General features: G+C 42.0%; 2 protein-coding genes across 4 annotated transcripts; one reads left to right on the forward strand and one right to left on the reverse strand.

The window, feature by feature from the left end:
* The first annotated feature begins 5,890 nt into the window (after positions 1–5,890).
* On the forward strand, positions 5,891–33,757 carry LRP3 (LDL receptor related protein 3). Of its 3 annotated transcripts, XM_064459547.1 has the most exons (7): positions 5,891–6,210; positions 11,310–11,357; positions 16,943–17,081; positions 25,568–25,776; positions 26,057–27,143; positions 28,344–28,476; positions 29,345–33,757. In XM_064459547.1, the coding sequence occupies exons 1-7, from the start codon at positions 6,144–6,146 to the stop codon at positions 30,155–30,157; spliced, it is 2,496 nt and encodes an 831-aa protein (XP_064315617.1). In that variant the 5' UTR covers positions 5,891–6,143; the 3' UTR covers positions 30,158–33,757. The 3 variants fall into 3 exon arrangements, with proteins under 3 accessions (XP_064315617.1, XP_064315618.1, XP_064315619.1); XM_064459548.1 differs by lacking the exons at positions 5,891–6,210; positions 11,310–11,357 and adding an exon at positions 13,615–16,647; XM_064459549.1 differs by lacking the exons at positions 5,891–6,210; positions 11,310–11,357 and adding an exon at positions 19,288–19,330 and having other exon boundaries at positions 16,960–17,081.
* Positions 33,758–37,733: 3,976 nt separating this feature from the next.
* Positions 37,734–84,364, reverse strand: SLC7A10 (solute carrier family 7 member 10). The gene is given in 12 exon segments (XM_064459550.1): positions 37,734–39,500; positions 40,520–40,697; positions 41,043–41,192; positions 44,410–44,506; positions 45,617–45,720; positions 45,816–45,939; positions 47,615–47,768; positions 48,767–48,892; positions 49,654–49,805; positions 57,039–57,243; positions 84,216–84,312; positions 84,314–84,364. Coding segments are annotated over 12 exon segments (1,566 nt in total). The 3' UTR covers positions 37,734–39,372.
* Positions 84,365–144,179: the final 59,815 nt, after the last annotated feature.

Here is a 144,179-nt window from a genome sequence, read left to right on the forward strand (position 1 = left end):
TACTTAAATTATAAAATAAGTCAGTAGTAATTCATGCAGGTAGTGTATGTTTGGCTAAGAATGTAGTGATAGTTTGTTTCATCTTCTGTAGAAAGGAAGTAAAGTAATAAAGACAACTTCAGGCCTTATTAAGCCCACTATTTCCCTGAATTTCTGTATGTGAAGGGGAATGTGAAAACGCATTCATACACCTGAAAAGTGATTCAGCCTTATTTTGGCATTGCTCTTCTGTCATTTACAAGCAGAAGAGACTCACTTCTGAGTTACTGTAGCCCTCACTTAGCAATGATTTTGTATGTCAAGGAGAATAGTAAATCCTGTAATGACTCCAGCTACCAAAGAAGAGTAAGCCCCTAACATAACCAAAGCATAAAAGGATTTATCATAAACTAAATTAAATCATCAAAACTCAGCTCATCAATAGATACGAAGCAATAGGCAGAAGAGAGAAATCAATTTAGCATCTTCGTAGATCAGGGGACTCACTATTCTCTTGCAGTGCTTTTCCAGTACACAGATGATAAAACTAGCATCACTACAGTTTAAATCAATCCAAATACAGTTATTAAATGATAAAGTCACCAGGGAGGTAGGAGATGTGGTGTGGTGTTGAACTAGCCTTTTACTGTGGAGCCACAAGTGAAATAAATTCATAGGAACTAATTGTACTTGTGTAAGCTGCAGAACCTCTGTGCAATGTAGCAGGACTGGGAAACTGCTCGAAGGAATCTGGGAACCAGAGGTGGGGAGTGTGCTGCAGGCAACGAGGTGTGTATATTGGCAGGTGATAGATGAGGGCCTTGTGAAACAATTGACGTAATTGCTGGCATAAAACAGCACCAAGAGATTATACTTTGAATCCCACAGAAAATATTTAAAGGCAAAAATAAGAGAGAAATGAAATGGTGCTGGTCTTGGCCAGGCTTTTTCTCTTGCAGGTGACCAGAATGACTTGCTGTCCAGTGGAGCTTAGTGATAAAGTGCAGCTTAATGATTTTTATAAGGAACCCTGATAAACTCCTTGAAATTATTTCTGTAAGGATTACAAAATGAAGACAATTCTAATCTTCTTCTGTAATTATGCTGCATGTTTCAAAACGCTGATCTCAGTAACAAATAAAAACGAGGTCTAATTTACTTAATGGAACAGGTTATGTAGACCTTCAGTTTTGTTAAGAGAGCTAAGTTATAAGTATTAAAAAAAATTAAGATGCAATTAACGCTGCCTTGATAGTAGTTAGAAAGACAACTGAACCCTTTCAAGAGAATGTTTTTGTTTTTTCAAGCAATTACCCTAATGTAATTGCTACTTGTAATCTGGTCTGCTTGATACAAATTCAGGATTTCATTAAACATTCAGAATGTCACAGAGGAATATCACAGCTTTGCACTCTCTTCGGAAAAATCACAGAATCACAGAATGGTAGGGGTTGGAAGGGACCTCTGGAGATCATCTCGTCCAGCTACCCCTGCTTGAGCAGGGGTCACAGGAATGCATCCAGGCAGGTTTTGAATGTCTCCGGGGAAGGAGACTCCACAACCTCCCTGGGCAGCCTGTTCCTCTGCTCTGTCACCCTCACAGTAAAGAAGTTTTTTCTTATATTGAGGTGGAACGTCCTGTGTTCCAAAAAATGCCTATACATTGGTGATCTTATTATAGTATTTCTCCATCAAATAATTTGGATTTGCTTTCCTGTAATACCAAGTTGCTTATACTTATTCCCATCACATTTCATAAAATGAATATGAATTACAACAGGGTTTTTTCAGCTCTTCACCTTTTTACTGCATATTTTAAAAAATAACTTGTAATATCCTTTGATTACAGTTGGTAAAACTTTATCAGAACTTTATTTTGGTGGTGTTACATGATTTTTTTGTGATCCAATTCTGTCAAAAGCATTAAAATGACTGAACATGCCTATAGCTCCAGCATATATAATGTATAACTTCTACTAATGAAATTTCTTGGAACCATGTTCTGAAACGAGATATGAAGGCTTGACACTTGGTGTGCAATGATGGTTTAGCTTGGTGCAACTCCTAAAGTAATTTTAGAATTATCTGAAAATCATCCTGAACTTGAGCACCTGGAAATGGGTTCTACTGGTTATGTTTTCAAGGTGTTTGTGTGGAGGTTGTAATACAATCATGAATTCCCCCATGCCAGGAGATGCTGGAGCATATGTATATGTAATTTCAGATATAAATTTCTGATTCGTACATGTATTTCTGTGTACACAAAAGTGTGTGACTGAAAATCCAGACTCAGAATTTTAAGTTAGTCTTACATCAACACCGAAGTATAGGAAAAAATTCTTAAACTGAGTGGGTTTTATCTCAATAACAAGTTAGTGACATGGATAGAATCTGCTAAAAAAGAATGTGCATCTGTCGCTTTGCTTTCAGTCCTATATAGTCTACTGTTTCAGTGAGATGCAAGGATATCATTTAATGGAAATGAGAAATACACTTTACTCAAAATTATCATAAAAAGGGTTAATGCAGAATGTAGAGGTGACTCGTTACATTATTTTATTGCAATAATACACTTGCTGAGGAAAAACTCTTTTATGACACATTCCATTATTGCTGTTACAGACCCGTAATTTGAAGATTACTGCTCAAAAACCCAGACGAAATGATTTTACAATCATGGGCCCATTAAAGGTTTAAGAATTGTCTGGTTAGATTAGCAAGAATTTATTTGTGGAAAATGTTGTGTGATTTATTATGCGACTTGAAAAGCACACAGACACACGTACTTGTAAAGCAGGCTGCATCTGCAGAACAGCCAGCTCCCCTCCGTGCTGCGTGCGGGGCCTTCTCACCTACGGGTAAACTTTGTTTGTATTGATCTGCTTATTATTTCTACATCTTTAGCATAGTAGAGGTATTTATTTTAACATCCAATTCTCTCATCCCAAGTAGACAAGATGTGTTACTATTGATCCTCAGGCCAATCATCCTTTAAGCATCCATTAAGATCCAGAGTGATAGACAAATGTGAATTACAATTATTATAATTCCATCAAAGGGCTGCTAAGATAAGGCACAAGTCTGTAGCTCAGCGAGGATAAGGATCACCTGAACCCCTGAGATATTACTGTAGCCACCCTTTATACTGTTGAAATAAAGAGGCCTAAAGCAGCATCTCAGTGTGCTGAGAGGTGTCCTTTGGTGAACTATGGTCCTTCCAGGCACTAAAGCCCTTAGCTCTCCATTTCACCACTCTGCCAGAGTTCTTCACTATCAAATAAGAATCAGCAAAAGGGAACCTGAGTCTGTGCTTTGACTTTAATGTGCTTTCTATGTCCAGTGCGATATGTTTCCCGTAGACGCTCCAGAAAGCATCAGTCATCACCATTGCCCTAAAATAGTTTCAGCCTGGCCTGGCATTTTCTCATCCATTTCTGCCTTTTCTCTTATCTGGCGTTTCCTTTCCCATGTTATAATTTGGTCTTTTCCTCTATTTCCCTGGCCAAATCTGACTTAGAAACTTTCTGCTGAGTGGATTAATTTTAAACAAGATATGGTGCCATGAGAGTAGCTCTGTGGAATGGTTTTATTGTAGACACGTTTGAAAGTATTTGTTTAACTGAGCTGTGTGTTTAAAATTACATTTGTGAGCTTATGGGCAAATGAGGATCATAGTTCTAATCAGTATTTTTAAATTGCGTGGCACCTCAGGCAAATTAAGTATGCTTTTCTCTCATATTTTAACCATATAAACAGGCATTTAGAATTGTGCAGCTGTATCCCTTGATGGCACAGGAATAATTAACAAATATGCAAATATCTGTCTGAATGTGTACCTCGATGTGCATCAAATGGGCCTTTGGTATGACAGACCTGGCAATGTACACAGCTGTGCAAGTCACCTCGCATGGGCTCAGGAAACCCAGCTCCCCCACCAGTCCCTCCCTGCATCCACTTTTGTTATTACACAAGCTTATTAGCATTCTTGCACGTGCTTGTTTTTAACCTGTTTTGGGGCAGTAGCTGATGTAAACCTGACTCTTAAGATGACAATCAGAATTTTGAAATAGCATAGAGCTTTCAATACAGCAGAGCAACTGTGATTTTTTGGTGTTGCATCTCTGTAGTGAGAATCTTACTCGTGGCGTGTGTGCTGCTAAAGGGTGATGTTCACTGTTAGGAAACACCTCAACTTTACCTGAGCATCCCAGTTCCTCTTACTGCTGTCTCTTCCTTTTTTTATTCTTCCCCAGGAACGTCGCCCTGGTGATACAGTCGCTCCACCAGGTCTAGTCAGAGTGAAGAGTTGAACCTGGGCCCATCGATGACAGAACAACCGAGTCCCAGTTTTTCTAACTGAATTGCACCCATCACAACTTGCCCTGGAGGTCATGCTGGCCAGCGTGTGTTGTCAGCACAGTTAGACCTTAATGTTGGATGGAGACCCCTTAAACATGAATTTTACTTGGGAATTGCATACCTTTCAGGGGAAACTGGGTACAGTAATGTATGCTATTGATTGTTTTGTGATGTTGATTTTACCAATCAGTATTTAATTTAGTGATCGGAGAGTTTCTGTTGTAAATAGCCACAGACTGGTATCTCTCTTGTGATGCAGCCACAGAGTGCAAAGGTGCAATTTTTTAAAGTGTGTAGGGAAATTTTTATGTGTTTATGGTGAAATGCAGCAAGACGTGATCTTTGCCCCGGGGGATTAAACCATGCCCTGTAGCACAGTCCTCATTTGTATAGTTTAAGAGAAGTTGCTGTCCCAGAGTTTTGTGGTGTTGTTGGAATCCAGCTGAATTAAAATGCTGCTCAGCGGGCAGCAGCACTCATGTCAGAGCAGTGCAGCAGCGCTGTCAGGGCTTTGCTCCTTGGAAGAGAGAAGCTGTGCCACCAGCAGAGGACCCAGTACTGGTTTCCTGGGGGAGGACATGCACCTGCGAACGGGAAAACGACAAAAAGTTGAGAAGTACATGAGTTAGAGCTGGTTCATTTTAGCAGTTCATCACCTGAATAAGGGTATCTTTTATCTTTTGCTATTCTGCTCATGGAGTTCCCAGTTAACTTTGTCTTGCTGCTTGCTGTAAACACAAGACACTGTTTTCAGTGAACAGTACAGTTTTACGTCGCTTATATTGATCCAAATTGTGTTGACTTGATGTGGATACATATCCCTGTTTGTACGACCAGGTTGCTTGTTTCACACTTGGCAAGGCCTGGAAGGGTCTGGGCCGCGCCCCTTCGCACGAGTGACAGGCAGCGTGCCTTGAAGGCAGCGGAGAGCCCAGGGGACAGCCGAGCTTGTAGCGCGGCTCTCTGCCTGCGCCCATTCCCGATGGCACCCGATGTTAACGCCCTTCTCCGCGTTCCCTGCCGCAGGCGGAAGCTCCAGCAGCTGCTCTCCCAAGCCCTCCACGGCCGCCCAGGGGCCCGCAGCGCGGCTCCAGCTGGAACCCTGTTAGGGCTGGCGGCGGCGGCCGGGGTACAGCTCCGCCCGCCCCCGCGCCTTCCCCCCGGCAGGGGGGGCCGGCGGGCCGCGGCGGCGCTGGGCGCGGCCTCCCGCCATGGGGCCGCGGGCTCCCGGCAGCCCGCCCGACGGAGTGGCAGCCCCCGCAGGGCGCTCCGCTGCCGCCCCCCTGCCCGGCGCGGCGCGCCATGGCGGTGGGGCCCCGGGAGAGGCGGCAGCGGGACGCCCCGTGCCTGAGAGGAAGCCCAGCGGCCTGGCGCTGCGCGGGTGGGCTCGGCCCTCGCCTTCCCTTCCGCCCTGGGCCGCGCTCCGCCTGCGCCGCCCGCTGGCCCGCGGCGGCCCCTCAGGTGTGCGGGGCGCGGCGAGGCGCGGAGCGGGGCGGCGCTCCCCTCGCCCTCCGGCCCGGCCGCCGCAGCTGCACGGCCGACCTGTCACGTGGGGCGGCGGCGGCGGCGGAGCGGCGGCGGCGCTGCTGCTGTCTGTCCTCTTCCACCTGCCCCGGAGCGGGGAGCGCGGGCCGGCCATGGGGCTGCGGCGGCCGGCGCCAGCGCCACTCTCGGCCCCCCAGCCCGCGGGGGAAGCGCGGGCTGGCCCCGCCGCCGGCTCCTGTGGCTCGGCGTAGAGGCGAGGCGGGCGCGGAGCTGCCGTGGTTCCCCCCGCGCTGAAGGGCGGGCGGCGGCGGCGACCCGCCATGGAGAAGGCAGCGGCCGCGGAGCTCCGGCAGGGCGCGCTGGTGCCGCTCACCGCCATCTGCCTGGGTGAGTGGCTCCCCGGCGGCGGGGCATGTCCGGGCACGGCGGGGCTGCCGGCTCCCCTCGTCCGCTACGGGATGTTACCGGGTGGGGAGGTGGGGAGCGGGACGGGACGACGCAGAACGGTGTCGGCGGGTCCCCTTCCCGCCCCTCCGCGCTCTGACGGGGCGGGCGGCTGCGGGTCACGCAGGGCGCCTGGCGGGGAGGCCGAGCGGGGTTCTACCCGCTCCCCGCGGAAACTAGCGGTTTGCCCCTGGCTTTGAAGCCGCCACGGTAGCCCCGCATAGAGCCTGGAGGAAGGGGAGAAAAAAAAAGTTTAGACGTTATCGGTGCCTTCTCCGGACTTACAACTCCCGCGAGGCGCGGTGCGGGCGGCGACTCACGGGGCCGTTACGAAACGGCCGGCGGTGCCGCCGCGCCTGCCCGGCGCTCGGTCGTGTTTCTCGCCTGCCTGTCACTTCTCTGAGTGGCAGGGTGGAAAAACATCCCCCCCCCCCCCCCCCCCCCCGCCGTTTCTCTGCCATATTCTGCTCTCCTCCCTGCCTTCTGCTGGAAGCAATTGCTCTCCGCTCTGCTTCGCAGCAGGTGTTAAGTTAAGGCAACGTGATGAAGCGTGTTACTGGTTTTCAGTCTGTCAGTCCTTTCTTTCAGGGAAGATGTGTTTTTCTGTTAGGGAGAAGCGTTGATGCCCGTGACTAGTACCAGAGAGCGAAAGGCCCCGCGTATGTAACAGGGGCACATGGAAATTGGGAGTTATTAAAGCTGACTGCTCCTTTCCAGCGTGCTGCCAAAAGATTCTGATGGAGCAGTGTTGTCAGAAGTGTTGCTGCGCGCAGCGTAGGGGTGCCGGGCCTGCTCTGAACTGTCCCGACGGCTGTTCGGTAAACTGTTACGGCTCCTCGAAGTAGAACGTGCTAAAACCACAGCTCTTTGCTAATACAGGGTATTAGACTTAATTTTTAATAATGCCAAATGACAGTGTTTGTTACGTAAATGATCAGAAATGGGTATCTGTGGCCAGACTGCTCGTTCTATTTCTGTGTGTTTTTTAACATCAGTGTTTGCCTAGAAAAATGAAGGAAGTTGAAAAGCTGCTCTGGTTACTTCAAATGTATCTATTTTAACTAACGGAAGTGCAGTATAAAAAGCTATCTATACTACAAAACAGTTTGAACATCCGTTCTAGCTAGTACCACACTTATTTTTTCAGAGACTTAAAGTGATGTCAGTGATGTGCACAGCATGAGGATAATGTCTGCTGCGCTGTTTATTTAAAGTTAGAGAAAGATACAAGTTCCTGTCATATCTCTGAATTTCTTGGGGGATTTTTTGTGGTCTGGTCAGACCTGTGTTAAAGGTTTTGTTGTTTAACAGAAATGTTATGGTTATTATTAAAATGATTAATAAGATAACAAAAGATTATGTAAACTCCAGAGTTTAAGTGAGAACACTTCTTGTATTTAGCTGTGGGTAATGCCAGGTTGAAAGCTTAGTAGATTTCTGCTTTCTATGACTTCTGGAATTTCACTGTCTGGCTCTTCTTTTCAGCTGGAATGTATTATTCCTATTCCTTGCACAACTGACAGTAGTGGAAGTTCAGAAACATGAGAGGTGGGAAGCTTGTACGGTATTCTGCTTCAGTAAACCCATAATGCTGCTGCTTTAAGTATTTTTATATTTTACTTCCTGCTTGTCTGTCCTTTCCTTTCATCCTTATTTTTGGTTCTTGCTTGTTGCCATTCTTTTCTTTTACTTCCTTTATCCTCCTGTAGGCTGTATGTGGTGTTTGGTGCCTGTATCAATGCACTGCCACTGACCATTGCTGTGTGTGACCTCGTCTGTAAACTGCTGCTCCAAAGACTGGAACTGGGTTTGTTGCAACTGTTCTTCCATGAGGCCATTTTGTTTCTCATTCTTGAGAAATTCTGGAGGACATAGAAAGTTATCAAATAGCAAGTAATTAAAACAGTGAAGCTGACATCTTTCCCTTCTGGCTGTGGGAAAAGCCTGGTAGATGTCATTTGGTTCAGAGGTGCTGAGATGTAGATTTCCCTTTTGATCCAAATAACCGCTTCCCCAGCTGAAAACCTCACCCTGAAAATAATTTAGCAATCCAAGTGAATGGCACAGTAAGTTTCCTACATGGAGTTTAAGCCAACTGAACTGCTTCTGTTTTTTCTGGCCTTCCCGTAACTCTGTCCAACTGTTAACAAAAAGAGCATCTAGAAAACTTTCTAATATAACCCTAGTCTCTCATCTTTTTTTACTTTGACAAGATTTTGTTTTGACAAGAGACAAGAAAATCAGCGGGGATTGGCTGTTCTTTCTTTTGGGCCTCTGACACTTTTGAGAGCTGAGTGCTTCAGAAAACACTGGTTTACAGCACTCTTGTGGTTTGATTTGATGGTCTTGAGTGAGACTGAGAGCGAGGAAAACAGATACTGGAAACTGTAAGCTTATTCAGTTTCTGAAGAAAGTACCTAATGTGAAACTTAGACTTTTTTTTAAGGAAGTGTTGTTCTTGACTGCTGACTTCTTAGTGTGAGAGAGTTTGAAAATGAGAGCAAAGAACTTGCAACAGCAGCCAATGGATGTTTTGCATTTGCAGAGGTGAAAGCATTTTTGCGCGGTGGCTGGCAGGTCTGGTGTGCAAAGCTGCCTGTAACTCTGTCCTGCTAGCGAACTAGGGGCTATCTGTTTAACAGTCCTCAGAAGAAAGTAACAAGATTCAGAGTTGGTTAATTCCACTCTATCGTGCCCCTTGTCTTCATGCTACTTATTTCCATTTAAAGGGCGTGGGGCTCCTCATCAGCCGTGCGAGGGAACCTCTGCTTGGGAGCTCGTATTCTGTTATGGCCATCAGGAAAATTTGGGTAGGAAGCATGAAAAAAGATTGTGTAATGGTAGTACAGACCTAGATGTTTCCATACAAGGCATCTTCAAACATTCCTTTTGGTTGTGGTGATAATAGTTATGCAGAGTATATTCATGTACTTTCTTTGGAGAAAAACAAAATATTTTAATTTTCATGAAATTAAATTTGTGACTTAATCACTGGTTAATTTCTTCTCAGTCTTTATGACTATATTACTATGGTTACAAGAATAGCAGTACTTTAATACTGTGTGAGTAAATGTTCTGTCACCATTATTGCTGTGATCCAAGGTTTGTCACAAACAGACCCGCTGCTCTGTCACAGAGCGAGGGTTAAGAGAGCCAAGCTGTTTCCTGGAACAGGATGGTAGTGTTGCTCCTAGGTGCGCTTATTGACCTATGGGAGCAAGCTAGCGTCACAAAACAAAGGAAATAATTATGTGGCACGTTGTTATTATCATATAACAAATGTTACTGTACATTAATTATGTAATAAAATCAGTGCTGTTATGGTCCTTTGAACATCGTGTTAATGCTTATTAACACAAATCTGCAGCTCAGGCCTGTTTCTTCTCAAGCCGCAGCATACGTACGCTGCTGTTCAGTTGCCCTCCTTCCCTTGTGTGTTACTAAAAGCTCCATCCTGCAACCACTTAGAAGGAGTGAGAAGTCGCTGCCCTTGCCCTTATGGTAGTATGCTGAAGTCCTCTGCAACAGGCAACCCCCCAGGAGTGGTTGTTCTCTGGTTTGCAGGGCCTGGTGTTAGCCTGAGGTCCATAGTGGTATGTGTGCCTGCCAAAATCTCTGTCTGTGTTTAGCTTTTGGAGCAGTGGCTTCAGGAAGGAGAAAGTCCAAATTGTGGACATCCAGACATAAGTCAGGGAAGGACTGCTGTGGGCACCTGGGCTGCTGCAGTTTGGTGATAGTTCAGACCCACCAGTGACTGAAAACTCTGGCTGGGCTGGAACTGGCAAGCCAATGGATTGTTTTTAGCTTTTCTATTTCCACCCCTTTAGTGGTAGGTACTTTTTTCGTCTTGTGCTGGTTTAAGTTATACCAGAAGGTGGTCGGGGCAAGGGTCATTGTTTTGTGATGTGTTTAGACAGTGTCAAAGACAATAGGGGCCTGCGCTCCTACATGCTGCTCTGAGACATAAATAGTGTTAATTGTCAGCAGCTTCCTAAGTGACTGTTGGGAACAGGGACGGTTTCTCTTCCTCTCTCTTCCTATTGTTCATTTTTTAATGATGTTTTTTTACCAAATGCTTGCCAACAGATTGACTATGAAAAGATTTAGGACTCAACACATGCAAAATAAAGCCAGTGTGGGTGCTTGGGCTGGGATGTTGTAAATGAAGTTTTTGTAACCTTTTAAACCTTTCTAATTCTTTTAAACATTTATCATTTTATTAATAGCCTGTTTTTGTAGATTATAGAAGACTGCTAAAATGAGAGCAGGTAGTGAAATACACTGTAATTGTTAGAGAAGTGCCTTGAAGAATGTATGGGGAAACTAATATGGAACTACATGCTAACACTGACCTCTGGAGCAACAATGACACGGGAAATTTTTTGTGGTAGTAACTACACTTACCAGATCACTTTAACAGTATATACTGTGAGAGGAGACTTCTGAGAAAGTGAAGAGTATTTGGAAACTAATTTGTAAGTCAGATGTGTGTTGCAAGCACCGCCTCATCCTGTTTTGATTATAGCAGTGGACGTTTTTGAAAACTTCATTGCCTTTGATTAGTCACGGTAATCATGTTAGCTTTAGCAGTTTATTTTCAAGGTGACATTTACCTGAGAGGAACAAACTCTGCTTTCTGCAGAGGAGACATTTAAAGATGATAATCTCCTTAGTTATCTTCCAACATTTAAGGGTATAGAGTGACTAGCTGTGATGATGAATGTTTTAGCATAATTGTTCTTCTGTCTTCCCCAATTAAAAGAAATCCTGCAGAAGACAACCTAGAATAGATTGGCAGTTGTTTCTTTTGGTAGCACATTTGAGAGGTACTAAACTAACATTGTGTGTTGACTTTTTTATAGCTACCGTGAAGGATAATAGTTGATTACGTGACTTGCCTGTGTACATAAGCAAAGTTCTTGTTGGAAGGCTGCAATGCATTTATATTAACACCTCAGCAAATGCCTAGAAATGATTAACCACGGACCGCCACCCAGCACCACTGGAACCTGTATCAACATTATTTTTCTGTCTTTACACAGTGAATCTCTTCCTGACTGGGAAAACAGAAAGTGCTGTTACCTCATTAGGTAAGACATACTTCTCATATTTGTATTTACTGTTCTTTTGAGTTGTTACTGTTTCTTCCCCATGCGAAGAGATCTTTTAATAAAACAGTATGACCTTTGTTTGAGAGAGTAACAATGATGTTTTAGGAAGTTTAGGACTTCTAAGTCTTCCGGGGGTTATAGATAGACTCCATCAGTGTCACTGTGCTAGGAAAAAATCATAAGCTTGAGGCTGAGGTTGCAGTACATGCTGCAATGTTTAGGGGAAAACTCTGTTTAGGAAATGTGCCTGGGAATATCAGGCTGGGGACAGTGGCGCACTCCCAGGGGAGCTGAAACGAATGTTAAAGATGCCTCATGAATGACAAAGTGGAAATTCAACCAGAATCACAGCTCTTAGTTTAATTTCATTCTCTAAAGCAGTACTGTGACTTACTGACATTACAGGAGCATTGCAATCAGGGTCCTCTTAGTGATAAGGGCCCTCTTGTGCCTGTCAATCCACAGTCGCTGTTTGTAGGCATACTTTTGCCCAAATAGGTTGCAACTTAAATTAAAACAGAAAAACCAAATAAGAGAAAGAGGAGGAAAGGAAATGGGAAAACACAAAAATAATTGTAAGGCAGTGGGCTGATTAATGCAGGAGCTTGAGCGTTCAAGTCGACATGGGGGTTTGAGAGAAGGTTTAAATCAGGAAAAGGTAGCAATTTTATGATTAGGTAACTTCCTTAAATTTAGATTGGGGAAGCGTGGATGAACCATATAGGACATACATTGTTTGCAGCATTGTAGTTATGTTCTTTCACTGCAAAAAATCCAGAATGTCTTCTGTATCCTAGACTGTTCTGTCTGGATGATTCTGTGAGTTTTGATGGAGTTTGCCATCCGTTGGCTATATGGTATATGAGTTTACAAAGTGTAACTTGAGTAATTATGTATAATTACTGTGTCTGGCTTTTCTGCTTTCTAATGCTGTTCTAGAAACAGAGAGAGAAAGTGGTAACATTTGTCTTTTATTCTTTCAAGTATGCTGAAAACCTCAGAGTACTGTGGCCTTCATGTTTTCTTGTCTTGATATAGTTTTGAGTTACTTTGTCTCCTGACAGCATAACTGGAGCGAGGGAGAAAAATGATCATAAAAGGGCATTGCAATAGTGTGATTCGTGTGTAGCTTCTCTTACCTGTGTGTTGGAGGATAACAGGTTAGGATAATGCAGTTGTAAGGCAGATGACCCTGCCAGGAATCATCTTGCAGGAGATGTTCCTTAGGAGCCCTGGTAAGAGTTGGGAGGAATGCTTGCTGTTCTAAACATGTCCTGACAAAGCAGCTTGTTACAGAGTTGATCTCTATGATAAGGTATAATGTGGTTTCTTTTCAGAAAACAATAGCAGAAATAATGAGTTCTGGAGAACACAGGTAAAGCCACCATCTCAGCTGTATTTGTACAACAACTTTAAGCTGGAAAAGCTGCTGCTGCTGACAGGCAGCAGTCCTCTCCCTGAGTCCCCTTTCCCCAGGCTCGCAGTGAGTCCTTTTCAGCCTGTAGATCCAGTGGATCACGAGCTCAGATTTTGTCAGATCAGCGAGTTGAACCCTTGGGTTGTGCCTTTGGTGGTTCCAGTATCAGGGCAGAAGCAACCTGCTGGAGACTGGATAAAGTGAAGGGGAGCCTTAAGTCCTTTTTTTTTCTCCACAGGCGTAAGGTGTCTGCATTAAGCAATGTGTGCAGGCCCTCCTTGAGGCAGCATCTGGAGAACTTGGGGAGAGTTTCCTGCTGACCCTGATATAGCTACTGAGGAAGTATATACTGCCAAGTGTTCAGTTTTGAGAGAAGGTTCCTTGTGGCAGGTGCAGACCATCCTTTATCCCGGAGCAGATGGCTGGGATGTGTCCCTTCGGGCTGGGGCAGATCCCAGGGTGTTGCAGAAGAGTGTATAGGATTTATTTTCTGCTGGGATCATCTGAAAATTTATTCCTGCGCAGCTTAGTGCCCCAGCTCTGGTGGAGCTCGACGTCTGTCTGTTATAGTCACTGTTGCAAAAATAGGAGTAATGTTATTCATTTAAAGTTTTGGGAACTTTCTTGCAAGTATTTGTGGCATACTTAACTAGTAAGGGAAATCTGCTGTTTACAGAAAGAGCATCATTAAGATTTATATCTGGTTGACAAAACCAATCTGAACTCAAACCTTTTCTGGCATTTGTTTAAAGTTTTTTTTAATCTATAAAAGATTCATTATTGCCTGTCTTGAGAATATCTTTTTGAAAAGCATCATCTTAGTAAGATTTTTGGTGGATTGGTTTGCTGATCCAGGTATTATGTTTCTTTACTAATCCTAAATGTGGAAAACGAAAGCTCTTTGGGGGTTTGGATTTTCACTTTTCTTCTGGGTTTGTGCAGAAAGGCTGCAGAAAAAGTGTTACAGAACAATTCTTGAAAAAAATGTTGTCGCAGCTTTTGTGCGTTGTCGCTGATGATAAGGCCTTCAGAATCCAGGACTGTACCTTTCTATTTAGAGACTTCCCTTTCCTGTAGATGTTTTGGCAATTTGAAAAGGCTTTTGTTTGTTTTCCTTAAGGAATCACACTGTCATGCTGAAGCCCAACTCAATAACAATACTTAAACAGGTATGTGATTCTGCGAACTTCATGGCCAGGAGCTGAGGAGGGAAGTGGGGCCCCTTTGTTGACATTGAAACGCTAACAGTGTGAAATTGTGCCCTTGTGTGTTTTTTCTGTTTGTTGCCAGCACTGAAGGCTTTGTTTAATACAGGTTTTTCTTTCAAAATGTATGCAGGTGAGAGAACAGCTCGCTGAAAGCAGCACTCGGATACTTCACCTTGTCTGCCATGCAGCAATCAGTGTGCAAGGAGTAGAGAGGCAGACAGCTGGTTGGGAAGATCTGTTGATTTATTGAAAATACCATAGTAATGAGCATTGATGGGAACTGAAAGGCATCAGAAGCATAAGACAATTAAGTGAGGTTTGGGTAAACACAATAGTAGCTTTGGGGGGTGAATGGGGGTGTGTTCCTAGTTTGCTCCAATAGGTTAGGGGACTGTGGACATATCCTTAGAATAAGGTAATTATGTTTTGGCAATATGAATTCAGATTAGTAGTCCATTCAAATCAGGAGCCTTTGTAAGACCAAAGCAGTTGTCCTTTCAATTTTGAGTAGGGCAAATCCAAAATGCTTCTTGTGTGTCAGAAGGGTAAAGCTATGGGAAAGTATTGAGGAACAATGACCATTGCCAGATGAACTGCCCAAAATGGCATATAGTGTCCGTGCAGACCTTACTTTGCTTATGTCCTTAGATTTTCACAGCTGTAATTCTAAAATGCTGAATGCTAAAATGGAAAACCTTTTTGTTTTGTCTGTTCTTCTTTCCATGTCCCATGTTCATAGCAGATGTGCCATATTAATAAGAAAAAGTTTCTCACTGAGAACCTGAACTATCATGTTGATCAGATCCAATGCTTACAAAATAGGAAACTAGACATTATTGCAGAAGAAAAAATGCTAGTGATGTTACTTCAAATAAGTATTGCTTGGGATCTGTGTAAATACTTCACCAAAAAACTCCGCTTAACCGCACTGATGAATGCATGAGTGGAAGTGCTCGTGCGGAGTCACCAGCATGTCAGTGGGACTTCATCAGAATGGAAAGTAAAATAAGCTTTGTGTAATTCTCATTCTGTTCTGTGTTCTAATGCATGTACTGTGAATAAGGGGTATTAATCCAGAGCAGTATTTGGTACAAGGAGAACAGAAATATTTGCAGAACTGTTGCTAGAAGCCTCTGGGTAGTGATGTCTGGTGTATTTGCTCTTTCTGCTTTGTGCATCCTGTTTCCTTCCCATTGAGAAGTTTTAGTAATCTGGCAGTTAAGAAATGCAGTCTTTCTAGCTCCTTTCATGTGGTTGTGATCTCTAGATCCTCTTATGCTGCTGTGATACATTGATGCAGTGACAAGTGGAGGAACACATTTATAGACCTCAACAAACTGAGAACTAGAGTTGAAAAGTCCAGTGGATCTTATATTTGCTTTTGTAGTTCTGTAATCGCATCTGCATCTCAGTATTTTGCCAGCATCTAGCATGGAGCCTCTCTGGTTTTAGATATGTGATAATGTTCTTGTTTTTTGTAACTGCTTTACTGCAAAATATTTGTTTGGAAAATAGATGTTTTCATGTACTTAGGTATTCTGTATGCTTTTGTGGCCTTTTAAACTAGTAGGAATTATATGCATACGTTTCTGTGGAATGCCCTGCTTGGAGAGTAAAAAGAATGGGGTTTTATATGTTTTGCCTCAGGTAAGTTACTCACCTCATGCTTTTTATATTCCTGCGACTCTCACTTCAAAAGTGCTTACTGTGAACAAACAGAATAGAGCCAGGCATGGATTCTGGTGGGGGGGATACTGCAGGTTGGCCCCAGCCCCAGCCAGGAGCTCTGTAGGCAGCCCTGCCACCTGACTTGATTGCAGCCAGGCAGTTTTGCCGACACTTCTTCACGCCATCACCAGTGCAGCTAAATCTGATCCTGACTGTGAATTGAAAATTACGTATTTATGTGGCTGAATTTCAAGCAATGCTGTAAATCTGTGATTTATAGCACAGTGTATTTGGATGCATATGAGGAAACTTGAGGTATAGGCAACCATTTCTTCCTTGCCACCTTTTTAAGCTACGAGAAAGTAAGCTTCTGTCAAAAATTGGAATATTCAGCTGCAATCCACAAGTCATGCTCTAGATAGTAATTTGTTTTAAAAATAGTTTAAAAAATATTTTTGGAGAATGTTCAGAATAGCTATTGCATTACGCAGAATTTCCCCTCTTGTAGTCTGCTGAGAGTATGTTTTCCCATCAGAACAGCTTTCCCACTTGTCCTTGGAACATTTCACTTTCATATTTGAATTGCTTAATTACAAATTATAAGTATTTGATGTAGCCTTAATTGGCCTGCTGTTTTCCATAGGAAGATCTGAAAGTGCTTTGAAAATACTGAGCTTTATTTAACCCTGTTTGCTCCTTTCCCTGTCTGGAAAATTTCTCTTATCTGTGGGAGTTCAGAAGGAATTTAGAGTAGTTAGTAATGTTCAATGAAAATGCTTGACATCGGAGTCCTGTTTACCTTTTTTCTTTTCTGTTGGAGACTTTTTTTAACCATTATAAACTCTTCAGGTCTGTCATGGTTAGGAGAATGAACATGTCCAGGAACAGGTTACAACAAAATGAGCTCCTAGATACTTTACACTGAATATGGATCTTCTTCAGTTGCTGGGTGATGTACCCAGGCTTTGGGAAGCTGGTGAGAAGGATTTCTGTATTACACCCTCTTGGCAGATCCATTGATTGTAGCCTTTGGTAGATTCATACAAGGTTATTGATTGATCCTGCATTGAAATGCAGGTTATGCTTACCTACACTTAGAGCGGGTGTCTTAATTAAAAACTGGGGCAGGGAAGAAAGCAGTAAGAGGATAAAACTGTTGACTCTCATTTGTCTCCAATCCCCAGAAACTGATGAAAGCACTTGTAGCTAATGTGAATTGTTGATTAGGAAAAGCATTAACAAGAATATTTTTTTTTCCTTCTTGTTAACAGGTCCTTGCAGTGGAGGACTGGAACAGCACACAGAGAGACGGGGAGTCATCTATAGTCCTTCTTGGCCATTGAACTATCCTCCAGCTGTAAACTGCAGCTGGTACATTCAGGGAGACAGTGGAGACATGATAACAATTAGGTATGGTTTGATACTCCGTGGAGGTAAAGGATTGCTTTGCTGAAATGACATAAAATGCGTGTTCTTGTCTGGTATAGCAGTATGGGGCTGTTTGTCAGAGCTGCTGAATGGTTGAAGAAAGCTGAAGTTGATTACACTGGAGCATGATTGCAGGTTGGGCACCTCTCTCACTTTAGAAATGTTCCGCTGTGTCTTGTTTCTGCAGGCTCCTTCTGACATCCATTATTATATATGTAAGTCACTTGTAGTCTTTTACTGTATTTATCTTGACGATACCTGTGTGAGATCTCGTCCACCTCTGATAGATGAGGAGGTGGGAAACAGTGATATATTTACTCACATTAAATAGTCCCCCTTCTCTTCATTGCTTATAAATAGGAATAGGTGAAGGCTATAAAACCTGAAACAGCCTCAGTGGGGTGCGTAAAATTCTTAGAGCAAAAATAGCTTTTGCTGTAATGTCTTGAAATGGTGCTATGCTTAATTGACAGTTGAAGATAATAATAGCTTATTGTTACTTGTTAACCAAAAGACATGCACTTTTCTGCTTAATATTTCCAACAGAATTAAATAACAGTATTTGTGGCACAATTCCTGCGCAATCTGTAAAAACGGTATTCGGAAAAGATTAGAATATATTACAAATGGTTTGTTAAGAATGTTTAAGCTATAATATTCGCATATTGTGAATGTACTTTATTTCTCTGGGTTAATGGCAGTATCCTTCTCAAACCAAGAATTTCTTATTAAAAAAAAAAAAAGAAAAAAGCAAATCTAGGAAAGGGGTTTTTGTTTGGTTTTTAGTACTGTTGTATTTGACACCATCTGCTCATTCTTTGCTCAGCTGTTTAAAAGGACTGCAAACCTCTTCAACTGCAGATGATCAGCAATTAAAAACAAATCTGCCACAGATGGAATAATAGGAGGGCTCCACCATCCGTAGTTCAAAATAGGAACTACTCATCAAAAGTAAGGAAGTAGATACCTGCCAGCACTTGAGATCCATATAAAGAAAGAAGCTTTTAAACCCCATTAAATTGTATTGGACTTGGGGATTTTGTTTCAAAGCAGAGATTGTTGGAAACTCTGAAGAAGCATACAAATAAGACACAGGGCTCAGCTCTGGAGAATAGTACTGCAATTTATGCTATGAAAACGTCTCAGAGCTCCGAGTTAGATATAGGATTATCTTCTCCGAGTAAGAGTGCATCAGAGGCTAAAGAAATTAAGGAAACTAAGATGAAGAAACTGGTAATAATGTGTGTATACAGTTTAGATGTGTGCATAGTGATATGATTTGAAAAATTTCTTCTTACTGGGTTTGTTTTCTGGCACTGCCATATCTTGCCCTCCTATGCACATGCAAACAATGGGAGCTATGTGTTTACATCCTAGAGAGTGCTGTTGTGGTATTGCATTCCTGACTATAAATGTACTTTGAATGACTCACTCCAGTGTATAAAATGCAAAATGTTACAGCATCGGAGGATTTCTTTAGATGGTTGTAGCCCTCATAACGCCAAGGACGTAAAAGAAGGAGCTGACTCGGCTAGGCTAGCATGATATAGGCAAACTGGGAAAGAAGGTTCAAATACAAACATTTTTTCCTCTTTAAGAAGAAGGTATACTTCTTGTCCTGACAGTGTGGTGATAAGGGCATAAAAGAGTAGCTTTTTTAATTTTCCTGGGAAAATCAAACAGTTCTTGTGATAACATTTGGATTTTGGAAGGTTTAAAAAAATCCCACCTCCTTTGTGTGATGTTATGCTGAATGCATTTGCTTTGATCTTGAATTCTCATTGACAGGAAGACATCAATGTTATATAAGCATCATATTTGAGATACGGCAGGAGTCATTAAGGGATAAAATTGCCATTGAAAGTAGTTTTGATTTCTAAAACATTTGCAGCCGGTATTCTTTTTTTTATAAACCTATTATTCAGCAGCTTTCAGTAGAACAGTGTCCAGATCTCATGTGAATGTAAGATGCTGGCTGCTGTGGGCAAATCCTTTAGAAGCTTTGTCTTAGTATCTACCTTTCCTCTGTGTGTATTGATTTTCTTCATAACCTCACATTTCCATGCTTATTGTTTTGCTTTATAGTTCTTAGAAATCCCTGGGGGAGACTTCACAAGAACAGGAAATAAATGTTCCTTGTGCTTATACCTCTCTGTTAATTATGCACATTTCAATACTTTCTTCCAAGTATGCGTGTCTGATGGAATGGTGCTGTTGAGACCTGGGAACAAGTGAGTGGCTACTGTTTTACAGGTCTGTGTTGTGTCACGTACATTCAGGTATCAGTCTGTTAGTTATTGTTTTGGAAACTACTTGATTTTTCTTTCCATTTTCTCTATTTTTATGCCTGTTTTCAGAGACAACTACCTAAAAATCCTGCAAGGTCAGATAAAGATGTCATATGCAGTAACTGCCTTTGTACCATCCTTTACAGGCTTTATATGTATATGTTTCCTCATATCTGAGAAAAAGATCAAAATAATTTTTGTTTAGCATTTGCTGTTACCTGATGGTTGTAATTAACTTGATGTGGGCAGAGGATAAATGGATTGGGTTTTGTTACAGGAATTTATGTGACTGAGAGTAAGATGTTGTCTGTGTTCAGAATTCAAGAGAAGAGTACTGAAAAGTGATCTACTTAGGGATCCACTCAAGCTGTCTCTTAATAATTGAGTGGGGGGAGGATCACCTTCATTGGCTTTCACGTCAGTGATTCATGTCATTGGCTTTGAAAAAAGAAATTTTCAGATACCATCTGAGTTTCAATATCTGAGTGAAACTGAGGCCTGTTCATGTAAAGGCTTGCTGGTCTGTAATTGTATGAAGAATTAGAGAGACTGCTGCATAGTCTGTTTACCAAAATCACTGTGTTTCAGAAGTTGACATTAATTGGAAAAAGCTCATAATAGCCATTTATTTCATTAGTTGCATGTGCTTAGATTTTGAAGAAGAGCCCCTGTGTCTCTTGCCTAAGGTTACACAGCTAGCTTGTGCTTGGGAGCTGGGAGTAGAATAGAGCTTTCCTGACTTCCAGGTCCTTGTGCTTCAGTGGTTAAGCAGAAGTTTTTAATGAGCCAATTAAGTCATCAGTTGTTCACAGTCTGCACTTGCTGTGAGAGGTTGGCAAATAGAAATAACTTTTCTTGCTAAATTGGCTGGTCTGTTTTAATTTGGGACTGTGCTTTACTGATCTACCCGTAATATTTATTCTCCCATTTTTAAAATGAATTGTGAGGGCCAAATCAGACATCTATTATTTTTATTTACTAATTACTTTCATTCAGACTTTATATATGCTGGGCCTCCAACAGTTTACCCTTTTTTTGGTTAATTTTCCTGAGCATCCTTTTGCAGTTATTAAGAATGCTTTTCTTTTTTTCTTTAATCTGTAGTTGCTTGTGCTTAAATTACTGAGTGGGTTGTAGGGAATTCCCTACATCATTTATAGAAGCACTTTCTTTTCTAGCTGCTACTGCTCCTTTCAGTGCACGTGTCAAAAAGCTTGCCTCTGCTAAGCATTAGTTTTGCGGGTAGCACATTGTTTTCATATTTTCAGAGTGTAAATGAGTATTTATGATAAGCTGGTTTAATGAAGTTCTTTCTAGCAACATAAAAACACTTGATAGCTAATAGCAAAATATCATTGTAGGCTGCTGTTGCTTCACTTGAGTAATTTTACAGGCAAGATCTGATATATGGCTGACCCTGTAATTTTCTGTAAGCTCCTGGAGTCCTACTCAGTTTTGGAGGTAACCTTTTTTCAGTATCGTACCACTGAAAGAAATACCTATTTCTGCAGAATTCTGTAAAAACAGATGTAGTGCTGTATTTATTAGTTAATGTTGAGTTGTTCTGATCCTCAGAGTTTGAATGCTTCCAGTGTTTAATAGACTATTAAACTCTTGTACTTTTTATACAGTTAGTTTTTTTAAAAAAGGAATTAGCTGTGGAATAGATGTTCCAAAAGCAAGATAACTGGAGTTAGTGTTTTTGAATAGCATCTTTCAGAAGAAAAACCTACAATATTTGGTCTGATAATTTTGATCTTTTACACCAATCTCCTCCTCTATTCCTGTATTGGTTTGGAGATCCACAGGCACCAGTGAGAACAGCCTAAGGGCCAAAGCATTTTAAAGAATGTTACGTGTTTTGGTGGTGGATGTTGTACTTTGTTAATATTGCAGTTCTAAGTACTCAGTATACCAGCATTTGACCCCTGCAGTATTGTTCCTGAGTGTTCCTCCTCTCCCTGCCCTCTGAGCTTGGGCTGTGGGCACTGGACGAGGAGAGGAAAAAAGCCTGGAGGAAGGCCGTGTTCCCCTTCCCTTTGTTGTCGAGCGCTGGGATGCCAGAGCAGAGAAGTGTTGCCCTATAAGTGAGGCTTGTGGGTGAAGGGGGAATGTTTGCACCCCAAGGGGCAGCTGCAGTGTGGTGGGGAAGGCTGTATTTGAGGAGTGCAAAGGCTGGAGTTTAGTACCACTGTGCACTGCAGCTTGCATGGTAGGATGGACCTCTGGGTCCCTGTCCCGCTCTTTAAGATGAATCAGGGTGGTTTGCTGGAGTGGATTAGTGGTGGAACTGACCAGCAGCCTCTGTACATTCTCTTGCTTTTCCCCCTAAACCTTGTGCTTCCCTGCCCAAGACATTTAAAAATGCTGCAGTACTGACTGGTGCTGCATGAGGCATGGATGACATTGTCCATTAGTACTGTTTCAGTATGACTTGATTGTGTTTCTTGTTTTAATCACACAAAATGACGTGGGTTTTGGATACAAAGGGCCTGAGACCTCCCTCAAGAACCGTAACTACATACTTCATTCAGTACTTTTCCAGAGACTGTAAGGTGTTTGTACAGTCCTGCAAGCAGTAGGAGCACAAGACTTTGTCCCTTATTTTCACTGTATATGCTCAATCATTCAACCATTGGGCTAATCCTGTTGACAGAAAAATTTGCATTTGAGGTTGAGAAAGTTCAGCTGAATAAGTGAATGTCCCTGTGCTCCATTTTGTGGGTAGCAGGATTAAATTATTCTTCAGAAGACTGTAACAACAGCAGCGCTAGATCTAATTACAGATGATGAAAGGAATGAAGTAGCAGAGGTTGAATGCACTATTCAGGACTCTCAGGTGTAATAAATCAGCAGGCTATTTAATGTCAGATTAGCATGGCAGAAACTTCTAACACAAAACTTTGTTGTTGCTAATGTGTTATAACGCAAAAACCAATTTTATGTATTTATATGTGCACACATGTATTAATGTTTCATATTTTGGTACAAAGGAGTGTGTTTTATGGTGAAGTTTCTGGATGGCTTGTTCAAGTGTATCATGCTTTTGGTCTTGAGTAAAATCACCATCAATATAAACGGGGCAGAATTTGCTTCCAGTGGAGACAATATAACATAAAAGGATGGTGGAGTGGTGTGACAATGCCTTAGTCAAAGTAAAATTTGTTCAAAATATGTCTGTTGACTACTTTGCATGAGGTAGAACATAACTGCTTTGACTTTGCTTTTGTCCTTAGAAGAAGAAATTTTATAACTGCTATGGTATTTATATGCATTTTCAGAGAAATTGTGTTTATTCAATGGTGTTTGAAACTCCTAGGCACCTGTGGTTAAAATGATTATTGTTTTTTAAAAGGAGTTCATTCTTGTGAGTATTCTGTATTGCCCTGTTTCAAATATCAAGGCATTTATTTCAGTAGCTCATTCATCCCTGAGAGGCATGGTGTTTTTAGGGAGGCTGTTAAAGATGGTGATTCCTTGTAAGTCTGTTCTGCCTTGTCGCCCTTCTACTCAGTTGGTTTTGTGGCTAAAGCTTGTATTTCTTAATGCAGAAGTGTGGGATTCTGCTCTGAATCTATTTCAGATCCACAGCTGACACTCAAGAAAATCAGTTATCCTCTGTATGCCTGTGCTTCCACTTTGGAAGGCAGGACTAAAGTTTCTTCCTCTTCCACACCCTTTATAATAATCCAAAAAGAGCCATTTATTAGAAATGTACAATACTACATTCTTAAGGTGCACGTAGAAGATATTGTTAAATTAGACACAAATGCAGGCTCTCCAGAGGTATCGCTATTATCTGCAAGAGTTTGTAAACAAGGTATGTGTGTGTAGCTGACCTTTCTGTACTCTTCCTTTGTGTGAATCTTAAGTGTTCAACATTTTCTTTTTTTTTTTCCTAGAAAGAAATGCATTTATAATGTAAGGTACAGAGAGCTTCTTATATAGACAAATTCTCCCTTGGGTGTGTGCAGTCTGTGTTGTGTAACAACACTATGGGTGAATTATTTATCTGATACACAAAAGTAGCTCTTTTCAGCAGAGTGGGGAAAATGAGTGGCTGTGGGACTTGGCTGGAGTGCTAGGAACTGGGTAGGATAGCAGAGCAAACTGTTCAGGTCTTTAAGGTTGGTCCTGGTACATCTAAACTGTAGAAGTAAGAGAACCAAAGATTTACTAAATTATCTGGTTTGTATTGCACAAGCAGAAGTTTTCTAGTCATTTCTCCCCACCCCTTCCTAGTTCCGATTTTCGATTTCTTGATTTAGTGACTGTTCCCTTTTCTTAAAAAATTTTGTTGTTGTGCAGGAAGGTATTTCTAATACTTATCCAAAAAGTCTTTATGACAAGAAAACCCTACAAACAGTCCTCCAGGTAGATAGTAGAAACTCTTGTTGATGTCTGGTGCCAAAACGAGTTAGACTGAGTAAAACCAATGTGGTAGCTCAGTAATGCCCTCTCGCCTCTCTTGCAACATACTTGCTGTGGGTGCCCATAGTTCCACTAATGCTTTGTATAATTCCTTCTCATGCTGTAGTGCCTGGTCGTACACATTCTTGGCCATTAAAATTTTTTGCAGAACACCTGGGACAGATACTCTTTAGTTTACCTTTGCATGGCTGAATACATAAATCTTTTCATTCTGACTGCACAGTTGTCTAAAACTTTCTTGCAAAATGGTTGATGTTTTCAGAAGCTTGATGAGTTTGCTTATAGCCAAGAATTAGGTGCTGTGGAAATATTTCTTCCCAGCTGTGAAGACACGTAGAGTATGGTAGGAAAAAATGAATTAGAAAAGAGGAAGGATACTTCTGGGTGGATTGTCCTTGCCTGCACATGTATTGTTGGAAATCTCTTAATTTCCATTCTAACTTAACACTTTCAGAGCTCTCCTGCTTCTCATTCTCTTGCTGATAATTTTTTTTTTTGAGTCATTAAGCTGATATGTTTGGCAGAACCCGGAGATGTTTGTAGGCTGGGTCTCCTGCTTAAATGAATTTGCTAGTTTATGTAGTTCCTGCTCTTTCCCTTTCACCTTCAAATGGCATGATCTGGCAGGCATTGACTGCCTTTTGTAAATACACAGTGATATCAGAAAATTATCTTCCCATTCATTTTTTTTTCCGAAAAATTCGTCTTAGATGTTTGTGAAAAGTCCTTTGTGGAAGGAGGTCAGTATTCTGTACCAGCTTTTCAGCCTTCCTGAAACTTCTGTCTAGGTATTTGCACAGAGTACGTACAAACTTCTACCAAGTTAATTTTGTCTAGCTGAGTTATATGGAAGGACCAAAACTCATTTCTAAGCGTTCTGAACAGTGTGTCCTTTCCTAATGAGCATGCTTCTCTGTGCAAGTCTATTGTCATTGCTGATTACTGAATGCAAATGTAATGTGTTTCATCAGACAGCAAATACCCGGTATGGTTCCTGAGCTACAGGTTAGGGAGTATTATCTGGTTGCGTTCAGTGTTCTGCAAACAGTTGGGGCACCTCTTTGCACTAGGTAAGCTACTATTGAATAATCACTGGGCTTGAGTCAGCAGAAAGGCTGGAGGTTTGACTGTAAAAAGTTATAGGCTTGTTTGGTTCGTGTTCGCATTCCCAGAAAGGGAATATTTTAGTTTTTGAATTAAAAAATAATAACGTTAGACTTCACCCTTTGCAGTCCTGTTGTCTTCCTGCTGCATATCCATAGCTTGAAGAGTTCATTTTTGTCTCTTGTATTTATCACTTTAGGGTTCTTTATACAGCTCCCTATTGTTCTTTTTCAAGTCTCTCCTCTCATCCCATAACTTCATAGCTTTTAAGGTTGGAAAAGACTGCTGAAATTAGTCTACCATCTGTATAATGTATTCTGGAATTTTGCTTTTACTCATACCTGTATTTTAGGAAGCAGTTTGTTTAAGGACTCTTCAGTAAAAGAGGAATCATCCTTTCAGCTTTTGGAGCTACTTGGCATGCTGTTTATACCTGTGAGATGGGTGGTTTTCCAAATTGGGGGGAATTTGAGTGCTCTGTTTATATGTGCTTAAGATGCTGTAGGTGTTCCATTATCTTTGAACGTGATCTCTTTATGTCAGCACTGCTTGGTACAGAAAGTCAGCTGTTAGTCTGGTTTTTTTCTCTGTTTGGCTGAGTTCCAGATACTCTTTACAACTTGTGTTTTCTTTTGTTCCTGGCAGTTTTAAGAACTTTGATTTGGAAGACTCTCAGAAGTGTGCAGTAGACTGGTTGATGATTGGCCCATCTTCCAAGAGGGAGGAGTACAAAGTGTGTGGATCTTCCATACCTCCGTCTTTCATCTCTGCAAGGGACCATGTTTGGATATTTTTTCACTCAGATGCATCAAGCTCAGGACAGGCTCAGGGATTTCGCCTTTCTTACATTAGAGGTAAAATCTTATAGTTTTGTTGGCTTCATTTGTACTCTCTCTGGCAAAACCTGAAGATGGTAGTATTTTTTGTTGACAGGAGTCTTGGGCCAGTCTTGATGACTGCAAGGTGTTAGCACAGTAACACTGATATATTTCCATTTGGCTTTTTAACAGTATTCCTGAAGTGTACTGGCCTGACCGATTGACTTGTGACATGCAGGGTAGTAGACGTTCAGAAGTGACATCAGATAGTTCTCAAAGTTTTGATACTGACTTTTTTCTCCTTGGCCTCTCACAGGAAAGACAGGTCAGGCTGTATGCCAGTCAGATGAATTCCATTGTGCAAACGGAAAGTGTATTCCCAGTACTTGGAAGTGTAATTCCATGGATGAGTGTGGTGATAACTCAGATGAGAGAAACTGTACTGTCCCTCCAACAGAGCCTCTGTCCAGCATCTGTCCCTCAGGAATGTTCCAGTGCAGTGCAGCCCACTCCACCAAGTGCTTGAACAACGAGCTGAGATGTAATTCAGTTAAGGACTGCAGTGATGGTTCAGATGAAGATAATTGTCCTGATCTTTCCTGTGGCAAAACACTGGGTAATTTTTATGGATCTTTTGCTTCCCCAGACTTATTCCGTGCTGATCACAGCAGATCAGATCTTCGTTGCACGTGGTATGTGGACACACAAGATAATCGACATGTTCTGTTGCAGCTTGATTTGCAGTTAGGCTACAATGACTACGTAAAGGTGTATGATGGTATTGGAGAGAGAGGTGATAAATTAATGCAAACATTTTCATACCACAACAATAGGCATTCAGTGAGCGTGGAATCATCAAAGGGCCAGCTTACTGTCTCATATCATGCCCGCTCCAAGAGCGCTGGCCATGGGTTCAATGCAACCTATCAGGTGAAAGGCTATTGCCTTCCTTGGGAACACCCTTGTGGAAGCGATGAGGAGTGTTTCACAGATAAGCAGCATTGTGATGGCTGGTGGCACTGCCCAAATGGCAAGGATGAGGAGAACTGTCCGGCTTGCCAGAAGAATGAATACCCATGTGAAGGAAACAGTGGGCTTTGTTACTCAATACTTGACCGCTGTAATAACCAAAAGAACTGCCCAGATGGCTCGGATGAAAAAAACTGCTTTACTTGCCAGCCAGGAAACTTCCACTGTGGTACAAATCTGTGCATCTTTGAGACTTGGCGCTGTGATGGCCAAGAAGACTGCCAGGATGGAAGCGATGAACATAACTGCCTGGTGATCGTTCCCAGGAAGGTCATCACAGCTGCTCTGATCGGGAGTCTCGTGTGTGGCTTGCTGCTGGTGATAGCACTGGGTTGTGCATTTAAATTATATTCTCTGAGGACCAGGGAATACAGGTAAGCTTCTTGCTTTTATGACGCTCCAGTAGCTGTGGGGTTTCTTCCTTTTCTGTTTAAAGGAAAACAAGTCAATCGTTAACCAGAGTTGGCAAAATGCTGTGAAATCTATCCAAGGAATTGATGGCAATTAAATAGCAGTCACAGCATTAGGCTTAGAGAAGAGTAGTCAAGATTTTTGGAAGCAGTGAGGGGAATGTCAGCTCTTCTGTGATCTATGAGAAATATACATTTATTGTGCAGTATGGCAGAACCTGTATCTAGCTTAAATCAAAACCGTTTTGAGCAGCTGTTTCTCCCACCTCCTTCTCTTGCAACAAACCCCTTGCACTGCCAAAAACTGAATGCTGAACTGTTACAGTGAAGTCTCTGCTGAATTGGAACTGAATAACTCTCCCCCTGCCCTCCCCAGCTACTCTCGTTCTCAGTTCTACTAAGTGATGTCCTACAGTGGTAGGGCCTGTTCTGAGCAGAATTTACTTCCACCATTCCCATTGGTGTGAGCTGTGACCCTTTCCCTGGGTCCTACATGCCTTGCTGTATGGATAGTGTGTGTGTTTCCCTGTCTGTGTTTTCTGTGTTTGTGCAAGCCTGGTTCTGCCCTTTGGGAGGGAGTAATAAGGGGCTTTCTGAAGCCCATCTCTTGTCATGTGCACCAGTTCTGTGCTGTGCTGCTGACACCATTTGTGTTTTCAGCACAGTGTGCTTTACATTCTCTCTTGATCAAATCTGCATGATTAAGGAGCTGGAAACCAGCCACTGTGTTATGTGGGAAACTTGGTGCCTTGGTTCTGGCAGGACAGCCAGAGCTCTCTGCAGCTGCAGGTGCCCCTGTTGTGTGATTGTTTCCAGTTCTTAATGTTGTCTTTTCCAAAACTAACCTTTGGGCCCTTGCTGAACAAGTTGCCCAGTTACTAGCGTAAGCTGGCCGAGTGAAAAAACTCCAGTTGCCACGGAGTCCAACCTGGGACTGCACCAAAGAGTCTGCTGATTTGATTCACTGATGCTTATACCCTCTACTCTTATTCCTTTTGTTTATTTTAGCGTCCTGATAAGATCTTCATGGAGCCTAGTTGAAGGTTTGCATTTTTGCTGTCTAGTGTGAAGCCTTCTGCACTGCTCTTATGCATTAATGTGAGGGAGACAGGACAAACTGACTGTTACTTCTCTTCTGTGTTTTCCCTCTGGTTCCATTTCCAGAGCATTTGAGACCCAGATGACGCGGCTTGAGGCAGAGTTTGTGCGGCGGGAAGCTCCACCCTCCTACGGGCAGCTGATTGCACAAGGACTTATTCCCCCAGTTGAAGACTTCCCTGTGTATAATGCATCACAAGTATGGAGACATGACTATAAATTAGATAGAATCAATCTGGAACTGTATTCTTTCAGTAGCTGTGCTAATTATATGGAAGTCATATAAAAATGTGATGTTTTCTTGGAGCTGAAGAACCACAATTATGCACCCTGGTGCTGTGGGTAGCTTTGAACACATTAAATGTGTTTGCTAGGGAACAGCAGTGAGATAAGCACATGCGTTTTGCAGTACATCAAGATAGAATGAACAGAGACAGAGAGAAAGGTCAGAAAGTAAATAGAAAAAAGGCGTTTCAAGCTGAAACTGTGAATGTGCCTGAAGTGATAAGAAAGTAAGGTCTCTAGCAGCATTTTTGGGAAATTCTGGGATTATTTTTCATTTACAAATACATTACACTGGAAAGCCATTAAGTCATTCTTCTATCTCATTGCCGAGTTCTCAAAAATCTCCCGTGCCCTGTCAACAGTATCCAACTGTGATACAGTTCCTAGTGTGATAAAGCTCTTGTAGTTCTCAGGTGGAAGGGCGTTGACCTTTCTTCTCTGCTGTTGTCATCAGCTTTTGAGAATCCTCTGCTATTGCTGATGATAGAGGACTCAGTGGTCTGCAGTCTGGTTCCTTAGGGGTGGTCTGATCCTGTGAGTGGAGCATCTTCCTGGGCAGACAAGTAGAGCTTAAACTCATAAAGGGAACACTTAAAGGGAGGGTCTTTTGGTACAGGCAGAGCTGTCTTTGGTAGTTCATTAGAAAATTTGCATTTAACAAGGAAGTCTAGGGATCAAGTCTGAGAATTCTGGTGAGGTGGAGATATTAGTGGAAAGAACAGGGTTTAGGAGAAGTCTTTTGAGTGTGTGTGAAATCATAGTTTGTTACATCTGTGTTACAGGCTTCTGTGCTGCAGAACATTCGAACAGCTATGAGGAGGCAGATGAGACGACACTCGTCAAGACGGAGCTCGTCTCGGCGGCGCTTGGGCAGGCTCTGGAACAGACTGTTCCACAGACCTCGGGTGAGAGGACAGATCCCGCTCCTGACGCCAGCTCGCACTTCACAGACTACACTGGGTGATGGAATCATCAACCGTGCTGATGGGACTATTCGCAGTACTCCACCTTCCCCTGGAGGACCTAGTTTAGAGGCAGGTGCCCATGGCCAAGCCAGGGACCTACAAGAAGCTGCATGTAGCAGCTTGCAGCCAGAGACTGAAATCACAGAGCCATCGCCTTCAGATGTCTTACCGAATACTTGCACAGCTGCATCTGCAGAGCCTGAGGCTGGACATGCTGATAAATCTTTAGGTGCCGAGACCTCTGGCAGTGAGCTTAAGCAGTCCAGTAAAGTGGATTCAGGAAAGGCTTTCAGAGATCCTTTGTCTGAAAGTGTTACAGAAACCATCCATGGAGGGTCAGCATCCGGGAGGACTGTGCCAGAGGGCAGTAGTTTAAGTAGGAGTCATCCGCTGAGTGAAGAGCCATGTAGGTTATCCTTAAAAAAGTGGGAGTCTGCTTATTCAGACAGCCCTATGAATGTTCATATCCAAGTGGATGGACAAAACCAATGTTGCCCTAACTCATACCGGGAGGAGCCTTTGGGTATTCATGCGGCTTGTTGCCATTCTGTGGAAGTGCCAATGTTAGAGTCCTCTACTCCCCTCTCTGAAATCAATACCAGTGATGATGAATCTTTACTTCTTTGCTAATAAAAATTTTTGTTTTGGCCCTGTAAATTTTGTAACTTCATTGTTTATATGACAGTGCACTTTGATGATAGTTGGTATGTCTGTGCTCTTAACTTTGTTTCTTAAAACCAGTGTGCTTTCATCCCCTAGGGAGTACAGTACAAGACTAAATGGGACAAGTTTTTGTCTTCATTGCTATTCCTGAAACTCCAGTGGGGCAGAAGTAGGCCGGTTATGCGATGTCAGGGGCTAGGAGAGCAAGAATGTGTCACTGTGGTTTGGAGGCATCTCCATCCTCTGGTAGTTCTTCTGTGCATTTCTTCATTCTGTGTTCAGGGAATTAGTGTTTCTTTGCTTTTTAAGTGGTCTTACTGAAACTAGAGGGAACTCTGTTGAAACCTGGGGCAGGCACCAGTCATTGTAACTATGAGTACTAAACTAGAAATAACGTTGTCTTTTTAGACATCATAATTTAATTAACATTTAATAATTTTAATTACAAATACTTAGAAGGAAATAAAATCCTTTGTAGCTTCCTTTTAGAGAAATTGCTCACTCACTTTGCTTCCTTCAGAAATGTTTTGATGGCCATATGTACCTTGAAGCATCCACTAAAGCAAATTTTCTATGTAGAATACCCAGAATGGTACCAGGTGTCTTATCTGGTACAGCTTTATAAGAGATCAGCAGTGTTCAGTATAAGGGGAGTGCATTGAACCCCAGTTGCAGCAATGTTTTTATGTTGCCATATGTTACATTCTCTTCGTAGTGATGTTGTGAACGTTGAAGAATTGTTTGCTTTCTCCCTACCCTCTTTTTCCCCTCCTCCCTTCTGTTTTGAGGGACTTCTATGATTATACCACTTAGGGTGTGCCCTGAAGGGTACTGAGGCTTCTCAGCTCCCATTGGCTGCAGTAGGAAGCACTGAGCACTTGGTAACTGTCGGGATCAGAATTCTATTTTATTTTGAAATACAGTCTGTTTCACAAGTTTGCTTGTAAATCTGCTATCTAGGTGCAGATGTATAAATAAGTTTTAAAATTTTTTATTTTTTAGAGATTTTGATCTCTCTTAAGAGCAAATAGATCAGTGCCATTTTCAAACCTGACACTATGTGTATTGTACAACACTTAAATGTAAACTGGTGCCTTTTTGGTTTTAGAGTGTAATTAAAAGCAAGCAAGTTATTTACCTGGAAGAAGGGTGGCATTGCTTAACCAGGAGTGACGCAGTGCGGAATGACAGATGTGACTACATGATAGCTTGGCCCTGTTGCGATGGATGGGATGCTGGCCAGGTTCCCCCGTGCTCTAACAAGAGCTCTGCTTCAATTCCTCTGTGACACAGTGACAAACTAAAACACTTTATATAGGAGTTAACAAGGGAGTTGATGCTGCTGCTTTGCAAATATCTGTGTGCTCTGAAGCCTGTTCATTGCTGTAGGAGTTCAAGTTGCCCAAAGTTATTAACTGAACTTGTAAAATTGAGGTGGGCCAGGGCTCTACTGTCCACTGGACCCTCCTGGCTGCAAAGGCAAACAGGCTTTTGCAGTGAACAGTTTACATCAAAGTGTCAAAGATCTTTTTCCTTTAAATGGGCTATATTTTGCCTAGGATCTTTTACTAGGATTCCCTTTGAGGGAGTGCCTTAAAAAGAACAAGGAATAGGTCTTTGGCTTTACTGAAATGTAACATGGAAGAATTAAATTGAAGTTTTTTTTTTTTCTCCTCAGTTGCAAATTGGTTTCCTGCTGTGCATTTGGGAGGCAGAAGATTCAAACTCTTTAAGGGCATTAATAGCAGGAAAGGCTTGTGGCAAAACGTGTGACAAGCAAGAGTCGTAGTTACATTAAATAAATACTGCTCACTCATTTTTCCAAGTGCTTTTGTGATCAGAATTCATTTCATCAAAGGAAATGTAGTTTTGAAAGAGATCTTGCTTTCATAGCATTTGTAAACATTTTAGATACATTCCACCTTTGCAAGGCCATGTACTGTAGTCATTACACTGCCAGGGTTGTTTGCATCTAAGGCTACAGGTTTTAGTGTCTTTTTAATCTAAAGGTAATTTCAAATACATCTAATTAATTATATGTCTAAAATAGTTAATTATAATTGGGAGGAAGATTATATTTCAAGGTTAATATTGTGCAGATATGAAGGACATTAAAAGTAACTATATTGAATCCTGTTACAGAAATGTATTTCTATAATAAAATAATGTTGATCATACTATGCCTTAAACTATCATCACTGTAAGGCTCTGAAAGTTGAAATATATGTACTTCAGAATACTGCTATATTTTGGGAACAATGCTGAACAGCTAACACTATTTTATTTCAAGATGTATAACTTCACATAATTTCTTACATATACATATTTTGTGTACTGATCCATTTGGTAGAAATTTCACTGAGAACATTTTATTTTTAGAAATGTAAAAAAATCCAGGTTAATGAAAATTTGATGCTTGAAGTGTACAGAAATGTTCACAGCCCTCACTAGTGGAATTTATAGCCTTGCATCTAGAGTTACGAGCCTGGTGCTCTTTCTAAGCATCTAACTTTTGTATTCTGCAAGAGAGTATTCTCTCTCAGCTCCCCTAGCTCATCCCTTCGAGGGAAGAGTCACAAATGTGCTGTTAGTTTTGCAGAAGTAATATCTGTGTCTGCACTGTGAGCACAAGCAGGTGTGTGCAGTGACCTGGAATGTCTACACCTGAAGAAACCACAAAGTCTGCCTTAGTGTTTGTCTGCCCTTCCTGTAGCGCTTGTAAGCATTTGGCAGTGCATCAACCATCCTCAAAGGCACTGAAGTTCTGTTTCATGTAAGCTGCCTCCTTCTGTTCAGAACTTCTTAAAATTAAAAAAGGCGAAAAACTGCTACTGTGCCTGACATGTGAACAGGAAGAGCTCATTGTTACATTTCTCTGCTCAGTGGAAAGCACCACACCTTAATGACTATACAGCTTAACATGAATCAGCTCATGAACTTGTTAAAATTTTTGTTATTTTAATGATGCTTTTCTGCACTCTTTAAAGATTTTTTTTTTTAAAGGGAAACAGAGTATTTAAGATAGCTTTTTTTTTTTAGCCTTTTTTTTTTTTTTGGTTAGATCTAAAATTCCTCTGTCCAAGCAGACAAAAAAAAAACTCCCTAAAAAAGAAATCTCTGAATAAAGACAAGAAGAATGGAAGCTCATAGGAAGCATTAAGGAAAAGTGACCCCCTTATGTTTTCTCTAACTGCTATTAAAACATGGCGAATGTTTCTGTTTGAAATTCTGGCATCTTCCTGCTTGTGTATGACTCTGTTAACATCCCTTAAATGTACTTGTTTTCTTTTTCTCTTCTTGGCTCTGTGGTTTGTTTTGTTGGTTGGTTTTGTTTTTTATTTTTGTTTTGGTTTAATTTACATGTTGTGTATATTTGTTTAGATATAACATATATAACATTTTACCGTAACATATGTACAGGTATATGGTTCAGGTATGGTATCATGGTTGCTGGTGTCTGCTGGTTCCTGGACAATGATACTAAGCAAGTAAGATGCTGGGCATCATCATACTTTGCTTGTGCTTTGGATTTTTTCTTTTTTTAATAAAAATTTATGTGCCCAGAGACTGTGGGTTTCTGTCTGTCACTGTAACATCAAAGATCGAGGGTGCCTAAATTGTACTCCCACAGCCTTTGTTTGACTCTGCATATGCCAACCCATGGCTCAGTGTGTTGACATTGATATGGTGGGTGGGGACATTAATATGGTTTGCTTTGGGTTGATTTTTTTGTTTATTATCTGCTCTTTCTGGTAGCTGAAGCTGTGGACGTGCATCACTTTTTTAGACAGCCCATGTGAAATCCTACTACTAGGAATTCACCGTTGTATACAACTGACTTTAAAATGTATGTATGCGTATACCCCAAATAACAAAAAGAAGCCCTGAAGTGTATGACAATTTAGGTGGTTAAAAAATAAATTTCTGAAGCGCAGCCTCTCAGTCCCATGGCTGAGGGCAATGCTTGTTTTGCTGATGCTTCCCCTTCCCAGGCTGCGCTTTGGAGGGTACTGCTGGCTCTGTCCTGCTGTTTTTCAGTGGAAGGCGGAGTTATTGTGTTGACAGAGGTTTACTCTACCGGCTTGGAAATCTTTATCTGGGTTGAAGAGAATTGGATGGACTTCATGGTTGTCCAGATTTATCCATAGCCATGAAGGATGGGGGGACAGAGCTTGATGCAGAGATAATACCTCCTAACCTAGTGGGAGGAGTGGTTGCTTTGCTTTGTCATGAAGTGCTGATTCAGCTGCAATGATAGTGCCAGAAGCAGTAATACTACAAACCATATCCTGATGTAAGTGAAGCCAAAATGAATATAGCCCATGAAATGGAAATAGAGTAATAAATGATACCCGTGTGTTTGCAGCAGGGTTTGCTGACAGCCTGTGCAGTGCAATAGATATGACAAACCAAAGAGCTAACTCCAAAAGCCTTGAGGGAATTATGCATTTTTTTTTTAAGCAGACCTTTCTCTGAGAGGAAGAACAAAAACTGATTTTGCTTATTTAAGTGTTTTGGTCTTTGTAGGAAACAGTTTTCATCTTCCAGGCAGGCGCTAGGATTTAAAATCCAGTAGAAAATGTATACATTACAGGCCTGTGACCTGAACCTCGCAGGTGGGAAACCTCATCTGCTGTCTCGTGTCAGTCTGTTACCCTCACAAACGCTGTTCAGTAGGCCACCCTCCCCTTTTCAGATTCCAGCTCTTGGGCTACAGGGATTAAATGGTGACCAAAGCTGATGTAAGTGGCAGAGGTTTATGTTTTATTCTCTTCATTTTATGTTTCCTGCCTTATGATGCCTTCAAGGTCCTGTAGGTCTTCCTTCTATCGCTATCTCTTACCTTAGGACTTCAAGGCAACTTTCTTTTTGGCCTCTCAGCATCTTTTGGTAATTTTCTAATCCTTTCCCTGAGGTCTTCCTTTTTCATTTGCCCAAGTGCAGAAGTTTCATGTTGAAGTTAGAGCACTTGTGAGAAGTGTCAAGGACCAAGGAGGGGAGATTTAAAAAACCAGAGGCTTTGCCTGTATTCATGAGTTAGAGGCAGAGACAGGGCACACCTGTCTCAGCTGTAAAGCTTTGGGAAAAGACAAATTCCAGGCAAGGTTTACCCTTCCTCCTTTTTATGTTTTCATGTGTGACGTGTACTTTAATATCTCTCATAAAATTCAGCAGCTTAACAATTTGTAATTTCTTGTCATTTGGTGCTTGGTATGAAGGGGCTGGAAAGCAAACGTGGTTTGTTTTCAAGGCTTCAGGAATTCATAAATGAGAGCAAAACATCAGAAATACCTTGACAAAGGCCTCTCAGAATGAAGCATAGGACAGCGTGTTTGCTGGGGTGGGTTGTTTGTTTGTTTGCTTTCCCATCAAAGATGAGTCATTTTATTTAGCTTCAGCTCTTCAGCATGGAGAAGCAGGTTTGCTTTCACCACATTAGCTTGTTCACAGAAAAGCAATGGCAGCAGGCTCTGTCCCAGGCTTCCCAACCCACCGCAACTCGTCACCAGGCGATGGTGGTGGCTCTTCTGGAGCCACCAGCTCTAGTCCCATGGTCTAAGGCTGAGCCAGGGTTGCGCTTCCAGAATGTCAACCATTGGAATAGTCTCCCCAGGGAACTGGTTGACTTGGCCACGTTGGACACCTTCAAGAGTCAGCTGGAAAGGGTGCTGGGCCATCTTGTCTAGACTGTGCTCTTCCTAGAAAGGTTGTACTAGATGATCCCTGAGGTCCCTTCCAACCTGGGATTCTGTGAAGTGATGACTAATGAAATCTCGTCTGCATATTTTTGGATACTATTTTTGTAAAGATGCTTCCAACTCAAATGTATGACTAAATACAGTGACTAATCAATCCTTCCTGCGTTGGATGAAAGCTCTGAACTGATGAGAGTCGCTTTCCTTAACCCTGTTGAGATCAAACTCTTCTGGTTTATGTACTAATGTGAACTGAAAACAACCAATTCCTTTATCAAGGCTATGAAAACCCTTGAGAGCGACCGGGCCAGTAGCACCACCTCTGCCTCATTCTCTCTGTGCTTCCTATTGGTGCCCACCCAGCTCCTATTTGGTATTGAACATCATCTTATTTGGGAGAGGGACTGTCTTCCCTCCTAGCCTCTGTTTTGCACGGTGCATAGCACAGTGACATCATGACCTGTTGCTGCTTTTCTTAATACTGTGATAATGCAGATAAGAATTATTCAATACCTCTTTCACTGACTTTGCATTACGTTGACTTACAGGTGATAGTCTTGTTAATACTTGCATCACCATGTTTTTCCTCTGAAATTCTCTGAATGCTGTATTATTGCCAGCGCTAAAAGAATAAACAGCACAGAGTATTTTTCTGCATTTCAACCTCTAATATTTTATGCTACATAAATATAATAGCACATAATATATAGTCTTATATAGTACTGCATTGCTTCTAAAACTTTGTTTAAAAGCCTTTCTTTTGGAAACACTTGTCTTTCTGTATCAAGTATCACAATATTCTTGACATGCTTGTAGTGTCAGCTGTTGCAGGGTTTTCCTTTTGTTCAGTGGGCTTTAAAATACTAGTAATTATGTCTCCTTTGGGCCTGTTGCTTCATCTTCTGGGAAAATCACACTTACATGGGGTTGAGCATACTGCTAAATTTCATTTAGCATATGAATTTATCTTTCTAGTACTGTACATTGGTTTCTATGGTTAGAAATTGTGCTTTTGCAGAGTCTTTAAAAAATAGTATATGTGATGTTGGGAGCACAGGTGAAGCTGTTCCTAAAAATGAAATAAGACATTGTGGAACAGCTTTTGGGGATTGGTATGTAATTCAAAGATAAGCTCTACTAAACCATCCTGTTCTAAATTCAGCCTTCTGATTTAAGGCCAAACGTTGATTGTTTTAAAGCTTGGCAGTATAATCAGGGAAAATTTGAGCCAAACCCAGTTAAAAACTATAAGGCAATTGGTCCTTTAATTTTTACTTTTGATTTCCTTAAACAATGGCCAAAGAAAGCCTTGGTACCAGTTACAGCACGTTGTTGTTGTTGTTGTTGTTGTTATTATTATTGTTGTTGTTATTATTATTATTATTATTATTATTATTGCTACTGCCTTTCTCATTACCATACAGACTTGTTGTCTCAAGAGCTGCAAAGTTTCAGTGCTGGCTAATTTTCATACTTCGATTATTTAAACAACCACAAATAAAACCACACCAAAACTTAGCAGCTCTGAAAGCAATCATTACTGCTGGTGCTATAATATATTTAATTTTCCCACTAGATAATAAAGTTATTGAAAAAAATTAATCTGTTGGAAATTATACCACAGAAAGTGGATTTTGAACTATGGAAAATAAGACTCAGCAACAAGAGCCTCTGACACGGGTTATATATTCAGGTGCTGCTTTGCCAGTAGAATAGGGGAGGTGTGCTGTGAATTAAAAAAACCCAACAAACAACAAACCAACAACAAAAAGGCAAGCTGAATATATAGGATTTTCATTAGCAATCTTTATATATTCATAACATTATTTGAAATGTGGAGTCTCTCTTTACATGTGTACGTACGTACATACAAACTCACCCCTTTCTCTTTAGCTAAATATATATTATAATCTCTTATGATTAACAGCCTTATACAAAGAGAAGAGTGTAAGTTGTGTGGTTTTTTTAGCATCTACCCTCTGAAAGTTCAGAGAGAGATGGATAGATATTTAAAAAAAATACTTCTGAATAATGAATTGTGTTGGAAAGATATGTATCTTGAACTCACTCCTTATTTTGAGTCTATTTGAGTCTATTCTTAAACCTTTGTAGAGTACGTGGTATTTGACAAACTAAGAGATTAATGAACCCTTAATTTTTGTACCAGGGCCTGCAACACATAGAAAGATACTGTTAAAATTAAATTCACATGGATGTTGCCAAGGCTACTGAACGTTCAAAAGTTTTTGTTTTCACAAGTTGCAAAAGAATAGTAGCGATTCAAAATATTGCTCAGAGCTGTTCTCGTATTTTGCATTTTCAAAAGATTCTTTGGTGTGAAAGTGGCCATATTGCTACAGCAGACAATCTCTATATATTAATTAAATAAGCGAACTAGATTTTTTTCTAGTGTTTGCCACAAATAAAATATGCAAAACGCTTTCTGAAGAGCATCTGATGTGAGAATGATTTAGGGTTGTTACTTGGCTGAGAATAGTTGAAATGGGGAATTTGTCTCTGAAGCAACGTGACATCACCTGACAGTTCAGTACAAAGGAGAAACGTCAGGCTTCACTCCTGTGTCCCCCTCGAGTTCCCACTGCTGAGCCCACTGCAAACCCCTCCGCATCTCCGTCCTCCCCTGTTGCATCCAGGTTGTGCTGAGCTTCACGCAGAGCTCCTGGGCAGTGCAATGAGCCCTGTCCCCAGCTGGGACACAGGAGCCCAGCTCCACCTTTGCAAAATCACTTCAAAATTGAGACACTTGAGATTTTATTGCTACTTCTGTCTATTTTTTTTCTCTGTGTCACCAAATGATGTCTGAAGAGTTAAGCAGACTGTTGATTTTGTACTTTTTACTTGGAGGTCTGCCCAGGCAGGTTAGTGTTCAACGCAACGACCCTGCCGCTGGCGAGGCCCGCCACACCGCTGCTTGGGTGCTGGGACGGACGCACTGTCCTCTTGCAGGTATGTGGAGGGATGATCTTTTGGATCGTAACTTTGAAACCTCATGTATTACGGGGGGATTCACCCTTTCCAGGGACAGTAACAGGAATTTTCCTGCTGGGATGGGTGTCCCAGGGTCTCCTTGCTTTCTCTTGATTTCTTCGCTTTGATTTTGCACTGGAAGATACAATGCACTCTTGAAATGCCTAAATTTGTATGTCTCTGATGGTCTCCTATGGCTGCTAAAATCAGTATTCCAGAGCTGTATCTGTGCTGCTTTCCCCTGCTGAGCAAGTACACTGCCAGAAAAAACCAACCAGCACCTCATTTTACATTTTATTTCCTTTTTTTCCTCTTTTTTTTTTTTTTTTTTTTTTTAGGGAAAAACTAAAAGCTACAGATGCCATAAAGGGTGTAGCTCATTTTATGGGCTTCACTACTGGAGCACTAAAACCATATTTTTTTCTTTCTTTTACAGAAAAACTTTTTGCAAAAATCAGCATGTAAACAAGAAGCCACTTCAGCCTCGGAGCCGCGTTGTTATTTCCTCGCGGCTGTCTCGCTCGCCAGTCGTCGAGAGCGGGCCGAAGGTGCTTCCTCCTCCTCGGCAACTCCCCCCTGAGGGTAGACCACAAAACACAGCTTCTGTCCCCAGCACGTCACGGACTCTGTGAAGAGCAAACGTGCGATGGTTAATGGGGATGCTCGAGCTCTTCTAAACAAAAGCGTGGTGCCGGGGCAATGCAACGTGCGAAAAAATGTGCATCTTCCCAGCCAGGGCTGCTTGACCCTGCTGCACAGCCGACTGTCCCCTCCTACCCTCTCCAGCTCAGCCACAAAACCGTGTTTGCAAAGCTTTAGGGATGCCCACCCACAGTCCTTCCCTGGCCCCTCGCAGAGCTGCCCAGTGCTGTGCATGGCAGGCTGGCGGGGCCGGGCCGGGCTGGCTGCCAGCCCTCCTGGCACTGCGGCAGCCCTGCGGTGGTGGTGGGCACCACTGGTCTTGGGGAGCTGCTGGCAGCAGAGCCCCACCACAGCCGATGGAAACCCTCTGGTCAGAGCAAAGGGCCTGGCTGTCTTCTTTGAAAGCCCCCACTTTGGAGCAAAACGATTAAAAGCCGAACACAACCAAAACATAAAATGTGCAGTTTTAGTTTTACATGAGTGATAAAATAAGACCTTCTTATTTTTTGAGTATGAAATAATTCATCATGCCATGCAGGGCTCGTGCAGTGGGCCATGCTGGTGGCACAGCAGGAGAAAAGCAGGGCAGGAGGGAGGCAGTAAATGTGCCAAATAAGTGGCAGCTCTCAGCCATTTATTAGTCCTTTTGAGATAGCTCATTTAGTTTTTACATGCTTAAAGTTATACCCCTTTGCATGTGCTCTGGGACAGGCTGCCATGAGCGATCTGAGCAGGTGGGGAGATGCACAGGGGAGGCAAACACACCCAGGAGGAAGAAAAGCAGTTGGTCAAAGGCAAGTGCTGGCCAGCCACAAAAATGCTGCCAAAGCCAGAGCCACTTTGTGCCCAGGGGCTGCCCGTGACCAAGAGTGGCAGTCAGGCTCATGCGGGTGGTTCTCTGGCTGTTTTAGTGCTGATGCATCAGAGGTGAAGCAGATCCCCACAGACCCCAGCGCAACCAGCGGCTCCACGAGTGCTGCAAGGCACCACGGCACTGGCTTACCTATTAGCCTATTTACACACTTTGGTTTATTTCTCCAGTAGACTCCAAGAAAAAACACTGGCACTCCAGTTAAAATGATAATGAGTCCTACGCCACAGACAACTGGCTCAGAGTATAAGCTGAAGATCAGCAGAAATGCCCAAAATGCCAGGTAAGCGATGGGGATGAGGAGGTTTACCTGGGAGGAGAGAGCAGAGCAGAGCATGACTGTGCAGAGCAACAGCAGTGGCTGACCAGCAGCGAGGGGCTGTGGGGGCCTGCAGGCAGTGCTGCGGCTTCAGGACTTCCCGTGGGTCGTGTCCCCCTTCCCTCTACCACAGTTCTCTCTGTCCACCCCAGCAAGTTCACAAAGGGTCTGCCTGTGTATCCTGTTTTTATGGGGACATGGATTGGGACCTCAAAGCCTTACCACTATATCATTAAAGAAACTGTTTCTCAAAACAGGAGGATGGAAGGCTTGGTGTGCCCATCCTGCCCTTTGCATCGCTATTGTGACCAAGAGCTTTAGCTTTAACATTGTCACCTTGATAGGTCTGAAGATTTTGGGTTTCTTCCAGCGTAACACAATCAGGCCTATAATTGTCACTCCGTAGCAGAGGTAGTTGATAAATGACACGTAGTTGATTAACGTGTATGTGTCTCCAACGAGCATGATGATAAGAGTAGCCAAACACTGAAAAGAGAGAAGCATGGTCTTACTTGGGTCATTACTAGAAAAGGTAGCTTAAAAGCAAAAAAAACCAAGCAAAAACCCTATAAAAGCAGTTAAATTCCTTTTGTTTATGGTCCCTGCTGGGCACCTGCTCCCTTCTGCGGTTTGATGCGTTATCCCTGAGCTGTGCCTCCAGGGCTGGGGCTGAATGGGGACTCCGGGTTACCTGGAGCATGCTGAAGCCCGAGACCAGCAGGTCTGTTTATAAATACCCTCGGGTGCTGACAGAGGTGGCTCTGCTGCTCATGGCCAAGGCAGGCAGGGCTGGGAGGACTGGCAGAGCTCCCCATGGTCCCACTCACCCATTTCTGTTGTGTGTTTTAAAAGCTATTGAACCCTACGGTGAGGAGTGACGATAACAGGATTTCTTGCAGACAAACACATTGTGGTCAGTGTGCTATGTTGTTGCAGGTGCCCTCTATATTATAAAGAATAAGAGGTTTGCCCTTCCCCCCTGCTGGCCCATGGCTGATGCTGCAGATGATTGGTGTCATTAATCTTTTGAGCATTTCTTGTGTTTGGAAACTGGCAGATGGATGGTGGAAGTTTCCATGCCTATACTGGCTTGTTTGTACTGTATTTCTACATAACTCTGTAAAGCCAGGAGAGCTGGCTTGGGGGCCAGGGGGTTGGTCCTTGGGTCCTGCACACCCGCTTGTCAGTACCGCAGGAGCTGAGCTGAGCCCCTGCCTGCACCACATACCAGCCTTATGAACGTTGTCTGGTGGTGGCCAGAGCCTGAGGGAAACTGAATGACCAAATCCCTCCAGAAAGCGCACAGGATTTGGGGCTGTCTCACTCTAGGCTCTCTTTTCGCTTATGTCCCTTTTTCTTAATTAGCTGTTTCAATAGCAGAGTCCTCTCAGGAGGGAGGGCTTCAGCACCACAGGCATTAGGAGTTATGCTCCACTGCAGTGAATGTCCCTTTGGTCCCTCTGTGACCCTGTTCAAAGCTTCACAGACTTGGCAGGGGTGGGGGATTTCAACACGTCGACCAGTATCACCACAAAATGGATTTCAAGTAGGGCAGTGTTTTGTACTGGTGTCATATAACATGTTTCCTGCTTTCCTCTGACAGGCACACAGTGTCATACGCACATACAACCCTCTCCTGCCCTTAATGGGTTTTGCAGCAATGCCACTCAGAGCAGTGAGATTTTGTGCGTAGGTGATTCTGATGTGTCAGATCTGCTCGTGGTGTGGGTGATCCCCGAGTCCTACGAGGCTGTAGAACGGTGCGCTGCTCCCTGCATAGCCTGGCCACAGCCTCGGCATGGCAGGTGGGAGAGCGAGCTGCTCCCCACTATCTTGCAAAAAACCCTCTAGTCCGTTTATTTTCAATTTAGCTTAGCCCCTTGATTTTTGAAAGGATTAGTAAAAATGCAGGTGTGTCTGATGATGTTAAAAAGGCCTCTCTCCATGTACAAAGAAACCTTTCTCCATGCAAAGAGCTACGTGTTATACATTGGAAGGGAAAAAGGAACTTGACGATTAATTATGTTTGCTTAAAGTCTGACCCAGTTTGCTATTGTAGCTGCCTACACTATATTATTTTCATATTTCTATTTGTTAAGAAATTAGTATTTCCTAGCAGCATTTGATATACCCTTAGATGCATCAAAACGCCTTCAGATGATGACGTGATATGCAGTGTTGGTTCTGTGATTTGCACTGTAATTCAAGGGGGTGGTTTGAGTGGAGCAGGGGGCCAGCGAAAGCCTGGCTGCTCGGCCAGCTTGGATCAGGCAGCCCGCTTGTGTTGGGGCTGTTTCACGGTGAAGTAGCCTCTGAAACTCAGTGTGTTATTTCAGCTGATGCATTTTTAAGGGCAAAGGAGTTCTGCTTTGTCGGCACCATTGGAGCTGAGCTGCCTGGTGGGAGCCCGTGATGGGGCCAGCGCTCTCTGGCTTCCCAGGGCAGGACAGACTGTGGGCAGTTTACCCCAAAACCCTGCAAAGGCAACACGCGAGATGTTTGTGGTCAGGTACTAAGCCCTGGGAATGCCGTAAAGCTTCAGCTAGGCTTATTTTGTCGTAAAAGTGGAATGTGCAGGAAGCTTATTTGGTGAAACTTGGTCTGGGCGTATTGTGCCAGGATTGCTGTTAGAGCCAGGAGACACATAGGTGTTCATGTTCCTAGTGCATCTGGGGTCAAACCCTCACTGTTTTATCAGTGGCAAAACTGCTGTTGGCAGCATTTGATGCAGCTGAAATTTCAAGCAAATGCCCTTCAGGGAATTCCCTTGCTCAGGCCATGAAGCTGGGTGTGGCAGCATCAGGAATCATCTCCCTCTTTAACACCTTCTATGCCACAGTAAAACCCATCACATCTTCTAGCTTTACTGTTGGTAAAAGCGTATGAAGCTCTTTGTTTCAAATAATAACTTCTGCAAGTCATTAGTATCATGGATGTTTATGCTCTATTAAAAAGTTACAGAAATCTTCTTCCCATGGGAGCACACTAGCAACCTGACCAGCCCTAAGCCCTCCCAACACTTGGCCTGTTGGTTTCTGATCTTTTCAGGTGACCATTTGTCTGCCTGATGTACCATCCAGCAGATGCTTTATTAAGGGCCACTGTAATCATTGTCCCTGCTTAATTTTTTGGCCCACAGAAAAGGAATACCCCTGGTCCTCAGAGTACTGTCCGATCATCCCTCACAAAAATGTCCTACTCGTTGAGAGTAGGTAACTTTTTCCTCTCCCTTGGACCTGCCAGGTCTCTGGATTTGGTGGTGGGATCTAAACCAGCCGTGCTAGAGTGGGATTAGCGGTGACCATGGGGATTTCCAAATGTTTGTGGAAAGCAGGCAAAATTAGTCAAAAGAGCTCATATTTTTCTTAAATGAAGTATGTCTGTTTCAAAAGCCAGTCTCTATCTCTGCTGTTGTACAAATGGCAATGGGTTTATATTGCAGCTCAAGTTAGGTGTGAGGGAAATCCTTCAAGTGTCATGGGTGGTTGGGAGTGGGAGAGATTTTTTCGGAGGCTGAAGGCTGCTCCTCTCTGAGGCCATCAGAGCTGCTCAGCCAGCACCCACCAGTAGCACTCCAGGTCTACTCGCTTCTCCTCCTCTGGGGTAAAATGGCCTCTCAAGGATTTTTCTAGCTCTCCTCTCTGTGACTCAGTATTTCTAAGAGCAGTTTACAGGGTGACAGAGCAGGGGTGGTAAAACTTACACAGACAAGCAGGGCAGGGATGGGCGTGCAGTACTTGACATGGATCATGGCAAGCAAACTCGGCAAATGGCCTTCTCGGGCACCGGAGAAACATAACCTGGAAATAAGAATAGTAATGCTGAATCCACTGGGTGTGCAACAGCCTCCTCAATATCTAGCCACGTATCGTCTCTAATCTCAGCTGACCACATTGGTCTTGCTGTGGAAGGAAGCTGCGGCCTGTGGGTGCTGGGCTGTTACAGGGAAGATGACTAGAGACTGCCTGTGTAACCTCACATAAGTTATTTAAACTAGACTCTTCAGTATACAAGGCCTCTAATGGCTAATGCCATCTGTGAAATGACCTGCTCTGAGATGCCGAATTACTTCTGAGGAGGAGGACTGAAATTTTTCCAGTCTTTGTCTGCTGGCCAGCATTGCCTCCCTACCCAGGGTGGGATGAATACTCTGAAGGTTGTGTGGTGGTCAGCCATACATAGCCAAGGCATAAAACCCTTCATAGATAATGTTTCCAGTGTCAAAAAGGTTTTGGACAAGGTTTAACATGCCTTAAGATTTCACTTTTAAGGGCATAACCTGTAACATATACACTCAGATTTGTTGCATCTCATTATACTCATGAAAGTGCTGAGATAAATAACTTTCCCAAGGTACTTAAGACTTGAGTCATTTCCTCAAAAAAATTTTTATCACTTTTAAATTAAGTTCAGAGAGGTCAATTAATATAAATAGACTTTACAGACCACAATATAATAGACTTACAGATTCTGGCCCCACTATCAGCAGCGTGCATGCAAAGCATTTTTCCAGCACAGGCATGAAAATGTCTGTAACCGGGAACAGCACCAGGCCCTAAAAGTCCTCTCTGAGTGAAGCACAGTTTGGCTTGTAGCTACTGGAACTTTATTGATGCAAAATTAGTTTGGTTCCACACTAAAGCCGTGTTTGGCTCTAACTGTGAGTTACTCCACATCTGCAGACACTTTCAGTAGCTTGTAAGGATTATTTTGCATGAGATTCCATGATTCAGTATTACATTTGCTGATTTGAAACAGAGCAATTCATTACTGAATATATCCAACATGCCCAACAATGACCTCCATCTGTACAACATCCAAAACAGCTAGCTAGCATTTCTTTAGCAAATGAAATTAAAACAGCCCCTCCCCAAATTAGATAAGGTTCATAAAATTGTACTCCATCTAACCTTGATGAGGTAAAAAGGTATCCATTTATTCCTCCAAATGTAGATAGGGCCACTGAGACTGGCATAACCCAGGAAAAATAGCCCAGTAACTTTTCACCAAAAGTCTAAAGCAACAGAAGGCAGAGAAACTGAAATACACTGCAAAGCATAGAACCGAAATCAAAGTGTATTTTAGACATCCAGGGAATGGTTTACTTACTACCGCCACAGCGTTGGAGGACAAGAGCTCTTGGGGTGACATGGCAGTGAAATATGCAATGTTGGTGAACGTATACACAAATGTCACCAATGGGATGGATATGAATATGGCACGAGGTAGGTTCCTAATAAAAGAATTGGGAGGTTAGGTAAGAAATTACAGTAATGCACGGTGAGACCACAACAACCATGTATGGCCCAGGGGAGGTCACCCAGCTGGGTGGGTTTATCGGCTCTTTCTCTGGAGGGGAGCAGTGCTTCCACTGGCTCTTTGACCCGCTGCAGGTTGGAGAAGGCTAAAAGTGCTATGAAATGCCACATCTGCAGGGGAGCTCCCTGGGACAAAAATACCAAGTGCTCCCTTTGGGCTTTTGGTTGGGCTTGAAGCAGCATGTTGCTGAAAATGAAATAGCTGTCTTTCAGAAGCCCTATGTACAGGCACCAGTGATGGAAAAAAAATGCCTTGTTTTGCTTTACTTTCACCTGTTCTGAAAAGGAATGGGATCCTGTTCAGGTTGCTGCCTTGGCCCATCCCATGCCGTAAGTCTGGTCAGGTCATACAACACTGTGGCAACTTCAAGTAGCATAGATGTACTTGACCTCCAATCCAGAGACCTCCTTAGAGCTAGACACCTGAACTGTTCTGTATCTAATGCAATAATGCATTTTTCTCTGTGTCAGATTTGGAAAAAATGTTTTTAAAAAGTGTATTTAATCTTTGTGATTTTGGACAGATTTAGTAAAAATGAGAATTGGTTTTGGTTATCCAATTATTGTTTTATGTTTTAGTTTCCCCTCAGAGGCTGCAAAAATAATTTTAAAAGGCCACCAGCCCTTTTTCTCTATTTCTCAGCTAAGGCCATATTTGCCTTATATAAGTCATAACTTTTCATTATTCAGTTTTGAAATCATGGTGGTCCATTAAAATGTTGGTGTTTTATTGAAGGAACACATTACCACACTTTCTTCACTCCTGCTAAGATCTCTGGACATGCACTTTGCCACTCACTAGTGTGAAGGCATGTGCACAGCTGCTTGTAAGGCCGCAGCTTTAATTCATTCCCATCTAGGCTATGCAATAGCTTAAATTTCTCCTTGTTTAATTGCTGTGTGCATTGGATGCCCAGAAACAGCTAATGCTTCAAGAGCTGCTCTTGGCATTTGTCATTACACTTCATCAGCTCAGAAATGTTGAAACATTTGAGCTTTGCTTTACTAAACTAAAATTCACTTTCCCTCCAGCTTTCCCAGCCTGCTCATGATAAATAATTTCCAGGCCCCTTCCTGCACCCAGGACCAGCAGCCACCTGATATTGGTCACCCCGGTGGGCAGGTGCCCACAGCCATGCTGGGGCAGGGAGCACTGCCTTCACTGCACAACAGCTTTCTAATCTTCTCTTTGAGGTATCTGTGGAACATCCCTTTTGGGTGAAAAAGCAAAACGATTTCCAGCATAATTCAACATTTTTCTAATAGAAGTGATTCTCCCTATAGATACTTATATGACATCTCATCAATGGTTAATTTTCTGCTGTAGAAGCACTGTATGATCAAATAGTGCCATAAAGATATTGCTGGTTTGTTTCAATTAATGCCTCGTGCAATATATTTTTAATTTTAGTGTTTCTTTAACTTGCCTGTTATCTGTTTGAAACAAAAAATATCTCTCTCCTTTAGAAAGACTGGTCCCGTAGATAAGGAAGGACATCACTCCAGCTTATTAAATGAATAATATTACCAGATGGCTCCAATGTCTCAGCACTTCAAGAAAATGTGAATGGCATGGAAATGGATACTTGCCTGCAGGGATCAACCAGTTCTTCTGTCACATAGTTCAAGAAGTTCCAGCCACTGAACGCAAATGACCCTTGAAGAAAAGCTAATGCTAAATGCCCCACGGATGGAGTCATCCAAAAATTGAATGCGTTGCCTGGTGTCAGCTCTTCATAGTTTCCTGCACAGGGAGTGCAAGCAAGAGGTTAAGCCATTGCTACCTGCCAGAGACACCAGAAAATAGGCAAACTTTCACTTTTTGGTCTTTATTTTTATTCTTTATTCCTATTGGATTTGAGACTTCATGTTCTTCATGTCGCCATGGCCTGGCATTGCACTTGCAGTGCTTTCTGTGGGACAGTGCCCTGGGGAGGCAGCTCGGGCTGAACACACAAGCGTCCCTTGCTGCCATCTGTGCTGCAGCACCGGTGTCACTGCTGTGACTCATGGGACCCTTTGGCAACCTGCACTGCCTGGGGATGGCTCCTCGGCAGTGTAAATTCCATGTTCTTAATGTGGTTTTCCTTTACAAGTGGTGTGGTTTAGTAGAAATACTGAAAAATAGAATGTCTATAGGGCTGGAAGATTTGTCAAGATTGTGGGACTATTCCCGCTGAGAAAACAAGTTTTCTGCTCTCTGTAAATGTCATATTTCATTTTCCTTTATATGACTCATCATGCACCTGCTAAAAACATTTTCAGCCTTTTGTGTTTTCTGCTTTCCATTAAGTTGGTGAATCAGTGAGACTTTTTTTTTTTTGTGTCTATTTTTAATCTTATAAACTTTTTGTAGGAAATTGGACTAAACCCCAAAATGAAGCAGGTGTCTTCCTGCCCTGGGCAAGGCGTCACTTATTCATTTTACACCCAGAGCAATTCAAATTTAAGGAACATATAACAGATTAAAAATTTTCAGTAACTATTCCAAAACATCCTCAGCTGCCCTCCTCTAGTCTATCAAAACTGAGAAGGCAGGCCAGAAAGGGACTTGTTTAGCAGATACAGCTGATTTCTCTGTTGTGCCACCCCCTCCATGGCTCTGTGTGTATGCAGCCCCACAGCTTGGCTAAATCCAGCTCTCCTTTGGGTCAGTTTGTAAGTAAGAAAGAGTGTAGTAAGTGGGAAAAATCAAGTCTATCAACAGTACCATACTCATGTTAGAGCTGTCTCACAGAGTACCTTTAAAGATCTGTATGAAGCCCACTGTAATGATAAGGGCCAGGGCTAAGAGTTTTCCTGCTGTAAATATATCCTGAATGCGTGTTGCCCATCGAACGCTGGAGCTGTTCACCCAGGTCAGGAGGACTAGAAAGCAAAAGACTGAATTCAGTGAAATGAAATTATGTTTATTTACAAACACACAGTCAAAGCATTGAAAAACACAGACGACATGCACGTTCCTGTGGGGAGCTCTAGCGTGGCCGGGAACAAGGTTGAGGAGGAGTGTTGCCTTTCCCTAGGAGACCCCCAGCTGCAGGGGCATCCCTGGAAGCCAGCAGCCTTCCCCCTTGGGTGCTGCCCATTGGGGCTCCCCCTGGCTCTAGTAACTGAGCCTGAGTAGTGCTCAATATGCAGGGATCACCACCTCCTTGTGGAAACAGTAAACGTCTTCAGTCCGTGTAGCTCTGGTTTGCTTTTGCTGGCTCTGTAAGTAATTAATGCAGAGCCAGTGGGGTGCTGTGCTTCCTATACGCTCACATTTATGAATGTAAAAGAAGACTAGGAAGGGCTCAAATAGTGGTGGGTAACCTGTGGTGGTGGGTAATCTGTGCCAGGCACCCATGGCTCTGCAGGGAGCACAGCATTGCCCCATTCCAAAAGCTCACCTGCCACCACTGTCCCTGGGATCCACAGGGGTTCGGGTGCTGTTGTGCCCCGCTCCAGCCCACTGTGCTTGCTGTGGGCAAGAGGGAAGGGACTGAATATCCTGCACCAGTCACAGTGCCTGTCCTGGGACCTCCCTGCTTGCCTTTTGGGTTGTGGCCGTGACCCCAGCCTGGCTGGAGCGAGTGGTCCCATGTAAAACCGAGGCAAGTTTTGCGTGTGTGCAACAAGCAAATACTCACGTAAACACACCATGGAGAGGATCCTGGAGGCGTTATATGGGGGTATACAGTTAGGGAAGACGGGCTGCAGGACATAGTTTGAGAAGGTCAGTGCAATGACGGCCAGACTGGTCGGGTACATGATAAGCACCGCACTCCACAGCAGCAGAAAGCTGAAAAGACAAGAAAAAGCACAAGAAAGCAGCGCTGGGGATGTGCTGGAGGAGGTAATGCATGCTCAGCTCTGCAGTGCTTCAGGACAGCTCCCAAGGCATCAGGACCTTCGGCCCGGCCACACCTAACAGTCACCTGCTTGTGCCTTTCCTCATCCCTTTTCCCATGTTCCCAGTGCAATTAAACATTTTTAAGCAAAGCACAGTTTAGGGATATATGGAAGATTATGCCCAGTGGGCACACTTTGATTTAGTTCTCTGTGTCAAAGTGAAAGCATCTCTCTTGCTTCTGGGCTCATGTGTTACTGCAGCGGATGTCAGTCCCTACATTTTGGTGGGACCCCAGCTGTGGGCCAGCTGCACTCCTGGGGCTGCTACTGGCTCCCCGCTGGTCATTGGGGGGTTTCTTGTCACCATTTGGGTTGGCTCTGCAGGCTGGGTCAGGGCAGCTTAGTGCTGCAGTGTTCTGCGATTGCTCAGCTGGGGTCCACCCGAGCTGGTTGTCTGCCTCCAGCTGCAGCTGAAGGTGATTGCACTGAATGAGGTACTCTTGCAAATACAAAGTGTGAGATATTTCAGTTTCTTACTCTGGGAAAAGGAAAAAAAAATACTTATAAAACCAGCAGTGGATCTGGTTATTGTTTTAAAATATTTGGAGTATTATTTCTGTGGTGAGAAGTAGTCATTGCAAGAAAGTGAAACCCTGCTTGCCATGTACTTACACGCACAGATACAAACACATTAATTCATTCATATACATGCATGAATGTAATGTAGAGGGATGCTCAGCAAAAATAAGGATTGGAAATGATATTTCCAAATAAGACAGTATAATTTCTAGATTACATAGATTGCTCTTTTGAAGGCTGCTCCCTCCCAGCATGCTGCCTGCTGCCAGCCCCTTAAATCTGGCACAGGTGGGGGAATCGCTTCTGGTGTTTCTTGCTGGGTACTCCTTGGGCAGAGGTGGTGAGTATCTCTCAGTCCCATCCTGTATTTTGCCTTCTTGTTTCTGAGAGGTATGAGACAATCAGATGCTTCCTCTTTTTTTATTAACTACCAGAGAGTTAATTTTGTAAGCTGGCATGATGCAAAAGCTGGTTACTTTCCCAAATGGCACTATTGTTTTTAAAACTCAGGGATTTTTTTTCCCCTTTTCTTTACTGTGTTTTATGACTCCTTTTTCTTTTTCTTTCTTTCAAATTTCTGATACTTTTGTCATGGTTCAGAGCAGTTTTCTCCAGTAATTGCTTTTTGCTATTTGGTGCTGTGGGTGGTGTACTCAGTTTAGGGTAGCTTTGCAGACCCTGCTTGCTGGGTGAGTTAACCCAGCTGGTGCCCATTGAAGAATAAATATTACTTAAAGAGTGCAATAATAATTTGCTGACAGGGTTAGGATGCTGACAGTGCTGAGTGAGGTCAAGTTCAGCCCTCATTGTCCCTGCATGAGCCCTAGCTGGGTGTGTCCAGTAGTGCTGCTGCCAGCTGGCAGGGCTCAGGCAGAGCCCTGTCAGTGGGACCATGGGGTTTGCTGGGCAGAGGCCACCAGCTCTTCCTTATCATGTTTATCTTAGTGCATATAACTTATGTAGGCTGAGAACTGCGTTCAGCTAAAAAAAGTCAGTGGGGAGAATGACTCTGAAAACAGTATTTCAGGCAAAACTGGCCCTTGCTTCTATGGTGTAATATGGAGTGCATTACAGTTGGTGTTGGGTAGAATACAGTTTAATGGGAATGTGAATAATTCGATAGATTTCTGACAGTCAATTTGTTTCATGCTGAATTGAAATGCATGCAGGACTGATAATGCCAATCGAAGTAAATGCAGAATTTTAGCAGAGGGTGACAAAGTTGTACAGCCAAATGGGAAACTCAAACATGAGATGTCATTAAAATAAGAAGGAAGCTTGCCTGAGATGTAGGCCCACTTTTATCTCATTTTTCCAGGTAAATTTTAAGCAAAGCCTTGTTCTGAGAAAAAGATATCCATGCTGATCATGCAGATCACATTCATGTCCCTGAACATCCAGTGGCTGGGGCTGCACCACTGAGCGCTTGCCTCGCTCTTGCTGTGCTGCCGGCAGCTGCCAGGGGCAGAATCAGGAGCCAGAGGCCTGGCTGGCTGGGGATGGCTGTTCTTGAGTTAAATTGCTAGTGAGGAGGCGGTGTTTGCTGTGGCTGGCAGGCAGGGATTAATCCCAATGTGATTACCCAACACTCAGTCGTCTAGCAAATCTTTGCTTTTAATGCACCACCTTTTATCATCTGTTGCATAGGAAGAGTTAAGAGTACAATTTCCTTAGCAAAAAAACAACTGTTCCAGATCAGCTATAATTAAGTGACACAGGGCTGAAATTTCCTGCAGACATAACTGAGTTTCAGATGTCCTTGCTATCACGGTGCACACAATTTGACAAATCCGGGTGCCAGCAGAAGGGCTGGAGGTGTGCTTTCTTCCCTGGGCACTCATGCAGAGGGAGCATAACCAGTGCTGGGAGCCCAAAGTCCACTTGAAGCAGGGACGTGTCATCATAGCACACCTAGAGTTACTTTGCCCAGCTTTTCAAATGGAAAGTGGGGGAATTACTGCCATGAGGGCTGAGTTGTGGCACCGAGGGTGCCAGGAGTTGAACCCTATCTGGTAGGCTTTCACAGTTACTCACTATTTACAGCACTACAAGAATGTGAGAAGTTAAATCTTGCCTTGTTGCTAACTAAGAAGTTACCAGAAACAGGCTCAAGACAGCTGAATGGAGAGAAAAAAGACTGTGTAGCTGCTCTTGTGATCCCCCCACCCTTTTGTTTTCATGAGCATTGGAGTTTGTGTGGGAAATCTGAGATCCTGCATGTACTGATGGTGAAAGGGCTGGTAAAATAACCTCCCTGAGTGTATTCTGAGCAAACCATGGTTGTGTGTAAGGAGCATCAATAACTGCTAGCTGGATGGCCTCTGCTGTATTTTTTGCTGTTGAATCTGATCCAAAGTCCATTCAAGTTGATGGCTATCCATCCATCACTGTGCATATGCACTAGATAACAGCTCTAATAAGATTCTCTCCCCCCCCCCGAATTTTAGAAGCATGCTGGAATAAGTGACAACCTGCATCCCTGGATCAAAACTGAATTTTTTGCAGATATTGCTGCATACTAATTTCCCCACCTGTGGAAAGAAATGAAGAGCATCGTTTGATCTGGGTCTCTAATAGTCTAGTGGACTTGGGGAAATGGGTTCTCAAACATGTACTTGGGATGTGTCTGTACTCTGAAGAGGATCTCTCGTTAGATATAAAATATCATGGAGTCAATGCAGCCCGTGAAAATAGAAAATTGAAGTGTACTCTACTTGTGTGTCATTAACAAAAGAAAACCATTTGAAACAGATGCTGTAGTACAGATCATCTTATGGGGAAAGCTGAACTGGTTTAGGAAATTTAGCACTAGTTTGAGTATTATTAATATTATCCTACATTGCTGAAAGAATAATTGTCTTTGGAAACTTTAGATTTTTACACCAACAAAAAAGAAACACAAATATATTTGTAGCATGTTTTACTTGCAGTTCGGAGTGACACTTACCAAAGTTTTGGCTTAGAGCTCTCTGCTGATTTCAATACTATGGATTTTTAGTAAGGACGTAGGTCCAGTCTCAGTCACTGCTGGTAAAGCAGCAATGTTAGTTGCAATGTTATTGCTGAGCATTCAGGAGAAGTTGTATTTATTTTCATGGGTTTTTCATGAAGCTGAACTTGTTGTCTTCTGCAAGAATGCATATTAAGCCTATTATTTACTATTTTGGGGAATGTTCTTTTTATGACCTGTACAGGCATGCAAGTCCCTATGCATTTAAGATGAGCTGTGCTCAGATGGCTCCAGCAGCACTGGATGTGACATGTTCCCTGCACTTAGTGTGTTCATACACAAGTGCTTTTTGAAACCAAAATGGCTTCTAAATGAAGATGAAAGTGGCAAGTCTGCTCTCTGGCCAGACCAGAGTCTGGTGCAACAGGAGCCCTCACCTCTTCCTTCTCTCCTGGCCAGTGCTGCCAGGGAGTGTCCCTTCTGCCGGGTAATCTCCAGCTGAGTTTTGCCATCACCACTGCTTTCAGCAGCATTGAATGCGCTGGCCTTCAGCTGCACTTGGAGCAGGGCTGCTGCTCTGCAGGCAGATCTTCTGCCAGCTCAGGAGATGGCCTTGTCATGCCTCTCTCTCTTTTTTTCCATTCACCTTCTTACATCACACCTAGCAGCGTTATGGTTTTTTCTTTTTATTTATGCAACCAACTATCAATACTGCCAGGCTCAGAAGATGGGGTATGTAGTACTCCAATGTTATGACCAAATAGTACTTCTTTGTTCCTTATACCTAGGCAGGAAAACATAATAAATGGGGAGGACTTTGGGGAGCAGGGACCGGACAACAGAACTGAAGAGGAAATGTCATGGGCTGGGTGAGTATGGCATGTGTTCCTACAATAAACGTCTCTTTGTGAATAGACCAAACCATCCAGATTTGCCATTGGGAAAATCCTTTGGCAGATGCACTAAAGCTTTTTGTGCTGAATTTTATGTTCTTTGCTGTGTAAAAAAATTAAATTAGAAGAGAAAATTGGACTTTGGGAGAGGCAGTGGGTTTTTTTTTTTCTGCAGGGGAGGCACAGTTCATGCTCCTTAAGGGGCTCTTTCAGCTCTAAGCCCCATGTGCAAGTGTCAGAGGAGGAATGGGTGCTTCTGAAGTGGAAAACTGAAAGTGCTTGTGAGAGTTCCCCAAAGCTGCAGGCTTTTGGTGGTGGCTCAGCAAAGTGCAGCATGGAGCAATCCCAGCCCAGCTTTACTGGAAAATATGACTGACCCCCCCCTTTTTACACTTTTGCTGGTTTTGGCTGGGATAGAGTTAATTTTCTTCAGAGCAGCTAGTGTGGGGCTGTGTTCTGGATTTGTGCTGGAGACAGAGTTGATAACTCAGGGATGTTTTCATCACTGCTGAGCAGGGCTTGCACAGAGCCAAGGTCTTTTTTTGCCTTTCACCCCACCCGACCAGTGAGTGGGCTGGGGGGGCACAAGGAATTGGGAGGGGGCATAGCTGGGACAGCTGACCCCAACTGACCCAAGAGATGTCCCACACCATACGGTGTCATGCTCAGCATATAAAGCTGGGGGAAGAAGAAGGAAGGGGGGGATGTTTAGAGTTATGGCGTTTTGGCTTCCAGGTAATGGCTACATGTGATGGAGCCCTGCTTTCCTGGAGGTGGCCGAACACCTGCCTGCCCATGGGAAGGAGTGAATGAATTCTTTGTTTTGCTTTGCTTGCGTGTGGCTTTTGCTTTACCTATTAAACTGTCTTTATCTCAACCCATGAGTTTTCTCACTTTTTCTCTTCTGATTCTTTCCCCCATCCTGCTGTGGCGGGAGTGAGTGAGCAGCTGTGTGGGGCTTAGTTGCCAGCTGGGGTTAAACCACAACATCAAAACCTACCTGGAGGCTTCTTGCCTAAGGCAACCCTTTGTCATACTTAAGACTCAGTTCATTTTTTTTGGAGGAAAGGTGAAGTCTCTTCACAAAGCAAGAACGGGAGCACTGCTTCTCTTCAGGTGACAAGGTAGTGCTTTTCTCATATTGCTTGTGCATCACAAGCCTGAACACCAAGAAAGATGCTGCCGCAACAGAGAGCTCCCTGCATTAAGAGATAAGAGCTTTGGTCTGTCCCCAGCTAAATGCTGGCTGGAGGTCAGTGAATGGGCATGTGGTATGTTATAGCAACTGCATAGCCTGGTGCTTTCTGGTACCATGCACGTTCTCTGAACACAGAACAGATAAAGGCATGTTTAGCTGTACTTGATTTCTAATTTCTTTTTCTCTCCTAGAAAGCATAATTCTTCTGGTTTTGTGAAACTCTTGATGGTTTCTGGCCTCCCTCGCAGTGATATTTCTGGGATAGTACATCTGACTGCTTGTGCAGTTTTATGCTCTGCCGTTTTTATGGTCCTTGCTTGCAGGCTCTATTCCTGGGAGCAGGTGATGGAGAAAGTTGCTGACTGCCTGCCGTAGTGTCCTAGGGGAGTGGGGGCTTTGCCAAGTGGCTCCTGCCTTCCATGAGAGAATGAGCCTCAGTGAAGATGAATGGAGATTTTGGCTAACCAAGCCAATGCTGTTTTTACCTCAATCCATGCTGCGATGCCAGTGTAGTTTTCTATACCAAGTGGGACAATGTTCAAAGGAGTGATTCCTCTGACTGAAGAAACATGGACTTTCATGAGAACCAGTATAAGGCAAGGGTTTAAGTCTGACAAGCATCAGAAAACTACTTTGCAACCTAGCCTGTTTTCAGATGCTGGCTGTGCCAGGTGGCACTGAGCCAAGGCAGGCATGAGCCCATGGGATGGATGACAACCTGCCAGTGTTACGTCTGTGTTGATTTACTGTAGCTCAGCAGCTAGCTCAACTATTATGAGCTTGTTTTCCAGCTCAAACAAGAGGGAATATTGGTTTTTTATTTTTCACAAATAAAACACCAACATGTGGCATGACCTCTTTACTTGCAAATGAGCGAGCTGGCCAGAAAGTTCTGGTGCTTCTCTAGTGAGCTGTGAGTAGAGGCTATCGGTTTCATTTTTCTTGTTGAAGACACCATAAAATATACAGTCAAATATAAATGATGACCTCCTCTCTCTTGTTCCTTCCTTTCTTAGCCACACGACTCTGAAATCATTCTCTGAGTTAGCATTTCCCCCTCTTTGAATTTACAACAATTATTTTGTACAGCTGCAAACAGGCACCTGCACCCAGGATGCTTCTGTGGGCAAATCTCCCTCTCCAGCAATTTTCTGTATTCTACTGTAGGAAAGTCTTGCAGTGTAATGCCATAGAAATATTTGCTGCCTTCTGCACTGATAGTCAAAGGAGGGCTTTTGTTTCTGGCGAGTAGCTCCAGTCTAGCTTCCCTCACGTGTGAACCTCCTCAATACAAGGTACTGATTGTTTATGGCTGGCACGCAGGAATGTCACTTGGACACAGCATCATTTACGGCACTGTTCTTTACTTTCATGGACTTTATTGAGTCAAAGAGGAAGTGAAAGCATCCATAGCTCTGTGTAGGTATGATTTGGTATTTCTAATGACTTTGCAAAAGCATTTTATTGACAAATGTTCTCTGTCCAAGTCAGATACCTTTTCCATACTTAACATACCAAGTATAAATGTATTTTCAAATTACTTTATAGAGATATGGTACTTACCCAGCTAACCCACCAAAAATTTCTGTGACGTAGGAATAATCCCCTCCCGATTTGGGGATAGTGACTCCCAGTTCAGCGTAACATAGCGAGCCAAGGACAGCCACCCCGCCGCCAAGCACCCAAATAATGAGAGCAAGTCCCACTGAGCCGGTGTGCTCCAAAACTCCTTTTGGTGAAATAAAGATCCCAGAACCAATGATATTACCTGGAAAGGACAAAAAGTTTGCAGTGAGGTAACAGAAAGCAATAAATGCACTTTTATTTTATTTTTTTTATTAAAAACAACCAAAAAGGCAAACAAAACCACAGTCCCCACACAACCAAATAAGAACTCCATGTCAAATTCTCTCTTGCAGATTTTACTTGATTCTATTTTGTCTGATTATTCCTGGGGAAACCATTGCCATTCATCAGCAGTCAAAGACAGTAAGCACGTGCTCAGCTCTGTTGAAGCACAGTAGGACTCAGGTGAGCATCTGTGTTTGCAGCTAGTTGTTTTCTGGCACAAACACAGACAGCTGCTGTCACCTGCAATGGTTAGAAGTGTCTTTGTAATGAAGATTTTAATCTCCTGAGAGGAATCTAAACAAGAGGAGGCTCGTATTCGGGGGAGGGGTTGGGAATCAAAAAAACCCTCTATAGCATTACCTATAACATAGGGGCCAAGAGGAGCTCTTGCCACCAGGGCAAGTTTAAGATTGAGCATGAAAAGTAATTGATTTCTAATAGTCAAGACTTTGAGATTACTGCCTTATATTTGCAATACCTGTGCTGCTTAGTCATTGCTCATAGATTTTAAAGGGATATTGTGGGGTGACTGAAATATCGGACAGTGTGGACTTTGTCCTACTAGTTTTGTTTAATTAGCCTGTAAGCTGAGGTAGTGCTGAGTGTAGAAGGGGACTGCTGGATATCATAGATGCTCTTTGTTCCTGTGGGGCTAGGGCATGGCTGTTCTCCCAGACCAGTGGGAACCACTCTGCAAGAGGTGCTTCATATCTGCTCAGGGTCTGGAAGGAGAGGTTTTTTGTCAGTCTTGGGACTTCTTGAACGATACCTGAATAGCCCTCTTTTCCAAAAAGGATGCAAAGACCCTGTTGTTGTAAGACTCTGCTGAGGGCTTGCTTTTTTTATGGGTTGGTATTAAAATCCTCACTGACAGAGCCGAGTCTTAGCCTATGCTGTTGAACAGCATTCCTTATCAGCGTAGACAAGAAAATAAAATACTGGATATCAGTTGTTAATGAGGTATTGTCATCTAAACCAGCTTCTTGAACCTGAGTATCATCAAATCTAAGCTTTCTTCCTCCCCTCTGCTTTATAAATGCTTTTCAACTTGCAATGTATAGCAAGTTTCCTAAGCACGTCTAGTTATACCAAATTTTGCGGCATTTGGCTTCAATTCTGTCCTCGCATTTCTTAAAGCAGCTTCTGGAAGTGTGGCTTATCCAGCTGGTCTGCCCTGGTTGTGCTTGTACATAGCTGTGTGTTTGCAGCACATGTGTTGAAGCAGACACTCTATCTGTGCTTTGAAATTAAGTTAAGGTAGAAAATAGACAAGTCCAGCAACCGATAAGCAGGTGTCCGCTTCCCAGCAAAAGTGGAAAGGTGGAAGGCTGTGGGGGCAGCCCTGCCCCTGCTGAATCCCTGCCAGATTACCCAGGGGGTTTCAGGCTTCTTGGAGCAATGGGTTCCTTGTGGCACAAGGGTCTTGCCACAGGTGAAGCTATTCCCTGAGTTTTAAAGCATTAGTGTAGCACTGCAGTGGCAAAACAGAGTCTGACGAAATACAATAATACGTAATGCAATAAAGAGACATTCTTGGGATGGGGTGGTGGGACATGTGTTGTGCCTTTCCTCTTTGCTGGCATGTCAGCTTGTGAAAGGGCAGTGCTGTGTATGAGCACTGTGCCGGTGTAACAGCTGGCTTTTCAATGTACTGTTTAACCACAGTATAAGATGCCCCCTGGCAGCTCAGTCTGCAGTGCAGCAGCTTCAAGTAAGGCTGGCCAAGCACAGCAGTGAGGAAATTGCAGTACAGATTAAAGAAGCTGATGCAGACCCCCCACAAGTTGTGAAATCATTTTAAAAGGCATGACATTGAAAAAAACTTTTTAAACTTTTAATTTGTAAGCTTTGTAGCTGGGCATGTTCCCCTGTGTAGGAGTCCTTCCGTGGGTGCAGGCAAGACAGAGTAATTTTCTTTTTAGGTGAAAGTTGAGAGCCACAGCTACCATTTTAGAATTACACTGAACAACACACAAAATTTTATAATGGCTTTAAAGGAACATTATTAAGTCTTATATCATCCCTGAAAGATGTGTAAAAAGAAAAAAAGATTTGCTAATGTATTGTTAAAGGGGTCAGCAAGCAACTTCTGTAGCTGGCTGGTCTGTCTCTGTGACAATGCTCAACCTGCTCCCACAGAGGACAGGTTTTGGAGCACAAGCCAAGGGGTATCCCTGTACCAGTGATGTGGGGGACCTTCCTGCTACATCTGACACCATCCTCTGTAGATGAGTGCAGTGCTGCATGAAGGCTGGGGCCATCTTGCCGGGTCTTACTTAAAAAGTGGCAAAATGCAAGGCAGGGGCAGGTTTATATTCAGAAAGGAGCTGCATGTGCAAGGAAATTGATTACAGATTGTCCAAAGGCTATTTAAAATTCTCCTTTTGGAATGGCAGACAGCCATGCAAATCTCTTCCTTCCACCCCAAATTGGGGCCCAAGATGTAGGGGTGACCCTTCAGTGCCACAGCTCACGTGTGGAGGAATGGGAAGGCATAAAAATGGTGGAAGCAGGGAGATTAACAAGGGAAAGGGAACAGCCAGCCCTGCCTGCCCATACTCTTCCCTGCTTCCCCTCCCCAGAGACAGTGGCAGGGGCCATGTTGGGCTCAGCGCCACCCAGTCCAAAGACTGTAAAATATGATGTGAGGGACTGAGGTTTAGAGAGGAACTGAACAAGAGAAAATAAGTCTGAAAATGTACAGACAATATTTTAAGGAATACATTTTTGTGTGCATGGGCTCCTTTCTTTAATGTCCATGATGCACAGATAAGATTAAGCCAGAAATAACTGGCTTAAATGGTGATGGAGAAGATTGAGGGTAAAGCTTAACAAAAATCTTGGCAGTGTTGAGATCTTTAGCCCTGGAGGGAATCCCTGGGGAAGACCGAGGCATCTCCCACCTAAGACCTCCTGCTGTGATAGACATCCTCCAGATTCAGAAGTACTTTCTATGCATTAAAAAAAAAAATCCCATGAGGGATGTAGCTGTTATCAAAACTAGATCATACTAGAATAACACTAACATTAAATATAGTTATGCCTTAGCTGAAATAGCCCTTATTATTAGGAGCCCTAACCACTGCTACAGCATTAACGATGGCAGCTTGTGCTGAAGGAGTGGGTTTTGATGTGGATGAGTCACACAATATTATTCATAGCACTAATAGATTTGCTCTGGGTCTTCCCTACTGGGAAGCTACATGGCTGGAGTGGAGTGGTGAAATCTTTCAAGAAGATAGATGAGGAGTTAATGTATTGCGAAAGCATACATAATACTTGATAAAATTTATGAGGCTTTTTGGTTAGTTTCTCTTGCTGGCTGAAGCATTGCAACAGATTTAAAACAAACAAGCTTTTCTGGAAGGCTGGATGTGCCCTGTTCAGGAACTGTAACAAATCTTGAATTTAAACTGAAAAAGAAATACCTGCATTAGGAGTTTAAAAACTGTCTTGACAAAGTCTCTGGCACAGCTGTGTGCTGCAGATGGAACAGTTATACTTGCACATTGGAGAAAGGCCATAAGTTATAAAGGACCCTTAAAAATGATCCTCTACCTACCAGCGTAGATACCTGCGTGTATCTATTTTTCACAGATCAATGCTCCTGAAAATACTGCAATTTTGGGAGAAGCCAGTGGTATTTTGGGGAGCATACTGCTTTTCACCACAATAGATCTGTAGATTTTAATTGCCTCTTTGGAATGGGACAGTACTCATTCCTGTTCTGGCAGCTCTGGTACTGAACAAGCAAGAATTGCACAAAGACAGAATAACCTATAAATGAGTCCCCTGGCTCCCTTCACACCATGTCCTCCTGCTCAGTGCTCTCTACCTTAGCTCAGGTTTGTTGCTATTTCTGGCAGCAAACAGCAGATGCAAATAGCCAGTCTTCAGCAGGCTCTTGGCGAGAGCTTCCACCCCCACACTCTCACCTTTTCATTGTGTCCGTATGGGCAGCATGGCGTCCCCCAAACCGATAACAGACAGGGTGTCTAGCAAAACTTCAAGCTGATGTGCAGCATTACAGTGTGGTGTCTCTGCACACCTGTGCTGCGTGGGGCTGATGGGGTGACCCCCGAGTGCTCCTATGGCTTACACATTGGCGAGGGCGTGAGAGCTGACTGCGTGCCTGGATTTCTGTATCTGCTCAGCTGCTTCAGTGTGATGGGCAGACCTGCTGTAGGCTGGGAAGCGTGGCGAAACAGGGAGATAAGTGCCAGCAGCACTGTGGAAGCAGTGTGATCGGGCCATGCTGTGACGGAGCAGGGGAAGAGAGAGACGAGTCCCGGTGAGGTGTAACCGCAGAGATAAGGTGGCGGCAGTCGTCTGGCGTGGCAGTGATAAAGTGCAGACTCAGTGCATAGACAGAAAATCTATGGTGTGTTTTTTAAATGCTTGCATTTGGCTTTGTCACAGCCCTGAATGTCTCTGTGTGTTAGGTTTCCTCCACTAGGAAAGGGCATTGCTCGTTCCTGGCTGTCTGGGCGCTGGGGCAGCAAGGGGCATCGGCAGCAGGGCTGTTACTCAAACCCAAATTGCTGTGGGGAGGAGGCATCCATGGCACCGCATGGCTTAGGGTGACACCCTCCCGTTATGGCAAGACTGCCAAAGCAGTCGTCCTCTTGTGCAAGTCTGTATTGAGCTGGAAATAGCTAGCACTTTTTTTTATTTCAGGGTAATGCTTTCTGGGTGCAGCTACTTGAAGGAGCAGGACAAGAAGGAACAGGCGGCCTTCAGGATGGTCCTTTCATACAAACATTTACTGGATTCTTTTTTTTGTTAAATTAACTAGTTAATAATATTTTAAAAATCTGATTCTTTCATGAATGAATATATGATAAGGCAAAATTCTGTTCCAACCTTATGATGGATTTCCTATTATTTTGCTCTTGCAACATGTGCAAAAGCCATTTCAGTAGGAGTGGAAGTGCTACACCCCTCCTGACAACAAAATATTCATATGGAAACCTGCCTTGAATGTGGTAAATGTGCCTGGGAAGTACCTTCACTCGGTGTAGGACATGTTTAAAAATAGATATGGTGGAGATGCTGAAATGCTCCAAGAAAATGAGATATCAGAAACTGCCTGATGAGAAGCAGAGTTTTCAGGAGGTCTCATGTTCCTTAGCAGAAGTTCTTAGACCAGAAAACTTAGCAGTAAGGCAGATGCTTTGCCTACAAATAGGAATTTCAAAGCAAGCCTCGGTCAGCAGGACCTGGAGGGAATTTGGTGAGCAACTCTGGGGCAAGAAGGAAATTGGCTGTGCAGTTCAGGGAGACTCATTACTGTGCTTACCCTGTTGGGGATAATTTGTTTCAGCTTTACTAGTGTTGCTACTCCTGATACTTACTGCATTTATTTTTTCTTCTAAGATGTGGAAAAAAGTGGAAAAAAATTGATTCCTTCTTGTAAAACAGCCACCTTCTCTTCTCCTTCATGGCCTCTAACTAGAGTTTCTTGTTACAAAGCTACTTCTTTGTACCAAAATGCTTGAATTGCATATATGTCCATGCCATGGACATATCTTATAAATAAAATATAGAATAGGCTGTGTAGAAATATGTGTATATATATGTCAGTAATAATACAGTCTTAATCCTGCCTGGGAGGTATAAGCCAGTTACTGGAAGTTGTGTGACCAATCCCAACAAATCCATACTAAGTAATCACAGTAAACGGCACCTCATCTAAAATGCTAAATTAGGAGCTTCCCATGTGGGCAGTGTTCTTGCCACCTCCAGATCGAGCCTAAGGAGGGACCAATGCATTCACACAGCACAGTTGCTTGGGCAAGGTAGATCCATACTCGTGTTGTGCTGTGCACACCAAGCCCACTGCAAATGCTCAGTGCATGATGCCAGCCACAAAAGTGGAGGATGGAGAGAGATGGAACCAAGTGGAACAGGGGAGGTGAAGGGGGGAGAGCAGGTTGGTGAGCCTGAGTTTGCTTCTGTCTGCTGGCCCAAGCCTGCTCTCTTGGCATGTGAAAATGTTTCTGCTAATAATAAAGAAAAAAAGAATATACCCACTTGCTCAGCCCTCTCATATTTCTAACTGTAAATAAGTATCAGTTCTCTGCAGGACAGAAGCTGTCCTCAACCCAGCACTGTATTGTGTAGCACCAATGAGCCTGGAAAAGACATCCTGCAAAAATACTGACCTCCGGAACAAAATCCGCTTTCTGCTCTAGTGCATCAAGAGTTTGTAAAAGAGATATTTGAGAGCCTTGATCTTAACAAATTCTGTGAATTCATTTTTTTGCTTATTCACAACAATGGTCTGTGATGGGATGAGGAGAAAGGTAGACCTCACAGCTATGCCTGCTTGATGTTAAACAAAAGCATTTTTGCTCTTAGAGAAAATTGGCCCATAAAATTGCTCAGGAGCTGCTCATTGGTGTGAAAAGATGACACCAGCAGGACTGCCAGAGCCAGCGAGACCTTGGGTGATCTGCTCCCACACTGCTAGTTGCACACATTCACTAAGACCCTGGGGTGCTGTCACTCAGCCGGGCAGCACTGCGGGATGTGTTACTTGATTGGAGAGATGAAAAAACACAGCCATTTCTTCCTTTTTTTTTTTTCCCTTTCCATTTTCTCTCCCCACCCCCCTCCTATTTTTCCAGCATACGGCAATCACTCTCAACATTGTCCAAAACAAAAAACCCAAACAGAATGCCAAACCCCCTGTAATTTCAAATCTCCAGTCCTTTATCTAGTTATATTTGGGATCTTTTGTGCTTGTAACTTTGACATTGAGACCTGGTGCTGGATGTGTTTCCCAGACCAGTCACTCACACATGCAGTGTGCAGTTTTGCTCATAGGTCAGTGCCTTGTGCAGAGCTAAACAATTTGCAAACTGTGGTACTGCCTTGAAAATTAGGGGATGAGGATTTACTGAAAAATCCAGTGTTTTTAGTTCAGATCTAGCTTTTGAACTATGAGAGTGAATTTGGGGTCAGGTTTTGATGTTTTTTTTAACATAACCATGGGAGCTGAAACTCATCTTTTAAGCAAAAGCTGAATTCTCATTAAAACACTTCAAGAACTGCACTTTGAATGAAAATACTAAATATCACTGTGCTTGTGAGAGAATAAAGGGACCTGGTAATACTTTGCATATTCACTTAGCATGCAAAGTCCTTAGGGCATCTTTTAGTTATCTGCAGCACACAATCCATGCAAACTGTAAAAATAATGGATCTTGCAGCCTGTTGAAAGTATTCAGCTGTTCTTCAGGAATGGCCTTACTAACTGTATTTAGAGACCATATTTCTGATAAAACTAAGCAATTTCCTGTGTGGTTAGCAATGAAAGATATCACCTATGCCTTTTTTACTGCTTGTGCATTTCATCTATGCTATACATCTGAAATTCTTAATGGGTCTGTAATATGGACTAGAAATTTGTCTAAGCAGCTCTTTGCCCTACAAAGTGAAATATTAACAACAAAGAAGTTCTGCACCTTTTTAATTTTTTTGGCCACAGTCAGGTAAATCACTTTGTGACTAGTTGTTCAGTGAAGGATTACAGCAGGCAACGTTCCTGAAGAACTGTGTATGGTTCATGTGTATGGTTCATCCTGCCAGACTCCTGCTTTCCTCAAGTGCTGTTTATTGTCCTCAAGAGATGGTACTCCAAAGCTCAAGGCCTGCCATCCAGCACTTGGTGGCACGTTGCAGGTAATGCTGTGGAGAGACACGATGTTCAAAGGCAGCCTCTGGCAGGTAGTGCTGGCAGAGGGAAAGCCTGCATTACCTGGGCGTCCTGCATCTTTCAGCATCATTGCGGGGGTTTGTCGCATGTTTATTGAATCAGAGTAGGAATCAGGAAGACAGTAGTCAGCGTCATCAAGGATTATATCCCCAACTGTATATTGGGTGTTTCTCTGGTAGAGTTGTACAGATGGTCTGTGGCTGGGCATCTCAGCTATGAAGGGCAAGTCCAGCATTCTTTCTCAGTGCCAATGTGGGGAAAGGAAGCCATTATTTGTCATTCTTTTTATGAAGGTGTAGAAAATGAGAATTTATTTTTTTTTTTTGTTAATGAAATGTTTGAGACTGGTCTGGTTTCAGTTACAGCTTTCTTTTGATATGTTAGTACATTGTATCCTCAACAGTTGATAGGGGCAGTTTTCACTGGTAACTGTGAATAGAAGAATAACCAAAAGGCTACCCATCCTCTCAGGACTCCCACATCTAAGTAGACATCGTTCAGGCCAACAGGATGACAGTCTGTGTCATTGCTTAAAATAGCTCTCTTACAAACAAGTGCTAAAGCTTTGCATCCTGCCTGGGAGTTAATAAACAAATATATCTTATTTGAGTATAAAATATTTGAAGATTCGAGATTACTGTTTGACAACAACAACAAAAGCTTAGTCAAAAGGAATTGTGCTTTGCAAATTGTTTAAATCCAAATCAAATGAGGTGGATTATGTCAATAATGATGACTATGTAGATCACCATGGATATTTATTTATATATTTATTTAGCAGAAAACTGCTAAACTAAGCAGCCTCCGGTCCAGCTATTTGCCAGTTACTAATTGGCTTTCAAAAGTTAAGTACTCCTAATTGAGGACATTAGCGGCTGGTTTTGATTGTCACTGGCTGTTTGCGAACTCTGGGCATGCCACACCTACAAAATCAGCCAAGAAGTAATAGCGTATCTCATAATTTTGGTGCTAACTGGGAATCTGGTGGCAGCACAGGCAGTCCCACTGGCTCTATTTACTTCCAGGAAATCAACTTGCTGCTCTCTGCCCTGGCCAACCTTGGGCTCTGCTGTGACCTATGTGCTGGCACTGCTGGGAATGTGACAGCTGCTGCACACCGAAGTTGTGCCGTGGCGCTTAATGGGATGGATGGGCACAAGGTGCTGCTCGGCCTTTGCCCTGCTCCTCTCCAGCTTATTAACAATAGTGTAGCATTTAATACAAGAGATTATAAGAAAGAGTGTGTGTGTCCCCTTAAAATACAAAGGATAAGTGAAGTTCTGAAGTGACAAAGCAGTCAGGCCCCAAAAAATTTCTGGCATGTAGGGACTTGGCAAACACCTTAAGTGTGTTTTCTTAACCTCTAGTCAAGCATGAATTTAGGCTATGTGGCAGTGTTTTAGATATTCATATAATGGCCTTGAACATCTTTGCTTTTAAATAGCATTCAGAAAACTCTTAGTGAAGAATGGATGAAGAATAAAATAATCTATAGAGCTTGGCATTAAAATAATAGCCATTTAACTTCACATGCGAGTAAAAAATGTAACTACTGTACCAGTGGAAAATGAATTATAGCCCTTCTGCTAATATGCTTGCAAAAGAAAACCTGAAAAATGGCTATAAAAATAACAATGATAATTTAATGTCTAAAGGGATTGGTATTTACCAAAATTTAATTATTTTAAAAATCTGACTTCAGTTCAAATATTCATGTTAAAATTCCTAGCAAGTAAGAACATGACCAGCCATTATAAACTGTAATTCCAGCATTCCAAGTGGATTTGACTGGGTTAAGAATTTATAATCTGATTATGCTACACCCAACTTTAAAGATTTAAAAAATTAGGCTACTTAAAATACTGACAAAAGTGTTTTCTTTAACTTGTCATAGATTTATAAAGAAGATATTTGCCTTTGAGCACTAAAATACAGGTGTAGTCCAGAAGGACCTGAAGAACCAGCTTTTTCTAACAATGAAACTGAAAACTGAGTAAAGGAAAGGAAATATTTCAGGCATAGCTTCACTATTAAGAACTGATGAGGTTTTACAGAAAGTGTGATGAGCCCTAGGGTTAGTTGTTGCTATTGCATAAGATACTCTGGAGATCTGTCGGTCATTTAAATATTTATATATTTAAATGTAACATCTATATATTAAAATGAGCTGCAGCATCCTCACAAGGACGCTTGCGATTTATCATACTACTTTTTGCCGACCAGAATATTTAACAAGCCGGGCTTCAGTTTCACCGAAGCAAAACAAACAAACGGAAATCCTTTAATGACTATAAAACCCCAGAGAAACACGATCGGTTTTCCCACCCTTCCTCTCCCCGGGAGGCCGGGTGCAGCGGTGCGGGGGGCAGGAAGGGCCCGCAGCCCCTTGCCCCGCCCGCGGCCTCCGCCCGGCCACGGCCCCACATGTCCCCGCCGCGGGACGGAGCTCAAAATGGCAGGGAAACGGCGAAACGGGTCGGGAAGCGCCTTTCGCCTGGCTAGCCAGGGGAGCTGCGGCGGAGTGGCGTTCCTAGCCCGGACTTCAGGGAATGCTGTTGTGGCCGGCACGTTTTTGGTTTGCCGTTTCCTCCAGTGTTACTCTAACCAGCGCCTTTGCAAGACGATGGCATGTATCCTTCCCTTGAGCGAGAAGAACCTCTTTTTTCTTGTCTTTGATATTTTAAGAAAACATGAGACTCATTAAATTGCAAAGAGCGCCAATGAGCAGAACTAGCAAGCGGGTACTACTTGTACATGATGGCTGCGTTGTGGCGATCTTGGGGGTGTGTTAGGCAGCTGTGTTGCAATTAGGTGAAAAATTCACAATCTAGAGAAGAGCAATCAAAGCAAATTTGTGAGAACTGCTAACCTCAGTCTTCCCGGGGCCTTTAATGTATCTGGGGCCATCTGAATAGTTCTTTAAAAGTAGTAAGCTGCACATTTGGTTCTGGCTTAAGGTGTATAAACTGCTTAATGGCGACTGTTAGTTTGGAATCACTTTCCACCAGCAGTGGAAAGCAGCCTTAGAGGAAAGCAGTACCTGCAAAACCTGCGAGGTGCATTTATGGGACTGCAGTACTTCGTTGTTCAGCTGAAGCCTGCCTGCTCACTGAATGAGGCTGACCATGCTCAAGCCAACCTCTGCCAAGGTATCCAATAGTTTAAAAACAGAAAATGTGGTGGTTTAAAATTTCCACCTTTCTGAAAGCGAATGCCCTTTTATCTTCTTTTTTTGTAAAATTAGTGATAATTTGTCAATTTTCTTCTACAGAAGAAGGCTAACCAAGAGAAACTTCATCAAGAAAGCTTTTAAGCCTCTTTTGGTAACATGATCATCACAAAATAATCTGCTCCTTGAATAGCATTCAAAGGAGGTTACATTGGCAGGTGCTGACTGTATACTTGTAGGAACGGCACATCTGTTCAGTAAAGACCTTGCTGCGAAAGATATGATGTGGGATATTACCACCGTGGTACCTAGAGGCAAATGCAAATGCTCCCTTTACCAAAAAACAGTACTGGAAACTGTGCTCCCATTCTCTGGCTTGCAAGCATCTTGCACTCCTGAGTACGCACATGGGCATACACTGGGTGTGATAGATTAATTTACAACTCTGTGTGTTCAAAATTGCAGGGACCAGTTTAGCACCTGGAAGGAGACATGGTTGTCCCCGTCAGTCAGTGCTGGTCCCCACCTGCGTAATGCCTCCCTGTGTTGGAGACCAAACGTTTAGATGATGTGTGCAGAGGACAGACCTGCACTAAGGTAGATAAATGGTGAGGAGAGGCCTCTTAGGAGCACGTGAAATAATAAAGGAGAAGATGGATGTCTGCTAATACACAGTTTTATTCCATTTTATTTGAATAACACTGCTGCAATGTGTTCATATCAAAGGAGAAGGTGAAGCCTCTATGACAGGATTTTTGTTTTTCTAAATTGAGAACTCCCTTTTATTCTGCTAATCCTTTCAGCAGCTGCAGGCTCTGTCTGCTCTTTTCAGGCACACAGTCCACTGCTTTATTTCCTGCTCCTCTGTTCTGACTCTTGTACTTGGTCTGATTTCTCCACTTCCTTAACTTCTGACTTGTTCTCCTCTTCTCTTGCCAGTGTTGGGATATGTGGGCTGCATTTCATTACCACAGAGAGAAAACCTCAGCCTCCTGTGCCCTTCTCTACACGCTGCAACGATAAGGCAGAAATATTGGGAAAAGCCTTCTCCTAGGGACTAGGTGGCATTTTCCTTGGGATATTCTCAAACGAGTAACACAGGGACTCAAACTATCCCCTTGGCTGTGGGACTTCAGCACAAAAAGGAGATACTGTGACCCCTGAAGCCATGCCTGTGGCGTTAGAGGTGGCTTCAACCCTTCCACTAGTTTCCAAAGAGAAATGGAATGCTGAACCTATATTGAGGCTGTAAGAGGGATGTAGATGAAACCCCTCTAATGTTCCTAAAATCCCTGGGTTGTCCTGGTAAGAAAGTGCAGAACTGCATGCTGCTCTCTATAAATAGTGCAGCTTTATACTGTATTAGCCCTCATTATCTATCTGACATCTGTTTTCTATGCTCTCTGGACCTCAATATCCTCCTGACTTGGAGTTTTACCTGCAAATGGCAGAAATGTCATTAAATCCCCTGATGTAGAAATGGGCAGCTCCTTGTGCCCTGCCCTGCATGCATGCTGGAGGTGGGGGTCTTCTCTAGCATACTGTGTGACTGACTACTACTAGATAAATACTGATTTTACGGAAAGCAACTGATAACGGAGCAAGGTTCCCGCATAGCAGCTTAAGAAGCAGATGCCAGCCCATGCAGCCGACGTAATGTTTGTCCCTTGGCTGAGAAATCCTACAAATGACAGCTGTGCCTCTAGGACAGCTCTCTCAGTGCCCTCTGCACCTGCAATGATTTTCAGTATTTATCAAGAAGAAAAGCAATTACAAAATGCTGCTTTAAAGCTCCCCATTTTATTTTTAATAACAGCCAAAGAGTTCAGCTGTGTTAGGGAGTGCTGTGGGTCAGACAAGGACAGTATGACAGATACAGATTTTTGCCAGCCTGGACTCTTCAGCCCTATTCATGCCAATCACAGGGACCCTCACACTACTTTTTAATCATAATTTGTTTCACAGAAAATGCTGTGAGGTTTTTTTTTCTTTTTTCCTCCCCCTAGCTCTATTCTTCTTGCTCATTGTGACTGAGCACAGTAAACAAATTACTTGAACAGTCTGGGAAATTATCAGCAACTGCCCAGTGGGAAAGCCTTTTCCTGTCCATTCCTGAAAGCTGTCAGTCCTCATGGAAGTATCATCATTTGCCTAATTAGAAAGATGTAATAAAACGGCAGTGTGCAATTTCAAAAGTCACATAGTACACTAATACAAGTTCACAGAGGATCTTTTTGATAGATGAGTCGAGGCTTTAGTGGAAAAAACCTGGAAGCTGGCACTCTTTCCCTGACCCCCAACCTGGTCCCCAGCTGTTGCGGCATCCCCCTGCTTACCTCACAGAGCGTTGCCCTGCAGCTTTTTGCTGGGAAAAAGTGTTCCTCCTTTAATATGTGTACGTTCGGCAAAGGGAATGCTGGAAATTAAAACTCTTATCTCTGCATGCATTGGGGCCCTTTCAGCCGTCAGCTATGGTTACCAAGAACCCATGCACGAGCTCTGTTTGCGCCAGGGCTCCACAGCAGCAAAGAGACACAGGAGGACTCAACAGGGCAGCATTCCAGCAATGAGCAGGTCTGGAGAAAAGGCACAGCTTGAACAATACACTTTCTGATCTAGTTCTGCCACAGATTGGAGATGTTTGACTTGTTTTAGGAAACTAGGAAAGGAGAAAAACAAGACAATAGACCTCTGTTTGAAGTAGGTTCTTTATAAATGTCAGTTTACAGAAGTTTTGTCATTGGTTTGGGTTTTTTTCAGCTCTGGTGCTTTTAAGCAGTTAAATCTCAGCTGAGAAGTCCCTGGACTATCTCAGAAGGCCACAAAGGGAAATGTAGGGATTTCAATAGATGGTGTTTTCTGAGACCTGCCTTCAGGGAGGTCCTGCGATTTGGTGGCTGGCAGTGAATTTGCTACTCTTGGCCTTTGCATGCTGCTTTCCCTGCCTCTGAAATCAAGATGACGATCCCTATCTGCTGCAAAGGACAGCTGGGCTGCCTGAGCAGCTCCTGTGCCTTGACCACGTTTGGTCAATGACAAGTGTTTTTATGATTAGATTTTTGGTAAAAGGAAAGTGCGAGACTGGCCCCCTATAACTTTAATTAATGAGAACTTATTACTCTTGTCCGTATTGCTCTCTACTGAGCTCTGCAACCTGAACACAGTATGGTCCACTCACATCCATCTTCCCTGCAGTATGACTGCCAGCCTCACTCTGTGGGCAATAACAGACTAACGTAATTTATACGTAGCTGCTTTGATTTAATATAGGGCCTGATCCTATGAGGCAGTGAAGTCCTCAGTTCTTGTTGACTTCAGTAGGATTTTAGGGACCAGGACGTGTTAAGAAAAGGGTCTTTAATCTTCCATTGGGAGCCCAAGAGTGCAAAGGGGAGTTACTCCTTCTGTACGCACTTGCAATATGTACAGGATTTGGGTACCTTTTGTAATAGTCCGCTTAAATCTTAACGTGTTGCTAGGGAACTGGCTGTGTCCACAACCAACAAACATGTAGACGCTGTGTCCTACTGGTCTCTGGCAGAGTTTACCGTAAGAAATTACTTTATTGCAACAAGATCTGCTAGGAGTAGTACAGAAAAGTAGCTTGTCAGCTTTTTTAAAAATTACAAATATTTTAATTCTATCATACAAATAGAAATCCCTTCCAAGCTGAAGGCTAGGTATGTGAGGACACCGCCCAGAATCAAATACTTCTTGCCTTTATTCTTTAAAACATTGATTCAGCTATTTCTTAATTTACTTGAGTCTAAGTACAGTGTTTGGAAGATTAACAAGCTTGGATACTTTCTGCCTTCTTGTACTAACTAATGCTATTACTATTCTCAAGACACTTATATAAAGAGCTGATTATTTATGTTTCCAAAATATATGGCTTTTCAAGTTTTCAGACTGCATTTAAGAGTATCAGAAACGGTGAAACTTTCGTGTTTATGGAGTCCTAGAATGGTGTTTCTGAAATGGTTTCATTTCCCTTTCATGGACATCAGAATTGCCTATATTGTTTTAAATTAGTGATAAAACAAGACTTGAAACCCCAAAGAAACGAGTCTGCTATCAAAACAGGACAGAATCTGGGCAGAGAAAAAAACAATAAGTCACTGGGAAATGGAAATGAAATATAGTCTGAGATGACCTCCCTGAAAACAAGCAGGCAAACCCTGTTCTATTAAGCTCTCAGGAGAGCTGCTAAAGAATTTTTAAATAATCCAGAGAAGGAACTCAACCCTTCATTTTCATTCTTCTCAGTCCATTCCTTGCAACTCCCTAAGAAAAAGTGATCCCTTGGGTGTTTTGTATAAAAGGGTGAACTTTTATGATATAAAAGCACACAGCTTAAAGCTGGAAGCCTCATATTCCTTGGCAGTCATTATCTCCAGGTTTATGGAGAAGCACATATTGATCCTTTCCAAGGCATGGGTTGGTGGGGAGGCACGGAACACTCTTCTGGATTCATCACCTTCCTCGTGGGGCCTGAGCAGAAGGAATCTCACAGCACAGTATGGGACTGTTGAAAACGCATCGTATATGACACAAGCTAATAGTTTTTTCTCCTTGTTTCATGGTGGTTGCACAATGTAAGAGCAGAAAGATGGAAGACACTTAGTAACTACAAGAGACTGGCCAACTAATGATGCTTTTTCTTGTCAGACCTGTAGCTTATTACGTCATGCCCATGTATGTAAGTGCAATGACCTTTTTGCAAAACTGCTTAAGTTATAAAGAAGGCGTTTCAGTATTCAGAGCTCAACTTCTGTCCTCCACTGTCTGAATGCATCTCTGTATTAAAGAGAGCATCTTTTTCTAGCCTGACCGCTCATCCCTGTGTGATTAGTTAGTGTAGCATAATTAACACGTCTGTGAGTTGTCCAGTGTCACAGGTGAAGCAGAGGTTTTGTGATGGGCAGCCTTGTGACCTTCATTGTCATAGATCATATAATATTGTGGATTTTAGTTCTCTGACCCAATGCATTCAATAGGATGAGATTCTTCCTTAACGTGGTTTTTCCTGGCTTTTATGACTCTAAATAGGGCCATTATATTGTTCAAGCATATTTTTTGTGGTATATTATATTAAGATATTTGGCCTGATGTAGATTATGCGGCTCCATGTAACTGATGAAAGAGCTATTGTTTCTCACTGCAGAAAACCTGTCACTCATCCAGATGACTGACCTATTTCTTGGAGTCAGAAGTAACCTTTCTGAAGTCTTACTGATTTTTAATGTTTTAAAGTTTAATGGTTTCAAGTTTTACACTTTCGTTCTTGAAGCCCTATATACAACATTATTTAAGGATAAAAAATTTCAACTTAATTTTCAGATGCAGAAAGATTTTATTTTTCTGTAAGTTTTGGTACTATTCTAAAGAAAGTGTTAAATGAATCAGACCAATCCAGCTGTGGGGGTTATTCCATTACTCAATGATACAGAAATTCCTCAGGCTTAAACACCACCAGTATATTCCCCTCCACCTTTCTTTCTCTGAGATCCATTGGAATTTGTCTCTATTGTCTGAAAGAGATGATGAACCATGTCATGGGGCAAGAATTTAAGCAGCTCACCCTAACACTAGATTGGGCCATTCATTACCCTGAAATCAGAAAAAGATAATCTGCAGGTTCCTGAAGATGGGAACAATTAGTAGATAACCACTCTTGCTTTTCAGCCCTGAATTCCAGAGGCCAGTGCCAGAGGAACACATCAGGAGAATAAACTAGTACTGTATAAAGAGATTTTGTGGAGGCTGGCATGTGAAGAAATGTATTTACCATTATATATGGCTTTCCTCTGCAGGAGAACAGGGCTTGCATATTCTCTATGCTTTCTCACTATACAGAGAGGGATTTAAAAAGGAATTAGGATGCTGAGATGCTCAATCCATGCTGGATTGCTGGCTCCCTGCTCTTTACCATGTAACACCTGCTAAAGGACTCTCTTTGAGACTTCTGGGTTTTTCAGGACCAGCAGAAAAAACAACACTGTTAGGATGTTTTATATTTGGGGCACTCTGGTACTGACAAATGTCTCATTTTATCAGGCTGCAATCAAAATGACAAAAAGTGAGGCAGCTAGTAGAAACTCTCCCCCCCCAGCCCAACAAAAAACAGGGTCTTGAAAGGAAAAGTTTGGCACACAAAAAGCTCCAAACACAAAAAAGCTAAACCTCTACCAAACCATTTCTGCTTGTTGTGAGCCTGCCAAAGCAGAATAGACTTTCTCAGCAGAAAAGGCTACATTATGCTAGAAGGAAATGAGCTGCAAGGCACAGGAAAAGGGAACACGAGTGGAGATTTATGGCACTGCTGAAAGCAGGCACTGTACTGCCCGATCAGGAGTAAGACTACCAAAAGATGCTACCTTTGTTTTTTAATCTATCAAGGAAGGAGGGTTTCTGTTGCAGGGTATCTAAACTACTGACATCCATTGCAGAAAGCTTCTCGCTTCAGCCTTCTGATCAGTCATTGTGTCCCAGTCAGAATTTTCTACTTTTTTAGAAGGTAAGAAGGAAAAAAACCAACTGGCAAAACCCACCCAAACTAAACCCACCAAATCAAAACCACCAGTCAATGAATACCTGACAGTTAATAACCTGGAAACAGAATTGTGGTACAAATGTTGCAGTTTTGCTCAAGTATCACTGGCTTTATAAAGCACAAATTGAGGGTTTTTTTCAAAAGATCTTCATTATGCCGTACTGCTGTTCCTGAAGATCATATGGGAAGGATTTGTTCATGTTGACATTTTTTACTTTGTTTTTTTGCTGCTGTTTTGGCTCTTGCTCTTCATATTGTACATGAGGGACTTCACATGCTGAATTCTCCTGGATACAGACTGCAGCAGAAAGGCGTATCTGTGGACAAACAAAACTGTTTTCTATGCCCAGAAAGACTCATTTAAGAAAAATATGATGATAAGGGGTGGCTTTTTTTTTTTTTTTTCCCCCGCCCTGCCAGGAATCTCTAATTAGAGCTCATTATTGCCTCCCTCTGTAAATTCAGTCTCAGAGGTAAGCCGCAAGCCCTAGCCCAGAGAAGCTGCAGGATCTCCCTGGATTTTTACCAAGCTAATTTGAACTTTGCCATAGTTTTTACTTGCAAGTGAAACTGCAGCTTGTTTTCAGCTGCCTGAACTCAGGTGAAAGGCTACCCCAAAATGATCCTGATAGATAACTGTATGTTGGCCCAACCTGAAAGAACGCGAGAACATGGTATCACCCCGAAAACATATCACGCCATAGATGTAACTTGCACAATGCATTTCTTTCAAAATGTAGGGTCTGATCTTTCTCAGTAGCGTGTGCCTCTCTTTCATACTGGGTATCATATCAAATTATGGACACCTATCAGCTTTTATGTACATATGGAATCTGGACATGTAATTTTCAGTAGTTATGAATCTGAGCCTAAGCCTCTGGACCATATGGAAAAAAAATCTTCACAAGTGTCTCAAAAGTATCTTTGTGGTTTTCTCCTACTAAGGAAGATGCACCATTTATCTTGAACAAAAATTTACTCCTGCCTTTATTTAACCATAATTTGCATTTATAAGAGGACTTGATGTTGAATTACATTTCTCTACAGTCCAGAACTAGATCCTGAATTACTGTCCTCAATAAAATAAATCAGTCATCTATGTGTAAATACTTTGTGTGCAATGTCAGCAAGTGCTATGTGGAACTGAATGCTCAAAATACTAGTTAGCAAGGTGTGTAACAGAGATAATGAAGACTCTTTTTAGAAACACTTTTTTTTCTGAGGGAGAACCACTGAAGTAATCTGTATTACTCTCTCATGTCAGAGAACAAAAGTGTTGCCTAAAACTTCAGCTAGCTATAAAAGTGAAATGCTCTCACACAGATTCAGAGAGGGAGAAGACTCAGAATGCAACACCACCATTTTCCGCAACCCTGGGTAGGATCACAGAAATCGGAAGAAATCAGCTAGAGATGTGGGTGTTTTTTCTTCTTTCTCATATATCTGTTTCTGCTGCAGCCCTGTAACTTGGGTACTACTCCAGTGAAGTCCATTGGGGCTGTCTACAAATGATCCTCTTAATGATTTGATACGTTACTTGATAGAGATGGATCTGATGGGTGCCAGTTGATTCAATGACCAAGGACTGGCCTCCTTAAGCAATGGTGGCATATGAAACATGATTGGAGAGGATTCCCCAAATAGTTGGCATTAATACTTATCAATTTCCCCTTGTATTATTGTGGGTTTTTAAAATGAAAAACATGAGTATGAAGGCTATTTGCAGTTCTGTGTGTTCTCCTTCCCCAGTGTTAGACTAGCAGCTTGCTGAATCTGTAGTAGATTTTGGTCTGTAAAGACCATCTGCAGGATTAAGAGCATATTAGAATGGCAAGAGACATAGCAGCAAGGAAGGCTGGTAAATAGTTTTCTGTTAATGGCAAGGAGGAAAAATCAGATCCAGTGCAATTGGATAACACTTGAACTTGGTGTTATCTTGGAGCACTGTCCTTGGAAATTATATTTATGTAAATGAAAACTGCCCTGTAGATGCATACGCAATTGATAGTATGATGCCAGGCAGGTATAATGACAACCAAGGAAATGTTATTTGGTCATTCCCTCGATGGATTATCATGATGTGGACAGTAATCTGCAATACATATTAGGACAATCCTGACATAAAGAAGCGTCTCCAATGTAAGGGGTCTTCCAGCTTGCATGCACTCTGCTGAGACCATCTGTAAGGTTGGCTGACTGACATCAGCTATGGAAGAAAGTGAGCATGTGCTGCTGAGTGATGTGAGCAGACAAATTCCAGAAAAGTACTTCCAGAAGTAGCAATAACTGAACACATTGCTCACTGGCCATCTGATAACTTTGTTGATATTATCATTGGACTTGAATTGGGAACCTGTTTACAGGGGATTTTACAACAAGCATGTGTCTAAGTAGAATAAGCACTGCAAGCATTTTTTAAGCAACCGAAAGTCAGATGACAGATAATTTGACCACCTGTGCTCAGCAAAATAAGGAGATGTGTTTAAGTTTTAGCTGACATCTTATCGTGACTCAACCTGTAGGTCTTCTAACAGGTCTTATATAGCCTGACATAAAATCATTCACATATACAAAATAGACTTTGTAATGTGAGTGCGACTCTGTGACTACTTTCATGCAGATTTACAAGCTGCATAAACAAATGTTTTAACAGGTAAACAACTGTTTGTTTCATATAAACTACTTGATCTGTATTAAAAAAACCCATCAATCATCTCTTGTTAAATGTCTTGCATGCAATTTGTGTATACAGCTGCATGTACATTTCTAATGTAAGAACGGTGAATTTTATTATTCAGACCAAAAGTATCAGGCTGGTATTGCACTTTAATCAGGCTGCTGTTTCTAATTCTTGTACTTTTCTACAGAACAGTGGAATGTGGCAGAAACTACACAGAGCCAAGGCATGGAGCTTCTTACTTAGTTTTTAATCTACATAGGCAAAACTCTCACTGAAGGCACTGAATAAGAATTTCTCTGTACAGCTAATATGCCTGTGCTTATAGAAAAGATGCATGTGCAATAATCTTAATTACACATACAGCTCTACAAATAAGATATAAAGCCAGCTATGTAGAAAATGCATAAAATTACTGTTGAATTAGATATGGCATAGATTTCTGTGTCTCCTAAAAATACTAATTGAGTTTTCAAGCAATTTGATAGTATCTGTAAATTATTATTTAGTAGATAATAAAGAACATATGTTACTACTTCTTAAGCTGTATCACTTCATCTGAGTATTGGAAAGCTCAATTTGCAGTGTAATTGAGTACCTTAGAAGATTATTAATAGCTGGAGACCCTGGGAGATTTGTTTTCACTGTGTGTAACCATGTTTAACCAGTTTGGGTGCTCCTACAGTGATTCTCAGGCACTTACCAAAATTCTGTGACAGAAATGAATTGCCAGAAAGATTTGTTACCACTACTAAACACTGTGTTCAACTTTACAGTCATTAAGTATCAGTCTCTTTTTAGCATTAAAACAAAGAAGTTTTGTATTCAGGACCTGCATCTACATTAGGATACCCCAAAGAGGTGTCTTCTGCCTCAACATGAAACAACCTTTGGAAACAGCTTTCTTCTCTAAGTAGGCTTGTTTGTATGCAATAAATAAATAAATAAAGTAATGAATTCTTATGTGTTGTGCGAAAGCTAGGCTGCTGGGAGAAATCAGGAGACTGTCCTATGGAGTGGATATAAGACAGGCATATTATAATCCTAATTTGATGTACTTCATTCTGCTATTTTTTCCTGAGTGTTTTCTGTTAGATGAACTGGTATTTCCTAGGGCAAAGCCTTTCAAACCTCTGTAAAGAGAGGATAAAAATTTGAAAGAATGTTTTGTGAGTGCATTAAGATAGCATAGCCACTCATTATATTGACAAATATCTCATTGTAAAAGTAGTAAGAAAATTGTCCTATAATTCAAAACATGAAAAGAAGATGGAAAGGGAACACCTGCTTTGCAGGGAATTAGCACAGGCCATAGGAGCTGCAGGGCAGCTGGCAGGATGAGAGGGCTGCCTCTGCCCTCCCGTAACAGAGTCACTGCTCCCCAAACCAGTACATGGCCTGTGTTCATGGGGCAGAGTGAGCATCTCCTTAGCTCTAACGACCTGAAGCCTGTAATGTTTAAGCTGGATGAAGTGATGTACCTGCATCTAGAGGTAGTTTTTATTTCCTCAGATGCAACTATGAAATTTCATGACTACAAAATGTTGAGAGACCCTGACATTATTGGAATACTCTCAAATATAGCAGATAATAGTGTTCATACCTCCAAGCCTTCTCTTTCACCTCATTTTATCATGCTAGGAAGCACGAAGAAGACAATCTGGTTTTTTTTCTTCCGACTACAAATCATATAATGCTTTATTTTAAACAAGCAGAATTAGTGTATGGAAGGCAACAACAAGCTTAGTAATCACATATTTATAGGCTCATATTTACAGTATTTTCCAAATACTCCCTTGTGTTTCCTCTTCCTGTTACTAATTACTAGAAGATTATCATTCTCTATATCCATCCTGCAGCTGATTAGAATTGTAGAGCAGTCAGCTGAAACAGAGCATTTGCTGTAATGCTGGCATATCACAGCATCAAACTTTTATTTGATAATGCAAAAATATCCTCTTACATTTTCTGCATCTGCAGCATTTTTATACACTATTTACATAAAGATAACTTGCAAAAACATTTAAAGAAACATAGAGAGCATAATCTTTAGGCTCCACGCAGAGCAAGAAGAGGTTTTATTTTTTTTTCAAAGGTGATATCTTTTTTCTTGGTGTTCTCAAGAAATATAGAATCATAGAACTGTTAAGGTTGGAAAAGACCCTTAAGATCATCGAGTCCAACCGCTAACCTATCGCTGCCAAGTCTACCACTAACCCATATCCTCAAGCACCACGTCTACCCTTCTTTTAAATACCTCCTGGGATGGAGACTCCACCACCTCCCTGGGCAGCCTGTTCCAATGCCTGACAGACCTATTGGTGAAGAAGTTTTTCCTAATATCCAACCTAAACTTCCCCGGCACAGCTTGAGGCCATTTCCTTTCATCCCACCGCTTGCTACTAGGGAGAAGAGACCAACCCCCACCTTGCTACAACCTCCTTTCAGGTAGTTGTAGAGAGCAATAAGGTCTCCCCTCAGCCTCCCCTTCTCCAGGCTAAACAACCCCAATTCCCTCAGCTGCTCCTCATAAGACTTGTTCTCTAGACCCTTCACCAACTTCGTTGCCCTTCTCTGGGCACACTCCAGCACCTTGACATCCTTCTTGTAGTGAGGGGCCCAAAACTGCACACAGTACTCGAGGTGAGGCCTCACCAGTGCCGAGTACAGGGGCATGATCACCTCCCTGCTCCTGCTGGCCACACTATTCCTGATGCAAGCCAGGATGCCATTGGCCTTCTTGGCCACCTGGGCATGCTGGTGGCTCATGTTCAGCCAGCTGTCAACCAACACCCCCAGGTCTTTTTCCTCCAGGCAGCTTTCCAGCCACTCCTCCCCAAGCCTGTAGCGTTGCATGGGGTTGTTGTGACCCAAGTGCAGGACCTGGCACTTAGCCTTGTTGAATCTCATACTGTTGGCTCCAGCCCAGTGATCCAGCCTGTCCAGGTCCCTCTGTACGGCCTTCCTGCCCTCCAGCAGATCAACACTTCCACTCAGCTTGGTGTCATCTGCAAACCTACTGAGGGTGCACTCGATCCCCTCATCCAGATCATCAGTGAAGATATTGAACAGGATTGGCTCCAACACTGAGCCCTGGGGAACACCACTTGTGACTGGCCGCCAACTAGATTTGACTCCATTCACCACCACTCTCTGGGCTCGGCCGTCCAGCCAGATTTTAACCCAGCGCAGACTGCACTTGTCCAAGCCGTGAGCAGCCAGCTTCTCCAGGAGAATGCTGTGGGAGACAGTGTCAAAGGCCTTACTAAAGTCCAAGTAGACAACATCCACAGCCTTCCCCACATCCCCTAAGCGGGTCACCTTATCATAGGAGACCAGGTTAGTGAGGCAGGACCTCCCTTTCATAAACCTATGCTGGCTGAGGCTGATCCCCTGGGTGTCCTGCATGTGCTGCATAATGTTATTCAAGATTATCTGCTCCATGACCCTTCCCGGCACCGAGGTCAGGCTGACAGGCCTGTAGTTCCCTGGATCCTCCTTCCGACCCTTCCTGTAGAGGGGCATCGCATTCTCTAGTTTCCAGTCGTCTGGGACCTCCCCGGTTGACCAGGACTGCTGATAAATGATGGACAGTGGCTTGGCAAGCACCTCTGCCAGCTCCCTCAGTATCCTTGGGTGGATCCCATCTGGCCCCATGGACTTGTGAACATCCAGGTGAAGAAGCAGGTCGGTGACTGCCACCTCTTCAACAACTGGGACTTCATTCTGCATACTATCTCCATCTCCCAGCACAGGGGCCTGACAGCCCTGAGGATGACCAGTCTGACTATTGAAGACTGAGGCAAAGAAAGCATTCATTAAGTATCTCAGCCTTCTTCTCATCTTTCCTGGCAAGGTTACCTTCCCCATCCAACAAAGGAGGGAGGTTGTCCCTGGCCCTCCTTTTGTCACTGACGTATTTATAAAAACATTTTTTGTTATCTTTAACGGTGGCAGCCAGTTTAAGTTCCAGCGGGGCCTTCACCTTCCTAATCTTTCCCCTGCGTAACCTCACAACATCCTTGTAGTCCTCCTGAGTCACCTGCCCCTTCTTCCAAAGGCAGTAAGCTCTCCCTTTTTTCTTGAGTTCCAGCCAAAGCTCCCTATTCAGCCAAGCCGGTCTTCTCCCCCGCCTGCTCGACTTATGGCACATGGGGATGGCCTGCTCCTGCGCCTTTGAGATTTCCTTCTTTAGTAACACCCAGCCTTCCTGGACTCCTTTGCCCTTCAGGACTGCCTCCCAAGGGACTCTGTTAACCAGACTCCTTAACAATCCAAAGTCTGCCCTTCCGAAGTCCAGGGTAGTGGTTTTGCTGACCCTCTTCCTTACTTCTCCAAGAATCGAAAACTCTATCATGTCATGGTCGCTGAGCCCAAGACAGCCTCCGACCACCATGTCACCCACCAGGCCTTCTCTGTTTGTAAACAGCAGGTCCAGCGGGGCACCTCCCCTGGTTGGCTCGCTTACCAGCTGCGTCAGGAAGTTATCTCCCACACACTCCAGGAACCTCTGAGACTGCTTTCTCTCTGCCATGGGATACATTGGAGTCCAATGTCTAAATCCTTGAAGGGGAAAGGGTTTCCCTCTCCCACCCAGAAACAGGAAATCCATGATGACGGTTGATGTAAGACTCCTGGTCTATCATCAGTTCAAATGGCTATGATACTGCACCCATTTTTCCCCGCATCCAATCATTTGGAAAGAAATCTTCCCCTTATGTTAATTTCGTCATACAGAAAATTTGTGAGCTAACAGGTTGCCCAATACCAATTCAGATCAAGTAGTTTAATCTTTTGCTGAAAGAGTCTTAAATAACATTTCTCTTGTTTAACTCAATAATAGCTTGCAAGCTGATTTGGTATTATTTACCATGTCCTCTAATTACAGGCTGTCATGTTTTATGTAGTGACATCTACAAAGCTACACTATGCTCTTACTATGTATCATTTTGTTACTGAAGACTCTGTGATATATGATGTAATTTCACCCACCTGCACACAAACAAATGAAACTCAAAACCAGGATCCTAGGGTTGTTTTTCAAATATCTTTTATCAAAATATGGGGGAATCTGCAGCAGAATTGTTAGGCTTTATTTGGTAACGCAGATAAACTTCTCTCAAACTGCATAAAAGTCAATATTTTTCCCTACTCAAATGTCTTTGATTAGATGAGAGGCTGTTTCACAAGATTTATTTTGTACAAGAGTTATATATATGTATTCTGCTTACAATATGTTGCAAATGAATCAGGTTAATGAAAGGTTGACTGGGTAGTGATCTGAGAGACCAGGTAGCAGTCTTGAGATACAATTATCTAATACCAGGACTAAAATGACATAGGTGCCGTAAATTTTCCCTATGGTCAGCAGCAATTCAGGCAGTAACTAATCCTGGAAGTGCCTTACTTCCAGCACTGTGCCTCACTGAATACCCACAAGTACCCCACTCTTACACAAGGTCATCTGTGCTCGACTGAGATCCAGAAACTAGATTTTCCCCCTTGATTGTGCCAAGGGATTCAATGTAAAAGTATGTCTGTATATCTAGAACACATCCTCCCACAAACTGCAGTTATAGCTGCTGATTAGATTTTAGTATTTCACTATGGGAATGGAATGAAATATTTCCCTTTTATATAATGGCCTCACTCATGATGCAAGAGAACCTGTTCAATGGCATTAAAATGTCTCTCTTTTTTTGCAAGACACAACGGGGTGTCTCAGCCAATTCTGCTACTGCACAGCGTATTCCTGGGGACGTGGCAGCTCCTGTCGTGCTCACTGCCGTCTCTCTGTGCTGCCACGGACCCTGTCCTGGCCGTCACTGCAAGTCCTTCCAACAGCTCATGATGGAGAAGGTAATGGCTGGGTCTTCCCATGGGGTTTTGAAGCTCAGTGGGTTTGTACAGGCTGCTGGTGTTCGGCTGGGAAACTGCTCCTTCCCCAGGCTTGCCCCCACTTCGCGAGCTCAAACGCCACGGTGACAGAGCACGCCGAGGGACGGTGCTTAGCACAGCCTGCCCCGATTTATCAGCTTGGACTCTACTACAGGGGAAGCGTGAGAAACAGGCTGAGCCCTGCCGGCTGGCACCTCCGAAACGCAACCAGAAGGTTTGTCGGAAAAGGCACCGACGGGCGGCGGCTCTGCCAGCGATCTGCGGGCGCGGGAAGCGGGAGAGTGCATCGCTGCCGACGGCCGCGCTGCCAACTCCCGCACAGCTAGCGGGGGTCCCGCGGTGTTCGGTGGCTCTCTGAAAGCCCAAGCTGCCACATTCATTTTGAAAAACCCCAGTCTCAGAAGAATCAACTTTTGGCGTAGCCTTAGAAGTAAGAGCCGCGTTAGGCTTAACAGCAAAAAACGCCACCAGCAAAACGCTTTAGAAAATCTCACGATTGTGCGTCCAGCGGAACGGCTGGGGCAGAGGGGACTTTGAGTCGTGTTTTGCTGGTACCTCACCAAGGACGGTGCATCACAGGCAATAACGAAACGCCGTCCCGTCCGCCGCTCTCTCCCTCCACCCGGCTCACCGCCGGCCGGGACGCGCCGTCCCACGCAACACGGCCCGGCACCCCTCCTGTTAGCGGTACCGGGCGGGGAGCTGGCGCCCCGGTACACCTGCCCGCGGGCGCTGTGCCCCGCCGCACCGCCGCTGCTCGCCGCGCCGGCCGGCCCCAGCCCTCGCCCCAGCGCGGGGTTCAGCCCGGGGCGAGGGGCTGCGGGACCGGGACGGGCTGCCAGCGCTGCCCCGCAGCGGCACCGGGCCCTTACCGATGATGATGGCACAGGCGCTGACCAGCCCGATCTCCTTCTTCAGCGCCACCCGCTCGGGGCCGCCGGGCGCGCCGCGCTGCTCCCCGCCGGCCATCGCTGCCCGCGCCGCTCTGCCCCGCTGCCGCCGCCGCCGCCCCAGCGCGCATGCGCCGCCCCCGGCCCGGGGGTGGGAGGGGGTCTGTGCCGGGGGGCGCGCGGCGGGAAGGTGCTGGGGCTGTCGCCGCCTCTCTAAGGTGAGGCGCCTGCGGGGAGCGGGTGGAGGGTCCCCCGCCACGGTCCCTCGCAAGGGTGACGGTGCCCGGGAAGGGTTGTGGGTCGCACGAGGCGCGTGTGCCAGGCGTGTCAGCCATCTCTGAGAAACACGCAAAGGTCCCCCCCGAGGAGCGGGGAAACAACAGCAGTAACCCCAAAGTTAGTACAGTTTGGTAAGTGCCAAGCGTCAAATGACCGGTTTGGTTTGTCAGGCAGCAGGGTCTGCCCCGACGCCCAAGCAGCCTGCGTGCCCGCAGCGTGCTTTGGATGACTTTGATGACCAACCAACCCAACCCCGTGTAGGGCTCACTTTTGCAGCGCTGCCTCCACAGGAATCTTCTCAGCGGCGGTCCACCTACTGAAGTACTTCATTAGTTCTGGTAGTGCCATAATTTAAGGGAAAAATTTTATTGCTTGTAATGAGTACTGACAGTGTGTGGCTAAGCAAGCACAGTTAAAATCAACAAGGCAGTGCTTAAATGCTGACTGCTTGGTTTCTACCCTTACTTTTCTTGTTAGTTTCTTCTCTCCTCCTTCCCACTTTGTTTCAAACCCCTCTGAAAGGAGTTAAAATCCCCCAACTCGTGTGTGCACCAGCTCCCTTCACACTTGACGCTGAGGAACTACAGCTGAGGGTGTCCCCCCGGCGGCCCTCCCAGGTGCCTCGCTAGGGTTATCTGTTGGCAAACTTAAGGAAATAATAAATATTTCCTTTCTTCGCGCAGGGGTTGGAGCATAAATGTTGGGATACTTCATTGCAGCAAGAACGTGGGAATACCAAGGTAAGTGTAAGGAAATAGTGTTACATAGTAATTCACAAATCTTTTGCTGTGTGAGCAAACTGCCTTTGTAAGAGTGTCAATGGATGATGCCTCCTCTGTTCTCAGATGAAATCAGAAAATGAAATTGCAGTTTGGGAACCTGGGCTCTTCCCTCAAGCTGTAACAGCCACGAGTTTATTGGTGGAAATCCCTGGTTCATTCCTTGTTTATAAGTCAAGATGAACACCTTCCTGAGGGCAGTTCTGGGTTCAGACAGAGTCCTTGCGTGGGTGACCTATTCTGAAAGTGCATAGGTTAGAAAATTTTCATAAGAAGATTATGTGGTATCTGGGAGGTGTGGGAAGGAGATAGTATGCCTCAGTGGGGCAACCAGTGCAGTAGTGGAAATTGGATGTGGTGGGGTGGTATCAATGGGAGAAGGAAGGTCTGGTTCTTCGCCTCAAGGAAGGTGGGAATTTTCTGTGGTGATATCAGTCTTATTTTGTTTGACTTCAGAATGAAAAGTATGACCTGAAAACTGATGAGTTGTTTGAGGAAATCAGTGGACTATTCTTACAAATCTGATAATCATAAGTGATTTTATCATAGAAAGCTGCTTTATACTGCTGTTGTTATAGAAAGGCTTATTGATTTTCAGAGGCTGAGGCTTGTTTCCTAAATTGATCTATCGCACTGTGGAATTGTTATTTCTAAACAAACTGCCTCACTAAGTACTTCTAAAATGTCCTTTTATTGAATTACTATGTACTTTTTATATGGAAGCATTTTACAAGAAGAATTACTTTCTGAACTATGTTAACAGTACTACTGTCCTCCTTTTAAAGACAGGGAAATGCAAAGACTGGAAACAAAATTTCAGTTGTTCAAAAGTAACCTGATGCTTTAGGTATTTCTTCTAGGTGGTTTAAATGATTGTTTCAGAGCTATGTTTTCCACTGGTAGCAACTCAAGTAATTTCTAGTACATCTGAAAGTCTCTACATGTTAGTCTTACATGGACATTATGATTAACTCCATGAAAGTTGTCTATGACAATCTGTTTCTTTTGTAAAAGCTAAAAAACCAGATTGAACTGCATGAGAAGAGTAAAATAAATCAAGAAATATGGGAATGAATGGTGTTGCTAACTTTATTCCTAACTCTGTTGCTGAGTTCTAAGAGCCTAATGAAGCTTAGGGTCAATTACCCTTTATAGAACAACAACAGGTGAATGACCACTTCATCCACTAGAAGGATAACACCGCACTTAGTTTATTTTGGTGTGGTAGAAATGTTGGTTTACTCTGAAATATATGTATAATCTTTGGTGTTCCGTGGAAGATAAAAATCCCAGTCAGCCCTCTTACACTGTGGCAAGGAACAGTTCATGCTGGCTGTGGGATGATGAAAGTGAATACCGGAATTCAGTTAACTCTAATAATCATCTTCAACTTGACTATGCTGCAGGATTTTTTTTTTTTTAAACTTTCTGGCTGGTTTAGGGGGCTTTGCCAGGGAATGTGCTAAGTTACTCATGCATGTGTGCACTCTGCCTGCTGATATGAATACTTTGTACTGTAATTGTTTCTCCTTCCTGAAAGCCCCGAGGCACAACTGTGTGACTTTACTTACAAGTTTTAAAGTATTTTACTGGTAATAATACAGGAAAAACCTAACAGAAAAGCACCAGAACACTGTCCTTAGGAGAGGTAGCCAACAAACCATTAAAACTGAAAAAAGCAGAGGAACCTTATGAGCATTCTGTCTCCCCATCCAGTTTCACATAGGGTGCATTTTGAACAAGGCTAAGAGAACAGAGCTGGCACAGGAGAACCATGGGGTGAAATCTCAGCTTCGTCCCAAGAAAATCTTTTGCAGCAGAAACATTAATGAACTGGCACATCTGGTTGTGGCTCAGCAAGGCCAGGATATTGTCTATTACATCTTGCAGTTTCAGCACCAGATCCTGTTTTGTGAGTTTCATCCTTGAGGGTGGCATCCATGCCCTTGCCTTTATGTGGGTCTCTTCCCAGAAAGAATAGGCAGCCTTTGCAGCTGGGCAGTTTGTACTCCCTGGCCCACGATAGAGGGGGACCTCTGACAGGGTAGGTCCAACCCCTCAGCTGCCCACCCAAGTAGGGATCTTACAGATGTCCATTGGAAGGGACCTGTACCTTGCCTTGGGAGATGGAGATAAAGATATATGATTGCCTTTTTCTCAAGTTGCATAGCATTATTTTGGTAGGTGCTCATTTGTGGTATCTCTGCCAGAACATACTTCCTAGTGCAGGAAATACACTTGTAAACAGTTTAGCCTAGTTACCAGGTAGTGTGGGTAATAAACAGGGTGGGCAAATGGGGTTGTGTGCAGCTGGGGTGGTGGTGGAGGAGGATGGTGGCTGTACAGTAGCAGTGCAGTCTCTCCCTGCCACATGAGACTGAGTATGTGGTGTATGGGTAATGGTTATGTGTGAGGGTATACAGCCAGGAAATCTGTGCTGGTAACTTAATTTAGGATTGTAGTCCTGGACCCATGCATAGTACTTAATTTTTCTCATTTGTTCTTGGAAAAGGGGTAAATTCTTTACCTAAATCCACATAAAGAACATTGATTTACTGATTCCTTTCCCAGTGTTTGCTTAACAACATAATAAATGTCTTCCATTTTCGAAGTTTTAAGTATTTCACTATTGCTGAAGAAGTAGGCAGGTGGTCATTTACAACATGAACTTTTGATATGCCTGCATCCATAGCAAAACAGGAGTGTAAAACAGCAGTGGGCTAGAAACCTGTTAGAAAAGACAGCAGTGACAGTAGCCCACATTAACTGCCAAATAATACGCTTTTTTTTTTTTCTTTTAGACTGAGTGCCTGCCTGCTTCACTGTGTTTTTTGCATGAGGGTGAATAGGGGACTTTTCTCTTTTTGTGGTGGTGTTGGCTGCTTATTTAGGTTGTATATTCTCTCCTATTGTTAATATAGTTCCAAAATGAGCAAGTCAGAGGGCATGTACATTCTAATTAGTAGTTATCTGAGACAGGTCTCAGAGCAAAGACTTATTTTAAATTGTTTTGGATCTGAATGTACTGTATCTACTTGAATGATGAAATGTTAGTAAGCAAAAAAGCCAAAGTTCTTTCTAGGAAGGCAATTGCTGCATAGCAACTGCACAGAGAGGATGCAATGAAGCTTGCATGTGTTCTCCTTTGTTGCTATTTTCGTCCTTATTTTCTCCATGATCTGAAATGTACAGAAATTATTAAAGTTGTTGGAACCAGTTATTTCATTCATTGTTACTTATGCTCTAAAAAAAAAAGACAAGAGAAGCAAGTAATGCAGTTTGTTTTTTGTATTTTGGGAATAAATAATAAAGGGAATTTAATATGCCATTTACGAGGGGATGCTGTGACTGAGTTTTCAGATTAATATGGTCTTTAATGCATGTGAAATGTATGGTAAGAGAGCACAGTTGAAGAAATATTAAGACTCTCCATAATAGTAGATGTTCTCTCCTGTCTCACTCCATTTTTGTATCCATCTAAACAAATTTCTGTTGTCTTAAAAGATAAGCAACCTTACAAAACTGAAACTACCATAGTTGTTAAAACATAATTCAGCTTTGAATTTAATGGGATCACCATAAACCACAGCTGGGAAGTAGTTACTTGGAAGGATAAACTATTTAGTGGTGTATCTTTAAATAAAGCGGTGGGCTGACTGGTTTAGGAAAAGGAAATTTGGAGAGTAATGGGATTGTAAAAGGAATTCTCAATTGTTAATAAACTTGAGAGTAAGGTTTGCCATGTTGAATATTGACTGTGGAAAGCCCGTTACATCCATACATAATAAGGAAGGCTCTGGTCTGAACAGCCCTTGTGATGTGCCTTGCACCAAGTGTATGTTAGAGGGATCTGGCCAGACCCTCAGGTGATGGCTGTCTTGGGACTGCAGAGTCCCGCTGTGATAGGATTGCTGTTAGTTGCGCTGTGCTTCGTCACCTCTCTGTAGTAGTATAGAAATTTGTAGGGCATTAGGATTAAAAGCAAGCATACAAGCAAGAAGGCAGCTAATTTAATGGGAGGTAGCATCAGTGGGAGGGAAGCCTTTCCACTTAAATGGGAATGAGTCCTACCAGGCAATCCTAAATGTAGCCAGGTGCAAGTGGATCAGTTACTTGTTGAAGACATTCCGTTCTCCATCATCTTGTTCTATCATGTTCAGTCTCTGTATGATAAAGGTGGAAGAAAAAAAGCGTTCTTTGTATTTCTAGTAATATGATATTGTACCTCTGTGTTTTCAGAAAGCTGTAGTAGAGGAAGCTGCGCTGGTACGTGACTCCGCGGCACCTAAACAAGAAAATTGGGGATGTACATTTGAAAAGGGAAGGCAGAATCTTTCCCTCTAGTTCAATAAAGGAGGAAACTGTCCAGTGTGGCTTTTTTCGGGTAGCTACTCTTCTTTGCAATAATAGCAACTGGAAAGAGTTTCCTCCAATTGTGAAACTGTTCTGGAATAGGTCAAAGAGTCTAATTAGCATGTACAAACTAGCTAAGCATCTGGACCAGGTAAAAATAATTCCTATGATTAAATGTAATCCTAATTTGTTGCTTATGTTTCTGTCATCCTCCTTGATCATTACAAATTCCATTCACAACAAGTATTATTTAAAAATAATGTCCTTTTATGTTTGTACCTTGCCAAATGATAGTGTGAGAGCTGAGTAAACAGAATGTGTGAGCCATTCTCTAGCAACAGGTATGAAGATCCTTCATGCCCTCCACTGCCTTGTCTTAACAAAGCACTGCTTTCCAGGACAATTTAAACACAGCATGCCAAGGGGTAAGTGCAGTTCTCCTTCACTGGTCCATAAGGGTTAGCGTGGGTGCTGGGAATGCAGGGCTATACACGGAAACCCAGCAACTATCTTTAACCAAAAATGTCCTTTGGCATGCAGTAAGGTGGCAGAAGGTCTGTGTTTATAATAAAACATTTGATTGTCTCTTCCTCTTATTTCAAGTTTTTTGGAAGAGTCCCTTTCACTTCAGTGAGGGGCAGGAATGTAACCAAGAGCTGGAGTAGGCAAATATTGAGGCTTACTAGAGTGGCTTCTGAGTGGGCTGAGCTTTAAGAGTATGCTCCAGTCTTGCTGAATGGGCACCTGGATGAGATAGTCGGAAAAGCAGGCTGAGAATCGGGTCTACTGCAAAGCTCTCTGATCTGAGTTATTTCTGACAATGAAGTATATCTTCTGAATTCTGTAATGTATTGTATTAATTGGGTATTGGGAAGGGCCTTAGTAGGTAAGGCTGACTGTTTGGGCTGACTGATGCCACTCTTTCATGGCCCTCTGCAAGATCTGGGAACTTCAATTCCATGATTTAGGAAGCTCAGGAGATTCTTCAGGCGATGTCACTGTGTTTTTTGCTCCTCTAGGAGGAATGTGAGTGTTGTACACAGCAGAGGCTTGTCTAGTGTTAGTAACTCCCTCCACAGCCCTTATAAATGGCAGTATTTTGGCAATGTACATAAAAGTCAGGGCCAGACACTTCACTGCACTTAGTGCTCCCTTTGAGCAGCCATCTTTTATGTGTAGATTCCAGTGACCAGAATGTTTGCTGTCTTTTAGGTAAATTATTCATCAGGTATGAACTGTTAGACTGTGTAAAAACTCTATAAATTTCCGCCTATATGAAGTGGGCTATTGTATCTTCAAATTGTATCACCCCTTCACAGATATTTCATGACAGCTTGTAAGTAGATGAGTGTAAGTAGATTATGTAAAGAGCTATCTGTAGGTTGTGGATGAAAGGTTTCTAGAGCCAGGGTTATTGAAAGAACCTAGTTTCAGTTAAGCACTGGTACAATTGGTGTGTTATTAGAATACACTGATATGCAGTAGTGGAAGGGACCTGAAAGGATGATCAATTTCAGAACAAGCATGTTTTATGCATTTTTTTAAAGATCTCTGACAACACTGTAGTATTTAAATATTTCGCCACTATAAAAACTAAAAAGCTTTTCTTAAATTACCAATCTAAATTTTCTCTGTTGTGATGATCATAATTCTATCTTTTCTTCCTCAGTGGTCACTGGGAAACTGTCTCTTATTTTTTCTATGCTATGCTTTGGTTTATCGGTTTGCTAGAACAATTCTTTTAGTCTCCTCTTTTATGGATTGCAAACACCCCGTGTTTGGTGGTTTTTTGGTTTTTGTTTTTTTTTTTTTTTTTTTTTTTTCCCTCGGAGGATATGCTTTCTTATTGCTGTCAACAGGACTGGCTTCCATTTCTGAAAATGGTGTCTTAAGTTGGACATCGTATTGAAGCTAATGCATCACAACTGCTAACTGGGCTGGAATAATCACCTCCATGTATTTCAAGTGCCATTTCTTCCAGCTTGGCACTTTTTCTTTTTTTGACATGGTTGTGCTGTTGACTTAGGCATTTAGCTTGAGGTTCACCATAACCTGTTTCACATCCTTTTCAGAATAAAAAGTACCACCAGGCCCTCTTCTCTCTGCATTTCTACCTAACCTGTCCTTCCCTATTCTGCATCTATGTGCTAGATCCCTTCTTTCTTCTTGCACTACTTGTTCAGCTGAATATCAGCATCCTGACTTCATACCATTTGACCAGTCAGCTGAGATCATCCTGAATTTTATTCCTCACTTCTGCATTTGCAGTTGCTCTCAGCTTGGTGCACCCATGAATTCTTCATCTTTGGTCATTCCAAATGAATAATATTGGTCCCTGGGTAGATTCCAGGGTACCCACCTTGAAATTTCTTTCTGGTTTGTCAGTGTATTGTGAATAATTACCTTGAGAGGTTAAGGAATTTTATTTTTTAAAACCAGTTACACAGGAAACATGACAATTGTCACTTGGCTTTTATTTCATATTGTCTTGCTTATGAACATGACACGTTGGGCAGAGTTAAAAGCTCTAGTTTAAAGGAAATTAGTTCATATTTACCCCTTCCCCTTTATTTACTGAAACAAGTTCCCTATCGGACGCAAAAACCACAACTCGAATCATCCTTCCTGTGAACTCTTGTCCTCCTCTGAGAAGCCCAGTAGATGGCACTCTGGATCTGTAACTCAGTATTTTAGAGTAAAAGTGATCATATTTGCCTCCCGTGCTGATTATTTTAAGTACTTTTTTCTCAAAGTTTGGCATCTGTGCTTAAAGATTAAAATTACTGTAGTAGTACAAGTCTTGTGGAAGTGGGTTGGGATTCACATTGTCATTTAAAAAAACCCAAACCTGATAATCCTTCAGTGTATATTTGCAAAGCACAATTTTATATAGTATGCCATTGAGGGAGTGAGCCATCGCTGTAAGTGCAGCTGGAACATGTTCCAGTGTTGGCTGTGTGATACACTTGTGTATCCATGCCTGATGCATGAAGAAGCAAAATAGGAAGAATAGAGGACTGGGGATCGTTCTGACATGTCTTCTCCCAGTCTAAGTATGGCCCAATTGTAATTTGGATGGAGGGATGGATGTTGTTTTCAGATCAGGCCAACCATTTTCACCATGATGCATAGGTTGTAGAGAAAAGTCTGTTTTAAAGACTTCAGGTAACATTAGCTCTGCTAATGGCATTAGCTCTGGAATTCTGTTTCTGATTGTGTTTAAGTTTCTGGAAACCTTACCTACTGCTTCATTTTGATAGCATCATTTAGCCACAGTTGGGATCTGCTGGCTATGTTCTTGCTGAGTGCTCTATAGGCTCCTGCAGTGACTTGGGGAGTGGAGCCTGGACCCCGCTTTCATTGGGGGCCCAAGGCATCACTGTATGGTTCTGTCAGTGTGCTGTGGGCCTGCACTCAAGATGCTGGGGCAGAGCAGCTTTCTGCTTGTAGGGGCTAAGTCAGCTGCCAGAGGAATCTCCAGGCTGCTAGTCCAAAGACTTGCCACTGAGACACGATGGAGCAGACTGCTGCCTCCTGTCTGTCTGAATACTCTCTTCTTGATAATTGATTGTGTTGAGGCAAAGTCAGTGGTGTTTAACCTAACCCATCTTGGCTTTGCCTTCAAAGGGACTAATGCTTAGGATGCCAGTTAGCTGCATTCATCTAGGATTTTGGATCTCCCTCTCAACTCTCCCTGACCTGTGAGTACTCCTGAGCCTTCCAGGACAAAATAAAACAAGTTAGATGAGCCACCTGGCAGTGGTTTGAATGGACTTGTTTGACTTTGCCCTAGAACTGACTAGAAGTGCTTACACAGCCAGTTACTGGGTCTAAGCTGGAAGGTGTTAACTAACAGCTGAGAAACAGAAAGTAACAGCTTTCTAAATGGCCTGTGAACTGCATGCCCTGGGTGAGAGGCTTTACATTAGCCTGTTGGCTTTCCCTGGAAGAGACAAGATGTGTTCCTATGGCCTGTTCCAGGAGTGCTATAAGAAGCTGTCATGTCTCAGTTGCTAGCTAGTGTGTTTTCCTGCAAAGGTGTGTTCCTTGCCTGTGCAGCACAGATGGGATTGCTGTGTCTGAAGGTGTTCAAGGGAGCCACAGAATGTGCTTTGCAGGGGTGCTGTGAGTGGCTTGGGCTGGAGACTCCATTGTAGAACCTTATTTTGTCGTGTACTTCAGAGAATAGGGAAGCCAGTTTGGCACACCAGATTGTCTAACAGTCTTTGAAATACAAAAAAGCTTTCTTCCTCTTTCCTGTTAGTAAGCTGGCATATCTATTGTATCATGGAATAGTAAAGAAAATTATAACATTTCTTATCTGTACAATATTATAATTTTTGGGAAGAATAACAAAGAGCATGCATCATGCTTTTCACTGAATGTATTGGTGAATATTTGCACAGAGAACTGCAAATAAAATATATTATCCTGTTATCCAGGTCCTCATCTATATGCAAGATGAAGAGCTGTCTTATAGACAGAAATGTATATTTGGTTTAAGTGCATTGTGCTTAGAGTTCATACACATCCCCTCTAGTACTTACCTATTAAAAGAGTTCACAGAAACTACACTGTAAACCTGCTGGAATAATTTTTATTGAATAATTTTCTCTGGCAAACGGGGAAAACAGAGCTGCAAGGAGGTTAAAATCTGGGCTTGGCTTCCCCACTAATGACAAACTCAGGCCCCAAAATTTGCTGAGACAGAGATGACAGGCTCTCGCAAGTACATCAGGTCATCCACCCACCCCTCCTTCCTGGTTGCTGCAGGGTACAGGTGCACTCAGACAGAAAGGACTGGGTTGCTTTTGGCCTTTGCTCATACACAGGGCAGAGCAAGAGGGAGCTGTGGATAGTGTATACACCTGTACCACTCAAATGCACTAGACCAACACCACCAAACCTTTCTTTCCTTGCACTGCTTGAAGAATATGGACTGTAAGAGTACTGCAACACTATTAGTGGTTTTCTTTCAGTTCTGGGTGGCCATTTATATCCTGCGAGCCTTGGATGGTTCCCAGTCAAAACAATTTCTGTTTAAAGAAAAGCTGCATGGGAGCAGAGATGCTACGGGTAGGTAGGATTACCAGTGAGCCCATTCACTCACATCTGCTATGTGCCCCAGCCCAGGAAACAGTGAATGATGGTGAAATGCTGGTGCTTAATGTGATCTTGGAAAAATTTCTTACCTCTCTTTACTTGGTCGCCTCTCTTTAAAACAGATGTTTCCTTCCCATTGTAATCTGCCTGGAGAGTTGTCGTCTTATGTATTGTATTATCGTTTGGTATTATCACTGGTGGGCTTTTTGAAGTGGAGGAGGGACAGGATGTATTTTCTTTAGGTTAGGCTTTGACAGTATCATCACAGGGGTAGGGGATTTGCTGCGCAGTGCATCATCCCAAACATTTTTCATGATAGCATCAGATTTTTCTTCTACTTGCCCTTTTCCCTGGAAAAGGGTTAGGCTCTTTGGGTGTTGCCTGACAAAATTCAGGAGGTGGGTGGGTGTGGTGAGATTTTCTGGCTGTACCTCTCCATAGGGTTACTGAGAGTGCAGAGGGCCCTTAATCCAAACAGGGAACAGCCTGCACAAATGCAAGTAGATGCAGAAGATTCTCCAAGCCAGCATGTTTCTTCTTTCTGGAGCAACTTGCCAATAGAGAAGGAGATTATGTTGGAAAGCAGCTGGGCTGTTCTGTGTGTGTGTGCATTTGGCCAATCATCCTTCATGTGAACACATCAACCCCTTGGAAAGATGCAGTTTAAGCCAGGTGTTGGTATTCACATGCTGTCTGCACATCACAATAAGGAAACGGAAGGGAAATTTGTAAGCTAGTGACAGGCTGGGTCTCTAACAAGAGAGGAAGGGACCAGAATCTAGAGCTCATTCTTTGCCTGTGATCTCACTGATCTCTCTTCCAGCACTACTCTATCTGTTCACACAACAAATGTTGCTGCAAGAAGCCTTCGTGTCCTGTAGCTCACCCTAACTTCAGTGGCTTCTTTCTGCCTCCCTTCAGTACTCTACCCAATGTCCTCTTTTGTCCCTCTGCATGTGTGTTTATGTGCCTCCTGACCATCTTCATCCACCTTTCAAACTTGGAAAATGTGGACAAACAGACATATCTGTATACAGACATGACCGCAAACCCTAATTTTCTTGGATAATCTTGCTCAAAAGAGCAAAGTATCCAACTGCAGCCAGTTCTAAAGCACTGAGGTGCAGAAGTCCAGCACTACATGGCACAAAGTGTTGTAAACAGTGATAATCTAGACCGTGTATCACCTGTGGAACTATAGGACAGCAGACTGTTCAGCAAGTGCTCTTAATGAAACGTGCTTAAGTGCTTTGTTGAACTGGAACCACAGTCAGCCTGTGGCACATGGAATGTTTTCAGCTGGAAAGTCTCAGATTGTTGAGTCAAGTCCTGTAGTGTTTCAAGAATAGCTCAGGGAGCTGCTGACAGCTCAGACAAATTGGTGTTTTTCTACCTGAGTTGTTGGCCATTCAAGCTGAGCTCAAAGTAAATCTTTGGTGCTTTGGGGAACCCAGTGACAAATCAAAGAATCTTGTTTAACTTGGCTGCACTTCCTTGTGAGGCTTGGTATACTCCTCTGATTCACAAACATCTGCTTCTCTCCACTGACAATTCCTAAGATGACCTCTTGAAGGAAGGGGAGCAAGCATAATTTTCTGAAATGTTAGTGATTCTCAATGGAGCAATTGCAGGGGTGTGCAGAAGGCCAAAGCCCAGAGTGCTGAATGAACACCTGCGTGCTGCTGCCGTGGCTGAATACATCTCCTTTACCTATTTCTCTTTGCTTACCCAGCACTGATTGCTGATGGCACCATGTGGTGCATGGATTTCAGGGTGCTCAGCCTCCTAAAGTTGAAAGGGCATGGTTAAATACTCTGCAAGGACTAAGAACCAACATGTATCTAGGTGTTCTTTTTGGTACCTGATGTTAAGTATTACCAACACTTAACAGCGTCTGAAGGCTAGCACTTTTATTTCTGCTGGTCTCTAGTCACAGTGTTTTCTACCTTCATACACACACCTCCTGTCTGTTTCTCTCAGTGTACCTTCTGTGCCTCATGCACATTTTACCTTATGTGGACAAAGCATATGTGGACCTGGTTAGTAGTTTTGTTTGACTAGGGGCTTCCTGTGAATGGCAACCAGAAAGCCTAGTCCACCCCCGTGGCACAAGCTTTTAAAGTCCCATTATTGCTCTGAATCACACCTTCGTCTCCATACCCTGAGTCATATATTAAAATAAAACTGTGGGAAATAATAAAAACCAGTTATATGAATGTGTTTTTTATTATAAGAGTTCTTAAATTTTTTTTTATTACTACTTTGAGGCTAACTCGTCATCTTTTGTTATGTTCATTACAAAAGGCTTTGCTCCAATTCCTGTTAACTTGAAGGGAAAGGAACACAGTGAAGAGTAGTTCCTTGCTGGCATCCATTCCCTTGTCCTCAGCATGCCTCACAGTCTTTACCACGGCTGCTCTATAAGAGCCCTCTGGGGTAGGTGGTGTTACAGGGGAGGTTGACCAGGCAAGTTTGCAGAAGACGACTCACAGAAGAGGGGGTTAGATTGAGTTCTCTTTATGTCTCATACCTAGCACTCTAGCTTGTGGCCTCTATTGTTCCAGGTACTCCTGATATGAGCTACTGTCCTTTGTCAAGCAAATATGAAACAGTTTTCAGATTCATCAATGACATGTCTGCTTTATCCCCAGAAGAGTGAGAAGTCTTTCTCAGTCACAAAGAGGTAGAAGATGAGATGGGGGGGGGGAGGGAATAAAAAGAAATACAAGAAAGGAGGAGATGGAAGGCTTGTTTGTATTTGCTAAGTAGAAAATCTGCAAGACCACGTTTTAGTCAAGTATTTAGGCTCTGTAGATTGGGGCATGGGCGGAGCCCTTTTCTTCCTATGGATTTGTAAATGAAAGTGTTTTTATCTTGACTGAAGCTTGGGAAATTCCTTTTCATCTTCGGTTTTAGATCATACTTTTTGACCACACCAGTACCAGGACTCCTTGCTCAAAAACCAGCACATCACCCACACCATTTTCTCTCACCCTAAAAAGTAGCTGAGTCCTGGACCAAGGCTTTACTGGAGCCTGGCGTCATACCAAAATAAAATAATTCCTCTGTGTACCTCTGGCTACATTTTCTAAACCCCTTCCCCCCCGTCCCCCTTGTGTCTCTGCTTTCTCAGATAGTAGCATAAGCCTTAGCTTGCGCTCTAGGAATAGTCTGATATTCAAGATCTTCCTCTATTGCAGGGCATGCTACTTTTGGCCATCCCTGTCACACACTTATCTAGGTCATCTGAATTTCTTTTGGCTTTTAGAAGAGCAGGTGCTTCTGAGACTACAGCCTGAAGCTCTGATGGAGCAGGTGAGTCAGAAGTTGGCTTCCTAGTTACTCTATGAGGAGAGGGTGTTAAATTCTTCATTAAAGAGCTGCTGTAGCTTTTTTCTCAAGCTTCTCATAGAGGCACTACTCAAAAAATGGGTTTTTTAAATGGTGTGGGCTTCTGATCATCTAAAATTCTGCTGCCACAAAACTTCCAGTTCATAGGGCACCCAACAACTGTCTGGTGTTGAGGACTTGTGGTGGTGAATGACTTCCCAGTAGTCTTTTTATATACCTACTTCTGTCTGTTTCTGGACATGTATTAATTCTCCATCAGCAGAAATGTGTTAAATGTTCCCTCACTGATCATCCACAAATCATTTAAATAACATTCTTCTGGTTTATTGGATGTCTTTTGTGACATGTATTAATAAACCCTACAGGATCTAAAACTCTGGCAAGTCTGCTTGATCTCTGAGAATGGCATGCATTTAAAAATGATTTTTACCTGTAGAGTCATTAAATCATGAGACATTTTCTGCTTCAGTGCAAGGAAATAAATAGAAGTTCCTGTCAGGTAATCAAAAACCCAAAAGACCAAGAAACTGGCTCTTGAAAGACACAGTAGATCAACAGGAAAGCCCCGTGTAGACCAAATGCCTGGAAACTGGGCATTGTCTGAAAATAACATATACAATGGTTGAGACCTCTGGGCACAGCTGTGAAAAGCCCGCAGGTACATTATTCCCTGTTCCTCACTAATTCAGGTGACTTTTGTAAGGCTAATGCCTGGAGAGCTCCCATGGAAACGAGAGTAATGATAGGTAGAAATAGAGCTGGGGAGAGGCGTGTTACAAAGGCTTCACAAAAGCTCCTAATCCATGAGATCTAACATATACTCTTGAGGATATTGAATAATGGATTTGCTCACTGTACAAATACAAAGGCGTTACAGGGACCTTTTACTAACTGTGGTGTTCTGAAACTGTTCATCCAGGCTCTAATGTCCACCCTTTTTGGTACTGACTTATTGTACTAGGTTATATTATCAAACTGAAATACTGGCTGCTTCACTCCTTCTGTTTTTGTGGTTTGTCAGAGCTTCTGCATTTCTGAAAAATGTATTTTTAAGGGAAGAAAGCGATAGCTTTGAACCTGAGCGTTTCCCCACAGGGTAGCTGTTCATGGTCCTTTTGGTTTTGTGAGTAATCGGTCTAGTCCTGGGCACTCAGTATCTAACATTTTGCATACAGTGAGTGGGTGAATGACTTATATCCATGGCAGTGGTGCCTGCGGGTAGGTAGAACAACTGGGAAATTCAGTTCTTATAAATCTATAAAAACAGCTAAGAGGTGTAATGTACTGTAAAGCTGCCACATTAACACATACTGTGCTGTCTTTTTATTGTTTTGATATGCAGCAAAAGTTTTATGGCTGTCTCAGAAGGTGTTATAAAGCTTTGTTTCAACATGGATAATATTCCAAATCCAAATTTTGCTTCATTTTTATGTGGTTTCAGAAAACTAAAATTAACTAGATTACATTTACATTTACCCTGCTTGTCACAATTACAAGGCAGGTGCAGAAATAATGAGAGTTGGTTTCATTTAATAGCAAAGATTCAGCAATGTTTGTCCTATCCAACTGCCTATTTCTTTTTTTCTTTGTAAGTGAATTGAGAACCAGAACTTGAGATGCACTGTCATTAGCTTCACTTCCTTGGACTTTCTTTGCCTCTCTTTCCTCATGTCTCCACGGGGTCTCTCAGGAGAGCTAGTATAAGTCAACTAAGACTGAGAAGCACGCATGAAAAAGTGTGACAATCCCCAAAGCAAACGGGAGCAAGGTGGCCAGGTGTGTGTTGTAGATTGTGTGTGTGGCCAGGTTGTGACAAATATCGGTGCTCTTTACTCCTGAGACAGCACCCAAAGAGGTGTTTGAGAGTCAGTGATGCCTGTGCTCTGACTCTCCCAGTTTAGTTTGCCTTTTTTTCTCCTGCAAACAAGCTCTTGGACTGCTCCTTCCACCCCCAGGCTTTTTCCCTTCCTCCTCTTCCATCCCTTTCAATGGAAAGGACTCTCTTGTTGACTTTGACATTATTCTCTTCTTCATGCTTTCCATCCTCTTCCTGATGAGGAGAGGAGGAGGAGGAGGAGGTGGGAAAAACCTCGAGGGGACTGAAGCCATGATAAACTTAGGTTCAGTGTGAAGAGATACACAGCTTTTCCCCACCTAATGGCCACAGTAGGACAACTGTCAGGGCCTGCCTTGTGTTACTCCGCTGTCCTCTTGTAGAGAAACAATAATTTTTTTTGCAACAGTTCCTAGGGAAATCATAGCTCAGAACACAGCTGAGAAGCCCTGTGGTATGACAGCTCTTACTCAGACTCGTTGCTCATCTACATGATGCCTAGACTCGAGGGAAAAGCAGCCCAAAAATGGGGTCAAGAGTAGAATAGCGTCCACCCTAATAATTCTACTGTGTTTGCTGTCTGAAAGGTGAAACAGCTTTGAGTGATAAACTTGATCCTCTGAGAAAGCATCCTGACCTATCCTCCTGTGTGGTGTTTTTGGTGTTGTGTTTGTTCTGCTGTGGTCAGAGGAACAAAGTTCTGTTTTGTGGCCCAGAAAGCCCGACTAGACGAACACCCAGTGCCTATCTGACAGCTTTCTTGGTTGGTTTCATGCTAATTTCATGTGAAGTTGCTCAGCTTAGGCTATCTTCTTGCTTATCTCCATGCTAGCATGTGTCTGCCATCCTCAGCATATCACAAGTGGTATCACTTGAAGGAGTGGGATTTCCAGGGTAGGGCCTCAATCCTTCCCTGAATTTTCAGTTGCTTGGTTCACATCAGCAAAGAAGGGTTTTGGTTTATTTTAGTCTGTGTAACTGAGAACTGATGACCAGGTACAGCTCATGCTGTTTATAAATGAATAGAAGTCCAGGGAGGACAGCTATAAGGTGTCTTCCTATTCTGTCTTTCCAGATAGACCTCTCGCTATCCATTCTGGAACTACCATACACATGTCTTTCCTCAGTGGTTTAGACTTGTGTCTGTCCAGCTGATACTGGCTGATCCTGTCCTGGGGCTCAGACCTCCAAATCAATGAACATTCAGGTTATCATGGAGAACTCTGACTCATTAACATAGAGGCTAAGAAAATATAGGTTCCAACAGACAGTTGGCTTAACATTATGAATGTATTTCCTGCCTTCATGTTCTCTGTTTATTGTCAAACATATTTCTGGTGCTTAAAATAATACTAAGTTTACCTTTCAGGTAGGAAATGCCTTCTGAGATACAGTTTTCTTATGACTGAAAAGGCTGTATGAGAACCAAATAAATTCAATGTCCAAAGCAAATAATGCTCAGTGTTTTAGTTCCAAAGATGGCAAATGTTTACGTGTATTTAGCCTGTACTTTACCTTGTTAGAGAAATAAAACTGGAGGTTTGGATCTACGTATAGCTGACTGTTAAAGAGAATTGCCCTAATGGTAGTAATGGAGTCCAGGAACTTTGCCCGATTTCTGTTTGTTCTCTTTCTGGTCACTGGAAATCTGCCCAGCTTTCTTTCTTGGCATTAAAATGGACACCATACTATGCCCTTCTTTTCTTGTGGGGAATATCGCGTCTGTGCCAAGGTGATTCTGGAAAGATAGCTGAAAATGAGCAAACCACCTTGGAAATTACTACCTGCAGGTGATGCAGGCTGATGTGATGTCAATAATGGCTGTTTTATGCATCTGCACCATAAAAGCTTGTTACATTAGAAAATATCAAACAAAATATTTCTGAGGTTGAAGTAGACAATATAATCTCATACTTTTAACTATCTCTGCTTTATGTTGGTACAGTGTATATATAGCTGATAATTTTGCTTTTACACTGTACAAGGAGACTACAACTCTGGCTGAGAAGTTTCATCAAAACACTGTTGATATGGAGAAAAGGGATGAGTTCTGAACAGAGGTTGTAAGTGATGGGCATTAGAAATCAGTGTTAAATTTTTTTACAGTGTAGGTAGTCCTAATTAATAACTGCGTTTTCAATTTTTGTGGTAATAACAAATAGATCACCCTGATTATCTTGAGTGATAATGCACGAATAGGCATATTTTGCCAGAACTCGGGAACTGTGATGACAGGGACGATAAAAGTCTGTTAGTAGATGGAGTGAATTAGAGTCTACATGCTGGGTTCTGCTCCTTACGATGCTTCTGTGCATCTCCCCCTGGGATGGTGAGAGGAAGGCTGACCTATTCCTCTCATCTGGCTGCCTGTACCACAGACTGGGGAGAAAATTAGTAGGAGAGGCAAAAGAAGACATTGTGCACATTCTGTTCCCTCTACTTAGAAATGAGCTAAGGTCAGTGCTTTGCTCTGTGAGACAGCTTGCATTCTTTTCCTGCACCCTTCCAAGGATGTCTTTAAAACAGACAACCAACACAACAACCCTCCCCCTCAAAAAAACCCAGCACACTTGCCTAAAGCGGGCCTATTTCTGTTTTCTTTGTGTATGAAACAGCGATTTCATTGTTGATAACGCAGCTGGATAAAGTCTACCTGCTTTCCAATAGGGTAATAAGGTATTTATTCTTTCCTGGTAACCCAGAATCCCAGGGGGATTTCATCTGCTTTTGCAGCACTCTTCACCAGAATCAGCCTCTCTCCTGTATTTCCCTTGGAGAGGGGGTAATATGGGGAAAGCACATTAAAGGTTAGCATTTTCTGTAATTTTTTTCTTTAAATATTGTTAATAATTTGGTTCTCATACAGAACCACACAGCAGTCAGCAGATCTGCTTTGCTTAAAAGGCAAATGCAGATAAAGTTTGCGTATAGGAGAGCCATTTTAATTCTTCTTGTACTGGCCCTATTGCAAGATCTGCGGAGGAGAATATAGACACAGTGTCTTAATTTTTTCAAAGCTTTAGTGTTGTAAAAGTTGCAAAAATTTTCAGCTCACTCAGTTTGCTTGAATTTACTTTCACTTTTGGGGTTTCTCTGTTATTGTGGATCACATGTTCCAATGAAGGTTTTTGGTTTTGCTTTTCCCTTGTCAGCAGTACCTCTGAAGGAAAGTTCAGCATGTAAAAAGTTTTAAATGCTAGAAGAAATTCCAATAAAGAATTGGTAGGTGACTGTCAACATGAATGGAAGTGTTATTGGCATGAATCTTGAAGTATAAAAAAACCCTAGATGTGATTAACTTGAAACTGTTTTGAGACCAATGAATGTCAGTGAAGGATCTGATTCAGTAAATGGTGCTTGATGCTATGAGATGCTGTCAGACTAAGCATTATACTCAGATATATTTGGAGGATTGGACTCCAATTGTGATTCTCTGGTTTCATCTTGAGCTGTGGGTGAGTAGGCGTATACTGTATGACAGCAAGGTTGCTGTAGTAATTATTCATTAGCTTTAAATAACAGGGTAATTATGAAGGTAAAATTCATATACCCCAACACACCCTTTTTTTGCTAGCTTTCCAATTTCTGAAGAATGCCTACAGCCCTCTGCTTTGTGTTGTAAAACAGGGCACTGCCCCTAGTTGTACATGGTTGCTTATTTGCTTTTTGCATGCTCCTTGCAAGAAAGTGAACTGGGGTGAAAAGGTAACATGAATCAGGGAGGCAGGCACTTTAAGAGAATAAAAACTGTTTCTCCTATGCCTCCAAGGATATTGAAGGTGAGTCTGCTGCCCATAGACATGTGTACTGCACACAGGACTGGTTTCTTCCTGAAAATTCTTGAATTCTCTGTGTTTTCAATTTCCATTCACTTCTCTTCTGGGGCAAAAAGCAGCTAGCAGAACAGAGACAAAGAGGACAAGTAGCAATATTTTGGGAGGACAGGACCCAGGCTGGTAACCAATATCATGGATATTTAACCATCAGGGGCATTTGGGTGGCATGGCATGACCAGTGAACTTGTGTTACATAGGCAGAATAGGCAGAGTTTGAATACTTCTGGATAAAATTTCAGATCCCAGAATCAGTTTATCTCATGTGGATTGAACCTAATTCACCATATTCAGAATCTGAGAATGAAGCCCACAGGAACAACTGTCTGTTTAGCTGTAACTGGGGACTGTTGCACATGATATGCTATGGTTATGCTCCACACATTCTGCGTAGCAGCTCTGATTTACTGCATTTGTGAAGGGCTGCTAGAGTGCATGATGCAGGGAGCCCGGCATATGATGTGTGCTGTTTGGTACTGCGACCTGTAGCGCAGCAGGTGAAAGGTCCTCTGCACCCTTGTGGTTCTGTGCATAACCACAGAGTAGTGCAGCCTCATTCTACAGTTCCTGTGATGCAAACCCCATAGCCCTGCATTAGACACCAGGGCCTTCACTTAGTGAAAGGGGTAGATAGTTTGGCAAGGGCAATGTACTCAGCAGTACTCTCCCAGCTAGCTTGTCAGGGACAGGCTGCCACAACCAGTTTCTTTTACTGAAGTTGTTTGGTTTTGCTGTTCTTCACCCAGTTGAGTGCTACAACCATTGGCTAAGGGTTCATTCTGTTTCTTGCAGTATTAGCATCATATTGTGAATGCCCAGTGGAACATAATAGAGCTGATGCCTAGAAAGGCATACGTAGTTCAGGCCCTCACACAGGATATGATACATATGCCAGATGTCTTACATTGCAGATAAATTCTCAGTGCACTGGACTGTTGGGATAGAGGGGTCACCAACAGTACCCCATACTTGTCTGTTTCCAGATGTGCCTTCAAGTTCCAGTCTCATAGGTGTGCTCTAGGATCTGAGAGCAAGCTTTCCAAATGAGATCAACAAGACATGCTGAGTTTGTGATCCCAGGTATATCCTAGATATGAGACTAGGCCTAGTGCTTAGTGCTCTTGCAAATATTCACGACTCAGTAGCAGTGGTGAAGAGCAAAGTGCTAATAATGAATAAGTGCTAATAAATCTTAGGCCAGTCACCTGATGTGTTATGCAAACACCTAAGATCTTATGTGGAAATCGCCTATCATGTTTTTCTGTTCTAGTGGAGAAGATGTGAGCAAAGACTGCAGTCTAAAATGACCCATATAGATGCTGTTTCTGGTGTGTTCTGAACTTGAGTTGAAATAGTTCTAATGTGATAACAGGCTGGTGCAATTACCATAGCAGCTGAAACACTGAGGAGACTGGAGAGATGGACAGACTTGTGGTAAGGGAATAAATAAATTGTCAGAAACTTGAACTTTAGGAAGAAAACTGTCACTATCCTGGGAAGTATGGAGTGCAGATCGGTGAGACTAACAGTTTGAAAACAAAATGGTTATTAGAGAGCTAATTCTTGGAGTGTAACGGAGGCTTTTCAACAGTGAGCTACTTTGTTGCCGTAGTGTCTGGGTGCTCTAGGGGCCCCTTTTACTATTCTGAGAAATCCTATTATGTTGTAGAACCTGATTTTAAGAAAAAGCTGAAAAAAAGAGCGATACGTAAGCTGTTTGATGTCTTCATGGGTAACAAATGGCCTTAATGTTAAAAGCCCCCAGAACAAATCCAGCCTCCCCCCAACCCAAACTCCAACAAAAAGACTTTGTTCATTGTCGTTGAGTTAAAAAATTAACAGTAAGAGTCTAGGCCTGTAAGGAAAGGGAGAGCTCCTATCCAAGCAGCCTGGACAGGACTCTTTTTTCCAAATCCTGAGCATTTTGTTAGTAGAGCCCCGTCTTTTCCTGCTTCTGTACCTCCTCTTGCTCTTTGTCCTCAAAGCAGCACTGTTATTTTTAAACATCCTGGCAGCTTGGAAAAAAATCTTATTAGGCTCTTCCAGTAACTATCCCACTCTATCTGCCTGCTCCACTGTGGCCTCTAGCAGAAATGGAGCATGCTTGACCCTGCAGCATGAAGTGTAACTGTGGAGGGCTGGGCAACGACTGAGTGTTTGATGTGACAAGAGTATTTGAGAACTTATTTCAATAAGATTGGGGTCTCTGTAGGAAATACACTAAATAAACAGTGCTTTACACAACTGGAAAATGAAAACTGATACAGAAGTAATTAGTAAAAGATAATCTGTGGTAGCGTAGTTGTTTGTGTTAGACCAAATATAGTAGCTAAGCTATACACAAAATGCTATGAGGAAAAATAGAAGGTCGAAACCGCATACACCCTTTTATTGCACAATACTCTAAGCTGTATGCATGCGTGAGATAAATATACACATTGCTCTCTTATGCGTATTCCTTGGACCTGACACTGTATCATTTCATAACAGAATCTAAGTGCCTACTGTATTGAGCCTTTGGTTATTTTTATTTCATAACACTAACTTTTTTTTTTCTAATAGTATTCATCTGAGAACATCTGAGAGATGAGCAGCTCTTTAAGGGAAGCATGTTTACCTGTAGCAGTGGATTACTTAGCCAATGGCCTCTGGTCCCATCAGAAATTTTGCATCCTAGCATCACAGAAACTATAGACCATTTCAAGAGGCACATAAGCATTTCAAACACAACTTTTGAGTCTTGGAGACTGAGGACTTTACATTTGCAAAGTAGATCTTCAAAACTTGGATGCCTAGCTTTGGATGCTGATGACCACAGTGGACAATCACAAATGCAGTCTTCTTCACAGGAACTATTGGTGCTTAGCACCTCTGAAAGATTGAGAGAGGTTAGGTGTCTCAGGTAGGATTCCATGAACTAACACTTCTGTGGATCTTAGACTCACATTGGTCAAATTTAGCCCTGATTCTTACACACTGTTGATGTATCAGGCAGGAACAGGACCTTTTCTTGTTGCCTTTCAGTGCTCTGTGTTAGCCACAGAGTCATTCTTCTTGTGTCGCTCTAATGAAATGGTTGACATGTCAATCCATTACTTCAGAGGTTAATGGCTACACGGAAAGTAATATAGCAGGCCCTTGTGGCAAAACAGAAACCCTATTGCACTCTTTCCTTTCTGTTCCCCTCAGTTTTGACAACCGTCATGGGGGCAGGGTGGGGGGGGAAGGCTTTTTGTATCTTGATTTCTCTCAGTGACATTGATCAGTGAACCTAGGATTTTTCCAGTGGAGTGAATAAAATTTTTTTTTCCTTGTCTCTTAATTTTTAAAAAAGAATCAGTGTGTGGAAGTTTGAATTATTTTGTAGGTGGAAGTGAACAAATATTCGATTACAGACTCTGAGAAAACCAGGACTGTAAAAACAGGACTCTCATAAAATGAGTGTCTGCTTATTAAACAGGATTAGCTCTGCCACACAAGTGTTCAGGTATAGAAAGCACAAGCAGAAAACAAGGCATTTTCTCACCTTTAGTGAATGGTATCATGTCCTATTCCTTATGGTGTCCTGTACCGGTATAACATTACAGTTTCAATTAAAAGCTCTACACCTGAAAATAAAAAAACAATCCCCTCATCCCCTGCCTATCCACCCCACCCCCACTTGTAGAGACAGAACAAAATTGCAAAATATTTTAAACAGGAAAAGCTGCTGCTAGAGTAAAAAAAAAGAGGAAGGTTTTATTGCTAAATTAGGAAGTGGAAGTTCATATGAAAGACGTTTTCCTCAGGAAAAGATTGGTAAATGTGAGGCAAGGTGATCTGCTATTGCAATATAGCAGCTCTCAGCTCGCTCTCTCTGACACACAGTTCTTCCAGTATCATGTTTTATCTGTGTACATCATGTACCTGGTACCCAAACAATAATAGCAAAGAATGAGGTTCTACATGATGGTCCAGGTAGTAAGTGAGTAGCAGAAATGCATTTGGCATTAATGATAGCCAAGCATTATCAGCTCTGTTTAGCTCTATGCCTTTTTTTTTTTTTTTTTTGTCTCCCCTTTCACTTCTCAGGGGAACAGGAACAATATACAGGAATCTGTATCATATTTGGCTGTTAAGACGTGTCCTATGCAGATAATAATTCATTATGAATATATCAATGTTAATTCAAAAGGTTTTTCTGGAGCACTTTAGGGATAAACAGCAATGGTATAAAATAATATAATTTCCCATTTGCCTTCTTTATAATTTCATGAGATTGACTTAGAGCTATTAATGCATGTTTCCCCAAATCAGGACTTACATATTTATCATAAAGCTTAACAGCTCATTGTTACAGTATTTTTTGTGCATTAGTTTACTTGTTCATTCCAGAATGCATGCTAAGGTTTTTCTGTTGATGATTCCAGCTACTTGGTTTAATTAATTACAGTTTGCTCAAAACCCACATGAAATAGCTGGTCTCCAACCCAAAAAAACTTAGGAAGAAAGAAAAAACCAAACATCCTTATGCTTGTGGGTTGGGTGGTCAAGATCCAGGAGTTCAGATAACAAATGCTAGAAGACATTTCTTTGTGGAAAGGGAGGCTCAGCAGGGGATTATTTAATACTTTTCCATTCTTTCTTCTCAGAGGCATGCAACAAAAGGACAAGGTCAATGGTTACATGTTGTAACAAGAGGCATTTCAACTGGATATGAGGAAAGTTTGTTTTTTTTTTTTTGGTTGGTGTGTTTTGTTTTTTTTAAGCAGGAGGGTGGTCCAACACTGGAAGGGGTTGCCCAAAGAGACTGCAGAATCTCTGCTCCTAGGGGTGCTAAAAAGCTGAGCCTTCACCAACCTGCTCTAGTTGGCCCTGTGCTAAGCATGGGAGTTGGACTAGGGGCTTCCAAAGGTTCCTTCCAACTCAGCTATTCTGTGATCCATATGTGGTTCGGTATATCTTAGTTCCATAACTGACTATAGGTCAGATTTTTCAACACTGCGACGCAAAAGTAGATGTGTTTTCTACTCAGTAGCTTAAGTAATTTCTCCATGAAAAAATGGGTGAATTCAGCATATATACTTTTAAATAAACTCAATTCTGGGTGTGTTATGTATTTCAATTATTTTAAGCATAATAATTTGTCCTGTTTATTGTCATTCCCTTGATCTTGTCCTTTTATGGATGGTTACAATCAGATTTATAATTTTCTGTGCTGTTTTCCTTCATATAGGAAGGACCAACAGTGTTAAACTGTATTTAAACACTGTCAGTTTCAGTCATTTGTCCAGAGAGAATTATGTGTGGTATAGGATTATGAAATTTTAGTTTTTCTGTGAATTAGTAATAGTTTTCTCCCCATTTCCAAAATGTTCACATCTATGTACCAAATTCTTTATGAAATGCAATTACATTTTTAATTACATTGTTGAAACTCTGGGGTATGGGTATCAGCATTCAGAATGGTTGGTTCTTGTAGATTGTGTCTTTCTTGATGACCTGCAAATAATGGCTGTGATTATTATGTTTGCTAATAATTTTCAAATAATAGATCTGAGGCACTTATAACATGTTTCACTGGTTGAAAAAGGCTTTTGGATAATAATTATTTAATAAGCTAAGAAAAAAGACAAAAAATCTGCTATTTGCAGATGTTACTTCTCTTGTAACATGAGATGTTATTCTAATGCTTTAGAAAGTGTTTATCTTTGGTCTAAGGAATTATCTGATTGGCACTTTCTTTTTCATCCCCCACTATCTTTTCTCTTGTCTGGCTTCTTTCTTCTTCTTTCCTGAGAACTGAATAACAATTAAAAAGAAAAAGTCTCATTAAAATACAGTTAGTTAAATATGTATGTATTGACAATTATTTCTAATGGAAAACTCTACTTGTGATGGCCACTGCTATTATATGCATTTTGAAATAATTCTAGATTTGGAAAATGCATCTTGTGAGGACAGACAAAACCTTTCCCTTCCAGAGGTAATTTCTATCCTGACGGTGCTTGATTCAACATGCTTAGACTATGTAAGAGATGGAAAAGTGGGGAATGAAGAAGCATATGTAGAGCCTGAAGAAAATAGTCAGTTATTAAAACAATTTAGCTTGCCATTAAATCTCACAATTTTTGAATATAAATAGGTTGCTCTTCCTTTTTCTTCATCTGTCATTTTATTATAGCAGAGAACCTGGTGCTGAACAAAATAGGCAGGGTAGCCTAGCAGTTCAAACAGAACTAGAAGCCAGGATCTCGATTTTTGGTCTGACTCCCCCAATGACAAGCTGTATCATCCTGTGCAACTTACCAAACCTCTGAGTCTCACTTACCGCTCTGTAAAAGTCATATAACTACATAGGATGCTGAGAGGTTTAATTAGAATTAATTTTAGTCTTTCAAGTACTTTGTGTTTCTCAGATGAAACGTGCTGTGCAAGTGTGAAGGATAATTATTATGTTGCGTCTGTGTTTTTCTGATACATTATTACTATTCTTTTATTAACCATGTTTTGAAAAAACCCCCATGGTACTTACTGGTTTTCTGTTTTGTTTGTATGGTTTAAAGTTAGGCCCTATGAGCACAGTAAGTAATTAAACTAATACTGGCATTGAGATGTGGGTTTTTTCATTTGAGAATGTTAATGGCTATTAGTAGATTGTCACAAATGTCTGGCTGTTTTGATACTTTGAGCACCTTGAATCATGCACTTAAGTGTAATATGGGTCATATTGCTTTTAAATGCAGTGAAGTAGCCAAGCAATAACAGCCTGCAAAGTCTCTGTTGATAGCTTCCTTGTAGCTGGTCAGGCTTGACCCAGATGGCATTACAAAGCAATCCTTCAGAAAATTGTCCTAGCAATCAGTGCCTGGTGCCTCCTTAACTGTTTGCCAGTCTTGTAAAGAGCTGAGCACACCTTATGCAACAGGCCACTGCCTGTTTCTCCATTTTTTTTTTTTTTCAACTGAAACACTGAAGTCTGGGGAAAACCAAGAGATACGGGGGATGACACGTAGCACATGGAAGCGCGCTGTCTTGTTGGATAGAAGATAACCGTGTTGTTTCCAGATGGAATTGCTGCTGCATGAGAAATTGTAGCAGAAACTCTGTGTTCCAAGGACATAATAATTCAGAAAGTGTTGAGTTATAAACTGTGCTTGTACTTTAACGTGGATTTGAGCATGTGGTTGGGCTTTTCTTGTAGCTGAGCATTCATGAGCCTTACATAGAAAGGCAGTGTTAAAAATAAGATCAGATCATTTTGGGATAATGAACTCCTTTCAATAAGGTTATTGTTTATAGGCAGGTCGTACTCTTTTTGTCCTCATTTGCCATGTACTATGAAGTGTGACCGTACGATTGTTCTAACACACAGGACTCCTGTGTTGACTGCAATGAGATAAGCGTGTCCGGAGAGACAGTTTCTTCCGGTCAAGGCCACAGATGTGATGAAGCCAACTTACACTGCTGTTGGCCGTACTGTCTAGAAAACTGCTTGAGCTGCTTTGGTGCCTTTTTATTCTAAAGTAGGTTAGTGCATAAAAATGAAAAGGAGATGAATGGGTTTATGCCGTTCTTACACTTTATAGGCATAGCGCATGCAGATGCTTGTAGGTATACCACAATCCTACCTAAGCAAAACACAGACCCAGCTCATCCACTGAAGCTGCATTTTTGTCCTGCTCTAGTAAAACCAGTGTTGAGCAAAGTCCTTAACAGTGGCAGTCTTACTGGTATAGTTGTCTCCGCTATCTCTGTCCTAAGTACCATTTGATGATCCTGACAGATGTAGGATAGGGTTGGCCGATGTGAGCCTTGTCAACTTAATGCAATAGACTTCTTCACAAGCATAGAGCAGATATTAGCTTCAAGATTCCAAATTTACACAGAAAGTGTTTCTTAAATGGTAATCCAGCCCTGATTAAGGTCTGTTAACATGGGAACTCCAGGCTGAGAGCAAAGTGCCAATTGCTAGTTGGCTGTTCTTTTGCAGGTAGGCACCTTGTGTTTGGCTTACCTGGCAACTTCTGTATTTGTAGGATAGGATGCCAAATAAAAGGGTCCATGCATTTTGTAATGCTTGTTAGCTAAAAAATATTATTTGATGTACTTTGCTGTTATCTGAAGGAGTGGTGTGGTACTGGAATGTTCTCAGAGCAGGGAATAGGCACAGACACATTTGATGACCCCAGCAGTTCCTTGTTTCTCCCTTGCTCTCTGTGTCAGCCTGTGATGTCTACGTTAACACATAGGGTTTGGGATCTGAAGTCATGTCACAAACTAAACATTGATTGTGCTGTAATATCCAATGACCGCTAGGATGCCTGGGGTCTGATGGTTCTGCAGCATACTGGGCAGACAGCAGAATGCTGTCCAGCAGATTTCTGTTGCTCTTTGAGAAATAACTGATCATGGATATGAATCTAGCTGAGCCATTAGCAGAGCAACTACCAGGTCTAGGAAGAGACTGACAGATCGAAAGGGAATGCAGATGGGTACTACTCATTTCCAAGTGTTTATTATTTAAAGTCTGTGACTGGGAAATATATAGTATGAAAGGGTCAGAGAAAGACAGTGTCCCTTGCTGGCCTTGCCTGTCAGATTTTAGGATCAAAAAGAAAGAAGGAGGAATATGTCACATTGCAGGTAATTAAGGATTCATCAGGAAATAAGGAACACTTGGTCCCACTCATAGCTTTGAGGACAAAAGGTGAAGGGTATCTGGTATAATATCTTCCATATGTGGCATGCTAATTGGAGGGATAGAAATGAGGTATTTGGAAAGCTGAAACTAAGTTCTTACAAATGGAAATTGCTTTTGCTTAATGACTTTGCTGGTAGGCTCAGTGCTTTACACTTGGAAACTAAAAGATTTTTGATTATATGTTTGTAAATTAGGGCTAGCCTACTTGTCGAGTTAATCCTAAAGATCTAATAACCTGCAAGTGAGGAATTATGTTTTTTCTTTCCCTATAAATATTTGGGATTTGAATGATGACTCCTAAACATTGCAGTATCTTCTCATTACCACTGCCTAAGAGTTGCTATAAATGTAGTCTAGGCTGTTGGCATTTTAGTCCAAGTCTTTCCAGAGTTTTGAAAACCTCACACTGGAAATGGCATACAGAAATAATTTATTTCTTAGACCTTAGAAAAGTGTGGGGCTTATTCTGATTAGGTATAGCTTTGTTTTTGAGGATGAAAAGACACCGCCGTCACTTGGTTTTGATAAACATCCCCTGGCCCAGACAAAATGTTTCACTGTGTCCAGGTGAGTCTACCCAGAACAAACACCTTCTGGGCAGTTATGTCCTGCAAATCTACAAGGTCGTCTGGGATGGAGAGGACAGGATTTCTCGATGAAGGGCTGTAACGTGAGAAACGTCGAGAGATGGAGTTGCACATTATTCCCGCTAGATGGCAATTAAAACTCATCGGATAAAATTGGCTGTTAAAGCTTGCCAAAGTTTTCGAGTCTTGTAGCTTACTTCAAAGTGTTAAACGCTGGGCTTTTGAGTAAGGCTTTGGGATATCTGTATTTTCCTTGGAGTAGAGCATGCAATAATTTCCATATGACAAAGGAAATATTGTTAAAGCTGAACCGAATTTTGGATTGCACATTTGGATTCATACATGTCTTGGCAGTTTTGGAAAGGATGTATTCGGTTTCTGTGCTGTAGAACCCCCACCTCCTTGGGGAGGGGGAGTAGTAGAGTAAGCAGCAAGTAGGAGAGGTCTTGGCAGGGTGGCCTCTTGGAAATTTGCTGCCAGGAAGCCAGAAGAGCCCTAATTAGGCAGGCAAGTAGAGCCAGATCCAAAGCCTGCTGAAGTTAATGGGAGTATCTTGGGTTTGTGCATTTTTTCCTATTTCCAGGTAAATGTACCCAATGAGTCTGTCCTATTCAGCATTCTCCTTTATATGCATTACATCATCTACTGCAATTGCTAGCATACTAGGTATAAATGCATGTCTGTATTATTTGTAATGAAGATATGGCATTCATGTGCTCTGTATGAATAACTTCCAGGAATACATGTGAGGTAATTGAATTGTACTTCTGTTTTTTTCCTAATTAGAGTTTGAAACAATATAATTTTATCACACGTGTGTTGGACAGTATAATTTCTTTTGAATGAAGGGAAAGGGTGACTTTTATCCTGACTTTTGTCTCAATATATTTCAGTTAAAGTTCTAATTAAATGCAGAATGTCACATGTTGGGTTGCCCTAACATACACCCAAGGACCTTAATAACAGCTGGTCCTGGACTTACAAAATGTCGTAGCTAGCAGAACTCAGGCAAAAGCTACTACAGAGTTAGTTCTGCTTCTCTATTTAAAGTTGCTCCAGTACTGGCAATACTCATCTTGGAGATAACTAATGTAAAGTACTGGAAATAACTCTGTGCTCTATAATCAAGAAAAAAATCCCCATAGATTCAGTGGGAATTCTGCCTGGGTAAACCCACAGGTATTGTGTGCATTGTGAGATTGCATGCAAAGGAAGATCGTCCCTATAAACTAACTTTATGGCCTGATTTAAAAAAAAAAAATCTAAATAAAGATTAATGGAAATAGCTTCTCTGATTACACCACTACTTTATGCTTATTTGAGCAACTTTAAATAGATAAGGAAATATGAGTTTCAATCTGTGCCTGGTGCCCCAGAGTAATTGAAACTCCCCTTTGTTGCAGAAGTGCTGGCTATAACCACTGTAAAGCAGTAAAACGTCTGTCAGATATTCTTGCAGAATTCTGGTTTTGTCTGTCAAAGTTTATTATCCTTATTCGCACAATGTTAGTGTAAATTTTATACTTATTTTAAAAGATACACTTAATCTTTTCATTACAGAAGCACAGCATATGAAAAATGGAAGATTAGCACTTTCAGTATTTTCATACAGGTAAGTCACAGTTGGGTTCAGATAGCTTTACACTAGATTTTGTACAGAGCTGAGGCACTTGTGATTGCAAAAGGACGCTAGTTTCCTAATGGCTGACGATGACTGCTACACATAGTACACAGAGAAAGGATTAAATGTTTTTCAGTTGAGTTGAGTTGATGTTGCATCCCTGAAAGGCTTAGTTTACTTCTACAAGATGTTGCACTGCAACTCTGAGGAAGTAAAGTAGTTCCCTGTTTATATGGATGGATGACGTAGCTGCCTTTTACCATAAAGACAAATGAGTTTGTCTGCCCTCATCTCTTCTCAGCCAACTCTTGGAATGCTTCAGGTAGATGCTTTCATATTCTAGGCTTGGGCACCCACTTTACCCATTCAGTGTTCCCATCCTCTGATTGAACTTCTGCCATGCCACCTTTTTCAGCATAGTGGACAGATCACGGAATTGATAATTTTGCAAGGGATCATAGCTAGATTAATTTGGGAGGGAAATGCAAGTGTTGGTATTCATGTGGGTACATAGGGAGATGGGGAAACTCTTGATTTGAGTCCTTCAACAAGAGCTGTCAGACTGGAAGGATAGACTCAGGTAGGGATGTAGTTCTTAGGCAGTGATGGCTTAACGCCCTATCCGGAGCAGTGCAGGGCTGTACAGTGGTGGTACCAAGGCAACTGCTGAACAAGCTGGTTTGGATATGGGAAACAATATAACTCTTAGTGCATTGTTCCTTTGGGGCAGCCTGCCATTCTTCTGATGGGGATAAACCAGTCTAGGCAGAGCATGAAGTTAACACAGTGGTATCGTGCCTGGTCCCTGAGCTCAGTCACTGAGAACTTGTTTCTGTCCAAGTGGCTTTACACCCTGTCTTGTAGGGGTACCCTCCAGTATGCGGCCTGTGGAGAGAGCAGAGCCCTGTATTGGCTCCATGTGGAGGGCACTGGGCGTCCAGTGGAGATACATAGGTAGGTGGTTCAGTGGGCCCATATGGAGCAGGAGCTGTGGAATCATAGCCCAAACCACCTTCCTGGGGATAGGTGCTGGCTTCTGTTCTTTCAAAGAATTAAGTAGAAATAATTTGTTTTAAATAATAATTTGGTTTTTGTGTATAATAGTCCAGCGGTTTAGTGAGGAAGTCAATGTTTAGAGCCTCCTCAGAGACTCTGCAGCCTGCATCTTCCTCCTCCCAGGAGAGCTGTGTCAGCTGCCTGTAAGAAAGAATACAAGACTGCATGAGAGAGGCTGAGTGCAAGGGAGGGAATGAATCTGTCAGTCACTAAAGAATTCACCAGAAATCAGGGTCCAGTCCCAATTCCAAACAGTTCCCAGGTGAGCTGTCTGAGCACCTGGCTGGAGAGGCAAGTCCATGTTGGTGTCTCTCTCTCTTTTCTGGTCCAGTGAATTCTGAATTCCTTTCTACGCATGAGGACTTCAACAGAGTGTGCATTGTTCTCTGACTGTGTTTTGAAAGAGTGGAGTCTTCTGGTTGCTGTCAGGCATGGACAAGTCAAGAGGCTTTGATGGGCAGGCACTGAATTCTTGCACCCTGATCTAGGTTAGCAGCTGTATACGTGCTGAGAAGAACTCAAGGAACAAGATGATATAGCAAAAATTAAGGGTTCCTCTGGAATTAGGGCATATCCAGATGAGGTATTGGGTTTTTGTATCACAGTTTTGTACTAAGGTACCTATCTTCCTCCTAAACGATACTGTAAAATGCATGCATCTTTCATGAGAGTTAATCCTTGGATCCCTACACATTTTTGTAAACTAAAGTGGCCTGTTATTCAGCATGATTATATATACTGCTTTGATTTACTTCAATTGCATTAGAATATGCACAGTACACAAAATACTTTATACTTTCAGCTTAGTTATTGCAAAGCCTTGGCTGACAGGCTATTGGTAGAGTTGTCGCATGTCAAAAAGGAAGTGTGAAAAAATACAAGATGATGATAATGCAGTCCCGGAACACTGGCTGTCAGAATCCTGAGAGAAGCATATGTTCAATTACTGTACATGACAGCATATTAATATTGTTCCACTGGTGCTTAAGGATAAATTTTATAGGATTTCTTGTAGTGTCTGAACTGACTTGAGACTCTACAGAACTGAAATATGCAGAACAAGTTAGAGTGAGATTTCTTTACCCTGAATGAGGTGCTATGACAGATCCTACAAATAAACCATGGAAGGTTTCATTTTGCTGGCAATGGGAGATCTGAGCAGAGCAAAGGCCTTACAGAACAGTGTGATAACCGCTGGAGACTCCTTGGTCAGAGAGGACCAATGTGCTGATTCATGCTCTGGCACTCAGAGCGCTTGTGCTGTTTGTTGGGAATCACTTCATTGTATCAGTGGAACTGAGGTGGAAAAAGTCTAGGAATTCATTCTGGCTCTTCATTAGACTTCATGACTCCTGGCTGTATTTTGCATTGCAGTATCTTTCTGCTGCCAGAGAAGGTTTGAAAGAACCATGTGGCAATGTTCCCTGCCAGGAGTGAGCCTGATATTAGATTGCTGGTGGGCTTCTATCCCATCTCCTCAAAAACACAGATGACCTTCAGTTCCCCTTTCTTTAGTAATTCCAGGCAAGTTAATGGTTGCTACTGGAGGTTAATTAAAAGGTGGAAAGATGCCCAGAGAATGGAAGGAATGTAGTCCTGGTGAATAAGTCATGGAACAGGAAATGTGGGAAGACCTGGGTTCCAGTACCAGCTCTTCTGCAGAGTTGATATCTGTTTGCTGTCTGTCTTTTTGCTTGTCTGTGAAATAAAGGTAAAAGTTTTGCCTCTGCTTTGGAGTATTTGATGTTTGTGGATGAAAAGGTCTAAGTAACAGCTAAGCAAATCCTATAAATTTCTTTTTATATTGTGGGACCATCTCATTTCAAATATATGCTCTTACAGTCAATCAAAAACTCTTCACTGTTCAGGTGAAATTATTTGGGAATGAGTAGCAGGGTTTCAGATGCAGTGAAGCTATAAAAATATTACAGTGCTGTAGTGCTTCAGTTCCTCAATCATTGTATGAAGAGAGGACTTAATTTTGAAAATTGCCAGGGGTTGCTAGACAGCAGAAACGAATGAAAACATTATTGCAATTAATGGAGGTAACTTATTAAAAGTAATGGGCAATATAATTGTACAACTAGTACATAAGTATTTAACAGAATTTGTATCTTTTTTGCTGAGGGGTGGTAAAGCAAGGTGTAATGGCTCAGCAGCAAGTTAGAAATGTACTCTTCTGAGAGTTTTGTCTGATAGTGGAAGCAAAAGCCACATACAACACTGAAAGTGCAAGAGGATGAGTTGCAAGCTGGTCTGCTGTATTGCTGAGTTCCAGCAGCAGTTTTAAAGGCTATCTGCTATAGTTCTGCTAGGAAAGGGTTCCAACTCTGCTCAAATTATATATATATATGTGTGTGTGTGTGTGTGTATATATGTATATAAAATTAAGATATATTTTAGTAAGTTCATCTTCTGTTTATTTAACCACAAAGATGTGGGTAATTTTTGCTTGACAGTTGGCTGTTAGCTATCTTTGCTGAATTGGGTTATTCCATTTGAGATGTTCATGTTTTTTCATTGTTTAATTTGTTTAACTTTGAAATCTTTTATGCTCAAGTTACCTTAAGGAAGCCCTTAAGACAGCAAGTAAATAAATCCCAAATGCTATGAATTCTGTGATGTGTCCTCCAAATGCTAGATGGGAATGTTTCAGGAGGAAAGAGATCAGCCGCGAGTGTTCGTATGTAAGCATTCAGACATATGAAGTCATGTTTCTTTCCTGTTGACTTTGTTGTTTTCCAGTTAAATGTTTTCTGGTTGGTATCCTGGAGCAGATGAAGGGCTAAGCATAAGAAGAGCAGGCAATTCCTTCTCAGCAGCTTGGATCTGCTGTGTCACATCAATCCTGTGACTGCTGGTGTCAAGGAGGAGATTCTTGAGCTTTGGCGCTAGCATATCCCATACTATCTGAGTGCTGTTTTATCTGTCACTCTCTGTGAAGATTTTCCATCACTTCTGACAGGGCACCAACCTGTTGAAGTTCCAGTAGAGGGCCAATGTGAGACAAACATCCTCTGAGAACCACGCTACTAGTTGATCTCAACCTGTGCTGCTGATTTTCCTTCACCCCAATGAAAAGAATCCACACCAAGTCAGTCTGGCTTTTCTTGAACTAGGTTTCCTGGAGCAGTTGAAATGTAGTATTACATCCTGGCATCCTTCACCTCCAACTTGAGAAGAGTATGCCTCAGTGTTTAGATTTTTTTTTTTTTAAGCTTTTGAGACTTGCCTAGATTGAAAGGTGATAATAACTGAGTGTTGCTAAGGCAATTTCCATTATTTTAAATACTCATTTTCCTCTTTCACAGTAAATCCTTGGAAGTTCCGTTTGACATTAGAGTGAAGAAACACATTAAAAATTCAGTAGTTTAATAGTACATGCAATAAATAAATTAAAGCAGATATACTTCTGAATTTCTTATGCAAACACTGTGTGACAGTATACTAATTGGGTACTGTATATATCTTTGTGTACCTGCCTATACAAGTACCTTTATAGTACCTGTCCCTGCAAGTAATCTTATCCATATGCAGTATTTGCGTATGCCAATTTGTTCTTTGTACAGAAAGCATTCTTCACTGTCCAGAAATTTTGCCCAAATTGTACTCTCAACGCTTTCATTTAAGATTGTAGAAAAGTGAAGGGTAAAGAATTGCTCCAGGAATTTGTATTCAGAAAATGCGTTAAGATACAGACAAAACTTGAATTTTTGTGGATGTGTTAGATAAAAAGAAAATCTGGACTTTGAAAGTCTGAAGGCAAGAGGCATGTGTATTCAGGAGGATAATACTGGTCTGCGGTGGAAGATACACATCTAGCCAGCTGGAGAGTGAAACTGTAGCCAGAGCCAGTAGTGCGAGGACAGGGGACAGATCTCAGCTAGCAGAGCTGTACCGTTCCAATATGTTCAGTGTGTCTGCACCTCCTCCAGTAACACAGCACGTGCCTTTGCTGGCTTCCCTCTCAGTTTGTACGATACCCTCCAGGCCAGTCCCTGACAGACATACAGCCAGGCTGAACTGGACTGTCAGCTGTAGAAACCATCAATAAAAAGGATCTAATTCTGCAGAGCAGACAACAGCAGTTGTGATGTTGCAGAAGATGACCCAAACGTGTTTCATGACTTCTGTGCTCATGAGATTTATCTGCCCGTATTTAAAAATCACCAGTGATAAAATCCCAAAAGGGAGGATGACAAAAATCAGACGACTGATGTCCTTGCAGGGGTGATGTATGCCCTGATCTACTTGTATATGTCATGTATTGCTTATGCCAGCATGATGACTGATTTCAGTGGTACAGGCAAGAAGGGTTAATGTCACCCTTTGGCAATGGTATGATTCTTAAATCCCACATAAGGTCCATTTAGAGAGTTTTAGTGAGACTTCAGCAGTGTGTAAGACCTGCCAAGAGTTTTTGTGCTGGAGGAGTATGGGTTGGCAGGATCAGCCCTAACACGTTAAGTGCTGTTTATGATATTATTATTGCTTTGTGAATTCATTTCCCACAGAGACAGACTGGAGATGCAATGTTCAGATTTGAACTTCCTCTATGCTCTGGGGTGTCAGCTCCATGGTTTAGATTTGGGCCCATGTCAAACTTCTAGTTATTAACAACAATATTCAGTATTGTGTTTATAGACTATACTATTAACTATATGAAGAATGCAAACAGTTGATTTTCATTAAATGGCTAGGAAGATGTTATTTTCAAGAATAAAGGGAACATAATCACCCTTCGTAGGTAAGATATGTTATTTACACTATGGGGATTCATGTCAGTACATTTTAAGTAAGTTGCTTGGCTGAACTTGTTATCTAGCTGCCAAGAACGGAAGTGAGAGAGAAGAGCCAGTGAGAATTATTGGACTCTACGCTCCAAACTTACATCATGTAAACATTTATAACATGCATTTTATTTTCAGCATTGACCATTCTGGTGAGGGCCTCTTTGTTGCTTTATTGCTGGCAGACTGCTTTTGATGGCACTTTTTGGCTTATTTGTGAGGATGCAGCAAGCCAACAGACCTGGAGCTACACTATATTTGCAACATGTACATTGAAAATTTCTAGTCATCCTTTTCTCTCTCTCAAGGTTCCCAGCCACAGCCAGCTGCTTGGCTTTAAGCACTTCCTTATGCCCCTGTTGTTAACGCTGACTTGCAGTGACCGACGGTTCCACCCTGCTTTCTCAGCATATCGTGGTGAAATCAATAATCATGCATGAGAGAAAGAGAAAGAGGCTGACTCTTCCATTTCTGCTTAGTCTCACAGTTACAAAAAAAGGTATAAATACGGAGTATGTTATTTTCCATTGAAGAATAGCAACAGATAACAATTTGCAGTATACCTGGTGACATTTACTTTAGTACAGGAAACAGTCTTTCATTACAGACAAGTCTTCCTGCTGGTATCAGTAGTGTTTTTCTCTTTCACGGTATCAAGATATGTTCTTCCCAAATCACTTAAGTTCATGTTGAGAATGAAATGCACAATTCAGACAAGTTATTAATTTCTTTCAGATGCATGGTCTCTATAAAACAACACAGAGCAATGCAGACTGGTGGGGAAGAGGAGAATAATTCAGGCTGCTTCCTTCATGCAGTTTTCAGATTTCTGATGATGCTACAAGTATCTGACCCAGTGCAATTATGTGGGTGAACTCCATAAGTTTTTCTTGGCATTTGTTGCAGTTCATCAGTTTGTACCCTTTAGGCTGTAGTCACAGCTCAGTTTATATGCGAGTTTTGTTTGTTGTTGTTTTCAGAGCCCCTTAATGCTCTTCATTGACCCTTTTACAAGCTATAACTTTTGCTCACACTCCATAAGTCAGGGAGCCTTTAGTAAAAGAGCCTATCAAGAAAAAAAATCTGGGATGCTTTCCAGGGAAAGGCATGTATAACAGAGAATTCTGGCAGTTTTTCATCTGGCACTAATTTATTATTTCAAGATGGTTTGCTCTTTAGACTACAATAAGCAGTATTTTACATCTAACAAATCACTTTTAATATCTCTGACCTTGACAATGGGTATCTCATATGGGTTTAAAAGAAAAAAAACTCTAACCAGAAGTACAGTGGGTCACAACTGATGTAATCATGGTTCTTTAAGTTTCAACATTTCTGGTGAAATGAAAGATATGTGGAAGAATAGGCTGCTTTAATAGAGACATCTACTATCTTCAGCTATGCCATATATGCTAAATTTTGCAGAGTACAGCCTTTATGTTTAATCTAAAAGGATTTAAATGACGTAATCATGGAAGAAGATATTGAATTCAGTGAAGTGAAGGCAGTGTTTTGCTGAAGTCAAAGGTACACAAACAGCAGCCTTCTAAGAATTGAAAGAAATATTGTATCAACACATTTAAACTGTGTTTGGATAGAAGTTGCATTCATTCTTAAGATCCTTAATATCTCAAAGAGAAGGATGGTTCTTCCTCTTAATAAAAAGCAAACGTAAACCCCCAAAAGCGAATGGTATCAAAAGGTTCTCTATGCCACTGGGACATGCTGTCTTTCTCCTTTAAGACAAGCGGTAGCTAGGGAGTTGTTTGTCAGGTCCCTGGATGGGAGAAAGGATGAGAAATAGAAATACATCTTGATTAAAGAGCAACAGAAGCCTGCTTGCTTCATGATCCAAGCAACAGTTTGACTCTGACTCTTTCCTGTTCCTTACTACTAAGTGGATCCCAATTTACATCATCTGCATTTTTAAGTTCTAAACCAATTAGGGTAAATGTAATGCAGATAGACACTTTGCATAATTTACAAGTGGTTGCTACACATGCACACACACACTGAGAGCCACGCACAAAGTGTGTCAGTTTCTATTGTGATTTGGATTGTCTTAATCACTTTATTGATAAAAGAAAGCTGTAAGCCCTAGCTAGTTATGACCATTCATGTCGTAAAGAAATGATGACTTATTTGTGTAATACTATTAGTAAACCTGCTCCCAGGAATGCTAACCCACTGTTTCTCTTAACAGCCTGCACCTGACTTCAAAGCTAGCTGAAATAAAGCTTATTAGTTCTACTCATGTTGTTGTTATGCAGACACCTGTTCAATGATAGTTCTTGTACTTTTTACTCTTCTCTCTCTCTCTATTTTTTTTCCCCTTCCTTCCTTTTCTTCTCCAACCCTTAAGGTGAAAATTGGCTCTGCTGTGAGCTCTTTTCATTTCAAAAGCTAGGAATTGCTAGTTCTGTTTCTATCCTGCACTGCTGCTATTTTTCTAGGGCATGAAGATGCGAAATGGTTCCCAAAATAAATGGTAAATGCTTATTGCAGAATATTAGGCAGCACCTTTTATGCTGTTAATGCTTTAGTGATTAGATTAGTTTGGTATTGCTTCTCCTTAGCATTTCCTTCCAACAATTTGAATGTGTGTGTGTGCACGTGTATTTAAAATATATGTGTGCAAAGATGTTTCTCACACAAAACCTGAATGACGTAAGAAGGTCTGGAGGATAAATAGAGCTTTCTAACAGTGAAAATTTAAGGTTGTTTGGATGTGCTATTATGAGATTTTAAGAACACAAGAAAAGAGAAATTGCGACAGTTGGTAATAGCTTTCCAACTATTAACCATTTTCTACTTAACCTGTGTAACAGAGGGGAACTAGCTGACCTTTTCAAGCTCTGATCATAGGGGCCCTGAAAGTTTTGCTTCAGCAGCTTTGTAGTCAGGGATGTATGCACAATATGAACACACTCAAAGAATTTAAAGAGCAATATTTTATATTTTTTTAATGGTGGTGTTAGATAAATACTGTGTGTCTCATTCATGCACACACTCCTTTGAAGCCAGGAGGTTGAATGTATGAGCAGAAATTGGTTGAATGTATACAAAATGTCATGTAAATTTACAGTGCTAAATAGAGCAATTAGAATAATGATAAAATATGCAGACATCTAGTCACGTTGGGTAGCCTAAGTCTGGTCATTGCAGCAAAGAAATTAGCTTTATGTCTCAGCTGTTGAGCTAAAGTTAGTCAAACACATGTAGTATGTGAATGCACAGCAAAAAAAAAAAAGAGCTTTTTAAAGAAACAGTTTAGCTAAAAATGTGCCAGATGTTCAGACTAAAATGCCCGTTATCCAATTTTCTTGTGAAAAGCTAATCTCCTCTTACATTTAAACCATGCTGTGTTATGTGAGGTTATACTGGAGTACAATGTGAAGGGATGGAGCATGCCATATTGTCAACAATACAATTGAATAGCTTAAATTTGAATGGAGAAACACATTTTCAGATTTGCTGCCAGAAGATTTGCACATTTTATGTTTCATTGGGAAAGTTTACCAGATTTCACAAGCCGTGCTGTTGAAGAACAAATTAACATTGACTGGGGCCTATGCCATAATATATTTCCTCAAAGTACAGCCTACATATTAATTAACATTTGTAAAGCACTTTGAGGTGCTGGATGAAAGGCAGCATAGAGTACAAAGTTGTTGCTATGATTAATTAGTTATCACATTGGACATGTGAAGTGCTATATTAGAGTGTTGCAGACTATTATTTATTAATTGTTGCTTTTGCCTGCGGCTTTCATTGTTCCATCCTTTACCTACTGTGTTACTGCCCTTATTAATCAAATTCTTTGGGCTGGAAGGGAATGCTTTGACCTGTATGGCAAAGGCCATAGACTTTCATCAAGCAATACCTGCAGGAAACCAGTATCGCCTAGTTAGGTACCAAGACATCTGACCTTGGCATAAAGACTTCGGTACCGCATCCCTAGCAACTTGGTTAACCACCTGCCCTATTAAAAATGCATGGCACATATTTATTTTGCCTGTCTAAAACTTCTGCTTCCTTTGTGTCCTGTTATGTGTTTGTCTGAAGTTCTACTGTAATATCAAGTTAAAATGTAAGAAGCAAATTTTCCAATTTTTCAAGAGGGATCCTCATGTGAATGCAACTGGTCATCAAGGGGGTAATAATTTGCTTTGTGTGTATGAGATTGGATCTCATTGCTAAGAACAGGAAGCATATTCATTGAAATACAGCCCATAGCCATGACCCTTGATCTCCATACTAGAAAACCTCTCAATAGTTCAGTTCAGCATGTTTTTTGGCTTTTCAGGAAAATAGATTATAGATAGAAAAGCCCAGTCTATGCTCCCGTTAGGCCTATAGCTTTTCTGAAATTAGCTTTGGCAGAAGCCAAATCCAGAGTGTGGCTTGGTGTTTTCAGGGCTATGAAGCAAATATTGCTACTGGTTTTGCCCGGTATCACTGGAAGCTGAGAGTGGGCACTTGCTTCCTATTCTCTCTTACTTATTTCTGTGGTTTGAACAACAAAAATAGTGTGTACAGGTTTTCTAAGATCATTAATTAAAAAAAAACCCAAACAAAAACCAAACAAACAAATTAAAAAAAAAAAACCCAAAAAACAAAAAACCCCCAAAATAACTCTAAACTTGGGCTGGAAAGGTTCTTTTGTTGCTATTCCTCCTCCAATATAGAACCAGATCTACCTAAAACTTTTAGACAGCAACTTCTGTAAATAGTCTCAAAGGAGCTCCAGTGCCCCCAGGTCACTCTGTTCTCCTGCTGCTCTGTGTTAGTGAGCACTATCTAATAGTGAGATGCAACATTACTTGGTATTTATTTAAGCAGAAACCTTTTACATACCTGAAAACTCCTTACCTAGTACTTGATTTTCTCATATTTGGAGACAGCTTTAGTTCTTTTCTTTTGTCTGCGCCAATCATGATTTCTAGCTTCCTGAGTGTTACGGTTGCTGAATTCCTCATTGCTCCTCATCTGAGCAGAGCTCTAGCTAAGGCTACCAGTAGCCCAGGGGGAAGAAGTAACTTTGTCTTCTAGGCATAATGCTCCTTCTCACTTCTCAACCTGATGATTGCTCACTTTGCAACAGCAGAGCACTGTTTAGACTCCCCTTCAGCTTGCTGTTCACCAGGCTTTCTCTTCTGTGTCTAACAGTCATTGTTGCACGTCACCCGTCTTGTCCTTCCGGAGTTCATGACAATTGCAAAATATTAGTTGAAGATGCTGTGTAACAGTAAGCCTTTCTTGAATAAAGCTTAATTTTCTAAGGTTTTGGCCCAAAACAAACATAGAAAAAATTTCCTTGTGATAGTGAATGCTTGGCCTGGGAGACTGTGGCAGCAAGGGGTGTAAAAGTCTTAAATTTACACAGCATTTTTTTTTTGCCTTAAGCAACTTATTATTAGTGTATTGGGTCTTCAACTTCTACATTTATTTAGAGTAAAAAAGAGCAATTTCAACAGTGATATTTTTGTAAAAAAGACACCCATAAACTAGATTTTCTGTAAGAACCGTCATCTCATTGCCTTTGGCTATGCCAGTTGCTGACAATTGACAGAAAAGGTATGGTTTTATTTTTCTTCCATTGATAAATTAGTGTTACCAGTTTGCTTACCCAGAAACAGATGAGTAAAGGACTACTCCTGAGTCCTGACATGGACATATTGCATTATAGATACACACTAAAATTAATATCAGCTGAATTATTTGTTCAGTATGAGTTGATTTTTATAGTTCATGCTATGAATTTATCCTAAAAATAACTCTTATGCTAAATAATTGTAATACTACGTAGAGTAGTTTGAGCTGAAAAGAGGAAAGCTTAATAAAATATTATTTTGTATTCTTTGAAGTAAACATATTTTAATTCAATTAAAATGAAAACATAGCAAAAGCAAAAATCCATTGGTGTCAATAGTATTAAAAACCCTTACATTTTCATAAAGACTTTTATCACATTGTCACAAAAACTTGTTTCTTGAACGAAGTGATGGAATAAAATTATTTCTTATTTCTAAGCTTGATTAAAGGTAAAATTCCATTGGAAGAAAACAACACTGATGCATTACTACAGAAATGCCACTTTCACAAAATCACAGAATGGTAGGGATTGGGAGGGACCTCTGAAGATCATCTTGTCCAACCCCCCTGCTTGAGTCGGCACACCCAGAGCAGGGGGCACAGGAGCGCATCCAGGCGGGTTTTGAATGTCTCCAGGGAAGGGACTCCACAGGCTCCCTGGGCAGCCTGTGCCACTGCTCTGGTACCCTCACAGTAAAGAAGTTTTTCCTCATATTCAGGTGGAACCTCCTGTGTTCCAACTTGTGCCCATTGCCCCTTGTCCTGTCATTGGGCCCCATTGAAAAGAGTCCAGTCCCATCCTCTTGACACCCACCCTTCAGATATTTATAAGCATTGATAAGATCCCCCCTCAGTCTTCTCCAGGCTGAACAAACCCAGGTCTCTCAGCCTTTCGTCAGAAGGGAGACGCTCCAGTCCCCTGATACTCTTCATAGCTCTCCGCTGGACTCTGCAGTAGTTCCCTGTCTTTCTTGAACTGGGGACCCCAAAACTGGACACAGCACTCCAAATGTGGTCTCACTAGGCCAGAGTAGAGGGGGAGGATAACCTCCCTCGACCTGCTGGCCACACTCCTTTTCATGCACCCCAGGATACCATTGACCTTCTTGGCCACAAGGGCCCAGTGCTGGCTCAGGGTCACCTTGCTGTCCACCAGCACTCCTGGGTCCTTGTCAGCAGAGCTGCTTTTCAGCAGGTCACCCTCAGCCTGTACCGGTGCATGGAGTTGTTCCTCCCCAGGGGCAGGGCCTTGCACTTGCTCTTGTTGAATTTCATTAAGTTCTCCTCGGCCCAGGTCTTGTTAGGTTGTCCAGGTCTCTTTCAAGTAGCATAAATAGATTGCAGTTGACAATCAAAGGAGCCTGTGTGCCTGCTATGGTCACTATATCAGACCAGTGCCAGACATGAAGTACGGGTGCTGTAGCAGACTTGCCTTGTCTGGGTTCTCTTAAATCTCTACTGCATTAAGGGTGGGCTTCCATTGCTCAGTTATTCCTTACCTGTTCCGATCCACTCTTTGGCCCACCAAAGAGACCTTAAGAGAGCTTAAGAGAGCTGATCAGTGTGTGCTCCTCTTTATAGAGGTGCTGAACATCATCAAATCAGTTGCCCTTTTTGCCCACTCTGATTTGAAGGCTTTTCCAAAGTCTGATTGCTCTAATAATTAAAAATGGTATTTCAAATATCAGCTGACATTATTCCAGGCTACTTTGTGTTCATTTGTCAATGAGCAAACACTGTTTATGTGTTTAAATGGGTTTTCCTTTTTTTAGTGCTTACTCCTGTGGCTGTAATCCTAAACAATGGGTTTAGTCCCCTCTTGGCTTTTGCCAACCAAGCCAGTGGTTTTGGTTTCCTTTCTGTGAGGCTTTCTCTTTGCCCCTTTCACCCTTGTGACCTTCTCTGCACACACATCCCAGTTTCACGACACTGAACAAGAGGGACTGGAAACTTTAAAGTTTTTTACGTGGCACTGATATTTTCCAAACTGCTGGAAGAACCTTTTCTGATCCATTCAGGAAGTACAGTTGCCTTTTTAATTTTGGCACTGTGTCATTGCATCATAATCATTCCATGGGCCAGGTCCTAATCATTGTTGTTGCAAACTGATGAACTAATTTATTGCAATTCTTTGGTTATTAACCCAGTACTGCATGGCTGGGCCTAATCTGACTTCTAGACACAAGATTTTTAGAGTAGCTCTTCTGTGACTTGAGGAAGTAAAATGGAAAAATTTAATATACCAGCTTTCAGTGAAGACTTACCTGAGGCATGAATACCATGTCACTTATTAAGCTTGGTGTTCCTAGAATGGACCAGAATGCATTATGATGATGATGTCTCACATGTGCCAGGCAATTAATACACTACAATATACTGAATATTTTAAAACATTTTCTTTACAAGTAATTTTTTTTTGTTTGCAAATTACCATGGCCTTTTTTGAATACATTGCTCTTAGGTGAAAGCTACTCACCTAACCTACAAGTTTTGGACAAGCTATGCCTGTCTCGTGTGTGTGTATAAATCAATAGAAGAGACCTGTATAGAATACAGATTTATATACAGGGTATCATTAGAGAGAATATGAGGTGGAGGGGAGTAGAAGAGAGATTTTTACTGGCATCTATTTGAGACCATTGGTATTGCTCACTCTTCACCATTTATGAGACTGCCTGGCTCTTCCAAGCTTGTGCTGATAAAGCAGTCACCATCCCATAGTATCTGGTAATTACTACATCTACACCAGGTATTATAAATACAAACAGACAAGAGAAGAGAAAAAACAATGCAGTGCTAAAAGATTAAACAATGGCATAATTAATTAGTTGCAATTGATGAATTTGATCATGCCTACCTTTAATTCCTTAAACACTGTTACATGGACAGATGTAAAAGCTCAACCTGTGGAAATGGAGAAAATTCTTGGATTGCCTCACCCTTGCATATATCTTCAAAAGCTATTTCTAATCTTGCACAGGCTGTTAATGTGGAGATAGTAGCAGTTATGAAACGTGGGCTAGATTCCAGATATGTTGTATCAAAGTGTAGAATGAAAAGGAAATCAATAGTCACTCTTCAAGGAAACTTATGCCAGAATTGTCCAGTATGGTCTAGATTAATCAAAGCCATAACAGCTTTTTTTCATTAGTAGAACATTAACAAGTAAACAACATTCCTGTTTTGTTATTTAGTTATACTAACCTTTTTCAACAGCTAGGCCCAGTGATAAGTTTGGATTTTCTCTGTTTATAGAAAACTGGTACATCAGCAGATAATAGTACAACTCAGTATTTATGGAGTGCTGGCTTTCTGGAAATGGAGGAAACTGAAAGTTATTACTAGAAGAGTTCATTAAAATGTAAATAGGAGTGAGGAGACAGCACTGACAATATTTATTTATATAATTATGCATATATTTATTTTTGCTATTGTCTGTTATACAACAATGTCATGGCTATGGTGTGAAAATGGGAGTTGTTTTGGGCAGAAATTTTTCTGCTGACCTCCTGAAAGGAGGTGAATACCAGCAGTGTGTAACATTTTTGATTCAGTGATACACTGGAGTACAAATGTGATGTAACACATCACAGCGCCTGCTTGATCAGGACCTATTTTCTGATTATGATATATATCTGTATCAAAATTAGAGCTGTTCTATTCTTGTGGTATCTGTTGTGGTATTTTAAAGAAGTTATGACAAGGGAGAGGCTGAACAATGTGCTTTGTAAGTGACTGGGAGAGTTCCCATCACTCTTGCGCCTCTCACACAAACCCAGTGTTAAGGTTACTTTGATTTAGTTGACTAATACCTGGTGCTTTCTGAATACCAAATAGATCGGTATATTTTAGCTGTTATGTAAGCCTAACAAGACATATATTAGAAGATGACAAACTACCTTGCCCATAACAGTGGAGAAAAAAAAAAAACCAACCCAAAACCAAAAGGAACAATACTTGTTCTACAGTCTATTATCTGCATAAGTGAGAGAGTTCTTATTCATAATTAGACAATGAGCCATATGTATTTTAGCTATTTTTTTTTAAATTAACTTCCTCTTTGAGTTGTATTGCTCAAGCCTTTGTGAGGAAGCATTTGAGCAAGCAGAAGATGTCAGAACAGCACAGATAAGCAAGAAAAGAGAAAATAAAGCTGCTATTAGCATTAGGGGGCAGCATGGAAGTGATGAGGCAAAGACTGGGAAAGGTGTGCAACTCATTTGATTCAGAAGTTTGTGTGGTCTTAAATAAATTGAGGTATGAAATGTGATGTACAACATTCTGTATCAAAATTCTTGTAATATATCTCAAGATTAGGAAGTGATTGTGCCCCTGTACTCGGCACTGGTGAGGCCACACCTTGAATACTGTGTTCAGTTTTGGGGCCCTCAATACAAGAAGGGCATTGAGGTGCTGGAGCATGTCCAGAGAAGGGCAACGAAGCTGGTGAAGGGTCTGGAGAGCAGGTCTTGTGAAGAGTGGTTGAAGGAACTGGGGTTGTTCAGTCTGGAGAAGAGGAGGCTGAGGGGAGACCTTATTGCTCTCTACAACTACCTGAAAGGAGGTTGTAGTGAGGTTGGGGTTGGTCTTTTCTCCCTATTAGCAAGCAATAGGACAAGAGGAAATGGCCTCAAGCTGCATCAGGGGAGGTTTAGATTGGACATTAGGAAAAATGTCTGTACTGAGAGAGTGGTCAGGCATTGGCACAGGCTGCCCAGAGAGGTGGTGGAGTCACCATCCCTGGGGGTGTTCAGAAAACATGTAGACATGGCACTTCAGGGCATGGTTTAGGAGGCATGGTAGAGTTGGGTTAACAGTTGGACGTGATGATCCTAGAGGTCTTTTCCAACCTTAATGATTCTATGATTATATTATTCCAAGTACGACAAATGCAAAAGTTTCAGCTTGCTCAATGTTAAAGTAGAGCTTCTCTCTGCTTTCATAAGAATTTCAAAAGTCCTGTGGTACTTTCCCTCTGTGGCAGGATTTGCCTTGGTGCGAGTGGCTGAGAGCTTTTATCCCTATCTGCTGAGCACTTCCTGGGACAGGGAGTCCTTGCCCCAGGATTCTAGAGCTTGCAGTATTTCTTTGGTATTCTTTGTATACAGGTTTCAAAGAGCTTTTGGATGAAAAGTACTATGCAAATACAAAAGATGAATAATTAAGATTGTGTTAATGTGTAGTAATTGTGCATAATGCTGTGCACCACAGGAATACCTCTTTTGGGCTGTCTGACTGGTCTATCTTTTTTTAAAGATACAGGTTAATTATGAGATTCATAACCATACTGTGCAATTACCACAGGCTAGGCAATCCTATTGACATGCATAAAAATTATTTAATGAATCACAATGACTTTTGGTTTATTTAACCTATCATGAAATCTCAACACAAATCTTGTGTACTACACGTTGTCTATACGTTGTAGTACACAGTCTATGTTTGTACTTCCCACGGGTCACTACAGAAGTAACATGAATATAGTGTACTGTAAGGGACTCAAACCATTCCTCAGCTGTGTGGTTGTTGCTGGTCGTGCTAATAATGTGCTGTTAGATGACTCTGTGATACATTTCAAGAGGGGACATTAAAACACATTAAGGATAAATAATAGAAAAATCCCAATTTTCTACTGGTGGTGTAAAAGAAGCAAGAGATGGTTCAAAGCAATGTATGAGCTATATATTTTATATTTGCTATATTCTGTACCACAGCTGACTTGAAGTCCTGAAGACATTATTATATTTACTTTGCACACAGAAGCTCCATTGTGTTAAAGATCCACACTCTCACAAAACTGGTCCTCTTGAACTACCTGGGCTGCTCATGTGCATGAGGCTGAATGGAGTTCGGTCCTCAGCATGTTTGTCTGTCCCTTAGTTCAAGTATTCTTGATTATTAGATAGAGAATTGTGCTTTCACACTGGGAGTCATGACTGGCTTAATGTAACCTTTGGGTACTTTTCAGGTGAAAAAAAAGCGTATTAATAAAAAATATCAAAAGTATTCCTGTAAGTCAGTGTAGCTCAGAATTGAACTATGTTAGAAGTATTAGGTGTGTTGTTTTTATCCACATTAGGAACTGAAAAAGAGGGCCAAAAATGTAAAGAAGATCCTGAAGTTAACCAACTAAAGTATTTTCTGAGTGACACTTCACTGAAGTCTCTGGATGGTTTTACTATTACAGTTAGACTGAATGATTTTGAACTTACAAAGGGATGAAGAATGAGATAAATGAATGAAATCATGCTTGCATCTGCCTAACTGGTTTTGTTTTATTTTGTAAGAGAGAACTACATACTTCTATATGCAGTTGTGAGGGAAGAACTGAGCAGTGCTGAAGAACCTGCTTAACCTAAGGGTACACTCACAGCTTGAACAGGGCTTATGCAGATATCTTCAGATCTGGTTCAGGATCAAAGCCAACCCTGGTAACCCCAGCACATTCAAACTGAAATGAGGGAGGGACAAGTGAATGCTGCCAAGAGAGAAAATCTGTATTCTGGCAATTCTGAATCTTAAACGTAGGTGGAAGATGGTAGATAAGAAGAAGGCGTGATAGAAATCAAGTGAGTCCTCCTACTCCTGTAATACAGTGGAAGAAATCATGTGTCATGTACTCTGGATGCCTGTGGTGCCAGAAAGAATAGGGTGGGGTTAGCTCTTCCTCTTTGTATCTTAGCTTTCCTTTTTCAGCTTTCTTGCCTTTGACTTTGGCTGCTCTTTGCAGCTTCCCCACTGCTGATGCCCAAATTCTCCTGAAACTTCCTGTGTCACAGCTAAAAGACCACTGTTTCTGTTCCTGTCTTTTTTTTTATCTGTACAAGAAATAAATTTTTGGCTTTATCACCAAGCTAAACAATAATAATAATGATGATAGTGATGGTGGTAATAATAATAATAATATTCCTGCAAACAAATTACCGTTTTCCTTTACCAGATTGAAAATCACATAAATTGTTGCTGTTTTTCAGGTGTTCCAAATGTTCCAAACATTTCAAACAGATTTTTTGTAATCTTTTTTTATGCAGTTGCCCAGCAGTTAAAGAAGTTGTTCTGGATTATGGATGTTTTATTCCCCTTCTGCCTTAGATAACTGGAAGCAGTATCTTCTAAGAGAGCATGTGGCTGCCTTCACTGGGATGTAGTCTGGGCTCCCTTGATTGTTCCCAATTCTATGCTTTGGTCGCTGTTCCACTTTAAAGAAATTCTTAAATACCCACTATTCAGTAACTTCTACCTTTTCAACCATCTTATCAACAAACAGGTAATAGTGTAATTTTCTCCCTGCTCCTTCATCCTTCACACAGGCTGAATAAAAGTATTTAATACAGAGTGAAATAGCATTAACATGAGAGACTACTCCATCCCTCCCTCCCTGCTCGGTACACCCCTTTGAATGCCCTAGAGCAAGGCACTTCCGGAAATGTTGGTTAAGATGCCATCAGCCAGAAAAGGCAACTGATTCCACACAACCTGAGTGGGAGTGCTGCCAGCCAAGCTTTTGGTGACAGGGGGTTCACACTACCACTTCCTCAGGCAGTTTTGTGAATCTGCTCCCCTCCTGCCCCTGCTAATTCTCTCCAGCTGAAACCAGTTGACCACTTAACAGTTTCAGGATGACTAAAGCAGCATTTCCCAGTAAGTTCACCCTCCTCCACTCTATTGCTGACCTTGCTCCTTTGTGGCATTCTTGTTTCTTTAGCATGTCTCTCCATTCTTTCTTCCTCCTCTTTATATTCCCTTTTCCTGGCTATGTTCTTCCCCATTTGTGTGCTCTTTTGAGCTGCCTGTCCACCCCTTATTTCCAATGTGACTCTGCTCTTTTCTTTGAAGTTCCCACTTCCATGGCCTGAGTCACTAGGACACACAGCTCTTCAGGGTTGGGCCATAATACCTGAGAAATCTCTGAATGAATGCCTTTAGTGATAGGAAACATTCTGTGTGGGCCACTTAGCAGTTAAATTCATTTGGGAAGAGCATTTTGCTGTTGTGACCGCACTGCTTTTTGTTTAGCCAACATCACATCTGCCCGGCTCTGTGATGATAGTGTAGAAATAGTACCTTCAGTGGCTCTACAGTGTTGTACTTAGACATGTATTCTGTGGGGAAGATGCAGTTTGACATCTAATTCCTTCCATTGTCTTCTCCAGAGTGGTTCATGGGGAATACTGTCAACCGATTTCAGGATATTAATGAGAACAAAAAATGGTACCACAAGGTAGTCTTCCCTTTCACCACTGGGTGTTCAGGTAGCCCTGACTTATCTCTGCTTCAAGTGTGTTACAGTGAAAGGTGATCCTCGTGCTGTCAAAGCAACAGATATGAATACACTTCTGCAAAGTAACTAGTTCTTAGGTTCAGCTTGAGCAAGGAACAGCTAACACTGTAGTCTGAGTTTACTCTGGTGCTGAGCTGTTGCAGCCTCTGGGTTATCTAAGGTCATGCTAATATACGCAGAGCATCTCGTGACATTGCAGTGAATGAAGGATGCACATATTGGGCCTAAAGTAGTTTTAAAAGATACATTCCCTCTTCTCCCTGCTCATTGCCTACACACACTTTGAAATGTGCAACTTGGCACTCACTCTGCATTTCAGTGTGTTCAGGTGCTGCCCTCATGAATGAGATAAACCATGATAACACCAGTTGACAATACAAAGTTGGCACAAAAATGGTCGAAGACTTTCCAATTCTTTTCTGAATAGTCTTTAGAATGTTGTTTTAAAATTTGTGCTAGATTTGGGCTTTGGAGATCAAGGGTAAAACATATCTATTTTAAGCTCACAGTTACCATGTGGTTTTGGAAAACAAAAAAAAAGCAAAGGTTCTGTTTGAAAATGTTCTCCTTTAATCTGAGCCAGCAGTAAAGGATCAATACCAAGTTGTGCCAAGCAAGAAGAACAAATATCTTGCTATTGATGTATAAACTGGTGTTGCAGTGATACCCTCCCATCTACAGCACATGCTGTAGATGTTAAAGGTGAAGAAGCAGAGCTCAAATTTGCTAGAATTAGTCTATCCATTTCATTAATTAACTCCTGCAGGCTGGGATTATTTTTCTTTTGTATTTGAACAAAGCCAAAACACTAGGGTCTATTTCATAATATATGCTATCAGAATACAAACATGAATGAAAAGAATTAAGAATCTGTTTGACTTTCTTGGCTTTCTAGGTACCCTAACCACCAATCTATTTTAAAGGAGATTACCAAGCTTGAGGTGAGAATTTTACTGAATAATACAGACTTCCTTTTTTCCCTTGGTGTTAAGTGTCCAGGCTTTCTCAGTCTTATGGATTTGAAAGCTTAAGTTTTACTGGCTAGCAGAATGCCCTTAGATTTAACACATTTTACACAGCCTCACATCTATATGGCATTGAGAGGACTGGAATCTTAAAACTAATAATGAGCACAATTCCTGGGCAAAGCAGATTTGGGACACACTTTTTTGTTCTAGCAAAAGTATGCTGGTCCTCTTTTCACATACACCATGCATAAATCGTAGATTTGTCTTAGATTAAAAGAAGACAGATTTTAAATACAAGAACAAAACACACGGGAAAGAACTTTAGGCTTCATCTGCTCTTTCCCTTATTTGTTGCACAACTAAAATAATGACATGAAATTATTTACCAGTCTGTGATTACTACAAACAATGGAAGGAGATTATCTGCTTGTTTCTACAATGAAATGTGAATGCTATGCAGCTGACTAATCTGATGTTAATAACCATTAAATCATTTCTCCCTTAGTCTGTTCGTCATTTACTGACCAAGGGAAACTTTTATAGTTTAAAATTTCAGCTTTTTTCCCCAGCCTAAAAATCATAAATCTCTTTGATTAAATTTATGACCAGTTAATATTTTTTTCATTCAACAGGAACAAAAAATACAGAAGTAACTTTTATGATTTTTAGTGACTACCGCTGTCCCTGAAGATTCTGCCTCAGACCCTTTCCTCAGCTCCCTCTTCCCTGTGCCCTGTCTCTGTCAAAGGCCAGAAGCAAATGCTGAGGGAAGAGAGAAAATGCAGGCAGGCACAGGCGTTACCTCACAGATCCCCTCCCGCATCCAGCTGTTTGCAGCTCACAAGCTTCCACCATTCTCCCCCTGGGAACTCTCCTGTAGAATTAACGCTGCACACTGCAACCTCTATTCCTCTGCTTCAAAACTCAGTCACCTATGCATTCTGACATATATAAATTGAAAACCATAACTGGGAAATTTTCATATATTAGTGACCCCAAATAAGACAGATGTAAGTTTAATGAGCTTGATCTGGTTAGCACTCATGGAATTACTCCTGGGATGTTTCTAGTATCCTGGAATGGTATGTTGACCATTAAGAGGAGAGTCTGATGCGTGGACAGACTTAACAGGCATGGTAAAGGCACAGATACTAGCTAGGCCCTCGTCTCTCTTTTATTTAAACTTTTTCACCATCTCAATTCAACCACTCAATTCCACTTGCCAGTGAAAGAAAATGGGGGGGGAGAGGGGAGGTGGCGGTGGTGGTGGGCATTTCAACAGATGGATTATAGGCCTTGCTGCAGTAGGAAGACAGTCAACCGATGTGTGTGGTACTTTAGAGCAGGAGTTGCAGTCTGGGTAAAAGGTGCATCAGGGTGAGGGGAGCTCTTTGTAAGGCCGTCTTTGTTACACCCATGTTTTCAGCTTCTGCAGCTGTCAGTGTATAAAGGTCTGAGGCACACTGAGGCCCAGAATCTGCACAGAGACTTGTAACTTGTTCACTGCCATGGAATTTGCAAGAGAAGTAGCAGAGGGTGGCTTAGTCCCATCTTGTACTAAGCATATGCTGCCAAGGGAAGAATGGAGGACAAGCATCTCTTTAAACCAAGAGATTATGTCCTGGCTATCTGTGTTTAATCAAAGTTCAGCATTGCTTGAAATGAAAAAAAAAAAAACCTTCGTGCCAGGGAGGTGGTGTAATATCTCCTGGTACATATCTAATCCTGCTGCTAGGTCCCTTGGTTTTTGTTTCAAATTGTTAATGAAATCAAAGCATATCCTGGGCCTATCCAGGGAGTGGCTTAGTTTGTGTAGCTGAAGAACAATCACAAGACAGTTTTCTAAAAACAATAGGAGATGAAAGAGGAAGTTTAAACCACTTCCCAGTTGAGAAAACACAATTCTGCTGATTCACATCTGTGCAGAATGATAGGTTTTTTCTTTTGCCCAGTCTTTCTCAAATTGCCAAGATTATATTAATATGAGAGTGCAGTAGGACACTCCCAGATGTAAAGCCCAGTAATAAAGCACAAATTCTTTAACTATAATTATCTCTTCAAACTTCATCTTAGGTTTCATTTTTTAGCTTCCCTTCATGCCATATTCTTTATACAAATACCCTGGTGTTATTCAAGGATGCTTGAGCAGAAAAACCACATTTACTGATGCACCACAGATTCTAAAAGGGTGTATCAACAATAGCATGGAATCCACTCATATTTCAAAAATTCGCCCTGTGCAGGATGTGAATGTTTAACTGCAATAACTTACTAGCTAGGTAAATTGAACACTGCCACTGTGAACAGAGGGATGTTATGGACTTTATAAATTAGCTCTTGAGTCCTTCATAAAAGCAACTGCTGGCCAACCCTTGCCTTTTTAACCTAAGGAGACAGGTCACAAAACAAGAGCTCAAGATGTAGCGAAAGCAGCACTTTCTGTACAAGATATACCCTCCATAAAAGAGGAACTTCAGACATTTTTGCAGTCCAGTTTCATAATACTGAAGATGATGAGAAAAAAAATTGAAATACATCTGACCTATATAAAGGAACTGAGATGATATATAAGCTTTTAAGTAACATTAATTGACCACTTAGAGTCCAATGCGTATAGTTTGGAAGGAAATGCAATCACACACATTATGATTTGTCTTTGTTGAAATAAAAAGTAAAAATCCTGTTCATTCATTGAGGCATTGTTATTTAGTTTGAATGAAGCACTTGCTCAGCTCCTGCTATGACTGGTGCAGTACTGAGAAACAACACAGAACAGAAACACATACTGTATGTCCTGTTTGCCAGGAATGGCGAGAATCTGATAAGGAGTCCTGAGGAGCAGCTGAGTTACTTCAGCAACTTCAGTTACTTCAGTGGTTGTCTCCAAGCAGGACAAAGGAGGAAAGGGGAGGAAACCCTCTTGGATTTCCTCTAAGTAAGAGACTCTCTTCTTGTACAGACACTCTCTTGACCATCTGCTATGTTTTGCACACTAATTTAAGTAAGAGTTAAGCCACTTTTCCATAGCTGACAGAGCATAAGCTCATAATGAAGGCTGTTATTTTGCACAGGTCTCATAAATAGAGTCTAGGATGAATGGCAGTGCAGTTTCCTGAGTCACTGGATAGTCCTTTGACTTTTCCAAAACCATTTTGTGAGGTGACAATGGCCACAGACCTTGATCCTGTCCCTAGATGTGCCCTCTCTGCCTCACATGTGCTTCTGCAGTAGGACAGGTGCATTTGGCTTTCTCTAAGCACAGTGGGAGCATGGGAAGAAGTGTGGCAGGACTGACTCTCACCACAGTGCTCAGGACTACATTAGGGGAATCTTCTTCCAATTGGAAAGACCAGAAAAACTAGGCTTACATCCAAACAGGCCAAAAGCATAAAGCTTCAAAGTGATTACTGGCTGTCATTGATAATCTAGCTTTAGCTAATGATTTACTATTTTTCACTGAAAATCAGGGCTTTTTTTTTTCACATATGAATCATGGCAGTAATCCGTTGTTGAAAACCAGTTACTTAGACTTCTCATCCCTTACTGGGAATTCAAGTTCTTAGAAGACACATTTTTTGAGAATTTTTCTGGTTTTATTAGAATTATCAAGTAAATTAGAAAAAGTCTTAATTATTTGTTCATTGACCTCTTCATTATTCTGAAAAAAATCAGATTTTATAGCTGACTACTCTACTATTTCTATAGCTGTTAGCTTTTAGATAGCCCCACATGCAGTGTGCTTGACTCACACCTCATTGTATATGCTAGCCATCTGCATGGATGCTAATTAGAAGAAATACAGACTATGACCTATCCATTAAGATCTTTGTTTGCATGTCTGTATATGCCTCTGCTGTTTTGTTTTGGGTTGTTGTTTTTTTTTTAATGATAGTTGCAAATTAATGGAAATTGATTAAAAATTAAAATTTATTTGTGCGAAAACGGTCTTCTAAAATATGAACTTTTTAATCTCTTACTTTCTATTTTCCTTTCCTATTATACTATGACTGCAGAGATGTGGAATCAAAAGGGAGTAGGAGGGCTTAGTAATTAATCAATGGAAAAGTTGAGAATACCAAAGTGATTGGTTGGCTTTAAATATTTAAATTATAAATAGTTCTATTGTAACTTCAAGTAAAATACTATATTTAAATTAACTGATATTTTTTGTCATTTTTGACAGGTTCTTACTAGTTTGCATACAGTATTTTAAAAGGATTATTTTAAAATAGCACTGTTATAAATTTTGACACCTGTTTGGATAGCACCGCTGAATGTCAGAACATCTCAGCAATTACTGAAAATCTTCAGACACTAAAAAATGGTACTGGAATAGTCATTTCTAAGAAACGGATTTGAAAGCCATTGTATTGGTTTCCATGGGGACTAGCAACAAAAATACTGGCAATGAACCTATCAGGGGAGTTTATGGGAACACTGCTTTTTTTTTTTTTTAATAATTGCAAAAGCCAAGTATTAAAATACACATTTCATGAGTGAAAAATAAAAGAAACAGTTTGCATTTATTTTAAGTTACGTTATTAGATTAAAACGAGTTCAACAGTCAGAAACTTGAGAGTTTGTAAGGCTGCTACTTCTTGTAGGCATTTCTTAATATAGCTGTCAGCTAATATTAATGTTGAGGGTAAACACAAATCAGATTATGCAGCAGAGAATAAAAATCTTCACTAACTTGCAACACTTCATTTAGAAAGAATTTATTTTTTTTGTTCATATCAATAGGAATTACAGTAAATCTCCAAGATGTGTGATAGTACAACCCTGGAACATTATACAAGCTTGTAAATTCTTATACCCAATACTCAGAATAAAAGACCAGTTGTATTGTTAGTTACTACTGTGCACTCAGCACAAACTATCTGTGTTTAAATGCTGCCAGATTGTACAGCATTGTGATATAAATAGGGCCAAATTTAAGGTACAGCTTTTACAAAACTAAGATTTGGGAATATTTAATTGCCCAGGAGTTCTGTAGAAGGAGCCAAAATAATTTCTGGCAACTTAGATTCATCCTGACATAGAAATGATGTCATTAGCTTGAGTCCTGGGAGAGGTTCTGTGCTCCATGCTCTACTATTCCTGAGATTTCTTTGCAGATACCAGTTGTCCAGAGAGCCAGGAAAACAATTTAGAACAACTTGAGTCCTCCTTTTGCCTCAAAATATGTGTGTCTCTGAAGATATGCATACATGTCACAGATGTTAATCAAGGTTTTTAATGCAGGACCCTTTGAAGGTTTCCAACCTTGTATATTTTTTTTAATCTCTTTTATCTCTGTGCTTAATTATCCAGGCATTATTCTTCCTTTCTTGTCTGAATTCCTATGTAACAATGAGGGCTGCTACTAGCCCTTACTGTCCCTTTTCCTCCCAATGTTTATCAAAGCTAATGAGTCCTGTGCAATTTGAGTTGAAAGGTGGGAAGCGTTCTAGTGACTCAGTTGGTCTCCTGCTACAGCCAATCTTCATCCAGATCCCAGGAGTGAAAATCAGCAGAAAATTCTGCACCTTTTCCTGGGTGAGATAGCTGTTCTGTGTGTGACATTTTGCTATTTCAAAAACAGCATGTTTTTATAACCTGTCTAATCTAATGCTAGTATTAGCCAACTAGCCCTAATCTAACTACTAATTTGTGTGGCATTAGGATAGAACATTTTATTTTATGAGAGTCTTTTGATATGGTATCCTGAGAATAACATTTGAAATGTATATTTTATTGTTAGTGAGATTTTATGTTGTTGTGTGCTTATTGTAGAAGCTTTTGTTTGTTTTTAAACTAAATAGGAAGATATAATTTTGCCAGTGAAATTCTTTAGGTAGATAGACTTGTTTAAAATAGGATATTTTTTTTACTTTTATTAAAACTGCTTGGATATATCTTGGCTTTTATGAAGGTCTTCCAGATTGACTGATCTGGAGAGCAGGCGTTGTCCATGACACTACCCATCCCATTTGCACTTCACCCATGTTGGGAAAGGCTGCCAGTCAGTAAGGGGCTCTCACACCTGTTGAAACCTCTGAGTGCTGGAGTTCATTCAAGCTGGCCCCAAAGTCTGCAACTGAGTAGTGGCATTGTGAGAGAGATGCTCAGGAGGATCCAAGCTCAGCAACAGAGAGGTTCACAATTTTTTTTAAGGAGCTCACCCTATCTGAGCAATTGAACTAGAATAACCTTAGCTCGCTCAGTGTTTTTACAGCACCAACACCCCTTGAGACAACTCTGTGTGTATCTGTGAATATCTACTTATAATAGTAATATATAGTCCAAAGCTTCTGAGTTTGGATAACGAGACTGTTTTTCTTACCCAGCTAGTAAGATACAGTAGTGGATAATCTCTCCTATTATGGCATGAATTCCCATGCTTGCTCTAAAACTCTTTGGCAATACTGCTCTTAAAAGGCTCTGACTACCTAACTGGAACGTCTGAGCTGGGAGGCAGTTGACTCCTCGGTAGAAAGAGTCTTCTTTCTGAAAGTCGTCTTTTCAAGAAGAAATTGCAGGAGGTGATTCCAACTTAGAGGAGGTTGAATTGTCCATAGATATGTCTCTTTCTTGTCACTGTTTTTTTAAATGTCTCAATTTTAGAATGGCTCTTTTTGTAGTGAAAGCAGAGATAGTGGAGTTGAAAAGTCTGGGCTTTAATCCTAATGGTTTCCTGTTTGGACAAATCACTTGTCCTGTGTGCATTTCATTTTGCTTTTTGGTTTTCTGCCTTGTTTTCTCATTTATTAGTAGTGTGTGTTTATCTCCAAAGGGTTCTGTTCAAAGTGTGAAGACATTTCAGTTTCTCAGATGAAAGATCCTATATAATCGTAAAGGATTGTATTTAGCAGTTAATAAAGTCTACAGTTAGACAGGAAAACAACTTTAAACTTTCGTACGTGCAGTTTCATATAGCTATTTTAAGCCCCACATTTAAAACAAAAGGGACTTCTTAGTTACTTTGTCATTGATTTTTAACAGAAACTGATCAAATCCTAAACAATGAGTTACAAACACCGATGTTTTCATTCTTTTCCTAGTTGCACCTCAGCTTTCCAAGCTTCTGTGATCTGCAAACTGAAGCTGTAATTCTCTAAATGGAAGTGCATTGTGTTCCCATATGGTCTGGAAACTGTGTGAAAATTGTGCAGTATTTCAACCTTTTTTCAAAGACACTTAGTAAAAACACTCGAAACCCTAGCAAAGTTTCTTCTTATGATCTGCTCTCTGTCTCCACCTCAGCCTTAGTTCTCAAATTCTCAGCTCAAGCAGTAAGTCCTGCTGTCCTTACATGCACTCTGTCCAGGCCAAATTCCTATTCACAGCAATGGTCCTTTTGCTTGCAGAGGGCTGAGGGACAAAGTGTCGAAGAGAGGTCTGGTTTGCAATGACATTTTTATGGATCCCGGCACTTTGTGACAGCAGGTCATGCTGCTTGGGCTCTGCAGAGTTGTGTTCTGTATCCTACGGTTGTATAGCATTTAACAAAATTCATAGTTAGTTTGGCAGTGAGACTGTTGTCATTGCTTAGGTGGTATGTTGTATCCCTCTGCACACCCCAGTTCTTCAGGAAGCATAGATTTCTTTTGACTGAGGTTCTAGGACTAGGGAGAAAAAGAATAAAAGACCGAAGAACGCCTGAGCCCTGGTTCGGATCAGTGCAATGTACATAACTTTCTGGTCTAATCCAGGAGAGGGAGCTAACTTTCTAGCCATCACAACTGGCACACTGTGCTGGAGGAGGTTTTTCCACAGCTGATATCCCATGTCTGTCTGATTATTCACATATGCTGTCCCCAAAGAAGAGTCATCTTGGGAGTGCAAAACCACCCTCTCAAAACATTGGTTACCTCTGTTCAGTGCAGTAAATATAATTATATGACATATTCTTGACAGGGGAGTATTTATTGTTAATGTACTTTACTATAATTTAAACACTGTTCCGTATTGTTTGCTCTCTTCCCCCACTCTTCTGCCTTTCGCCTATTAAGGAATATTAACAGGATCTGAATTTAATAGTTTATCCACTGGAGTAAATGCTGCTCCCTGTTGCGCTGCGGGAAAGCAGGGCAGTAACGCTCTGCAACATGGCAGCAAGTGTGTTTGCAAGCTCCTATGCTTGTAGCTTGCTGCCAGCCTTGGTTAGCGTCCCAGGCGCAGGGTGAAATGTGTGTGAAGCAAAGCGCACTCACACCAGCCCCCTTCCAGCAAAGGAAGCTGGAAAGGAGCTTGTGGAGTCCACCTAAAAGACTGTCCACGCTGCTAGTCCCTTCTGCCCTGTGCCTCTTCGCAAACTCCTCCTTGCAAAGCTTCTGCAATGGTTGGCTGTCACTGCAGCACCTGGACTGGGCTGACACAGGACAAAAGAAAAAAATTCCTATTCATTTAAATAAGTTAATAAGCTAGAGAGGAGGACAAAAGAAAGAAGTGAGATGGGCCAGGGTGTTTTATGGGCCCACAGAGGAGAAATGTTGAGGCAACTGTGCAGAACCTTTGCGTGTGGGCTGTCCTGGGGAGTCACTGGCCCCAGGCATACGCCCTGTGCTCGTGCATCTCATGCAGCCCCACGTCCTCAAAAAATGGGAAAGCGTGCGGCTGACCTTGCTGCCTGGACATGTCAGGGCACTCTGCTAGGCCCTGGCCCAGGCAGCCATTTCTGGCCTTGGTACCCCAGTCCCCTTCTGGGCAAGGAATACCTGCTGAATCAGAAATCCCATGGCTGTCTTACTCTCTCCCTCTCTCTGTCTTTCTCCCCTACTGCTCTCTCCCTCCTTTTTTTTTTTTTTTCTCTCTCTCACACACAAGTTTTAAGCTGTAATTGTTAAGCAGA

The sequence above is a fragment of the Phalacrocorax carbo genome, chromosome 8 (assembly GCF_963921805.1).
Source record: "Phalacrocorax carbo chromosome 8, bPhaCar2.1, whole genome shotgun sequence".
Lineage (NCBI taxonomy): Eukaryota > Metazoa > Chordata > Aves > Suliformes > Phalacrocoracidae > Phalacrocorax > Phalacrocorax carbo.

Bases quoted from the DNA above. Each gene is read 5' to 3' on its own strand.
- LRP3 (XM_064459547.1), top strand. From the start codon at position 6,144: ATGGAGAAGGCAGCGGCCGCGGAGCTCCGGCAGGGCGCGCTGGTGCCG. The intron at 17,082-25,567 runs GTATGGTTTGAT...TGTTCCTGGCAG, and splicing joins GGAGACATGATAACAATTAG to TTTTAAGAACTTTGATTTGG. The intron at 28,477-29,344 runs GTATGGAGACAT...TCTGTGTTACAG, and splicing joins CTGTGTATAATGCATCACAA to GCTTCTGTGCTGCAGAACAT.